At 56.6% G+C, this 135,500-nt stretch overlaps 7 protein-coding genes and 1 pseudogene across 10 annotated transcripts; 5 read left to right on the top strand and 3 right to left on the bottom strand.

Moving 5' to 3' along the window:
* Positions 1 to 17,056: 17,056 nt before the first annotated feature.
* ZNF467 (zinc finger protein 467) lies at positions 17,057 to 27,696 on the bottom strand. 3 transcript variants are annotated; one of them, XM_041002298.1, is made up of 5 exons: positions 27,343 to 27,696; positions 25,183 to 25,258; positions 24,739 to 24,855; positions 24,024 to 24,137; positions 17,057 to 21,011 (listed from the first exon to the last, which is right to left on the bottom strand). In XM_041002298.1, exons 2-5 carry the CDS (start codon positions 25,214 to 25,216, stop codon positions 19,486 to 19,488), a joined length of 1,791 nt encoding a protein of 596 aa, XP_040858232.1. In that variant the 5' UTR covers positions 25,217 to 25,258; positions 27,343 to 27,696; the 3' UTR covers positions 17,057 to 19,485. The 3 variants fall into 3 exon arrangements, with proteins under 3 accessions (XP_040858232.1, XP_040858231.1, XP_040858233.1); XM_041002297.1 differs by lacking the exon at positions 27,343 to 27,696 and having other exon boundaries at positions 25,183 to 25,629; XM_041002299.1 differs by lacking the exon at positions 27,343 to 27,696 and having other exon boundaries at positions 24,024 to 24,155; positions 24,751 to 24,855; positions 25,183 to 25,629.
* Positions 27,697 to 30,313: 2,617 nt separating this feature from the next.
* Positions 30,314 to 77,927, top strand: LOC121170710 (SCO-spondin-like). The gene is made up of 103 exons (XM_041001949.1): positions 30,314 to 30,360; positions 30,573 to 30,731; positions 31,161 to 31,243; positions 31,394 to 31,582; positions 31,788 to 32,032; positions 32,129 to 32,228; positions 32,892 to 33,050; positions 33,141 to 33,220; positions 33,557 to 33,709; positions 33,972 to 34,143; positions 34,257 to 34,497; positions 34,789 to 34,933; positions 35,677 to 35,794; positions 36,285 to 36,460; positions 36,545 to 36,772; positions 36,962 to 37,127; positions 37,282 to 37,516; positions 38,382 to 38,571; positions 38,716 to 38,810; positions 39,043 to 39,299; positions 39,557 to 39,691; positions 40,329 to 40,525; positions 40,639 to 40,766; positions 40,862 to 40,971; positions 41,230 to 41,379; positions 41,515 to 41,608; positions 41,711 to 41,880; positions 42,093 to 42,326; positions 42,507 to 42,722; positions 43,146 to 43,382; positions 44,071 to 44,162; positions 44,250 to 44,481; positions 44,560 to 44,712; positions 44,809 to 44,949; positions 45,039 to 45,221; positions 45,305 to 45,455; positions 45,973 to 46,126; positions 46,229 to 46,283; positions 47,064 to 47,168; positions 47,460 to 47,678; positions 47,778 to 47,905; positions 48,460 to 48,630; positions 48,680 to 48,810; positions 49,228 to 49,303; positions 50,086 to 50,143; positions 51,409 to 51,582; positions 51,835 to 51,978; positions 52,915 to 53,085; positions 53,175 to 53,339; positions 53,918 to 54,097; positions 54,206 to 54,328; positions 54,439 to 54,568; positions 54,678 to 54,803; positions 54,893 to 54,984; positions 55,401 to 55,574; positions 55,897 to 56,061; positions 56,621 to 56,873; positions 57,784 to 57,830; positions 57,978 to 58,148; positions 58,477 to 58,608; positions 58,777 to 58,922; positions 59,569 to 59,663; positions 60,216 to 60,268; positions 60,410 to 60,616; positions 60,702 to 60,872; positions 60,957 to 61,036; positions 61,790 to 61,959; positions 62,405 to 62,451; positions 62,558 to 62,737; positions 62,825 to 62,995; positions 63,212 to 63,412; positions 63,654 to 63,750; positions 63,838 to 64,037; positions 64,319 to 64,479; positions 65,153 to 65,304; positions 65,487 to 65,710; positions 66,268 to 66,309; positions 66,447 to 66,602; positions 66,996 to 67,208; positions 67,394 to 67,561; positions 68,558 to 68,689; positions 68,793 to 69,039; positions 69,249 to 69,401; positions 69,477 to 69,526; positions 69,691 to 70,035; positions 70,377 to 70,544; positions 70,933 to 71,063; positions 71,260 to 71,384; positions 71,642 to 71,688; positions 71,846 to 72,127; positions 72,380 to 72,538; positions 72,662 to 72,778; positions 73,055 to 73,193; positions 73,326 to 73,528; positions 73,644 to 73,771; positions 73,861 to 74,003; positions 74,117 to 74,163; positions 74,711 to 74,928; positions 75,239 to 75,334; positions 75,447 to 75,507; positions 75,723 to 75,853; positions 77,427 to 77,577; positions 77,905 to 77,927. Exons 1-103 carry the CDS (start codon positions 30,314 to 30,316, stop codon positions 77,925 to 77,927), a joined length of 15,435 nt encoding a protein of 5,144 aa, XP_040857883.1.
* An 8,659-nt stretch (positions 77,928 to 86,586) lies between these two features.
* ZNF862 (zinc finger protein 862) lies at positions 86,587 to 108,913 on the top strand. Its single transcript, XM_041002272.1, has 7 exons — positions 86,587 to 86,684; positions 88,005 to 88,675; positions 89,356 to 90,577; positions 90,681 to 90,858; positions 100,170 to 100,277; positions 101,030 to 103,147; positions 105,228 to 108,913. The coding sequence occupies exons 3-7, from the start codon at positions 90,524 to 90,526 to the stop codon at positions 105,383 to 105,385; spliced, it is 2,616 nt and encodes an 871-aa protein (XP_040858206.1). The 5' UTR covers positions 86,587 to 86,684; positions 88,005 to 88,675; positions 89,356 to 90,523; the 3' UTR covers positions 105,386 to 108,913.
* Positions 108,914 to 109,834: 921 nt separating this feature from the next.
* ATP6V0E2 (ATPase H+ transporting V0 subunit e2) lies at positions 109,835 to 114,251 on the top strand. The gene is made up of 4 exons (XM_041002412.1): positions 109,835 to 110,042; positions 111,556 to 111,603; positions 112,638 to 112,750; positions 113,092 to 114,251. Exons 1-3 carry the CDS (start codon positions 109,939 to 109,941, stop codon positions 112,729 to 112,731), a joined length of 246 nt encoding a protein of 81 aa, XP_040858346.1. The 5' UTR covers positions 109,835 to 109,938; the 3' UTR covers positions 112,732 to 112,750; positions 113,092 to 114,251.
* Positions 114,252 to 116,360: 2,109 nt separating this feature from the next.
* On the bottom strand, positions 116,361 to 116,475 carry LOC121171040 (annotated as a pseudogene).
* Positions 116,476 to 120,526: 4,051 nt separating this feature from the next.
* ZBED6CL (ZBED6 C-terminal like) lies at positions 120,527 to 127,173 on the top strand. Its single transcript, XM_041002284.1, has 2 exons — positions 120,527 to 120,567; positions 123,518 to 127,173. Exons 1-2 carry the CDS (start codon positions 120,561 to 120,563, stop codon positions 126,706 to 126,708), a joined length of 3,198 nt encoding a protein of 1,065 aa, XP_040858218.1. The 5' UTR covers positions 120,527 to 120,560; the 3' UTR covers positions 126,709 to 127,173.
* Positions 127,174 to 129,883: 2,710 nt separating this feature from the next.
* LRRC61 (leucine rich repeat containing 61) lies at positions 129,884 to 131,855 on the top strand. Its single transcript, XM_041002417.1, has one exon. The coding sequence runs from the start codon at positions 130,602 to 130,604 to the stop codon at positions 131,379 to 131,381; it is 780 nt and encodes a 259-aa protein (XP_040858351.1). The 5' UTR covers positions 129,884 to 130,601; the 3' UTR covers positions 131,382 to 131,855.
* Positions 131,856 to 132,042: 187 nt separating this feature from the next.
* Positions 132,043 to 134,925, bottom strand: RARRES2 (retinoic acid receptor responder 2). 2 transcript variants are annotated; one of them, XM_041002418.1, is made up of 6 exons: positions 134,756 to 134,925; positions 133,918 to 134,117; positions 133,572 to 133,676; positions 132,729 to 132,824; positions 132,271 to 132,399; positions 132,043 to 132,137 (listed from the first exon to the last, which is right to left on the bottom strand). In XM_041002418.1, the coding sequence occupies exons 2-5, from the start codon at positions 134,089 to 134,091 to the stop codon at positions 132,280 to 132,282; spliced, it is 495 nt and encodes a 164-aa protein (XP_040858352.1). In that variant the 5' UTR covers positions 134,092 to 134,117; positions 134,756 to 134,925; the 3' UTR covers positions 132,043 to 132,137; positions 132,271 to 132,279. The 2 variants fall into 2 exon arrangements, with proteins under 2 accessions (XP_040858352.1, XP_040858354.1); XM_041002420.1 differs by having other exon boundaries at positions 132,271 to 132,396.
* Between the last annotated feature and the right edge of the window lie 575 nt (positions 134,926 to 135,500).

The raw sequence follows: 135,500 nt of genomic DNA, 5'->3' as shown, positions 1-135,500 counted from the left end.
CAAGCAGGGAGCTGGATGGGAAGTGGAGCTGCCGGGATTAGAACCGGCGCCCATATGGGATCCCGGGGTGTTCAAGGCGAGGACTTTAGCTGCTAGGCCACTGTGCCAGGCCCTGTCCTTCATCTCTTAAAAGCTTGTGCAAAGTCCAACAAATAGGTATTTTATAGTTGACAAAAAAAAGACGATTTTATTTCAAGAAAACATGTTCCCCAAGAAGACAATAGAAACTGCTCAGATACGGCTATGGGCAGCTGGACATCTGGACGGGCTGGGTGCACTGCTTGGTCATGGCTGCTCGGGAGCTGTAGTAAAAATAAATAAATCACTTTTTTAAAGTTTCCTAATTGCCCTAACAGTAATTCTAGAATTTTTCTCTGTTCAACTTCCAACTAAGGGTTAAGCATTACACTGAGTTGCAGGTTTTTTCCACTCTCTTTTTTTTCTAGAATCTTCCCCCTAAGCTCTTCTCTCATGAGGTTGGCTGACATCTTTCAACAGGTCGGGGAAGCTGTGTTGAACAGCACCCTTTAATCTTGGTTTGCCTGATAGTTTCCTGGTAATTGGATGATTCAGGGCCCCATACGTCAGCAGGTGTGCTGGCAAGCAATTGCCGCGTGCCTCCTGTTGTCTTGCGTTGAAGTGTATATTGTCAGTTCATCGTGGGACCACCGATGCCCTGTGTAGCTGCTCAGTTAACTACGGTCCCCACAGGCCTGGCCCTAGAGAGGTGCTGCTCCCTTTTCCAATTCATGCTGTGAGTTTGGGGTTGCTGTACAAGGTTCCTCCACAACTTTCCTCAGTATTTCTGCCGTTCACAGGGAGTTGTTGCCTTGATGAACTGTTGCCTGGGGGACGGCCCGGGGTTGAACAATTTGCTCATTCCTTCTGTATTTGTCAGATTTTCTCTTCTGCAAAGAATGTTCCTGACCATCCTCCACTCCCCGACACACACCCCCTTTGAGTACCATGGGAACTCCTGGATTCTCTTTGACCATTTTCATTCCTTTGGATGCTCAAATTATCCAGAATTTGGCCAGTTAGATGCTAAGCTGTGTTATACCACTCTGAGAAAAAGAAAAGGCTTCCTGACACAAAAAAGAAGCTAGGTTTTCTTGGTACTTTCCCTGCAGGGACTTACAAGCAGTCGGTTCCCTGGGGGTTTGTTTTGTTTGCAAAGAGAATGGTAATAGAAGCTAGAACCCAGGGCGAGGTGCACTGACTTACTGCTGTGTCATAAATTCTGAGCAGGCAGCTGCATCCTCTGACCTGCGTGTGGGGCCATGGCTGGTTTGATGCCTCAGTCCTGATCTTCTAGAGCCTCATCAGCAATCCCAAGTTTAAGGGTGCGTGAGCCATCCACGGTGCTTGCCTGTTTCCCATCGGTGAACAGATACTTATTCTTTACTGTGGATAGTTTTTTTTTTCAATAGTATGTAAACTGTTGGGGAAATCATCTTTAGAAAGATTTTCTGTTTATACTCATTGTTGCCATTGAAATTTGTCATATCTAAGTGTCACCTTCCCTGAACACCCAATTGAAACTGCAGTGCAGGTTTAATGTTGTGGTACAGTGAGTTAAACCACTGCCTGTTACACTGATATCCGATATGAGCACCTGTTGATGCCTCGGCTGTTCCACTTCTGATTCAGCTCCCTGCTAAAGCAGCTGGAAAAGCAGCAGAGGATGGCTCAAGTGCTTGGGGCCCCTGCACCCATGTGGGAGACTCAGACGAAGTTCTTGGTTCCTGTTTTTGCCTGGTCCAATCCCAAGCATAGCATCCATTTAAGGAATACTGAACCAATGGATGGAAGCTCTCTGTGTGTTTCTGCCTCTCTCTGAAATTCTTAATAAGTTGAATAAACGCAAATAAGAAGTTAGGCAAATAAAGCCTCTGCTTTAGAGAAGCCAAAAGGTATCACCATGTTGTTCTGGGGCAGGCAAAGGCTGCGGACCCTACAGCAGAGCCCATTAGGGGAGCCATGTGTGGCAGCCCTAGAATCTTCCCTGGGGAGGAAGAGGCTGGTGCTGTGGCAGAGACAGGGACAATGAAAGATCTCTCAGCCCCAGATGCATGCCGCAGCTGAACCTAGGCGCTAGCAAGTCAGTTCAGGTCTCCCACATGGCTGACATGCCTGTTTGGGGCATCACCTGTGTTCTTCCACGGTGACTGTATTAGCAGGAAATTGGAAGCGGGAACTGAGTCAGGGCGTTAAACCAAGTACTAGGACATGTGAGGCCGGCGGCCCGAGCGGCAGCTTTAGTCTGTGTCTAAATGCCCGACCCTGGCACCTGTTGCGCAGCAGGAACCTCCTCACTCCCACGCTGGTCCCCACCCTGGCTCTGGAAATTGTCTGATTTAGACAAATGACAGTGAATGGAGGGATGAGAGTTTGTGCTCCCAGACTCAGCAATCACCTAGCCTGCTGAAGCCACTCCCAGCCGGCTCCGGGAAGCTCACTTCTCATTCTAGGCCAGCCAGGGGAGAACTGCAGGATTCCTGGGTGTGGGAGCTGGGGGCTGGAAAAAGGGGGTTCTCCAGTGACTAAGCTACTCCCTGTCATTGCTGGCACTCCTCATACACAAAAAGGGCCAACTCCTTTCCTCTCCAGGCCTGTGGTCCCTGAGCTAGCTTGAAAAACTTGACTAAAACTTTCGCAAGTGTTAGTACATTTGAAACACACTCAACCAACTGTTGCTGTGCATTTGTGAATCAGCCTGTGAACAGAGATGTGGGCTGAAGCCAAGTCAGTGCTTGAGCTCCTGGGGGCCGGAGAGCCTAGCCTTGGACTGCAGACTCCTTTCAGGGGCTCCTAGCACCTGTTGTGTCCCCCCCTCACACACCTAGGGGGTCTCCCTAGCAACTCTCCCTGAAATCTCTTAATCCTTTCTGGTCCTGCTTCCTTATCATCAGCAGCACAGTTCCTCACTTTGTGCCTTTCCACCTGTATGTAGAAGCTCCTGGCTTCTTGGTGACGGAGCCACCCCAGGGAGGGACAGAGAATATTCTAGAAACCTCATGAAGAAAGTTTTCTCTCTGTTCTGCTCTTTTAAAGATTTATTTATTTTTATTGGAAAATCAGATTTACAGAGAGGAGGAGAGACAGAACGCTCCTCTATCTACTGGTTTACTCCTCAAATGGCTGCACAGCCGGAGCTGAGCTGATCCAAAGCCAGGAGCCAGGAGCTTCTTCTGGATCTGTCACGTGGCTGCAGGGTCCCAAGGCTTTGGGCTGTCCTCCACTGCTTTCCCAAGCCACAAGCAGGGAGCTGGATGGGAAGTGGGGCAGCCGCAATAAGAACCCACACCCTTTTGGGATCCGGTGGCTTGCAAAGTAAGGACTTCAGCCTAGTGGCTACTGTATCAGGTCCAGTTCACAGTTTTCAAAAGGTCGAAATTGGGGGAGTGTTTGGCCCTGCAGGTAAGACACTGCTCAGGATGTGTGACTCTAGTTCTGATACAGGGTTCTGCTAACGTTTACCTGGGAGGCAGCAACGGGCAGCGCAAGAACTTGGGTCCTTGTCTCTTTGGGGAGAGGCCTGGTTTGAGCTCCTGATCCAACCCCGGCTGTTGCAGCCTTATTGGAGGTGAAGCAGTGGATGGTAGAATTCTAGCTCTACTTCTTTGTCTCTGATACACTGCCCTTCGAATTTAAGCTTTAAAATAATAAGTACATTAAAATAAAGCCAGAACCCCCAGGCCTCCTGGCAGCTTGAGCAGGTAAATTAGATTCTACCAGCTGGAACTGGCAGCTTGTTCTCCAGCCAAGTGATTAGGTGATTGTGTCCTGGCTGGCACTTTGAGTCTAGCCTCCAGATCCGCAGTGTAGGGCTCATCTCAGCTACTCCTGAATTCCTGACCCACAGAGATGTTAAAAATAGGTAGGTGTGGCTCTCTCTCTCTCTTTTTTTTAGATTTATTTATTTTTATTGGAAAGTCAGATATATCTACGGCCATACCACCCTGAACGCGCCCGATCTCATCTGATTTCGGAAGCTAAGCAGAGTCGGGCCTGGTTAGTACTTGGATGGGAAACTCAGATACACAGTGAAGAGGAGAGACAGAAAGATCTTCCATTCACCGATTCACTCCCCAAGAGACCGCAATGGCCAGAGCTGTGCCGATCCAAAGCCAGGAGCCTCTTCCAGGTCTCCCATGTAGGTGCAGGGTCCCAAGGTCTTAGGCCGTCCTTGACTGCTTTCCCAGGCCACAAGCAGGGAGCTAGATGGGAAGTGGAGCCGCCGGGATTAGAACCGGTGCCCATATGAGATCCCAGCGTGTACAAGGCAAGGGTTTAGCCAATAGGCTACCACACCAGGCCCCTGTGGTTTTGTTTTTAATGAACAATGTGAGATTTATTCGTTTTTATTTGAAAAGCAGGTTCATAGAGAGACCAGGGAGAGACAGAGATCTTCCATCTCATAGCTACTCCCCAAAAGGCCGCAAGGGCAGGAGCTGGGGTGGTCCAAAGCCAAGGGCAGGAGCTGGGGTGGTCCAAAGCCAAGAGCCAGGAGCTTCTACATCTGCTGATTCACTTCCCAGATGGTCATGATGCCTGGGTGGGTCTGGATCAGACAGACGCCATGAACCAGGAACTCCACCCAGGTCGCCTACGAGGGTGTCAGTGACCCAGGCTCATGGGGCATCTTCTGCTGCTTTGCAAGGCACATTAGCAGGGAACTGGGTCAGAGGCTGGGCAGCCTGGACTTGAACTGGTGTTCAGATGGGATGCCACTGTTGTGACTGTGGCTTAACTTGCTGCCACAGCACTGGACCCAGGAAGAATGATCTTCATTTCTCAGAGGAAAAACTAAGATCAGAGTGAATTGCACAGCCTGGTAAGTGGAAGGAGCGCAGGACATCTCACCCCTGGGTGTACTCACCCCTCCTGCCATACTCCTAACTGTAATACACATTTTCCTTAGCCTCTCAAACATCCTGGCCATATCTGGATTGGAGCGCTTTACCACCATGTAAAGCATAAACTTCCCAAGGGCCCAGCACGATAGCCTAGTGACTAAATCCTCATCTTGCATCACCTGGGATCCCGTATGGGCACCGGTTCTAATCCTAGCTGCTCCACTTCCCTGGAAAAACAGTAGAGGATGGCCAAAGTCTTGGTACCCTGCATCTGCATGACAGACCCAGAGGAAGCTCAGCTGCAAAGGTTTCTACCCTTCAGCCCCGGCAGAATGCACCTGTGTCCCCTATTAGTCAGCTGACCGGGAGTTCAAGCAGGAAAGCTGATGTGGAAACATGGGGGTGGGAGGGTGGGCAAGGGGCAGGGAGCTTACTTCAGGCCTTGGATCAGCAGGTCGCCCCATCACTGTCTGGGTGCGTCCGGTGAAGATACCTCTGATGGGCCCAGAAATACCATGGTCTGCTGGCTCCCCTTCTTCAAGGATGTAAAGCAAGAGGCAGAAGCACCTGACTCCTCTGGTCCCAGTGCACCTGGCTGGTCCCTAGATAGCGAGCTAAGAAAGTCACTCGGCCTCAAAGCAGAATCAGGAGAATATCCGGGGTTTACCAGGGGCACTGGGCAGGGAGCAGAGCTGGTTCCTGGTCCTCTGCTCTGGCACTGTGCTCTTTGCCTCCTTTGGTTCCTATCACAGAGGATGGAGGACTCGGCAGCTCTCAAGAAGCTCAAGGTAGAGTAGAGACCAGCACAGGGTCTTGCTGCTTGTCAAGGTCTGGGGATGGCTCAGTGTGACACTGGTAGGACAGACGCCACTGAGAGAAGCAAACTGGCTTTTGGCTACTGTTCTGGCACAGAGTCTGTGGGGTGCACTACCCCCAGGGTTGCACCTCAACCCCAAATCTCAAGCATCATTAGGGGCACAGGAAGGTCAGCAGGGAGCAGAGGCCAGTGCTGGCCTGACCATCACATTTCCAGGGACCAACTTCCAGGTGGGACTTGGTGGCAGGCTGTGCAGACGGACCTTTTTCTAGCTTGACTTGTCAGTGTGTCTGACTAGCGTGTCTCCATCCGTGAACAGATGTCTTGCAGTCATGTGTTCCTATTGAATCGCATCCACGTAGGAGTTCCCTGGGATGCCAGGCGGCCCCATATGGCTCACAGGCTCCCGTCCCAGGGAGAGCCTCCTTCTCCACATCTTGCTTGTTGTACCTGGAGCTCAGCCCACCAGGATTTGTCTTTCCAAGCTTGGAGGGAAGCCTGTCTCACCCCCAGCACAGCTCCCCACTAGGCTTGCCTGAATAAGGCTTCAGGTGGCCCAGCCAGTGCTGGATCTTTTGCATCTTTTGCAGGGCTTTGGTCCAAGGGTGCCAGCACTCACTTGTGCCTTTGTGACAGATAGCTGCTTTGCTTTGGGGGATGGGTTCCAAAGGACGAGTTTTGGAGGATGAAACTAGCTGGGCCCTCTGCTGCCACTGCTTTTCTCCTTTGATGGCCAGGAAGGTTGTGCTGCTCAGAATGCCAGCCCCACCAGGGTGGGCCATCACCTAGGTGTAGGGCAAAGTAGATGGTTTAGTAACCCGCGTCTCACCAGCAAGCATGGAAGGACCAAACCTGCCACAGCCTTGTAGGTTTGCACCCAAACAGAGCGTCTCTGGAACACTTTCCACCTGGAGCCTCTCGCACCGGAAAGCACAGCCTCTACCTCTGCAATGCAGTGGCCATGGGGACTGCTTTCTGCCCTGGAACTGGAGATCCTGAGAGTGGACTCTTTGGGTCACAAGTCCTGCTGTTGCCACAGACAGGGTAGGACTCAGAGCTCCAGCTTCCTCCAGGCTGCAGGGATAAGCCAGGGGCCAGGATGGTGACTTACTCACTGGGACCTCCAGGCCAGATGGTTCTCTGGTGGTGGGAGAGGCACAGGGGATCCCAGCAGGGGAAGAGGTCTGAGCAGGGACTGGGAGGTGGGCTTCAAAGGTTTACCATTGGCAGTTAGGCAGAACCAGTAGGATGGATGAATGGATGGTGGATGAGTGGATGGAAGATGGATGGACAGACAAGAGGGGATTTATTATGGGAGCTGGCTCACACAGTTATAGAGGAAAATAAATCCCGGATATGCCACCTGTAAGGTGAAGAAAAGCTGGTGGTGTCACACAGAGTGTGAAAGCCTGGAAACATGGAGAGCCAATGGTGTAATTCCAAGACTGAGTCCAAAGGCCTTAGAATCGCAATGGGGCAGTGAAATGAAAGGGACAACACTGATTACAAATCCCAGCATCTGAGCCCAAGCTTCAAGAGCTGTGGTGTCTGAGGGCTGGAGTGAAGGATGCCCTAACTCAAGAAGAGAGACAAATGTTCCCTGTGTCTTCTTGCTCCATTCAGACCTTCAGTGCCTTGTAAGATGCTCCCAGCTGGTAAGGGGGATCTACCTCAATGGAACGATTCAGATGCTCATTTCCCCCAGAAATACCTGGAAGTAACATCTTAAAGCTATCTGGGTCTCCCTTAGGCCAGCCCAGCTGGCACTAGCATTAACCAGGCATTCAGCCAAGAGGGGGAATGTGTGGGCTTAGTGAATTTAGAGGAAGATTTGCTTGCGGAAGCAGGGCAGGAGTGGGAATGAGATTTGTCGGGAGGCAGTGTCTGTGAGGCAGAGAAGAAAGCAGTCCAGACATGATGGGCACCGTCTGGAAGGACAGCTGGGGACAGGGACACCAGGATGGTGTGGGTGGAGATTCAGGCCACACGGCACCAAGTCTCACAAGCCTGCGGGGGCTAGGGAACAGGGACGGCCTGTTAGGTTCCACTTTGGGCAGCGATTGCTCAGCTGTCCACAGCCTAGCTGTTGATTCACCTGAAGGAACATGGAAGGCTCATAGCAGAGCTCCAGGGGCAGTGGGGCTGGCCGCCTGCTCACAGCTCTTCACAGCACAATGTGTTGGGTTTGGAAGGCAAGCTGAAGGGCGCATCTCCATAGTTGCCACAGGGAAGCCAAGAACCTAGGTTGGTCTGATATGAAGGTTTCCTCCCATCTTGATTTTCTCTAGGCTCAGCACATCCCTCCCTCACAGAAAACTAACTTCATCCCCATGGTAAGAAATACAGCCTTTCGGGTCTAGTGTGATAGCTCAACAGGCTAATCCTCTGCCTGCAAGTGTCAGTATACCATATGCGTACTGGTTCAAACCCTAACCACTCCACTTTGGTTCCAGCTCCTGCTTATGACCTGAGAAAGAAGCAGAGAATGGCCCGAGTCCTTGGGACCCTGCATCCACTTGGGAGACATGGAAGAGGCTCCTGGCTTTGGACCTGCTCAACTCCAGCCCTTATGGACATCTGGGGAGTGAACTAGCAGATGAAAGATCTTTTTCTCTCTCTTTCCTTCTCTTTATAATTCTGCCTTTCCAATGAAAATAAATAAATAAATAAATCTTTGGGCCTGCACAGTAGCCTAGCGGCTAAAGTCCTTGCCTTGCACACACCAAGATCCCATATGGGTGCCAGTTCATATCCCAGCAGCCCCACATCCCATCCAGCTTCCTGCTTGTGGCCTGGGAAAGCAGTCACGATGGCCCAAAGCCTTGGGACTCTGCACCTATGTGGGAGACCTGGAGGAAGTTCCTGGCTACTGGCTTCTGATAAGCTTAGCTCTGGCCATTGTGGCCACCTGGGGAGTGAGTCAGTGAATGAAAGATCTTCCTCTCTGTCTCTCCTCCTCTCTGTATATCTGCCTTTCCAATCAAAATAAAATAAAAGTTCATGGGAAAATGGAGTGAAAAGATACATTTATTTTGTTGTGAACAATCTTTAAAGTTCATATGTAACTTCTTTTTTTAAAGATTTATTTATTTTTACTGGAAAGGCAGATTTCCAGAGAGAAGGAGAGAGAAGCATGTCCCATTTGTTAGTTCACTCCCTAAAGGGCCACAATGGCCGAGCTGATCCAAAGCCAGGAACCAGGGGCTTCTTCCAGGTTTCCCACGTGGGTATAGGTGCCCAAGGCATTGAGCCATCCTTGACTGTCTTCCCAGGCCTTCAGCAAGTTGTACGGAAAATGAAGCAGCCAGGACATGAACTGGCACCGTATGGGATCCTGGCACTTGTAGGTAGAGAATTTATCTGCTGAGCCAAGACACTGGCCCCATAACTTTTCATAATTAACCGTTTTCCTGAACTTAAAAAAAAAAAATCCCTGATATGCATGGATTCCAAGGATTTTTGCATACAATAAATGTTATCTTTTGAGTCTATGTCCCATGAACTTTAAAAGGGCAGTTGAGAAGTAGAGAGAAAGAGAGAGAGCAATTGGGCCTTCCTATTTGCTGGTTTACTTTGCCCACACAGCTGGGACTGGACCAGGGCAACGCTGAGCATGCCATCCAGGCCTCACCTGTAGGTGGCATGAACTGGATGACTGTAGCTAACATCAGGGTCCGGCAGGCTGCCAGGACAGGAAGCTGGAGCCTGGAGCCAGAGGCAGACAGAAAACCCAGGCTCCCTGATTTGAAAATGGCTGTTTCGCCTAGTGTCTTTGTGCTCAGCTAAATGCCCAGCATTTCAGGTACCCTAATCTCCCCTGTTGATATCAGTATGTGGGCCTGCCTCAGCCGCACTCCACAAGGCTTAGGTCTTTATGGATGCCCCCAGCTGGACAAACCACCTGACAACGTGGCAGTGAGCCCAGGAGAGCTTAAAAAGACGGAGATACAAAGCCATCATTGTGGTGTAACATGTTAAGCTGTCTGCGGTGCCAGCATCCCATACGAACGCTGGTTTGAGCTCTGATCTCTCCACCTCCAACCCAGCTCTCTATTACTGCACCCAGAAAGGCAGCACGAGGTGCCCTGAGTGCTTTGGCCCCTGTACCACGTAGGAATTCCAGCTCCTGGCTTCAGCCTGGCCCAGCCCTGGTTGTTTCTGCCGTTTCAGAAGTAACCCAGCATATGGAAGATTCTACCCTCTTTCTCCCTCCCTGCCCCATAACTCGGCCTTTCAAATAAATAAAGATAAACCTTTAAAAAATAGAAGGTGACCCTGATGTGGCTGGGCTTACCAAGAGAGGCTTCCTTGGAGGAGATGGCCTCTTTCTGGCCTTGCAGCATAGTTCAGATTTAAAGGGGAAGCAAAAGTGATTGGTGGAAGTCAAGGAAGGCGTGGGAAGAAGGTGCAATTGCAAGGTGTTTGGGAAATCATAGCAAGACCACCCAATGTCAGGGGGTGGGGAGGTTTGGAGGGGATGCTTGTAGCCCAAAAGTTTGCAAAGCAAGCTTAAAAGGCTTGGTGGGGCCAAGTGCGTGGAGCCTCAAAGTATGATTAAATTGATCACGAGCTGGCCCGGTGATGGCTGTATGCTATGTATGGAGAGAGACACCTCCCCAGTGCCCCAGCCTTTGGTCTGTCAAACCCCTGCCCCGGGGTGTACAGGGAGGTTCAGTTTCCAGGTCAGGGAATACACGCCGAGAGTAAGTCCAGTCTGACCTCTGCCAGAGAAGCTGGGAGCCAAGAGCCAGGGGGCTGAAGTGGGAGGTCCAAGACTGCGTCTGGGAGGGTACAACGGCTCAGGTCATCTGAGAGCCTGGACTGGGGTGACGGCGCTGGTGGCAGGTGACAGAGTGAAGCCCATTGCCCTGCAGAGGAGCCCTCAAAGGCAGCCTTTCTGGGAAGGAGCTGAGTGGCAGGCCCAAGGGGGCATCTCCAAGGGTCTCTTGGGAGAAACACCAGTGAGGGAAGGGGCTCCAGCCCCGCAGGCATCCAGGCTGGCTGTGCTGGAGGGGAGCCCCAGTCTGGCTCCAGGAGAGCCTGAAACAGAATCCAATTGTGATGCCCCTAATGATGTTACATCATGACATTACATAAGCCCATTACATAAATCACACTCCTGCTATTGACCAAGACGTGCCCCTGCCCCAAGGCTGACCTAGTCCTACGCCCAAAGGCTCTTTCTGCCCTTTGTTGGGACAGTTGGATAAATTGGCTTTGTGGTGTTGTCATGGTCACCGTCATTAGGATCCCTGGCGCCTCTACCTTCCTCCTGGGTGCTGCCCCTGGGCTCTGTGAGGCCCCAGTGTTGCCCTCAGCTGACCAGCTTTCCCCCAGACCTCTGCTGCCAGCAAGGGCAGGAGGCTGCTCCCTTAGGGCAGTGATCTGAGACCCTCAAAGCCAGCACCAGCCCCTTCCAAGCCCTGTCACCGCTCAGAGGTGACTTCATCATCATGCAACTGCCCCTGAGCTCTACTCTCACGGTGGCATCTCTTCACAAGTGAAGACACACACACACACACACGCGTGCATGCATGGGTACAAACTCACACCCCACAACATAAACATGTACATACACATGCAGAGAAACTCGTGCACAGGCATACGTGTGTATGCGTACATGGGTACATGCACACACAGGTACACACACATGCAGTTTACAGAAACTCAAACAAAACTGTGACATCTGGTGCAAGGTACTCAGGGCTCAGTTGCTCAGCCACCTCCTAGAAACCAGCTGCTTCCCTCACATCAGGGCCAGCTCACTGTCATACAGCAAGACAGAAGTGAAATGTCATTCACAAAAGAAAGTGATGCCAGGCAAATATTTTGCCACAACTGGTAGCTTTTTTTGAAGGCTGATGCATCCACACAGATCACTGCCCAGCACAGCACAGCACAGCGCAGCACCAGGCAGGTCTATGGATCCTCGGAGGGGTGGGAGCCACCTGCAGGCTTCTGTCCAGTCCAGCCCAGCTGCCCAGGGCCACACCCAGCACCAGGAATTGCATCTCAGGCTAACTGAGTGAGGCCTCTATCCTGGGTTGACTGGTACTCCTCGGAGGAGCTGCACTGAAAACCCTCACTTCCCCGCCTGCGAATGTGACCTATTTAGAAGTAGGGTGTTTACCAAATAAATCAGAATGCAGTCCGCATGGTGAGCCCTAGCCCAGAAGGACTGGTGGCTGCACCGGAAGAGAAGTGAGGAGACAGACACACACTGAGCCGAGGCACAAGGAGCTGGCCCTGCAGGACGCGGGCAAGGGCCACAGTGATGCCTCTGCAGGGACCTAGGGCTGGCCAGGGGCCACAGCCTCCTTAGGGCCCTCCGGGAGCGTGACCTGCCCCTAGCACACAGCACAGCGAGTCCTCAGCTGTCTGCAGCTCTCGGCCCCGCCGTCTTGGGTACATCAGTAAGGAGGCCATCCCAGGGAATCTGATGCAGTGCCCTTGGTGGAAGCCCAAGTCTTGTAGCACAGCCTCCCCTGTGCGGCTGGGCAGCGAGCTTGGGGAATGACGTAGGCAGGACTTCCAGGAACTGACTGACGGGGGGCCTGTCATGGAGCCTGGCTGGGTGACGTCATAAGCCTGTGTGGATCACACAGATTCTTGCCCACCTGCCCCTCGGGTGCCTTCCTCTGCCTTCCTGCCCACCCTTTCCTTCCTAGCTCGTGCTCTCTCAACACCAACACCCATCCCTCTGCGCAGAGTCTAGACCAGCATCGTAGGGATACGCCACGATTCGCAGCAACTCCTAGAAGTTTGCATTCTGCGGCAGACCGCCCCAGCCACCTTCCTGGGCTCCAAGCTTTCTCTCAGCTCTCGGCACTCAGTGCGGTGCCTCCTGGGCCTGGCCCTGAGCATGCCCCTTCGCTCTCCCAGAAGATGGCTCTGTGTGTGTGTGTGTGTGTGTGTGTGTGTGTGTGTGTGTGTGTGTGTGTGTGCTGGGGCAGGGGAGCTGCATCTCTGGCTGACTGGAGGCCTCGTCCCAAAGGAGATTGCACGCATTCCAATGCGTTTTCTCCTTGTCCCGCGATCCTTGGTACCCACCTCTCTTACATGTTGGCCCACCTGTGAGCCTGTGAGCGCACTGAAGGGCAGGGCTGGGAGGGTCCTCTCTGCAGGGCTGGGAGGGTCCTCTCTGCAGGGGCTGGGAGGGTCCTCTCTGCAGGGGCTGGGAGGGTCCTCTCTGCAGGGCTGGGAGGGTCCTCTCTGCAGGGGCTGGGAGGGTCCTCTCTGCAGGGGCTGGGAGGGTCCTCTCTGCAGGGCTGGGAGGGTCCTCTCTGCAGGGGCTGGGAGGGTCCTCTCTGCAGGGCTGGGAGGGTCCTCTCTGCAGGGCTGGGAGGGCCTGGGCCTGGCATGTCCCACAGTGCTTAAGATGCTGTTTGAGATGTTCGCATCTCTTAGCAGTGTGCCTCGCTTCAAGTTCCAGTTCTGTTTCCAATGCCAGCTCCTTGCTTCCCAAGGAGGCAACAGGTGATGGCTCAAGTACTTGGCTCCCTTCTCTCCATGTGCACTGACTTCCTGGCTCTGGGGTTCCCCTGGCCCACCTCTACTATGGGCATTTGGGGGGAGGGGTAAACTAGCAGATAGCAAATCTCTCTCTTAAATAAAATGCATTCTTAAAAAATGCAAATCATGTTTTTCTAAAGCCCAGGCCCCAGGGAAGTGTAACTCAAGCCCACCATATGATATCACCTCCCACCCATCAGACAGGCACTATGAAGAGGCAGGAAATCACAAATGCATTGGAGGGTGTGGGGTAAACGGAACCCTTGACCACTGCGATGGGGGTGCACAATGATGTGCCCACTCAAGAGTGTCAGAGCAGAGAGGCTGTATAACCCAGAGATTTCATTTCTAAAGTAGCCCCGGAGAGCAGGGAGTCGAGCAAGCCTAGGCGTACCCCTGTTCATAGCAGCCATGAGGTAGAAACTGCTGAGCGTGCACGGGGAGACGAATGCAGCGACAGCATGCAGCGGACGCACAGCCCCGGAATGTTGCTCGGCCTCCCAGAAAAAGGCAGTTCTGACTTGGGCTGCAGCCCGGATGAAACCAGAGGACATGCGGCGACAGGACGTGAACCTGCTGTAAAAAGATAGCCCCCCAAAGAGAGTCAAATTCATAGAGACAGGAAGAAAGATCAGATTAACCAGGGCTGGGGTTGGGGAAATTAGTTGTGATTTAGTTTGTGAGTTTTGTAAAACGTACTACTCCCAGAGCAGCACAAACAAGTGTGTGTGTGTGTGTGTGTGTGTGTGTGTGTGTGTGTACAGAGACTGTGAGGAGTTGGCTCAATGATAACGGAGATGGGAAAGTCGAAAACCTACAGGTCTGGGGCCCAGGCCAGAAAGGAGCCACCACGGGCGGACCAAGGTCATCTGCGGGGGGAGCCCCACCTGCTCTGCGGTGAGCTGTGTGTCAGCCTCTGCCATACTCAGATCCTGAGCCGATTGGACGAGGCCCACCCAGACCCACGGAAGGCAATCCACCTGCCACACCCTCGGGCAAACAAATGCAGACACGAGACCCTGCCCCATGAACACGCAACACTAACGAGCACGCGGACACAATCAGCTCTCGGGGGCAGGAGAGGGGTTTAACCCCCTCAACTGTGCACTTACACACAGCTACGCTGGCCTGATGCCAGTGTGCCTTCACCCTACATGGCCCCCTGATGGCATGCAAGTTGTTAGGCCCTCTGAGCCCCTTTCAGCCAATCAGAGACACTGGGCCCAGGACGACGAGGCCCCTCCGAGGGTGGTGGGGAGAATGAACGGAGAAGCTTGCTAACATCTTCGGTGCATGCAACACCTCGTACCCAAATAGGTGCTAGGTTTATTTTAGATGACTGCTATGGCTGCTGTTACTATCCCCAGCACCTAACAATGCCACTCCCTCTGCATGTGAAGTGAACAAGTGAACGAGCAACCTTAATTACTCTCTGGGGCCCGACACAATAGCCTAGCACCTGAAGCCCTCATCTTGCACACACCAGAATCCCATATGAGCACCGGTTCTAATACCAGGTCCCACTTCCCATCCAGCTGCCTGTTTGTGGCCTGGGAAAGCAATCAAGGACGACCCAAAGTCTTGGGACCCTACCCCATGTGGGAGACCCAGAGGAGGCTCTGGGTTGCTGGTTTCAGATCAGCACAGCTCCAGCCATTGCGGCTGCTTGGGGAGTGAGTCAGCGAACAGAAGATCTTCTTCCCTGTCTTTTAAAAAATGACTCTCTGTGTCTCAGGTCTGGTTTTCATCCACGTAGTGGAAGAGATAACAGTAGTTGTTGTGATGACTTTGTGTGTGTGTGTGTGTGTGTGTATGTGTGTGTGAAGAGCTCTGGTGGCGCCTGACACAACAACAATTAGCTACCACCACTATTAGGGATAATAATGGGTAACTTTTCCCTTCAGTTCCTCTGCCCCCTCAGTGGTGACTGATAAGTGACCAGCAGGGGGCGATGTAGCGCAGGACCTTTTCTATGAAGACTTGCAGAATCAAGAGCAAGAAGACAGAGCCGCTGTCTGCTGACCACTCGGCTCTTAGCCTCCCAAGTGGCAGGGCAGTGAAGGCCTTTATCTTTCTCCATCTCCCACCAGCAAGGTGGCCATGACCAGACTGGCTTTGAGGTGGGTGCCACTGAAGACTCCCCAGGTGTCAGACAGAGGTTAAAGCCCTGGGAGAAGTGGCAGTGAAGGGAGGAGCCGCGAACCCAGGGCTGCTGGGAAGATGCAGTGCAGGCGGGACCCAAGCGAGTCCTCGGCGCATACATGTTAAGATCACCTGATCACGGCCTTCGAAAATGCTGGGTGAGCCTAGCAGTGAGAAACGGTCCCCCAGCTCGCCTTGTCTTCAACGTGGTGCAAGTGAGCGCTGTGATTTGAATGTGATCTGTCCCTTCTGAAATTCTCTTTGGAATCTATTGGGGTTTGGAGATGAGGTCTACAGAAGCTGCAGGCGTTGGGGAGTGAATGTCATTGTTAAATTAAATCTTGAAATATTAGAAAGAAGCCATTGCGGGCCCGGCGCGGTGGGGGCGCAAGTGGTTAAGGTCCTCGCCTTGCACGCCCGGGATCCCATATGGGCGCCGGTTCTAATCCCGGCAGCCCCGCTTCCCTTCCAGCTCCCTGCCTGTGGTCCAGGAAAGCAGTGGAGGACGGCCCAAAGCTTTGGGACCCTGTGCCCGCGTGGGAGACCCGGAAGAGGCTCCTGGCTTCGGATCGGCATAGCATGGGCCGTTGCGCTCACTTGGGGAGTGAATCATCGGACGGAAGATCTTCTTCTCTGTCTCTCCTCTCTGTATATCCGCCTTTCCAATAAAAAAATACTAAAAATAAAATCTTCAAAAAAAAAAAAAAGAAGCCATTGTGTTGTTGAGAGGGCTTAAGGAAGGTCTCTCTGCAGGTCTGGGTTGAACGCTTGCAGCAGGAGAGCCTGGGTGAGGGACCAGGATGGTAGCTGTCATAGACGTGGTTACCCTTGGGTCTGTCTGTTTTTGCACATGTCCACTGATGCTACTACACTGTGAAGCAGCACGAGGCGCTGGCCAAACGTGGCCACCCAAGCCTGGCTTTGGGTCTTCCTGGCTTTGAAAACCATGAGCCAAAAGATTTTTTTTTTTCTTTTTCCTGGAATGGTATCCACACTGGGTCTTCTACACCCAACAACTATGGTCAATTTTCGTGTCAGAACAAGGTTAGGGAAAAGGGAATACATGTCAGCTAATAAAACCTTCGTTTTCTAACAGCAAATTTTATTTCTGACCACCTTCTCAGATAATGACACGTGGTTCTGAAATAAAAGGCTGGATGCAGCAGCCCTCCCTTGAGGTGGCACGGGGGGGGGGGGGAACTTCCATGTCGCTCTCCGCAAAGCCACCACTGGCTGAGGCCAGAAGCCCTCCTGGGGACAGTCCTGCCTCTGGAGGCAGGCGTACCCATGTCTCGTCTGGATTACCACCAGGCTCGCGACTCCCTGGGCATAACTCTTTGCAAACAAGCTCCAAGGACAGGGATATGCTGCCTCGTGGAGCATCTTCCAGAATATGCAAAATCTCCAACGCGTCTGGCACACGGCGGGGCTCATGCAATCTGCTGCAGGATCCGCACGCTGTGCTCACGCAAGAGTCCCACAATGTTTACGGAAAGCAAACATGGGGATAACCAACATAAACGGCGCTTTCGTGTGTTTAATTATAGAAGGGAGGAGATTTACTTTTCCACCGGGATTGTAGACTCAGTGTCTAAGAGAGCAAGTGATGTGATGGGGAGAGGTTGTGATGGGGAGAGGGGAGCGTTTAAACCCAGGGGGGAGTCATGAGGACCCTAGAGGTGGACTTCTCTGCTTGGGTCCAGCCACTGGTTGCCAAATCTTCTGACTTTTGACAAGAGAAGCTAGAAGCCCATGTGAAATCTCTAGATATACAAAACATGGGGGTAGGGTGGGCTTATTTCTGTCATGTGATCACACCCACTACCTCTGCCTGGAATCACCGACTCACTGTTGGCCATGAAACTAAAACACTCACCTGTACCCATTCTTCTCCGCTGGTGGTAACAAAGGCTTCCTGTTCAACAGGCACTCCTCACCTGTGGCCAGCAGGCATTGTCTCCTACCTGCTTTAGGATTTCCCCCTTTCGTGATCCACTTCTGCACCCCAAATCCTACCCCAACTGCCATCAACACCACCCACTCCGAGATTGACTGGCCACTGCAGAATCCAAAGGCTGTGGATGTACGTAGTTCACACACGCCCCTACAACCTTCTGCTGCTCCCTCGGTCCAAGAGGGCCTTCCCTGGCTCTCAGGAGGTGTTTCTGTTCACTCCTGGCCCACAGGCTTCTCTCGATGCTACTCCCAAAAGTTGGGGTCCCAAGGGGTTCTGACTCCTGCTTCTGCCAGCAGCACACACCTGCTTGGGAAGATGGTCCACTAACCCAGAGCTTTAGACACACACACACACACACACACACACACACACACACACACACACCTATCTCCAGCCCAGGGTTCTGGGAGCTCTGCACCTCCTGCCAGTCACACACTGGCCATGCCAGCCCGGCAGGTCCAACGCTGCTCCCTCGGCTCTGTAACCGAGCTCACAGAATGCTACCACCACCTGCTCATTCATGCACAAGTCTGTCTGCCTCCACTGACTGCCCCTACTCCGCTTCCCTCAACTGTCAACAAGACCAGCACCACCTGCCCCAAGGGTGTCCGTCTCCTCTGCACAACCATGGTCCAGGCCACCACGGCCACCAGACCCCTGACATACAGGTTTCCAGCCTTACTCCCTCGAGCCAGGCCTCCTGGTCATGCGTGTGAATACACAGAATCTGAAGGTTATGTGGAGGTGCCAAGATTCTGCCGCGCCTAAACTCTGCTGTGCAACCCCCAAGGCTGCACTTCCTCCAGCACAGGTGTTGCTGGTCCTTGGGCCACTTCCCTGGCTTCCAGTCCTACTGGCTGTTCGTTCCGGCCTCACGGCACCACGGGCCTGCATACATACCGCACCGTCCTCACTCACATCCTTTTTCCAGACCTCAGCCTAGACGTGTCTGCACCATGAGAATCCCCTCGACCTTTCCCAGCTTGAGAGGTGACTTCCCTTGCAGCCCAGAAGCCCTCTTGCCTTGCCTACTGCTATGCCCAGGGCTCAGCAAGGACCTGGCCCAGACTAGGCAACTAACACGTACTTGCGAAGGTCACTGTTGCTGCTGGTGGTGCTCCAGGGGACAGGGTCTCAGGCCTCATCAACTTCAACTCTAGAAAGTGGATACCCCGGAAAAAATGGATGCTGTGCTCAAGTCCTCCATGAGGCAGGGAGGGAGAGGGACCAGACCCAAGAATGCTTATTCCCAGACCAGCCTTCCTACCCCCTCATCCTCCCCTTGCCCTCACTGGGATACCCAGTACTCAACCCCTTCGATCCCCACCTCTGCCCCCTTGTGCCCTTTGCAGGCCTTCCTAGCTCTTTGCCAGTTGTCTGGGCATCCTCAGACTCTGCCCAGGCTGACAGAGTGCAGTCACTCAGGACCCTGGCTCATGCAGCTCTCAGTTTGAAAGTGAGCTGCGCAGGCGACCTTGGCCTGCTCTTGCTGTCTGGACCCCTCCCCTTGGCTGCCAGACCGGCAGCAGGTGAGGCAGCCGCGCCAGAGCCCTTCAGCAGAGCTGCGCAGAGTCCAGAGCCCAGGCTGGCGTGCCGTCTCCATGGGGATGGCCAAAGGGCAGCCTGCCCCCTCTGCACTTCCTTCAGCTGCTCTGCTGCATCTGCCACGAGGGAAAGTTCTCCAAGCTTCTTCCTGTACAACTCCTCACTGAGGGTCGGCCACTCTGTTTCATGTTTTACGTTTTGATTCGCAAGCAGTCAGCAACAGCAACTGGCTAAGACAGAAAGGGCAGTGGGGCTTGGGGACAGGCAGCTGAACAGCAGAGTTAGGGATCTCCCCATTTCCCCCATTACTGACAACCCAGAAGCTCCTGGCACTTGCAGTTAATAGCCATATCCCCGGCTGCACAGCCCCGGCTATGCCTTCTTTGGCCATGCTGGGTGCTGGAAACTGTCAGCTTTTCTGAGGGGGTGTCAGGGTGGGACTCTCCCAAGACCTGAGGCTTGAATGGCTCCCGGAGGGGTTCCCTGTGCACAGGTATCCGCTAGGAACGGTCAGAGCCAGGCTTTGCCCACTGCTTACCCTGGCCGGCAGGGGGTCTCAGGCATCAGGCAGCAAGCCCAGGTCCTCGGGCTCACAGCCCGGCGGGGGGAGTGGGGGGACCTCTCCAGACAAAGGATCCTGGCAAGAAGCAGGCTCAGAAAAAGATTGGAGGAGGCCCCACATCCGTTGCCGTGGGCCAGGCCGCGGCCGAGAGGTCCGCTTCTGAGGAGGAGCGCGTGGCTTCGCCGTGGATGCGCTGGTGCCGCACCAGGTGCGTCTTGCGGCTGAAGCTCTTGCCACACTGCAGGCACGGGAAGGGGCGCGAGCCTGTGTGGATCGCCTGGTGGCGGATCAGGTTGGTTTTGGAGCTGAAGCTGCGGGCGCAAATGGCACAGGCGTGGGGGCGACTGCCCGTGTGTACCGCCTGGTGGCGGCCCAGGTGCGACTTGCGGCTGAAGCGGCGGCCACACTGCGTACAGGCGAACGGCCTGGCCCCGCTATGCGCCCTGGCGTGGGCGACCAAGTTGGGCCGGGAGCCGAAGCGACGGCCACACTGGGCGCAGGCGAAGGGTCGTTCTCCAGTGTGCACGCGCCGGTGCCGCGCCAGGTGCTGCCCGTGAGCGAAGCCGCGGCCGCAGTCGGAACAGAAGAAGGACCGGTCGCTAGCAGGTGCGCGCTGGGCAGCCGCGGGGCCCGAGCCGGGGGCACAGTCCGGACCCCGGGGAGCACAGGCCAGGGGCTCGGTCGTGGCAGGGTCCACCGAGGCGCCCAGCGCACACTCCTCACACCCAAAAGGACGCCCCTCATTGCGATGCAGACACTGGTGAGTGGCGAGGTTCTTTTTCCAGCCGAAACTCAGGCCGCAGTCGGAGCAAGCAAAAGGCCTGGGCCCCGGAGGGGAGGGGGTGGGTAATGCAGCAGGGGAATGGGGCGAGGCGGGAGCTTCGGGGGAAGGCTGGGTCCTGCTGGCCGCCTCGTGCACCCTCTGGTGCCGCACCAAGTGCTGCTTGTGTGTGAAGCTGCGGGCGCACTGGGCGCACTGGTAGGGTCTCTCGCCCGTGTGGATGCGCTGGTGTCGAATCAAGTGCGTCTTCTTTCGAAAGCGTTTCTCGCACTCGGTGCAAGGGAAGGGCCGCTCGCCCGTGTGGGTCTTCTGGTGGGAGCCCAGGTGTATCTTCTGACTGAAGCGCTTACCGCACTCTGCACACGGGTAGGGCCGCTCGCCCGTGTGGGTGCGCAGGTGGCGGGTCAGGTGCGCCTTCTTGCTGAAGCGTTTGTCGCACTCAGAACACGGGAAGGGTCGCTCGCCGTGGTGGCTGCGCTGGTGTAGCAGCATGTGCGTGCGCTGCGTGAAGCTGCGCCCGCAGTCCGGGCAGGCGCAGGGACCCTCGCCCCGGTGCAGCCTCTGGTGTAGCCGCAACGTCAGCTGGTCCCGAAAGCGCCGCTCGCACTCTCCGCAGCCGTAGGGCTTCTCCGCGACCGGAGCCCACCCGGCCAGGGCTAACCCACTCAACGCCCCTGGTGTGCCTGGCTCCAGTTTGTATGCAGCCGCCAAGTGACCCAGGTCAGGCGCAGGAAACGGGTTGGGCAGTAAGGACAGATGCTGGGGCCATTCCACTTCCTCTTCGGCCTCCTGCTCCTCATCCTCGACTTTGACCTTCCGAATCATCCACTCCTCCCCTGAAAACACAAAACAGAAATAGTCTAGCAGGCCCCAGGCTGCAACACGTATTCACCAACTGGCTGCCACTTCCTGGAGCCCGGCAGTCCGGCTTCCGCTTTCTTCTCTTTTTACCCCAATACCCCTGGGAATGAGCCAAGATTCCCAAGCTCCTCTCTCGGCGCCCCTCCCATCGTCTCTACAGCCAGAATTACTGGAGACAGCCCATCCTCCCCCAACACACACACACCTGCTTTACTCCCAGGCTTGCACTTCACTAAAAAGCCTTCCCAGCCTCCTTAGCAGTCACTGCTTCCCTTGAATAAGAATGCTGCTCACCAGGTCTCCTAATGGCCACTCTGGCTCACGCCTCTATGGGGACCTCCCCAAGACCTTCCTTTCTGAAACCAGTCTCCCCGGAGGGGGGGGGGGGAGGTGTTCTTTGCTCCCAATTGGTTGATTCCCGAGCCTCCCCTGGCTGCTGTGAGCCCAAACTGTGACCTTCTTCCCCCAGCACGATGCCCTTGGAACCTTGACCTCTCAAACAGGTGGCTTCTCCTGCTCTCCACCTGACCTCCAGCTGCCAGACAGCCAGGGCATCCTTCTAGTCCTTCCTGCTGTCTCTCAAGCACCCCAACATGTCCCCGTAGCAACTCCCTTCCTTCCTATTGAGACAGCCCAAAGGGAAACCACAGTTTAGGAAAGGAGGCTGAATTTGACACAACTTGGGGAACCCACGCAGGCTGTCAGCTCCCAGCGGGGCAGAGAGCGCCCTCTAGAGGAATCTCGTCCAAAGGTAGACTTGAGTTTCCGCATAACTTGGACAAAACGCAGGGGGCAGGGCCCAGGAATCTGTTCCCTTTCTTGAAAGCCCCCAAGGTGACCATGTGACTTCCTGCTGGGCGAGACTACCCTACCCACCGACGGCCGCCAGGACACCTACATCCAGTTTACTTCTGGCAATCCACCGGTTCCCATCAACTGTCTACTACTTAGACTGCGGTTTGTGCTAGTTTCCAACTCTGGAACTATCACGAGATCCTAACTCCAGCTGAGCCACAGAAGAGCCTGACAGAATAGAGACTTTGCTGCATCCAAGGCTCACCCTTAACCTGGTCCAACTTTCTCGCTTGTCTCAAACGTGAACCTTTCATGACAGCCTCGCTCCTCTTTTGACCTTGTCACATGTCAGCTTGCCTGCTGAAAAAGTCTCAGCCTAGAATGTCATCCCATCTTCCACCCACCTCTCCTCAGAGCTGAAGGGCCCACCTTTTTCAAAATGCGATACAAAAAATTGACATGGGGGGGGGGGGTCCTGACACTGTGGCACAGTGCGTCGAGCCACCGCCTGCAGATCAACATCCCATATGGGAACTGGTTCTATTTCCAGCTGCTCCACTTCCCATCCAGCTCCCTGCTAACGCACCTGGAAAAAGCAGAAGAAGACAGCCAAGTCCTTGGGCCCCTTGCACCATTGTAGAAGACCCAGAAGCTCCTGGCTCCTGGCTTTGAATCGGATCAGCTCTAGCCGCTGTAGACATTTGGGGAGTGAACCAGGAGGCAGAAGATTTCTCTCCCTCTCTCCCCGTAACTCTACCTTTCAAATGAATAAATATATCTTTTTTATGTAAAAACATTCAAGATTTTTGACAAATTCAATGCATATTTTAAAATTACTTTATTTTCATTGGAAAGGAAGATTTATAGAGAGAAGGAGAGACAAAGAGAAAGATGCTCCACCAACTGGTTCACTCCCCAAATGGCAACAATGGACAAAGCTGAGTCAATCTGAAACCAGAGGCTAGGAGCTTCTTCTGGGTCTCCCATGCAGGTGCAGGGTCCTAAGGCTTTGGGCATGCTCTCCTACTTTCCCAAGCCACAGGCAGGGAGCTGGATGGGAAGTGGAATAGCTGGGGCATTAACTGGCGCCCATATGGGATGCTGATGCTTGCAATGTGAGGATTAGCTAACTCAGCCATTGGGCTGGGCCCAGGATGTGTTACTACAAACTCCTAGGTCATTTACTAGTAACACTGTTATATTTACTTGTCACCTGCCTTTGCAATGTTCCTCTCCTTGTCCCGATTCCTATGAGTGTCATCTCAGCTAAATTTTAGCTTCTGAGCACAGACAGTTTGCAATCCAACAGCATCTGTCTTGATCATGTCATGAGTGTGAGAATTGCCACTATTATATTTACTTGTCACCTGCCTTTGCAATGTTCCTCTCCTTGTCCCGATTCCTATGAGTGTCATCTCAGCTAAATTTTAGCTTCTGAGCACAGACAGTTTGCATTCCAACAGCATCTGTCTTGATCATGTCATGAGTGTGAGAATTGCCACTATTTGTTGAGCATTCACTACAGATCAAGCCCTGGACACACCCTGATGCCAACCTTCGTAACCAAGACATTGAAGAAAGCAAAACACCAGAAGGCAATACAGCCTACCAGAGAGCACTTAGCTGGGAGATGTGGGACAAGAATTCAAACTAGGCCATCTCATCCCATACTTCCTAAATGTCTGTATACTGTAGACAGCCCATTGGATATGTGACATCACTCAGGCAAGAGGGACAAGAACTGTGCTGGGGGAGAGAGGTGACACATGGGGTTGGGGAGTGAGAAACAGTGATCTGAAAGCCTTGGGAGGGGGTGACGAGTTGAATACAACAGACTTTGGATCGTTCTAGATCAGTGGGTGTTGGCAGGAAGGCACAGATGGGAAAGGCTGATCCATAACACCTTTTGTCTTCATGACAGCTGCTGAGCAAACATGAATTTGGACCGAAAGAGATGAAGAGGGGGCATGAGGACTTCTGAAGGGGGTCTGGGGTGAGGGTACATTTCTCTTGGGGGTGGTCTGCCCCTCTGATTCCCCATGTCCACAAATGTGAAATCTCCTTTGGGATCAGCAGAATGGTGCCAGGGCCTGAATTCCCCTTGGCTGGGAATGGCTGTGTCCAGGGGTGATCCACTTCAGCCCTGAGCTTGCTAGAGCCCCTGGGGGAACGCACGGAGGGGAACAACTCACCTGGGCAGGAGCCCATGGGCTCAGTCTTCTGGGGTGGGCACAGCTGGCCTCCAAGGCAGGAAGTCTCAGCTTGTTCAGTGTGAGCCCCCTCCTCGGGTCTGGGAGCTTCGGGTCCTGGCAGAGAACAGGGTACTTCAGGGATACTGGAAGCACTAGAGATGGGTGAGGGGCCCCACCGTGCTAAGAAGCCCCCAAGTCAGCTGGCATGTGATACCTGCCTGGGGCAGCCTCAGACTCCCTCAAGCCCAGCACCTGCTGAGGTTGTACAGATGCAGAAAGCCGCTGAAGTTTCCAGAATATGTAAGTGTGAAGCAGTGCCAGCCTGAGGCTCCAAGAAGCAGGGCCGGGGACTCCTCCTCCAAGGTCCCCCTTTAGTTCATGGGAAATCAGGTGGGAAGGGCCGGGCAGAGCTCCTACCTGAGGCGCTGTGAAATCTCTCCTGCTAGAAGCTCCTCCCTGCTCCTGGTCAAATCCCCACTCAGCTCACCTTCTCCAGCCTGCAGGGTCCCTCCCTTCTGCCCCTCCCCTCCTCCCTGGCAACAGCTTCAGTCTTCCCCCTGCACAGGATGTCCCATGTTCTCACACAGCTTATACATGTGTTTACTGTAATTGCAGTGTGTTGACTATGCACTCATGAGAGGTAAGCTCCCAGAGGGCAGGGGTCTGGGGTTGCTGCTCTCTGAGCCCCCCTCCCCTGTCCCTGTCCCCACCTTACCTGGGTGCACGCCCAGGGTCTGCTCTTCCCTGGAAGAGGCTGGCTGCTCCGGGGCTTTGGAGGACCCCTCCCTGGGCTCACTCTGGGGGGCCAACTCCGGCTGACCCACAGAAAAGCCTGTTGCACACACAGACAGTCGGTCAGGGGTGCAGACTCTGCCTGCCCAGCCAGCCCCAGGGGCTTTCCCCAACACTTAAAGGATGGGGTCTCCTGTCAGCAGGGACCAGGATCAGCCCAGGCCCCCTAGCAGGCTGGCCTTGCGCACCCTCAGCAGCACAGAAGGAAGATGTGGAATGTACATGATGGAGTGGGGAGAGGGGTGCTAGTCCCACAGCCCCCCAGTCCTCTTCCTGGGGAGTTCCTCGGGGTCTCGGGGTTTCAGGCTCCCACGCTCTGGGGGTCCCCACGCCCTGCTTCCCCTCCCCCCCCATTCAGCCCCCTCACCCAGGGAGTTGAGGGCCTCCAAGGTCTCCCTCATGGCAACCCAGAGCAGCTCCTCCTGGGGATCAGGCCACAGACCCTAAGAGAAGAAGAGCCATCTTCAGTCTTCTTATGCCAGCCTCCACATGCGCCCTGGCCCTGCCCCTCCTCTACCCCAGCAGCTCTCCCCTGAAAGGTGTGTCTCGAGGCACAGCTGGAGGAGGGGGCAGGCTGGGATGGCCTGCAGAAGGAAAAACCACCTTGAAAACACCGAGGCCGACCCAAGAGGAAGGCCTTGAAAAACCACTTCTGCTAGCTTGGGTTCAGCACCGGCGAGCAGCAGCCCCCAGCTGCCCTCAACTGGCAGGTGGCAGAGCCAGTCTCAGACCACTGGCCCCTCCACCCCACCCCACCCCACCCCGCATTTGGCCTTCACCCGGGGCGCTTCCACCCCTGCACCTTGGGGCCTTTGCCTGGGGGGCTTCACCATACCCTGGGCCTTGCTGGGGGGCTCCACCTACACCTGGGGCCTGGGGGGCCTCCACCCCTATACCCTGGGGGCCTTCGCCTGGGGCGCTTCCACCCCCCCTCCGCATTTGGGGGCCTTCTTCTGGGGGTGCCTCCACCCCTGCACCTTGGGCGCCTTCGCAGGGGGGGCGCCTCCACCCCTACACCTTGGGCGCCTTCGCCTGGAGATGTGCAAGGCTCATTAGATGCTCTGGGGAGACGCTGAAGGGTGGGCGACCAGGGTGGGTGGTGGGAAACTTCATCTCCTAGGCCCTGCAGCTGTCACTGCGGGGAGTTGGTGAAACCCGAGCCAGCCAGGGGCGGGGAAGGAGTGTCACTTTAGGTCCCCCGCTGGGAGAACCCCTGGTAGGGGGGGAAGGGTCCTTGCAGAAGTAGGACAGGGCTGTGGCGTCTTCCCTAAACTCCTCCCTAGAACCCATCCCCCGCGCCCTCTGGGCTGCTCTAGGTCTCCACGCCCGTCCTCGCCCTCCCCCCTCGCCCAGGCAGCTCTCCCTCCATCCTCCCCTCGCCCTCCGCCTTCCGCCCTCTCTCCCCGGAGCTCCTCCCCGGTCCCACCCCCGCTCCGCCCGCCAGCCCCCTCCGGTTGGCCCTCGGCGGCCGCCGCCTCCCCTGACCCTCCACTCGGGGCATCCTCGGCGGCCGCGCTCCCCGCCCCCCGGCCCAGGCTGGGGAGTGGAGGGGGGTCCCTCCCGCTCCAGCCCCCTCCCTTCCTCCCCCCTCCTCTTTTCCTTCCTCCCCGCCGCCCGCCCGCCCCCTCGCAGCTCCTCTCCCCCACCTCACTGTCCCCTCCCCTTCCCCCTCTTCCTCCCCCGCTCGGGTTTCTCTTCCTTCTCCTTCCCTCCCCGCACCCCGGCTCCCGCCTCTCCCCTCCCCAGCCCGTCCTCCTCCCGGCCTCCCTCCCTCCTGCAGCTCTCCTTCCCCTCCGCGGCCCCCGCCTCCCTTCCCCCCTGCTTCCCCGGCAGGCTCTCGCCGCGCTTCCCTCCCCTCCCCTCCCCCTTGCAGCCCGCGCCCCGGCTCTCCGCGCCCCGGCCCCTCCCCGAGGCTGGGGGTCGCGGGTCGGTCCCGGCTCGCCCGCACCTTCTCACCAGCCCTGCCCCTCCCCAGCCCGCCTCCCGCGGTACCCCAGGCTCCTGGAGACGCCTCCCCCTCGGCGGCGCCCCCGTGCCGATCTCTGCTCCCCCTGCACACACACACACACCCCGACTTCTCATCCCCCCTCCCAAGTTTCTCTCGCCGTCGCCCGCCGCCTCCGTGCGTCCCCCACCGACACTCCAGGTCCCGGCGCCTTCCCCGGCTTGGGCTCACCTGTCAAGCGCCCTGCTCTCCGGCCCCTCCCCAGCGGCCCGGGGTGCCGCGCCACCTCCTCCTCCTCCGGGTCCCCTTCGACCCCCTCCCACTCATCCCCCTACCCCCGACCCTCCCACCCTTGTCCCACCCGCCCCCCTCCCCGCCCTGCCCCCGGGGTCCCCGTTCCCTCTCCACCGCTGCGCACCCTGCGCGCCCCGCCCTCCCTCCCCAGGTCCCAACCCCTGCCCGCGCCCCTCCCCCGCCGCCCGCGCCCCTGCCCCCGGGCTGTCACCTGCACCCAGAGCGTCGCTCCTCTGCTCGGGAAGCGGGGCGGAGCCGCCGGCAGCCGGGAGCCTCCCCGGCCCTTACCTGGCCGGCCGGACGCTTTACCCGCTTGCTCGCGGTGGGGACCCAGGCGCCCCGGCCTCCTACCCTAGCCGGCTCTGCTCACAATGGCGCCCGCTGCCTGCTGCTCGGGTGCAGACTGGCCGAAAGACGGACGGACTGACAGCCCCGAAACTTAGCGGGGAGGGGAGAGGGGAAGACGGCGGAGGGAGAGGGCGCGGGGAGGAAGCGGGCGGGGAGTCCCGGGGGCTGCAGGCGGGGCGGGGGTGTCCTCCGGAGTGGGGTCGCGGGGTTAGGGTTTGCAGGTGATGGTCGGGAGAGGTACGGCGCCCGGGAGTAGGTGACGGAAAGTGGGAGCTCAGGACCGGAGCCGGGAGGAGGGAGAGCAGGCTCCGGAGGAAGGGCACCGGGGCTGCGAGGGAGGGTGCTCGGCGCCGCGAGGGAGGAGCCGGGGAAAGGTGGAGCTCGGGCGGGGAGCGGCGAGAAGTAGGGGGCCAAGGGGACGTGTTGGGAGGGGGGGGTCGTGTGAGAGTTACGAGGACCCGCCTGTCCCCGCCCGCCACACGGATGAACCCCGAACCCAGCCAAGCCCACACCCTCCAGTCGCAGACTCGACCCAAAGCCCGCGGCGGGTGATGCCAAAGGGGAGAGGGCTGTGCCTCCCGGGCCCTTCCAACTTGCTGTTGGCGTGCAGCCAGGTCCTGTGGGGGAAGGCCCGGGCGGGGCCTCCGAGGGCGGGACCCGTGGGAGGGGCAGAGAGGGGCTTCGGAGTGGGGAGTCCTGCTAGCGGGCCACCTGTGGCCTGCAGGGCACCTGCAGTTAAGTGTAGAGGCTGCCCCGGACCCAGGGGACGGGCTCCTGGGAGGCCAGACCCACTCACCCTGCCCACTTCAGTGGCTACAGCAGAAGTCGCATTCTAGGCTTCCCCTCCTGGGTTCTGGCCCTTTAGGGAGAAAGGAGGGCAGTTGGAAAGCAGAGTTGGGACACTGAGAAGGAGAGGTGGGAGAGCTACCACTCCTGGTCTCTGCATCCCTGTAGTGACCCCAGACTGGCCCAGGGCAGGGACACCCTCAGGATCCCCGTGAAATGTTTACTAAGTCTGACTTAGCAGGCTTCCTCCTCCAGGAGGGGCAGGTGCTGTGAGCATCTGTGCCTGTCCTTGGCAGACATGGGGCGTGTCCACGTTTGTCAGCCTGGATTGAGAGTAAGTGAGGCTGAGCACAAGGGTGGCCAGTGCCAGACCCCTGGGTTTCAAACGCTTTGGAAGCTTCCTGATCTTTTTGATCATGGGACCAGTGGTGGACACAGGCAAGGACGCGCTTAACCTTGGCTTGGGTTCTGGCAGCCTCCTCCCTCCCTCCGTGTGGGACGACTGGGCAGCAGGCACAGTGGTGTATCCGGCTGAATAGATGGGGACGCCTGAGGTTCAGAACGCATTCCAGCCTGGGAGCTGTGCTGGTAACCAGGATGTAACCAGGATTCCTCTGGGACTGCCCCCTTCTAACAGGACCCTGGGATTAGCCTGTCCGGCTCAGCCCCCTCCCCCTGCCTGGCTCAGCTCTGCTCCCTGCCCTCACACTGCCCATCCAGGCACCCTCCCTGGTCATGTCCCTGGAGGAGAGGGTGCAGGTGGGCCACCTGTCACCAGGAGAATTCCAACTACCCTGGAAACTTTTGTTGCTTCTACTCAGTAGCTTTCACTCCTTGCGTGCCTGCTCAGGAGTGTGGAGGTGGGAAAATAATGAGGACCCCCACAAGGCCAGGACTGTAGAGCTGGGAAATCCATGGGTCATTGAGCCCAGTAACCTTGTTTCTGGAGGTTAGGCCAGCCTTCAGAAGCCACTGAAGAATATGGCTGGGTCCTCAGGAAACAAGTACACACACGCCTTTCTTTTTTTTTTTTTCATTATTATTTAATTTTGATCATCTTTGCATAGTTGATTAGGGCACAGAAGGTCAAGGGCTACAAGAAAGTGGGTAAGACCCTTGTTTCCACATTCTCTTTCTCTCTCTTTGTTTTTTGTTTGTTTGTTTTTTCTTTTTCCTGTATCTGGGGTAAAGGAAGAGACAAAGGAGAAGCCCCACCTGGCCTCCCACCCATCCCAGGGTCCCCGATGTGGGTGCATGCTCAGAGGGCCCTGCTCAGGTGGTTTTGATAGTTCAACAGTTCTGAATTGCTGCTGCTAGTCCTGCCATTCCAAGCACGATGAAATCTCTCCAGAATCCAGTGGCTTAGAGTCTCCGTTTGCCCAGATTTTCACTGCTGACATATGACTGGGGTAGTTGATTGATTTGTTCTGTCCTCTGTTGTGGTACCAGGTGTCCTCTGCAGGTTCCAATGGACTGCCATATCCTCCACGTGCACCTGGATATGCTGTCCACTGCTCCATCTGAGCCTCTGAGGAGGCTCAGCTTTGACACATGCACTCCACGTCAGACCATGGAACCTGCACTTCGTGATTGGGGTTCTGAGTGCAGCAGTTCAGTTGGAGGGATTCTCAAAGAAACTTCATCTGAGGTTATCCCAGACCCGATCTTGTGTGTGCATGGCTGCACAGGGTAGTGAAGCGTGTGGTTTGGTCTTCAGGAAACAAGCACACACACGCGCTTTCAAAGCAGTTGTGGAGTCCCCACGGCCCACAGGTGCATCCCTGGGAAGTCCCTGAAAGTTTTGCTGGGGGAGACCTGTAGCCCAGGAAGGGAAGGAGGCTGATCCTAAGCCCCCCGTGGCTAATCCCTAGTGGTGTTTGAGGATATGCAAATGTCAGACACCGGCTGGGGGATTGTTACCTGGGAGCTGGCCCTAAAAGGGTGATGAGGCCCTGACCAATCCGGTTCCTGCCAGCTGGTACTCTGGGCACTGAGGCCTGGATAAAACCACCCAGCCCCAAGGGCCTGGCTCACTTGGTTGCCTGGGACAGGCTGCCCCTGGGGCAGGGATGCAGCGCCCCCTCTGAGACCCTCTTCCCAGCCAGGCCTCATCTCCAGGGACAGCATGCTGCTCCCTGTCTTTTTTGGGATGGTCTGGGCACTGGCTAATGGGTAAGCAGCCCACCCTGGGTCCTGTCCACTGAGACATTCCTGCTGTTACCCTGTGCCAAAGGCGGCACAGGGCACTGGGCACCCTTCCCCATGGTTTCTTCTTCCAACCTTGGCCACCCCTCCTGAAGTGAGCTCCTCTGGATGGGAGTAGGGTCAAGGAAAAGGCTTCACGGAGGCCAAGGGCACAGCTGTGGTTCCCTCTCCTTGGGTAGGCGGTGGTGTGAATGGACGGAGACGATCCATGTGGAAGAGGAAGTGGCTCCTCGCCAGGAGGACCTGGTACCTTGCACCAGTCTCTACCACTACAATCGCCTCGGCTGGCGACTGGCCCGGCCCCGGAGCGGCCACACAGGACTCTGTCCCATCTACAAGTGAGTGAGGGTCGGAGCCTGTGCTGTCGGCTGGGCAGGAAAGGATGACAGCCGGACATCCTGAGACCGGGGGAGGGAGGACTGGGGAGGGCCTGGCAGAAGTAGGCATTTGGGAAACAGGTCCTGGGTGGACCCAGGGGAGGGGGGCAGGGCCTGTGAGCTTGCAGTGGTCAATGAGTGGGCACCACCAGTGGGCAGAGCAGCAAGAGCACAACACCCACTCCCTCTGCCTGCCCCTCTTCTCCCGTCCCACTGCTTCTCAAGTTCATTTTCACCGTACTTGAGGATATTAAGACCATAAAGGGACAGAGCGTGATAAGGCCCTTCGCAGAATAGATGGCTGGCACAGATGTCCCCAGCCCTTTCCTGTGCTGTGACTAGACTGGACACTAATGCCTCTCCCCATGCCTACCTACTCGGTGCGTTCAGGCCCCCGGAAACCCGGCCTACCACGTGGAACCGCACAGTGAGGGCATGCTGCCCAGGCTGGGGTGGCACCCAGTGTACTGAGGGTGAGTACCTGAGCACCCTGGGGTCCCTGGGAAGTGGAAGGGACCCCACAGCTGTAGGTTCAGGAGCGGTGCCGGCTGCCTAAGCAGGGAGGTTGCCCCAGCTCAGAGCTGAGCGTTCCAGCCACTTCCATGCCTCATTCTCTCTTCTAGCCACCACGGTCGTTGCCAAAGCCAGCATTGTCAGCCACTGCTTTGCCACCTGGCATTGCCAGCTGCAGGCAGGCTCAGCGAATGCTTCAGCAGGCAGCCTGGAAGAGTGTTGTGCCCAGCCCTGGGGACACAGCTGGTGGAACGGCAGCTCCCAGACCTGCCTCAGCTGCTCCAGCCTGTACCTCCCAGGTGGGTGCACAGCCCCCTGCCTGCCAACCCGGTACCATTGCAGCCATCACCCCACAGAGAGCTGTGGCACTCTGGGCCTATGTCAGGGCCCTGGCTGCTCCCCTGTGCCCCCAAGCTCCCTGCTCTGCTTGGGTTGATATGCCCTCCTTCAGTTCTTGGCCTTCTGCGCCTCTGTGGAGGTCCAACAACTCATGTATTTGGCCAGGCAACACCTCCTCCCGTGCCCTCCTGCAGCCCCTGGCAGGGGCCGTGGGCCAACTCTGGAGCCAGCACCAGCGTCCCTCAGCCACCTGCAGCACCTGGTCAGGCTTCCACTTCCATACCTTTGATGGGCGCCACTACCACTTCCTGGGCCACTGCACGTATCTGCTGGCAGGCATGACTGATTCCAGCTGGGCTGTCCACCTGAGACCTGGGGGCCACTGTCGCCAGCCTGGGCCTTGTCAGCTGGTGAGGTGGGCAACCCCAGGGAGGGGCAGGACAGGGGAGGTGAGCCTCTGATGGCTTTGCACTCTGCATCCCCCACCCCCATCCCTATCTTACCAGGTCCGTGTGGCAATGGGCCCCGAGGAGGTGCTGATCCAGGGTGGCAGTGTCTCTGTGGATGGGCAGGTTGTCCCCGAGGGGGAGTCTCGGCTGCTCCATGGTGAGAGCAACAGCCTGCCCAGCGCCCTACTTGCCCCTCTGGGTCAGCTGCCCAGCAACTGAGGTCAGCTTAGGACGGAGTCTCTGCCCTCTTCCCACTGGTGATGGGAGAGGACTTACCCTTCCCCACTAACTCCCTCAGAAAGTGGCCTGGCAAGTCCCTGAGCTCCACAGCTCTAGGCCTCAGTTGCCTTGAGTGTCATCAGGGAGGGCTTTGGGGTAGTCGTGCCGGAAGCTTTGTGCTAGCTTGGATCCCAGGGGTGAGGTGGTGTAGGCTTCCCTGTGCCTGTATGTACCTGTGTGTGTGTAACTGTATGCACACATGTGTTCTTGCATGTGTCTGTGTGTATGACGTGCAGAGATCTCCAGCGTGTGTGTACCTGTGCATACTTGTATGTGTTCCTGTGAGTGCACATGTGTACCTGCGTGCCCCTCTGTGTGTGTATGATGACATTCAGACATCTCCAGGGTGTGTGTCTGTATGTGTGCCTGTATATACCTACGTGTACTTGTGTGTGTCTTTGTGTACGTGTGTGTGAGAGAGATGATGTGCAGAGTTCTCCAGTGTGTTGAGTTTCTTCTCCCCTGCCCTTCCCTTGGCCTGCTAGAGCCCCACGGTGGAGGTGGGGAGGGGGAGGCCGAGTGACACCTTCCTGTTGCCCAGGGTTGAGCCTGCAGTGGCAGGGGGACTGGCTGGTGCTGGCAGGAGGTCTGGGGGTCGTGGTGCGACTGGACAAGTCCAGCATGGTCTCCATCTCGGTGGACCACGAGCTCTGGGGACACACACAGGGCCTCTGTGGGCTCTACAACGGCCAGCCTGAAGGTAAGTGGGCGTGTGGCTAGGTGGTTGGCATAGGAGAGGGGAAGACATTGGAGACCTCAGAGACCATACCCCTGCCTTACCTGTCCTCAGATGACTTTGTGGAGCCAGGCGGGGGACTGGCCCTGTTGGCGGCTACCTTCGGCAATTCCTGGAAGCTCCCGGACTCCGAGGTGAGCCTGCCCTCCTGGGCGCTGTCCTCTGTCCTTTGTTCTTTGTCCATCACTGGCCTCTTCCAGATTCTTGGAGAGAAGGGGGAAGCCTACAGCTCCCTGCTGTGAGCTGACCATGGGGACACACACCTGTTCACCAGACCTCCTGCCCGTGGGCTCCCTGTGGCCTAAGTGCTCTATCTTCCCACTGCAGGGGGGGCATTCTGCTGCCCTCTACCACCCTTGATGGGCACCACAGTAGGCCCTAGAAGTGGATTCAAGGACAGGGGTCAGCCTCCTGGTGTCCTAGGAACCTCTCACACTGCTACCATGTGGCTTGCTTCTCTTTGTCTCTAGCCTGGGTGTCTAGATGCAGTGGAGGCATCCCAGGGCTGTGAAGGCCCCCTGAGGGACGCGGAGGCAAGCGTGGACCCTGGGCAGCTGCATGCTGAAGCCCAGGACTTGTGTCATCCGTTGCTGGACAGTCCGTTCTGGCAGTGCCATGTCCAGGTATGGATGTCAGTGGAAGCGGTATCTGGCTTAGAAGACTGGTGGGCAGTGCCATGGAGGTGTCTGGTCCTGCCACTAGAATGCTTCAGGCTGTTATTCAAGCCAGGTCGCTCTATGCTCTCAGCTCTGGGGTGTACGCTGGCTCATATACAGGGTCTCTCTTTTCCAGCACCTGTTCTGTCTACTTATTACCTGGGGGGCTGGGGGGTGATAGAAGCAGAGGCAGCAGGTGCCAGCGACAAGGCCTGTCCTTTCTCCTCAGGTTCCCCCAGATGAGTACCACGAAGCCTGCCTCTTTGCCTACTGCGCAGGGGCCGCGGAGGACAGCGATCGCGAGGGGCGGCGGGAGGCTGTGTGTGCCACCTTCACTGCCTACGCCCAGGCCTGTGCAAAGCAGCGTGTTTATGTACACTGGAGGCAGCCCGGCTTCTGTGGTACCACACAGGCCTTCCCGCCCTATGGAACTGACCGGGGAACCTCCCAGCTCCTTGGGGCGAAGTCCAGCAGAGGACAGCTGCCCACTCACAGCCCGTGTCTGTGTCCACAGAGCGCCTGTGCCCTGGAGGCCAGATCTACTCGGACTGTGTCTCCTCGTGCCCGCGCAGCTGCTCAGCAGTGGGCGAGGCCGAGGAGGGGTCCTGCCGAGAAGAGTGTGTGAGCGGCTGTGAGTGCCCAGCCGGCCTCTTCTGGGATGGTGCCCTCTGTGTGCCTGCTGCCCGCTGCCCCTGCTACCATCGGCGCCAGCGCTATGGCCCTGGTGATACTGTGCGCCAGCTGTGTAACCTGTGGTGGGTCCCCAGGCCTTGCTGAGGGTGCTGGCTGCGTGGTTCCCTCTGTGCCCCACCTTTGTGCTATGTCTGCAACCTGTGCCTCCACTTCTGCCCCCAGCTAGGCAACCTACTGCAAGGGCCTCCCCTGGCATGGCTAGTAGCCATACTCAGAGACCTAGCTAGTACCCTGTGCCCCTTCCAGGACAGTTCAGGGAAGACAAGAGACCCGGCGAGGAGCGGGGCTTGGGAAGGATGCCCTCTCCATTCAACTGATGTCGCATAGCACTGTTCCACTCTGTGTGCCCACAGTGTGTGCCAGGATGGCCTCTGGCACTGTGCCCAGGCTCGGTGCCCTGCTGAGTGTGCAGTGGGCGGGGATGGCCACTACCTCACCTTGGATGGGCGGAGCTTCTCTTTCCAAGGTGGCCTGGGGTGCCACTACCACCTGGTGCACGTGAGCAGGGGACACAGTCTGGGAAGGGGGCATCTTGCCAGGGCTGGGCCTATCCTGGGGGATGAGGGGTGATTGCAAGGAAAGGCTGCATGAGACCCAGGGCTGGGAGGAGCTGGTGCTCCTTGGGCCCCCCAGGAGAGTCTCCCTCCCCATCCTTGTCATCTCTGCCTCAAATTCAAACTGTGCCCACATCCCTCTCTCACAGACGGGAGAGGCTGGGCTCATCGCAGGCCACTTCAGGCAAGACAACCACACCAGCCCTCTCCCAGCACACTCAGGTCATCTCCCAAGTTCAGGTGCAGGCCCCATTCTGTCCCATACGTTCACGTCCTGTCAACTGCCTCTCCATCCAGCTACTGGACAGCTCCCACTTCTTTCCTTGTCCTCCACTACTGCTTTGAGATGGGGATCTCCAGGGAGAGTGGTCCAAGGCCTGCCTGGGGACGGGAGGGGCACCTGCCCCCTTCCCAATGCACACAAAGACGTGTGTACACACACATTGCATACACACCACACACACACACCTGCATGGGACCATACACGTGTACAAGATGTGCCAGCCCTTGGCCAGGGTCAGGCCTTCCCCTCCCCCTGCACCCTAAGAACCTGACTGGCCAGGAGACAGGGCTGGCACAGCACAGGGCCTGGGTGGGAGCTGCCCCTGGCCGTGAGGAGGGAATTCTGCAGAGAAGGTCCATGGAGGCCTCCCAAGGGACCCTGAAGATCCTACTCCTGTCCCCCAGGACTATGTGAAGGGGCGGATGCTGGTGACGCTTGAGCACGGGGCCTGTGACTCGGGGAGCTGCCTTCACGCCCTGTCTGTCTCTCTGGGGGACCTCCGGGTCCAGCTCAGGGACTCAGGTAACCTCGGGCCTGCCTCCACGGGTCACTCCCCGGGCCTCCTGCCACCTCTGCTCCCGCTCAGCTCTTCTCTTCACACTGCCTAACAGCGCTATTGGGGTCTGATACCATCCCCTGCCTCAACTTCCCCCAGTCTTCCATGTTTGAGGTAGACACAGGATCCTGGGGAAATTTTCTATGGTGTCCACTGACCTGTCCTTGAGGAAAATACAAGTCACACATTCACAGGAGTTCTGGAGGCATGACCAGGCCAGGCAGGCACTCTCCCCCTGGGTCTGCCTATGCTTCTCTCATGTTCTGAGCTCAATAGCAAAGGGACCATGGATGCTGGAGAAGCGGGGCTCAGATGGGTTGGAGACCTCTAGGGCTCACTTTAGCTGTGCCTGGCAGCCCCACTGGCCCTACCCCAGCCCACCCAAGTTCTTTCCCTTCCAGCAGCCCCGTACTTGCACCCAGTCCCTGGGTCCCCTCATCAGGCTCCCTGTTCCAGGAGCTGTGCTGGTTGATGGGCAAGATGTGCCCTTGCCCTGGATGGGTGCCCAGGGGCTCAGCGTCTCTCATGCCTCCTCCACCTTCTTGCTGCTGCGCTGGCCCGGGGTTCAAATCCTGTGGGGAGTAGGCGACCCGGCAGCCTACATCACCCTGGACCCCCGCCTTGCCCATCAGGTGTGCTGAGGAGGTGGGTGTGTGGCAGGGCAAAGCCACTCTGGCACCAGATGTGACCATCTTCCATGCACTCCTGTGGCCCAGGTGCAGGGGCTGTGTGGCACCTTCACCTGGAACCAGCAGGATGACTTCCTGACCCCTGCGGGGGATGTGGAAACCAGCATTGCTGCCTTCGTTAGCAAGTTCCAGGTGCCTGGCAAGGCAGGGTGCTCCCCAGGGGACACTGCCCTCCTTTCCCCCTGCAGCGTCCACTCCCAGCGTCATGCTTTTGCGGAGGCGGCCTGTGCCATCCTGCAAGGCCCACCCTTTCAGGTAACCAGCGTGGGCTCCTATCACACCTATAAGATGGAAACACCTTCCCCTGCTCCGGGGCTTTGGGGAAGACAAAGGGAGATGGAACTGTATAATGGTGCTGCTGAGGACCGGGAGGGCACAGCAGGGGCTGGAAGGGTGGGGGAATCTGTGGAGGAGGAGCTGACCCACTTCCCTGCTCTCTCCTAGGAGTGCCACGGGCTAGTGGACAGGGAGTCATTTCAGCTGCGCTGCTTGGCAGCCGTGTGTGGCTGTGCCCCTGGCAGGGACTGCCTGTGTCCGGTGCTTTCTGCCTATGCGCGCCGCTGTGCCCAGGAGGGTGCCCCTGCTCTCTGGAGGAACCAAACCCTATGCCGTGAGTCCCTGGGCCAAGCCAGCGTCAACCCAGGCTCCCTCTAAACTCGCTTCCCAGCTCCTCTTACCCTAAGGGTTTGCTGAGGCATGAGGGGAGGGTGAGAGCAGAACTGGCACTAACTGTGCCCCTGACCCACATATGTCTCTGTGTCCAGCTGTACTGTGTCCTGCAGGCCAAGAGTACCAGGAGTGTGCCCCAACGTGTGGCTTGCACTGCGGCCAGCCAGCAGACTGTGGGGAGCTGGGGGGTTGCGTGGCTGGTTGTAACTGCCCCCCAGGGCTACTGTGGGACCCTGAGGGCCAGTGTGTGCCCCCCAGCCTGTGCTCCTGCCAGCTTGGAGCCCACCGCTATGCACCTGGAAGTGTCACCACGAAGGACTGCAACTACTGGTGAGTGTGATGGCTGTTAAGGACAGCATGGGGTAAAGAAGTGGATAGAGCTTGCAAGAAAGTAGGGCAATGTAGCCATGGGGTGGCAGTCAGAAAGCTCTCTCCAGTACCCTCTGCTTTGGAATTTTCTTTGAAGATTTATGTATTTTTATTGGAAAGGCAGATATACAGAGAGAAGAAGAGACAGAAAGATCTTCCATCCACTGGTTCACTTCCCAAGTGGCCATGGCCACAATGGCTGGAGCTGGGCCCATCCGAAGCCAGGAGCCAGGAGCTACTTCCAGGTCCCCCATGTGGGTGCAGGGTCCCAAGGCTTTGGGCCATTATCTACTGCTTTCCCAAGCCACAAGCAGGGAGCTGGAAGGGAAGTGGAGCAGCTGGGACATGTACCGGTACCCATATGGGATTCTAGCACCTGCAGGGCGAGGGCTTTAGCCATTGGGCTATCGTGCTGGGCCCTCTGCTTCTGAATTTTACATGCTTAGAGTAACCTGCTGCAGCAGGAGGTGGCAGAGTTGACCCCAGGTGGTAGATGAGCAGGCTGAGGCTCAGATGGGCTCTAGGGCTTGTTAGGGAGACAGAAAGACAAATGTTGGACCAGCAACTCGGCATGGCAGGTGAAACTTCTCTCCTACCCAGGCTGGGTAGTGGGGCTCCATATTTCTGCCCGGAGAATGGTCCAGCTGGGGAGAGGAGTGATAATGTTTATTCCCAGTGTGGCTGCCGGGAGTTGCGTTAGCTGCTCTGGTCTCCTGTGTAGGGATTGGCTTTTTGCCTAGATGACTAGGTCCCCAGGGTGGGGGCCTTGAGCTTCACCTGGTCCCACTGGGCCCTGGGTTCTTACTTGAGTCTCCCACTCCGGCAGCATATGCCAGGACAGGGGCATCTGGAACTGCACAGCTCGTCACTGCCCCCCTCAGAGGGCCATCTGTCCCCCAACGCTGGTCTATGCTCCTGGTGCCTGCCTCCTCACATGTGACAGCCCCAGCGCCAACCACTCCTGCCCTGTGGGCAGCTCGGCCAGCTGTGTGTGTCCCCCAGGCACTGTGCTGCTGGTGAGGCTGCGGGCAGCTAGGGCACTGCCTGGAAGAGTGGCAGGGGGGACCTTCCCAAAGCCAGGGCACTGTTTGATGCCCTAGTTGTCCCCATAGAGGAAGCGGGGCCATCAGGCAGCTCTCTGCCCTCTACCTTCTGTCTAGGATGACCGCTGCGTGCCTCCCGATCTCTGTCCTTGCCGGCACAGTGGGCAGTGGTACCCACCCAATGCCACCATCCGGGAGGACTGCAATGTTTGGTATGCCCAGCCCCCAAGGCCTGGGACTCTCTCTGTGGTCCCAAGCCCCCCAAACATCACCCTATGCTCCTTGAGAAGAGACTGATGGCGGGTGGGGTAGGATACCTGAGTTGGCCCAGGCCCTGGTCACCCTCTGGGCTCCCTCCACACTGACAGCCTGGCTGAGGTTGCCCCATGGGCAGCTCTCAGGTCCTCTCAGTGACTGTGACACATCGCCCCACCTTGCCCACAGTGTGTGCCGGGGCCGGCAGTGGCACTGCACGGGGCATCGGTGCAGTGGGCGGTGCCAGGCCTCTGGCGCCCCTCACTATGTGACCTTCGATGGACTGGCCCTCACCTTCCCCGGGGCCTGTGAGTACCTGCTGGTGAGAGAGGCCAGTGGCCGCTTCAGCATCTCTGCCCAGAACCTGCCCTGTGGGACCAGTGGCCTCACCTGCACCAAGTCCCTGACTGTGCGGCTGGAGAGCATCATTGTGCACCTGCTCCGAGGTGGCTGCACTACCTGCAGGGGAGGGAGGTGCTCCCGGGCTCCCCATGTTGCCCACTTCTGGCTCCTCACTGGGCCTGGCTGCCCTCACCGCTGTGGGGGCCAGGGGCCTGCCCTCACTGTGGGGCCCTGTAGCTCTGCAAAAACTCTAGGCGCAGCAGAGTCTAACTCCCTGCCAGGGCTGTGTGGGCAGAGAGGCCCAAGGAAGCTGGGAGAAGAGGCAAGACCATTCCTGAATGCCTCTCCTCCTCCTCCACAGGCCGGGCAGTGACGGTGAATGGGGTGAACGTAACACCCCCCAAGACCTACACAGGTCCTGGGCTGAGCCTGCGCCGGGCCGGCCTCTTCCTGCTGCTGTCAGCCCGTCTGGGCCTTACCCTGCTCTGGGATGGAGGTCAGCTCCCTGCCCACCTGAGTGTTTCCTGCTTAGCCTCAGCAGCTCTGGGCTGGAGTTCCCCAAACTCTCCACCTCCGCCCGCTGCCCTCCTGCCCCTCTTCCTGGCCCATTGGGCTCCATAGTCAGGGTTGAGCACCCCACCCTCCCCCTGGAGTCGGACGTCCAGTCTGACCACTCCTCCCTCTCCTAGCCTCTCTGCTCCATCCCCCCAGCTTAGCCACTGCCTTCACCTCTCAGACCAAGCAAGTGGTCAGCATTTTCAAATGTTTTCCTAACTCCTTCTGCCTCCTGAAAGACAGTATCGCCTCAGCAAAATGAAGTTTAGAAAATCCTAAGTTTTAGAAAAGGGAAATACAAATACATCTCCTGGCATGCCCCCACCAAGCCACAGGCAGTTGGCATTTGAAAACTAGAACTGTGTTTGGGAAAGTAAGGGAAGCACATAATTTCTCTACTTTCTTTCCATCCCGGTTCCCATCAGAAAACCAAATGTACTCCTTCCCCCTCCAGCCAATCTGGTCCTCAGGTCAGCAGACACTACGCTTCCTGTTGGCAGGGATGGTGACCGCACACCTTCGGTCTTCCCACCCCTGCCCGGGTGAGGGAGGGTCATTAGTCCACTTGCTGCTGCCAGGCACCCGGGTCCTGGTGCAGCTGTCTCCCCAGTTCCGAGGGCGCGTGTCCGGATTGTGCGGAGACTTTGATGGGGATGCCGGTAATGACCTGCGGAGCCGCCAGGGAGTGCTGGAACCCACAGCTGAGCTGGCCGCCCACTCCTGGCGCCTCAGTCCCCTGTGTCCCGAACCAGGAGAGATCCCACACCCCTGCACGGTGAGCCCAGGAGGGAAGACAGGAGAGAGATGGGGGAGATTCCAGAACGTAGGACTGGGGAGGACTTCCGGCAGGCCAGGCGCTGCTGCTGACCCCTGCGTGTGTGCCTGCAGGTGAATGCCCACCGTGCCGCCTGGGCTGAGGCCCGCTGCGGGGTGCTGCTGCAGCAGCTTTTCGCCCCCTGCCATTCGGAGGTGGCACCACAGCAGTACTATGAGTGGTGTGTTTACGACGCCTGCGGGTGAGGAAACGCCGGCCTGCTGAGGGGTGGGCAGCTAGAGGTTGGGGTGCGAGATGCTGAGGGGGGCTGGACTGAACACTGCCCGCTTCCCACAGCTGTGATTCTGGAGGCGATTGCGAATGCCTCTGTTCCGCAATTGCCACTTACGCAGACGAATGTGCGCGGCGCGGCCACCACGTGCGCTGGCGCAGTCAGGAGCTGTGTGGTGAGCCCTCCCCTCCGGCCCACGGGTCTCCTGGGTACTCGAGGGCAGGCTGGGCTTCGTGCGCGCCATGTGCCAGCCACTTTTGTAGATGAATGAAATAGACAATAGCTGCCCCCACAGAGCCAACGTGTTCCAGATTGCTTGGGGCAGGTGTCCCCAGCCCACGTGCTCCCTGTGTGTTAAGCCAGCTCTCCCCCAGCACCTTTGCATCCGGTGTCCTTGCCCCTTGAGAACCAAACTTTTCTCTTCTCCACACAGCGCTACAATGTGAAGGTGGACAGGTGTATGAAGCCTGTGGCCCCACATGTCCCGCAACCTGCCATGGTCACCAGCCCAAGTCTGAGTGGCAGTGCCAGGCAGTCACCTGCGTGGAGGGCTGCTTCTGTCCAGAGGGGACCCTGCTGCATGGTGTGTAGGGACAGAATGGGGCAAAGAAGGGAAAGAGGGGCTGCTCCGGACAGGCTCCCCCACCCCCCCAAGACCCTGGGACAGGGCCGGACCAGGAGCCCAGCATGGTCTGAATGCTGCGCCCTCTGATTTCAGGAGGAAGCTGCGTGGAGCCAGCTGCCTGTCCCTGTGAGTGGGGCGACAGCTCCTTCCCTCCAGGGACCGTGCTGCAGAAGGACTGTGGGAATTGGTAAGCAGGACAGGCTGGGGTGCCTAGAGGAGCCCTGTTCTCCGCCATCCCCAGGCAGGCAGAGCCGTGCCTGCGGCTAACCCTACCATACCATGTGCTCAGCACCTGCCAGGAGAGCCAGTGGCACTGTGGAGGTGACGGTGCCCGCTGTGAGGAGCCGATGCCTGGCTGTGCAGAGGGTGAGGCTCCGTGCCGGGACAGTGGGCACTGTGTGCCCTATGAATGGCTTTGTGACAACCAGGACGACTGCGGTGATGGGTCTGATGAGGAGGGTGAGTGTCCTAGGCTATGTGTGGCAATGACAGACAGGTTATCAGCTTACCAGGACAGGTGGGGGGTGCAGTAGGTGTGTTCAGGTGGTTTCGCCCCGCTGCCCGCTGCTGGCACTGCCAACACCTATGCCTCTGTGGGCTGTGGCTCGGGTGTTCTGCTCTTCCAGGCTCCTCCAACACTGTCTCGAGCCCTTCCTCTTGTTTCTCACCAGGCTGTGCCACCCCAGGCTGTACCGAGGGCCAGGTGACCTGTAGCTCTGGCCACTGCCTGCCCCTGACCTTGCTCTGCGACGGGCAGGATGACTGTGGAGATGGCACAGACGAGCGAGGTTGCCCATGTCCCCCAGACTCACTGGCCTGTGCTGATGGGCGCTGCTTGCCCCCCATGCTGCTCTGTGATGGGCACCCTGACTGCCCGGATGCCGCTGATGAAGAGTCATGTCTAGGTGACCTGCTCTACCCACCACACACCACAACACACCCCGACACCCCTCCCACACACACTCCAGCTCCTTACAAGCCCCAGTCTCGTCTGCACCCCTCCTTGGCCAGGCTCCCTCTGTGTGTTCCGAACAGCAAGGGCAGAGGGCAATGCCCTGGGACCGGCTCCTCCCTTCTGGCTGCAGGGCAAGGGGACTGCCTGCCCGGAGAGGTGTCCTGTGCCGATGGCATCTGCGTGCCAACCTTCCAGCTGTGTGATGGAGTCTGGGACTGCTCGGATGGAGCTGATGAGGGGCCTGGGCACTGCCCCCTGCCCTCCCTGCCCATACCCCTTCCTGGCACCTTGTCTGGCCCCTCCACTTTGGCCACTATGTTAAGTCCCTTGGCCAGCAGCAGCCCTGGTGAGTCTTCCTGAAGTCTGGCAGCTGGCTGGCCAGGTGGGAGAGGATGGGAGAGCTGCTGGGGGAGGAGACATTGGCTGGGATGCCCCGGGGGTGAGTAGGAGTAGGAGCAGGGTACCGTGGGCATCATCAGAAGGGAGAGGAGGGCTTGACAGAACCCAAAGCTTAGCTGCTGGCCTTCAAGGCTTCGCTTGGAGCAAAGCCAAGGGGGATGCTGCATGCTTCAGGCCCAGGACCTCAAGAGCAGCCAGGAGGGATTAAACTTGGGGAGGGGGCGAGGGGGTAATGCCCTTGACTCAGGTGAGGGCCAGGATGGGTCTGGAGCAGGGAGGGAATGAGCAGTGGTGGCGCCCCGAAGGTGAGAGCCACCTTGGGGAGCCTAGGACCACTCCAGCCAAGGATTAACTTGGGTACCCGGCGCAGCACCACCTTGCGGCCCCTGGGAGTTCCCGTGCAGCAGCGGCGAGTGCACCCCACGGGGCTGGCGCTGCGACCAGGAAGAGGACTGCGCTGATGGCAGCGACGAGCTGGACTGCGGCCGGCCCTGCGCGCCACAGCACGTGCCATGTACCCACGGCTTTCACTGCGTGGCCCTGGGGCAGCTGTGCGACGGCGTGCCGCAGTGTCCCGATGGCTCGGATGAGGGCCCTGCAGCCTGCGGTGAGAGCCTTGCCCTGCACCCCTGCCTGTGCCTTCCCTCGCGCGGGCGAGTGCGCATCCCTGCCATTGCCCCTGGCGCCCCAGGGCTGAGTGGGAGGGAGGGAGTGCGTGCAGGTGTTTTCCCTGCTCCTCTGAGTTCTCCCACGAAGCTTTTCATTAGACACCTTTCTGCCCTCTCACCCAAGCCTGGGGCGTGGGATGGAAGGCTAGGTCATGCAAGAAAAAGGCCCCTGCCTTGGCCCGCATCCCTTCCCCACATTCTCCCCACATTCTTCCACACGCCTGCGTGGAACTCCGTGAGCTAGCGAATGTGTCCCCCCTCCGCCGGCCCGCCTACCCCTACAGGAGCCTTCCCCTACCTAGCCGCCTACCTAGCCGCTACATCCTCTGCGACTCCCCCACCCCAGCTCCTCTTTCCAGAGTGGGCTGTAAGCAGCACCCCTCCCGCGGTGCCCACAGGCTCCACGGGGCTGCCCCCGTGCCCTGGCCTCGTCCCCTGCGGCTCAGCTCCCTGGCTGTGTCTGAAGATTTCACAGCGCTGTGATGGGACCCTTGACTGTCCCCAAGGAGAGGACGAACAGGGCTGTGGTATGGACACTTTGTTTCCATAGGGCAGGAAGGGGGAGAAGCATGGTTGTGTGGTCCTGGCAGGACCCATCTGGGACTGTTTTTCTCTTTTCCTCCCTAGCGGCACTGCCAGCCCTTGGAGGCCCCAACAGGACAGGGGTCCCCTGCCCAGAATATGCCTGTCCTAATGGCTCCTGCATTGGTTTCCAGCTGGTGAGTGTGGCAGTGGGGTGAGGTGAGAGCAGATACACCGGAGCACCTGTACAGCCAGAGCTGTATAGGCCCTGCTGTGTTCTTCAGGTGTGTGATGGGCAGCCTGACTGTGCCTCGCCAGAAGAAGCGGGGCTCTCTCCAGAAGAGCAAGGATGTGGGGCCTGGAGTCCCTGGGGCCCCTGGGGGCCATGCAGTGAGACCTGTGGGCCTGGAGTGCAGGACCGAAGCCGCCACTGCTCCCTGCCCGGGGTCCCCGTGTTGCAGCATTGCCCAGGCCCTGAGCACCAGTCTCAGGCCTGCTTCACTGTGGCCTGCCCAGGTGAGCAGCCTAGGGCACTGGGGAGGGGCGTTATGGGGAGAGCCTGAGCCTACCTCCCAGCCCTCCCTGCCTTCCCAGTGGACGGCAAATGGAGCTCCTGGTCCCCCTGGTCTGTGTGCTCTGCCCCATGCCGAGGCACTGTGACACGGCAGCGGCAGTGCCACCCACCCCAGAATGGAGGTCAGCCCTGTGCTCTGCTCCCCGGGGACCCACACAGCACCCGCCAGACCAGTGAGTGGAAAGGAGAAGGGTCCAGGTGGGAGACAGGTGGGTCCTGCTGGAGGGAGGCTTTCCCACCTCTGACCTCTGTGTCTGCCTTCCTTGCAGAGCCCTGCTCCCAGGAGGGCTGCCCCAATGCCACCTGCTCCGGGGAGCTGGTGTTCTGGCCCTGTGCCCCCTGCCCTCTGACCTGCGATGACCTCTCCGGCCAGGCCAAATGCCCACCTGACCCATCCTGCAGCAGCCCAGGTGAGGGAGCTATGGGCCCAGGTCAGGAATGTCTTGTGGGTCTCTGGAGGTCAAAGGTTTTGTACAGCCTCACTCTGGGCCTTCTCTAGGCTGCTGGTGCCCAAAAGGGCAGGTGATGGACCCTGAAGGACAATGCATGTGGCCGTGGCAGTGCCCCTGCCTAGTGGATGGTGCCCTCTACTGGCCTGGGCAGCGCATCAAGGCCAACTGCCAACTCTGTGTGTGCCAGGATGGGAGGCCCCAACGCTGCCGGCCCAACCCGAACTGTGCAGGTGGGGCCCCTCCTTGACCTTCACTGGACTCTTTGGGCCACCCCCAGGCCAGCTGGCCCTGACTCTTGTCCTACCACCCCCAGTGAACTGTGGCTGGTCATCCTGGTCCCACTGGGCTGAGTGCCTGGGTCCCTGTGGGAGCCAGAGCATCCAGTGGTCCTTTCGAAGCTCCACCAACCCCCGCCCCTCAGGTCGGGGTCAGCAGTGCCGTGGCATCCACCGCAAGGCCCGCAGGTGCTCTGCCCCGCTCTCACTCCCATTTCCCACTCAGCCTCCTGCATGGCCCCTCTCATGCTCGTGGCTCCACATCCACCAACAAGGCTCTCCAGACCCCCTGCCCAGGCCCCCAATACCTCCAGCATCTTTGGGGATCCCTGCCCTTTAGATCCCAAAGTGGGGTACACAGAGCCTTTGACAAATGCAGGGGCAGAAGTGGGCCTCTGGAGGTGTAGGGAGAGGCTCGTAGGGGGACTACAGTGGGACTGCCTGCCCGGTGCCCTCCATGACAGCTCCACCGAGTGCCTGGCCAGTAGCACGAATCGCTCCCTTCCTCTTGAGAGCAAACTGAGATTTCTCAGGGACAGGGATGGGGTGGGGTACCAGGTGACCAGATGTCCCTATTCACCCAGGACTTCCCCACTCTCACCACGTAGAGTCCAGACAGCTGTGAATCCCCACCCTCCTGGTAAAGCAGAGGGTTGGTCACCCAGGGGACCTGCTCAGCTGGCCAGGCCCCACTCTCCCTTCCCAGGTGCCAGACAGAGCCCTGTGAGGGCTGTGAGCAGAGGGGCCAGGTCCACCGTGTCGGGGAGCGCTGGCGCGGGGGCCCCTGCCTGGTGTGCCAATGTCTGCACAACCGGACCACACACTGCTCCACGTACTGCCCGCTGGGCAGCTGCCCTGAGGTGAGGCACCCAGCGGTGGGACAGGCAGAGTTCCTAGACAGTGGCATGAAGAGACCAGGCTTGGGGGAGCCAGGCAGCTGGCTTGACTTCCATACCCTGCAGGGCTGGGTCCTGGTGGAAGGCATGGGAGAATTGTGCTGCCACTGTGCCCTGCCTGGTGAGTCCATCTTGGGGATATAGTGGGACAGTCCTGTTGTGAAGAAAATATGGCAGGGGCTCTAAGAGAGGGCGCCAGGGTGGCCGTGAGGAGTCAGGGGACGGTTAGTCATTCCAGCCTCAGGTTGGTGGGAAGCTGAGGTCCTAGATGCTGGCAAGGGAGTGGCCTTGAGGGCATCTCTCTCTTTCTCTCTCTCCCCCCCCCTTGCCTTCCCTGCCCATGCTACCACCCTTGGATATTTTCTCTGCCCTTGGATATCTTCTCCAGGCCAGGCCTGCTTACTTCCCTGCCCCTTTATCTCAATAAGATTCCTTTTCAAGAGCATCGTTGCTCGGAAATGTGTTAAAGATGAAGCAGGCTCCCACACATGTAATGTACAGGTCCAGTGCCCCCACAGGTGGCTTGAGCTTAGGATGGGGTCAGCAAGACAGTTGTACAGAATATTCACTGCTCCAGTTATGCGATGAGGGGAGAACTGGGCTCCGGCCTGCAGGGTTGCATCTGAATACCAGCCCACAGAGGTGCCCCATCTGTGGTTTTCAGAACTGCACCTGCTCTGCTTTGGTCCCCAAATGACTTAAGATTGATTGGTGGCTTTGCTCTATGTTTTCCAGCTTTCAGTAGAAGTGACAACCCCAAGTCCTACCAGGCAGAGGAGATGGGACTTTTCCCAACTGGGAGGTTGTTTCTAGAAGCAGGGCGAGGCCTTGGGTGCTGGACAGGGACTTCCATAGCGCCCTCTCAGTCTCTGCCCGCTGACCCTGGAACATCCTCATACAGGGCAGAACCACACACTGTCCCCCATGGCCACTCCTGTACCAGCTCCAGCGCCCAGTGCCCAGATCGGAGCCCCTCTGACCACCTATGCTCTGCCTTCACCAGGCGGTAAAGGCCATGTGATCTCAAAGTGGGTGTGGAGGGGGGAAGCATGGTGCCCAGACCAGGAGAGGTGCCAGGGCCTCTGGGGCACTTCCCTGGCCACCCAGGCAGTGCAGGGCATCCAGAGAGGATGGGTGCCACCCTAAGTCCTCTCCCTTGACTCCCATCCCAAGCCAGGGTCACCTGTGTGGGCCCCTTAGAGTGCCTGGCTCTCCTACTGGCTTCCTAACACACCCCAGACAGCCCCTGGTGGCCTCTATTTTCCCCTGCTCCACCCTCTCTCTCTATTCCACCCAGATCCCTGCTATCTGCCCCTGCACTTGGCCCCAGCACCCAAGGCAAGCTTGCACACATCGCCCCAACCATCAGAGCACCCACCCTGGGCTGCCCTCCTGAGTGTTCCCACCAAGGGCCCCAGCACTCAGGGGCAGAGCCATGAAGAGGATACGTCCAGTGAGTGGCTCACTCGGCCGCCCTACTTGCAGCTGGACCTGCTGCAGCCCCGAAACCTCACTGGTCAGTGGGGACTGGGGGTGGACAGGGGGTGGGGAATGAAGGAGCAGTAAGGTCCTTCCGTGGCTCTGACACTTGTGGTGGTCCTGGCTCCTCCCCCAGGCATCATCATACCGGGGGCTGGGCCCTCCAATGCTGCTGCCTCCAGCTTCTCACTCCAGCTGAGCAGCGATGGTCTACACTGGCATGCTTACCGTGACATCCTGCCGGGCACCCTGCCCTCGCCCAAGGTACCGCACCAGTCCATCTACTATGCAGCTTTGTCCTTTTCCCTGGGGGGCAGTCCCTCGGTGCAGTGCTTGCAGAGGACTTGGATGCTTCTGTCAGCTGGAATAGAGGAGCTCCCAGCGTGGCTCAGGACAAGGCATGGGAAGCTCAAGGGTAGCCTGAAGGAGGCAGCCAACAGATTCGTTGAGAACTTCAAGCAGCCTGGGCATAGCCCCACCCCGTGGGGGGTGCATTTCCCTCCCAACTCCCTGACACAGACCTCGTGAAGAGCTCAGGATCTGTCCAGACTGGCAGTTCCTTCCTACCAGGAAGGTGCACTTGCTGTGTGCCAGATGCCAGGCTCTGAGGACACAGCAGTGAACACAACATGCCCTTTGGTCTCAGAGCATCAACAGCCCAGTGGAAGGAGCTTCAGCCAGTCCCAGACCCGCCAGTAGCCTGCAGGGGGGCTCTGAGAGTGGCAGGGGGGGCCCTGCTGTGAAGATGGTGGGACATGGATGGATCCAAAGGAGGAGCCTGCAACAGGGTCCTGATCAACCGGCGCCCTCTGCCGCAGCTTCTCCCTAGGGGTTGGGGCAATGAGGCCCCCGAGGTGTGGACATTTGGCCGGATGGTGCAGGCGAGGTCCATCCGAGTGTGGCCCCACCATGTGCCCCACAGCACAATCTGGCGCAGCAACTTCCTGCGGGCTGAGCTGCTGGGCTGTGAGCCAGGTATGGGCCGTGCTGCAGGAGAGGAGTGGCAGTGGGATGGTAGCAACCCTCAGCACTACACAGCCTGTGTGCAGGGCCCCCACCCTGCTGTGTGAGGAGTGTGTCCTAGTGGGAGGTCTGTGTGATGATGTTGCAGACTGCACAGACAGCTCTGATGAGGAAGGCTGTAGGTCCCTGCCAGCGGACCCTGGAAGGTACAGTGTGGTGATTGCCTGGCTACCCCCTGGCTTGGCTCTGGAGGGGCATCCCCAGGGGAGGTGTCCTGGAGGGAGGGGGCAGCAGCTGCGTCCTTGGAGACTCTTTTCCCTCCTGGGAGTGTGCATCTTTCTCAATATAGCTGCTGCACCAGCAGCTAGCATCACCTGGCACTTGTTGGGAATTCAGGTTCTCAGGCTACGCAGGGTGGAGCCTGGGGTGCGTGTTGCAAGCCTTCCTGGTGATTCAAACACAGGAGCAAGTGGAGAGGCACTGCATGGAGCCTTGCCTCTGTACAACCACGGTGGACGGGGTCCTTCCTGAATGTGCAACCCTATCCCAGGGCCTCCCAGCCTCCCTCCTGGGTGGGGTCTCTGAGGCTGGGGGGATCCCCATCTGCTGATTTGTCTTCCCAGAGTCCATTCTACAGCCAAGACCCCAAGTCTTGCCACCCAGCAGGAACAACAGCCATTTCAGCTGCAGCCCGAGGAGGTGAATGGGGTTTGGAGGGCAGTGTGGGCCTCCCCCCTTGTGAGCCCTGTGCCTGCCTTGTGGGTCTGCTCTACGTCCAAGCCCACATGCTTGCTCCCTTCCCTCTGCTGTGTTCCCTAGTGCTGTTCTATGGCAGGCTGTCAGCCTGGGCGGCTCCAGGGTCAGGCAGGGCCCTGGGGAGTGGAGGGGAGGAGAGTGGCGCAGGGGCACACAGAAGGTATGAGATAGGTGCCAGAGCACCTGTGCTCTGAGCTGGGAGGAGCCGTGTGCCTTGGCACTCCAGAGGAGGGGGAAGGTATCCCACGGAGAAGAACAGAGGGGCCCTCTCTCACAGAGGGTCAGGCTGGTCAGGGCCCCAGAGTGTGTGAGTGTGACCGAATGAGTGTGAATGTGAGTGTGTGACTGAGTGTGTGAATGTGTTATGAGTGTGCAAGTGACTGTTACTGGGGGTGTATGAATTTGTGTCGGGATGGGGATGCTTGGGAGTGAGAGCTAGTGTGGATTGCACTAATGTGCCAGTGACACTAACACCCCTGGCCCTGAGGGCAGCAGGCTGGCCCTGGGGCCCACTGTAGAGGTGGGAGCCCATCTAATGTGCCAACGTCAGCTCTATCCTCAGTTCTGTCCTGGGCCCTGGAGGGGAGAGAGCGCAGAGACCATGGCCAGGGGCTGAGCAGGTCAGCAGATCTCGGCGGAAACAGGAGGACGCTATAGGACTGAACTGCCCAGCTGCTCCGGGGGGGCCGCGCTGCGGCCTGTGGCTGAGCCCTCTCCCTCCACAGGGGCTGGCAGAACCGGACCGCTGGCATCTCCAGCAGGGGTCGCTCGTGACCCCCACAGGTACTTGTCACCTCTCACCTCTCAGTGGTTCACACTCCCAGCCCTGCCTCCCCCAGCAGGCCTGGCTCAGGGAGGGAGACCTGAGACACCGGGACCACAGCCAGTTCCTGCCCTCCCCACCCTCCTGAATTCCAGGGTGGGGAGGGGGCTCCTGGGTGTGGCAGAGTCTCTCATCCCAGCCTGCTCTGCCCCTGCCAGTCCGTGCATGTGGCCAGCCACTGCCCACTTCTGAAGTGTTTCCTGACCCAAGTGGGCATAGGCGTAGGCCAGGTCACCAAGTCTGTTCCTAACCAGGACAAGAAAGGTGCCCCCTGCCTGGCCATGTGCCAGCCGTCCCAGGCTAGGGGAAGGAGCTAGGGAGGAGGGTGAGGTGTGGGCCATGGGAGCACCCCACGAGCACCCCACAGCACCTGCCTGGACCTCAGGGAAGCCTCAGCTGAGCCCAACTGCCCTGCGAGTTCTGCTGGAGGTTATTCAGAGGCCTAGTTGAACCATGTGTTTTGATTGTAATTTACGAATTCATTTTATTTGTGAGAGGGGTCAGTAAGGAGAGTGAAAGAGGGAGACAGATGGAGACAGATCTCCCATCGTGGATTCACTCCCCAGATGTCTGCCACAGCCAGGGTAGGGCCAGGCCAAAGCTGGGAGCTGGAGCTCAGCCTGGGTTTCCAGGAGTGTGACCGGGACAGACGTGTTTGACCGTGACCTGCTGCCTCCTGTGCGTGTTAGCAGGGTCCTGGGGTTGGGCTGCAGTGCACACACTTGGGCATGGAATGTGGGCATCCCAGCCAGTACCTTAATACCTGTGCTGAGCCTTCCACCCTGGTCCATGTGTCTGCATCTTTGGTGGAAAGTGGGTTAAGCCGCCATCCTGCAGGCCCCAGCACATAAAACCTATGGGATAAACTATACTGCATCCTGTGTCCGGTTCTGCAAGCAAAGGCTGCCTCGTCTGACGGCGAACCTCTGGCCAGAACGAGACATTCTCAGTGTGCAGCCAAGCCCAAACCCCAGCTGTGAAATGATACAGCAAATCTCTGTTCCTTTTGTTCCCAGAGGGAACTTGTTTGAACTTGGACCTTGCTACGTGTGTCTTCTAGAGACTAAATACAAATCTCAGCTCACAGCTGGGTTTCCATCACCTCCAGTTACCCTTATAGGACACCCCAGACCCTCCTACTTTCTGCTCTGAGGCTCTCGGCAGGTGGGGTGAGGTCTGTGGTAGCTGTGCCTGCCTTCTAGGCTCCTCTCTCCTCCACCCACAGAGGCCACAGTGAGCTCCGTCCCAGCCTCCAAAGCTGCTCATCCCAGTTCTAAGGAGTCCATGCCAGTGGGGACCACCACCGCCACACCCCAGACCAAGGCCAAGACCCCACGACCTGTGATGGCTGCCGTGTCTGCGCTTTCTCAGCACCCAGCACCTCCCAGGACCCCAGCTGGTGAGATGTGGCACCCTGCCTGTGTCCCCAGCCTGGAGTGAGTGGACAGAGGCCCCGAGGAGAGGAGTGGCCGCTGTGCTCCATGTCACACAGCTCAAGGTCACCACAGGACCGAGCCTCGGCCCCAGGTTCCTGAGCACGTTTCCTCCTTTCTCGCGATCTCAAGGAGAAGGCCGAAGAGGAGGGAGGTGACCCAGAAGGAAGGACTAGGCAGCCGGGGCCCTGGTCAGCTGGCTCTGTGTGTGCCCACAGGCCAGAGCAGGGAGCCAGCCCCCTTCCCGCCCACACGGTGTGGTCCCAGCCAGATGTCCTGTGCCATCCTGGGCTGTGTGGAGCAGGAGCAGCTGTGTGATGGGAGGGAGGACTGCCTGGACGGCTCTGATGAGAGGCACTGTGGTGAGCAAGCGGGGACCGTGCCACCCTGCAGGGATGGCCAGAGATTCTCTGGCTGGTAGGCAGGTGGGTGGGGAGGGCTGTCCTTTGTGTCTAGCTCATAGAGGGTGGGTGGGTGAGGGGTGTGGAGGGACAGAGAGTGGAGAGAAATTGAAGGAGTGACACTGTCCAGAAAGGGGGATTCTGTGTATGGGGGGTGGTGGCCAGGGGGCCTGTGTGTGTCTTTGGGGATAGGCGAGAAGGGAGTGGGATAGGATTTGTGTCTGTTCCAGCCTGTTTTATAAAACCTCTGTGACCTGTCAGGAGGCTCCTGCCCATTGATCATTCATCCATTCACCCAATTTGTTCATTCATCACTCATCTACTACCACTCATCTAAACCTCCATGCACCCTCTATTCACAATACAGCCATACGTCTGTGGGCTCATTATCCACTCGCTCAGTTATTCATCCACCATCCATCCATAGCCTGTCATCCATCTGTACACCTGTCATCCGTCCATCCGTCTATCCATCCATCCACCCATCTGTCCACACGCATGTCATCGGTTCATCCATCCATCCCCCAAATGCAGATCATTAGGACCAAAGCCTTATTTTCCAATCAGGAAAGGAGAAACCCTGAGTTAAGCAGTCCCAGGAAGGAGTGCCTGAGGGGTCCCCATTCACAGCCAGGCTCCCAGGGGTGAGATGTGTTCTTCTGGATGCTCTGATTGCGCCAGACACCCCAGGAGCCCGTGGCGAGTAGACAGCCTATGTAGACCTGGGTTCCCGTGAGCTCATCCACAAGGCCTTCCCCAGGCACAGGCTTGGGGAGACCAGCGTCTGTGGTCAGCAAGCTCCTTTCCACTCTGGGCCTGAGATCTAGGGGGCTCAGTGGACCCTGCAGCTAGGGGTCACATATGTTGCTCCATTTCCCCACCCCACCTCTGGGGCAGCAAGCCCCCCACCCTTCACAGTGCCCACCAGGGCCCTACCAGGCCTGCCAGCCTCGCATGCCCTCTGCTCCCCGAGCCAGCTGAGCTGTGGCAGTGGAGAGTGCCTGCCCCTGTGGCGGCGGTGTGACCTCCAGCCCGACTGCCAGGATGGCTCTGATGAAGACGGCTGTGGTATGTGTCGGGGATGAGGGAGTGGCCATGCTGAGGGCCCTGCTCCTGCGTGGGCCCCCTCTGAGCTCCACGCCACCTGTTGCTTGCAGTGGACTGTGTGCTAGCTCCCTGGTCCAGCTGGAGCAGCTGCAGCCACAGCTGTGGCCTGGGCCTCACTTTCCAGCGCCGGGAGCTGCTGCGGCCTCCGCTGTCTGGGGGCGGCTGTCCACTGAACCAGCTCCGCAGCCAGTCCTGCTTTGTGCAGGCCTGCCCAGGTAACCTGCCACCCCTGGGTCTCCCTCAGGCCCCTTCCCAATGGAATACTTAGAGAGGTGCCCACCAGAGACCTTTACCAGGGTAGCACCATCGTTCTCCCCCCTAGAAGGGGTACGCAGTGTCCAGCGTCTGTGCCTGGGACTTGAGAAGGATAGTGCTTTTCTGATGTAACAAACTTGAGCCCACAGAGGGCTTGTCAGGAAGGGAAGATAAAGGGCATCACTGCGGGAGGGGTTGGAGCCAGATGCCTCTGGTCCTTATACTCCACGCTGAAGGCCCTGCAGCCCCGGAATCCGAGGAAGTGATCCCGCACCCATGCCTGTATTCGCTGGGAAAGGGGCTGCCCACACCGGGTCTCCCTTAACTCGGGCTGGCTCTGCTGGTGCCACCTCCACTGGCTGCCACCAGGGGGCGCCTCCACTCCCTGTTGCCAGGCTCCCTGCCATTATGCAGACTGAAGGTTTTTATCCCTGGCAGGAAAGCTCCTAGAAATCCTCCCTTCCTTAGCTCTGGGCTCTCCCTTGGCTCTGCCCATCTCTTCCCCAACCCCCCTTTGGCTTCCTTCCTTCCCCCACAGTGGACGGCACATGGACTGAGTGGGAGGCCTGGGGACCCTGCAGCGTGTCCTGTGGGGGTGGCCACCAGATTCGCTGGAGAAGCTGTGTGGATCCCCCGCCCAAGAATGGCGGTGCCCCCTGCCTGGGGGCCTCCCAGGAAAGGGTGCCCTGCAGCTTGCAACCCTGCATGGGTGGCACAGGTAGAGGGGAGTAGGATGGTATGGGGACATCCCAAAACGAGTCCTGCCTGTGGGAGGGCAAAGCTCTGCCTGCCCCATGCCTACCCGGCTGCTGCCCCTCTCCCCTAGACTGTGGGCCAGGCCGTGTGTATGTGAGTGCCGACCAATGCCAGCAGGGCCTGGTGCCCCCGTGTCCCCCATCCTGCCTGGATCCCGAGGCCAACAACAACTGCAGTGGGCACTGTGTGGAGGGTGAGGTCAACTCAGCCAGCTGGGGAGCGAGGGGCCCACTAGTCCTCTGCCTGCTGTGCCCACCCTCACCCCGCCCACTAAGGGCTCTCCCTACTAACCCGTGCCCCCAGGTTGCCGCTGCCCTCCTGGGCTCCTCCTCCTGGACAGCCGCTGCCTGCCTCTGTCTGAGTGCCCTTGCCTCGTGGGCGAGGAACTGAGGCCGTCGGGGGTGTCCTTTGTCCTGGACAACTGCAGCCACTGGTGAGGTCGGGTGTGCCCCTGCTCTGGGGTGGGGTGGGGTAGGCGGAGCCTGGGCTGGGGGTCCCCCAAGGCTGACTGCCTGCCCCGGACCTTCCCTTTTTGCCTGCAGCGTATGTGAGAAGGGGGCACTTCTGTGCGAACCAGGGGGCTGTCCCCAGTCATGTGGCTGGTCAGCCTGGTCTTCATGGGCTCCCTGTGACCGCTCCTGTGGCTCTGGAGTGAGGGTCAGGTTCAGGTGTGTGAGGGAAGCACAGAAATGGGGGGAAGGAGAAAGCTGGGGCAAGGAGAAGAGAGTGGGGACCCAGAGACCTCTTCTTTTACCAGGTCACCCTCCAACCCTCCTGCAGCTCACGGGGGTGCCCCTTGTGAAGGTGACACGCAGGAACTACAGGCTTGCCATGCCGAGTGTGGGGCAGGTGCAGCTGAGTCCCGCCCCCTTCCTCCCAACCCCAACCCTGCAAACAGCCAGGCTGGCCGGGTGCTCAGCTGTATATGTGTGCTAGGCTGGAGCTCACGCCTCCACCAGAGGCCAGCTTCAGAGTCCCTGGGGACACCTGGACTGGGTGACATATGAGGATGGTGGGGCCCACAGCCAGCTGCCAGTTGTGCCTACAGGTGGAGGCGTGGAAGTAGACCTGGGGCAGCAGCCAGCAGGAGGCTCCAGTTCTGGCTCCTGGACTGAGAAGTGGGGCTGTAGACTGGGGGTCCCGAGGAGTGAGCTAAGAGCCAGAATAATGAACTCAAGGCAGCCCTCTCCCTTCCCAGTCTGCCACCACCCCAGACTGCCTGCCAGGGCCCCTGTTGAATAGGCTTGTGCTATGTGCCCCTCCAGAGGCACCGGGTTGGGCTCCCTGGACACCCTGGACCTCCTGCTCCCAGAGCTGCCTGACCCCTGGAGGGGACCCAGGCTTGCGCAGCCGTTTCCGGCTCTGTCCCAGCCATGAAGCCGGGACCTGCCTGGGAGAGGCCACCCAGGAGGAACCCTGCAGCCCCCCTGTGTGCCCAGGTATGCGTCTTCTGTTCTTGGAGCAACCCAGATGCTGGGGGGGTGGGGCGGGATGCGAAGAGGAGGAAGCTGGCTCCTTGGGCAGCTACTGACCGCCCAGGGAGGACAGGAGGGGGAGGGGCAGAGTCGCCAGCATCTCCTCCAGGAAACCAGTGTGTGATGAGCAGGGTAGGCCTGGCCTCCAGCAGAGCTTAGGACCATCATCGAGGCGTGGGCGCTGGTGTAGGGAGGGGGCCTCATGCCCTGTAGCTCTGATTCTTACTGCCTCTCTTGCCCATGTCTCTGCCGTGGACGTGACTGTGGGCTCCACTCTCCCTGCCAGCACCCAGTGGTTGGGGTCTGTGGGCTGCCTGGACTGCCTGTTCGGCCCCCTGCAATGGAGGGATCCAGACCCGTGGGCGGAACTGCTCTAGCTCAGCTCCCGGGGACCCAGCCTGCCAGGGTCCCCACAGTCAGACCAGGGACTGCCACACGCAACCCTGCACAGGTACCAGACCCCCGCCCCATTCTCTGTTTACCCATGGGGTCTTGGGCCTACCCTCAGCTGAGTGCATTGTGGCCCACTGGCTGCCAGAGAGGCTGGGCTGTGGGTAGAGGGAGACTGAGTGGGGTTACTTGTGCATCCTGCAGCTTCCTGTGCAAAAGCACACACACACACAATCACTCATACACACTAGGGACCAAGCCCCTGCCTGTGGTTGAAACCCTGCCTCTCCCAGGGGGCAGCTTCCTTCCCAGCAGGTGGGCTCCCCCTGAGACCGGGCTGCCTTTGAGCAGAGCCCTTGCGTGGCCAGTCAGGGTGCCTGGAGCAGTCGATGGAAGGCCTAGTCCACCTCCCACTCTTCCTAGCCCAGATGTGGGGTTGCCCCATGTTCTGTGGCTGATGTTGCAGACCCTGGGGCCAGCCTGCAGCCAGGAGCTGGCAGGGCATCCTCGGTCTTGCTCCTGCCAGGCAGGCTCCTCCCAGGCACCTGCCTGCAGGTTCCCCAAACCTCCCCCTCCCCTGCTTCTTCCACCCTGTCCAGATCTGCAGTCTCCCCATCCAGGCCAGTGCCCGGAGGGCATGGTGTTCCATTCGGAGGAGCAGTGTCTCCAGGAGGGTGGGCCGTGCTCTCATCTCTGCCTGGCGCAGGGCACTGGAGTGGAGTGCACGGGTTCCTGTGGCCCTGGCTGCGCCTGCCCCCCTGGCCTCTTCCTGCACAATGCCAGTTGCCTGCCCCGCAGCCAATGCCCCTGCCAGCTGCACGGCCGACTCTACCCACCGGGGACAGTGGCCCGCCTGGACCGCTGCAACAACTGGTGGGTGCCCAGGACTTGGGGTGGGAGTGGGGAGGGGCAGGCATAGTGGCCTCTCTCTCTCAAGAACATCACACACACGGTGCCCTGGTTTCCCAAACATGTTAGCAGCGCTAGGTGCCAGGCATGGGACCCAGGAGTGCTAAAGGGCACGAGGTACGGTCTGGCCTTGGATTGCTTATGGGAAGATGGTCAGAGAGCTGGAATGACTTCAGATGGAAGTTGCCAGCTGTGCTCACGAGTGGAGGGCTTGAGAAGGGCTTCTAAATTCTGGTAGATTGCCCTACCTGGGAATTGGCTTGCAATCAAAAAGCTTGCAAAGGTGATGCCAGGATCTCCCAGCAGAGGGCACTCTAGCCCATTGATCGCTTTCTCATTTTGTTTCTTCATTTTCTTCTTCCCCTTTCCTGCTGATTCCCCTGGCTACTCCCAATGACCTCCTTCATTCTCTCTCTTTCCTTCCCCCATTTCCTCTCAGGTTTTTCTATCTAGATCCTCAGACATGCTTTAGAACCAGTGTGAGAGACCACAGAAAGGAAAGTATCCTGTTCTCCCTCCTACAATACTAGGTCTTCCTAAGTCGCTCTGCCTGGCCCTGGTGTGGTTCTCTCCAGGTGGTGCTTAGCGATGTCAAGTGGAATAGAAAGTAGAGAGTGATGACTCCTGTCTAACGCGTGGGCCAGGGGACCAGGTGCGAGGACCCCTGGGTGTGGAGCCTGGGTCTCAGCGTGCACTTTGCATGGACGCAGGGCAGCTTGCTTCGCTCTCCACACCCTGGGGGTTCTGTTCTGTGCAGTGGACACGGAGGGCCACAGCTGCTTCCTCGTTGGGACAGATGCATGAGGGTCCAAGGGCAGGGCTGGCTGGGGCCAGGATGGACCGGGGCGGGCCTCACTGGCAGTTCTGTCTGCAGCACCTGCCTCTCCGGCGAGATGGCGTGCACCTCGGAGCTCTGCCCAGGTATTCTGTGCCCTGTTGGGTCCTCAGAAGCCCCTTCGGAGACGATGTGCTGGGAGGGTTGGTGATGCCCCTGAGAAATCAGGGTCCTGGCTTGGCCTGGACTGACTCAAATTTCCCCCGACATCCCCTCCGTCCCTACACGGGCAGTGGACTGTGGCTGGAGTCCGTGGACACCGTGGGGTCAGTGCAGCCAGAGCTGCAATGTAGGCATCCGACGGCGCTTCCGGGCGGCCACTGCACCCCCTGCTGCCTTTGGGGGTGCTGAATGCCAGGGCCCCAACATGGAGGCTGAATTCTGCAGCCTGCGCCCGTGTCAAGGTGAGGGCAGGGACCTGGGTCCTGAGCCTTGTGGGGGAAGCCAGGAGTTCCCGCGCCAGCCCCACCTCACACCACGCAGGGGCACAATGGGACTTCCCTTTGGAGGCTTCACCTAGAGAGATCCCCACGGAGCCCCGGGGGTCCATCCCTCAGCCGACCCTCTCTAGAGGATCCCCACATGCTCCCCAGAGGCCAGGCCAGTACTAGGCCCAATCCTGGAGCCCCCTGCCGAAGGTGGGTGGGGATATTGCAAGGGGGTGGGTGCGGGTGCCCCAGGGTGTCTGGGCAGGGCAGGCCTGGCCTGTGGTGCCCTGAGTTCCACCTGCAGGTCCTGGTGGGGAATGGGGCCCTTGGGCTCCGTGCTCCGTGCCCTGTGGAGGTGGCTACAGGAATCGCACCCAAGGCAGTGGCCCACACAGCCCTATGGAGTTCTCCACCTGTGGTCTGCAGCCTTGTGCAGGTGAGGACCGCCACAGGGTCCCTCCTGTTCTTGTCCCCACCAACCTCGGGCTGCAGAAACTACCCACAGCAACTCAGACTTGCCCAGAGCTGGTGTTTCTGGCAGACGGGGGAGCACAGGGGAATGCTGGGGGTGCCCAGGTGAGGTTGTCCATTTCCGCGTCCCCAGGACCAGCAGCCGGCGTGTGTCCCAAGGGTCAGCAGTGGCTGGAGTGTGCCCCAGGCCCTGCCTCCTGTGCAGAGCTCAGCACCCCACGAGACACCAACCAGACCTGCCAACCCGGCTGCTACTGCCCCCCAGGGATGCTCCTGCTGGTGAGTGTCCTGCCTGGCCACTGGTGCCACCTCCTCAGTCACTGGGGACCCTGGAGAGGCAAGGGAGGGACAGACAAGCTCAGGCCCAGACCCCAGGCAGAGGCTGAGCCCAGGTTATGGGCTGGAGTCAGGGAGATCTTGCATAATGAAGATGAGAGCTCCAAGCTCAAGGTCATGGCTCCGGTCTGGCCAGAACCAACAGGTGGCCATGGACGAGTTTTCATTGTCTGCTCAAGAACCCTACTCCTCTTCACAGTTACCACCAGCTCGGCATTGAGCACCTGTTGTAATCCCCAGGGCCTGGCCAACCAACTGGGGGGCGTTTGACCCATTTGCTGTTTGCTCCAGCTCTCAGGCCGTCTCCCAAAATACCGCGGGGGCTTTTCTCCATTGTTATATTGCGGACAAAAACGTGTGTTTGTTTTTATACCGTTGCCGAGTGAGAGGTGCATTTTCGTAGTTGCTCGCATGACCTGCCCTTGGAGTTGGTCTTTTTGTCCCAGAAGCTGGGGACTCTGTGTCTGCCCCTCCCCGCCCCGCAACTGAGGGTCTGCATCCACCCAAGCGGGTGTTTTAGGGGTGGAGAGTGGGCAGGCCAGGGCAGGCTCCGCTGGCCCCTGAGCTGACCCCAGGGCTTTGCTTGCAGAACAACATGTGTGTGCCCACCCGGGACTGCCCCTGTGCCCACGGTGGGCGCCTACATCCACCTGGCAGTGTTGTGCTACAACCCTGCGAAAACTGGTAAGGTGCCACCCCAGCCCCAGTGCCCTGGGGACCTGGGTTGTTGGCCCCAGCCCATTAGAGACGAGATCAAACTTGTCTGCCTTGCCTCCTCCCCTTCCCCCACCAGTCTCTGTATCAAAGTGCCCCCACCCAACACACACACACACACACGTGTGCACATGTGCCGGCACTGCAGGCTTGAGCAACACACACAGGTTGTCCCACCATCCCCACAGGGCTGGGGGTTAAGTCCCCAGTTGTCTGCAGGCTCAGCTGCCCCTGAGGGCTGTGAGGGGGAGCCTCCTGGCGGTGGCTGGCCGTCCTTGGTGTTCCGTGGCTCTCACACGCCATCCTCCCTGTGCACCTGTTCCCACCATCTTCCTACCATGTGTGTCTGTGTCTGCATTTCTCACACAGACCCGGGGCATGGCTGGGGGGAAGGAGGGCAGCCTGATGACTTTGTCTTGGTGACTCCTATAGATTAGACCACATTGGCAGCTATGGGGACCAGGCTTGAGGGCCTACAGAGCAGCCCTTAAGACCCCCGGGCCCCTCCTGCTCCCCTTGCAGCTCCTGTGTAGCTGGGCTCATCGCCAACTGTAGCTCCCGGCCCTGCGAGCATGGTGAGAAGGGAACCCTGCCTCCACCCCCAGCTGTGGGCACAGGTCTGCGCTGTGACCAGGGGACATAAACCCTCAGAGGAGACATGGATGGCTTCTCCCTGCCCAAGCCAGCCCAGCCTCCCCTTCCTGCACACCCTCCAGGTCAGCCCAGCTGGTCAGCCTGGACTCCATGGAGTATGTGCTCTGCCACCTGTGGCCCTGCCCACCGCCATCGGCACCGCTTCTGTGCCTGGCCCCCCACCGTGGCACCGCCCAGCCTGGCTCCGCTGTCCCCACCAGCCACACTCTCGCCTCTCTGCCCAGGCCGTGAGGCTGAGGGAGAGCCGTGCCTCCTGCCCGCCTGTGACCGTGGGTGCCTGCCCAGGGTGGTGGTGGCTGAGCCTTCTGTGAGCCATCCCAGGCCCTGCCATCTCTTCCTCTGCTGTTCCCCCAGGAGCCGGGGGCTGGGGACTGTGGGGACCCTGGTCCACCTGTAGTCGGAGCTGTGGGGGAGGCCTGCGCAGCCGCATCCGGGCCTGTGACCAGCCTCCACCCCAGGGCCTCGGGGATTACTGCGAGGGGCCTCAGGCCCAGGGAGAAGCCTGCCAGGCCTGGCCATGCCCAGGTACCTGCCAGAGATGGGGCAGGGGCCTGGGGCATTATGAAGCCGCCATGCCACGGCTCTCAGCCTGTCCTGTCCCCGTCACAGTGACCAACTGTACCGCCATAGAAGGGGCAACGTACAGTGCCTGCGGCCCTCCCTGCCCACGCTCCTGTGATGACCTCGTGGTGAGCCTGGCTTCCCCGTGCATGGCACCTAACCTACCTGCCCACTTACTCAGTGCCCACCTGCCGTGGGCAAGGTGTAGCTTTGGGCTCTGGCCTCTTCCTCCTGATGTTAGGCCACCCAGCTTCAATGTAGATGGGTCAGTAGAGAAAGGTTTGGGGACTCTTCAGGGAACCACTCTCCCCAAGCCCTTTATTCCAGAGAGAGACAGCCTTGCTGCAGCAGCCACATCAAATTAGAATTTTTAGGCCCAGCAGAGCTTCAATTCAATGTCATGTTTGTCTTCTTTGTGATTCCCACCTGTGCCAGCCAGCCTGCGCTCTCGCCAGGGAAAGGCAGACGCCAATCAGAGCTCTGAAAAATGGGGCAGAGGGGCCGAAGGGGTTCCCCAGGCCCGGCTCCCAGTCCTCCCCAAGTCCCGTGCAGCCCCCGAGAGCCTCAGTCCCCAGGCCACGAGCCCAGGTCACTCTGAGCCTGCAGCCCCATGAACTGGGGTCCCACGCCTGGAGCTGACATCCAGGCCTGACGCAGGCCCTCCTTGCCTCTCTGCTGCTCTGCTCCTGTCCTGTCTTCCCAGGGTGGGAACCTGCACTGTGATCCCCCAACCTCCCACCTTTCCTAGCAAAACTTTGAGCCCCTGAACTGGAGGTCACACGCCCCACCCCGACCTTCTCCAGCCTCCAGGTCCCTTTGCTGTCCCTACAGACGGAGCTGCGATTGTCTGCACACTGAGCTCTTGTTTGCTGTTCCCCCAGCACTGTGTGTGGCGCTGCCAGCCCGGCTGCTACTGCCCACCAGGCCAGGTGCTGAGTGCTGACGGGGTAGTCTGTGTGCGTCCGGATCACTGCAGCTGCCTGGACTTGCTGACTGGGGAGTGGCATCGGCCGGGCACTCAGCTGCTGCGGCCTGATGGCTGCAACCACTGGTGAGGGGTGTGCCAAGCTGTGCCCCTGAGCAGACTGGGGACTCAGCTGGCACATCCTGTAGTCGCTGAGGGCCGTGCAGCGCGGGCAGCATGATCCCTGCCAGTTCTGTGGGAGCACTGAGGCAGCCAGCCCTGTGTGTGTGTGTGCAGAGGGCTGGGCATGTGCCCCTGGGGCATGAGGCCAGACCCGGGCAGGGGGAGCAACACGGAGAGGGGAGACTGCACCTGCTCTCTGGCCAACACAGTTGGCTGTAAGGCTTCCTGGCTTGAAGCTGTCCTCACAGGACTGAATGACTCAGGAAGCAGGTATCCGAGAGGGGAGAGGAGCAGGTGCCAGACCCCAGAGGGAACGAGCGAGCACAGGAGAGGGCGGTGAGGGCTAAGCGGCTAAAAGACCGCAGGGACGGCCAGGACCGAGATGCTGTGTCTGTATCTCCTTGCCCAGCACCTGCCTGGAGGGGAAGTTGAACTGCACAGACCTGCCCTGCCCAGGTACACGCCCAGCTTGGAGGGAGGTGGCAGGTGGCCCTGGGCCATGGAGAACCCGAGAAAGAGGACAAGATGGGCCATATCCCAGAGCCTGGCATTCCCCTGGCAGTGTCTGGAGCCTGGTGTGAATGGTCGGAATGGACAGTGTGCTCCCAGCCATGCAGTGGCCAGATGCGGACCCGCTCCAGAGTCTGCGCCTGCCCCACGCCTCGACATGGGGGTGCCCCATGCTCTGAGGAAAGTGCCCAGCATCAGAAGGAGGCCTGTCCCAGCCCTGCCACATGCCCAGGTGTGGTATCCCCACCAAGCCCATGTCCACTTCCCTGGGCCTCAAAAAACCTGGGTGCTCCTGAGCTAGATGTCTCTGCCTGCACAGTGGATGCAGCCTGGAGCCCGTGGGAGCTGTGGGCTCCCTGCGATGTGTGTCTGGGGCAGTCCCAGCGGAGCCGTACCTGCAGCCAGCCCCCCACCTCTGATGGAGGCAGGCCCTGCATGGGGGCCCACGTGCAGAGCCGCCCTTGTCAGGATAATGCCACGCAGTGCACAGGTAAGCATGTGGGCACAGCTTGGAAGGGCCCTCGCCAGGCAAGGGGATGCAGACTCTGTCCTCTGAACTTACATCCATGCCCCTCTCTGCCAAGGACCGTCCCTAGGTTGCTCAGCTGTGGGTTTAAGCAAGGTGATAGATCAAGGCAGGTGCATGGCAGGTAGGCTGTCACCTGACTGCCAAGAACCTTCCTTCTCTGCTTTCCTTCTGCCCTAGACTGTGGTGCTGGCCTGGCTCTGCTCACCTGTGGCTGGCCCTGTCCCCGCTCCTGCCAGGACCTGTCCCCTGGGAGCATGTGTCAGGCAGGCTCAACCAGCTGCCAGTCCAGCTGCGGGTGTCCCCCAGGCCAGCTGTTCCAGGACGGACTCTGTGTGCACCCAGCCCTCTGCCGCTGCCAGTACCAACCAAGAGCCATGGGTGAGTGCTCCCCTTGCCTCCTCTGGGCCAGTGACTTTGAGCACCAGCTGGCTACCCTGCCTGGCCCCTGAGCCTCTACCCACTGGGCTTTCCTGTCTCCTGCGTCCTTCTGCCTCCCCAGCTCCGAACATCCCAGGCTACCTTGGGGTGGAGGCTGATGGGGAGGGGAGGCAGAGGCAGGCGGGGGCGGGGGGGCTTCCAGAGGAGTGCTGATGCTGAGCTCCACCCCTGTTCCCTCCAGGGATCCCTGAGAACCAGAGTCGGGCGACAGGATCTGGGCTCAGCTCCTGGGAGAGCCTGGAGCCTGGCGAGGTGCTGACAGGACCATGTGACAACTGGTGAGCCCAGAGAAGGAGGGCCCTGGGAGCCAAGAGGGCAGAACCTGGCCTTGTTTCTGAAGTTCCACCTACTTCTGTTGTCCACAGCACCTGTGTGGCAGGAGTTCTGCAGTGCCAGGAGATGCCTGGCTGCCCTGGCCCAGGAATATGGGACACCTGGGGCCCCTGGGAGGACTGCAGTGTCTCCTGTGGGGGAGGGGAGCAGCTGCGCTCCCGGCGCTGTGCCCGGCCTCCCTGCCCAGGGAATGCCCGGCAGAGTCGCACCTGCCACACTCAAGTGTGCAGAGGTGAGCCCCAGCCTGGCTGGAGTCTCCCCTCCCCTTGACCTTGGACTCACCTCACAGGTGCCTTTTGACCTCTTCCTGTCTCTGCACCCACCCCTGCACTAGGAGGTGTTGAACAGCTGAAGGAGGAAACAGCCAGGCCAGAGGAGCCTGTGGGAAGGGGTACTGCCCAGGCAGGCAAGAGGTGGGGGAGGAAGGAAGGGCAGGCTGCAGAAGACAGAGTAGGCATGAAGGGAGGCAGTGGGCTGGGGCTGGGCACAGACTCCATGTTTCTACAGAGGCAGGCTGCCCAGCTGGCCGCCTGTACCGCGAGTGCCAGCCTGGTGAGGGCTGCCCCTTCTCCTGTGCCCACGTCACGGGGCAGGTGGACTGCTTTTCCGAAGGCTGCGACGAGGGCTGCCACTGCCCCCAGGGAACCTTCCAGCATCAGCTGGCCTGCTTGCAGGTCAGCACCTAGCCAGCCAGCCAGGAAGGAGGGCCTTGGCCGCTGCCCACCTGTGCCCCACTGGCCCCACCCTGTCCTCCCCTGCAGAGGGCATGGCTCTTTACTGTGCCCCTTTTTACCTCCTTGCTCTTCACTCTCACGGGTGGGTCCAGGGATGTACCCTGCAGAGCCTGGCAAGCATATGGGGCAGGGGGATTCTCTCCTAGTTTGGAAGCTGGCACCTTATGACCTTCCCCCATCAGCTGCATAACCACAGTCATGGCCTGAAGGGACTTGAGCAGCCAGCTGGTTCCACCTGCTTAAAGCCCATGATGTGCCAGGAAAGAGATGCATCTGGGCTACACAATGGCAGAGCTGAGCCAGCCGTCCTGATTCCTCCAGTTAGTTCTTGGCTCAGGCTGTTCTGCCTCCGGCCATGACCTGCCCTCTAAGGGCCACTGTGGATACCTGCTGTGTCCTGATGCCCGCTCCTCTCCATGCAAGAAAGTAGCTGATCTCTGGGGGCTGTGCCTGCGGGTCATACCTTACTCGTGGTGCACTCTCACCCTTGATCCAAAATGGTTCCCCCGCCAGGGCCTTCCTCCAGGGTTCATACTGCCCCTTCCCTCCACACACACCTTGAGGTTCATTGCAGGCTGTGCAAAGGCACTAAGTCCTCTGCCTGCCCATTCAGGAGTGCCCCTGTGTGCTGACAGCTGCGTTACTGCAAGACCTGGGAGCTGCCAGCACTCAGCCTAGTGTCCACCTGGGACAGGTGGCTCAGCCCCTTCAGCCTGGGGATGAACTGGACTCGGGCCAGACGCTTCATTTGGGCTGCAGCAACTGGTGAGAGCGCTGCCAGCGTCGGGGTGGACTGAGAGCCATGGGGGGACATTTGAGGTGGAGATGTTGGGGAGAGGGGGAGGTTCCACTTGCCTGAGCTCACCCTGTAAGGGTTCCAACCAACTCTTCGCCCAAGCCCGGTGCCCACACAGTCCCTGGCCCTCATCGCTGGCCTTCTCCCCCAGCTCCTGCACACATGGGAAGCTGGCCTGCTCTGTGGAGGACTGTCCTGCCGCCAGTGGTGGCTTTGGTCCCTGGAGCCCTTGGGGTCCGTGTTCTCGCTCCTGTGGTGGGCTGGGCACGCGAAGCCGCAGCCGCCAGTGTGTGCACCCCCTGCTGGCTGCTGTGGGCCAGGGCTGCCTAGGGCGCCACCAGGATCTGGAGTATTGCCTCAGCCCAGCCTGCCCTGGTAAGGAAAGCTGGCGGGAGTGGGCAGTGCCAGGGCTGCAAAGAGGCTGGGTTGGTGGTCACATCTGTGTCAGCATGCCCTTCGTCCCCTCCTGTGTTCCTGTCCCAGTTGCTGCTTCTGCATCTGCCTTCCTCCTATACCCTCTGGCTCTGGGTTTCTGATCGGACACCTCCATGCTATGCTTCTGGAATCCTTGCCACATGCACTATGCTGTGTGTCCATGGGCAGGTGGTGGGTGACTCCCTGGCCTTGGAATACAGAGTCCCATTTTCACCTGTGGTGAGCCCTAGTTAGAAGTGCACATTGCTATGCAAAGTCAGGGAGAGAAGATTCTCCAAGAGACGTGGTAGAGGAGGGCTTCCCGGAGGAGGCAGTTTCAGAAAGTTTGGAGGGATGGTGAGAACCTTGACAAGAAATGTCAGGTAACAGGAAAAGTTCTAGAAAAGCTGACCTTGGGGAGTCCACCGAGGGAAGGCTGGACAAAGTAGCAACAGGCTGGGACTGCTGGTGCCCTGCCAGCCTGGATGCATCCCTAAACAGGGGTTCTTTTGGCACAGGGGCTGAAGAATCCACAGTGGAACCGGTGACAGGCCTTGCAGGTAGCCCCGGACTTCCTGCACATCTCCGCGTGGCCTCCCTTTGGGAGAGGAAAGTCCAGGGCCCCTTCCCTCCCTGTCTGTAGTTCAGGAAAGTCCAGAGTCCAGGGCTGACTCGCCCTTTCCTCTGCTCCTTGAAGGTGGCTGGGGCCCTTGGTCTCCGTGGTCGCCATGCTCCGGCACCTGCACAGACCCCGCTCAGCCTGCATGGCGCAGCCGTAGCCGTCCCTGTCTGTCCAACTGCACTGTGGGGGACCCCATGCAGGAGCGTCCCTGCAATCTACCTTCATGCACAGGTATGCCTTCCGGCTGTGACCTCCAGCCCCCAACAATAACTCTCACCAACCCCAGCCATGTCCAACTTCCAGACCCAACACAGTTAGGTCAAGCAGTGATGGACTTCTCAGGCTGACACTGACCATGTCTGTCTACCTCCAAGACCCAGGTTCCTTTGCCAACCCCACCAGCTGCTGGTGACCCTGCCACCTTCTGGCATATTCCTTGGCCCTCATGTCTAAATCCCACAGGGGCCATGTCAGCCTGGGGTCACTGTGTCAGAACCAGGATGGCGCCTCATGCTCTGGATGGGGTCACAGCTGCCCCCCGACAGATGAAGGCTGCACCTGAGCTGGGGCAGGCCAGGAGAGAGCCAGGCAGACTCTGCTGACTCCGATCATTTGGTCCTACAGAGCTGCTGCCCCTGTGCCCCGGCCCTGGCTGTGCACCTGGAAACTGCTCCTGGACAGCCTGGGGCCCCTGGGCGCCTTGTTCGCGCAGCTGTGGGGTGGGCCAGCAGCGCCGCCTTCGGGCATACCACCCCCCTGGGCCTGGCGGGCACTGGTGCCCCAACATCCTTACCGCTTACCAGGAGCGCCGCTTCTGCAACCTGCGGGCATGCCCAGGTGAGCTGGGCTGGGAGAGACCAGGGGCCCCTCTACGGCTATCCCGCAGGAGGCCCCTGCATGAGTACCCAGCCTTGCCACGCATGAAGCCTGCCTCACCCTGGACCGTGGTCCAGGCTCTTGGCAATGTATGAGAATTCACCGCCTGAGCTCATCCCTCATGGAGTTGTCCTTTGCCCACACAGTGCCTGGGGGCTGGTCGCGCTGGAGCCCATGGTCCTGGTGCGACCGGAGCTGTGGGGGAGGCCGATCCCTGAGGAGCCGCAGTTGCTCAAGCCCCCCACCCAAGAACGGAGGTGCCCCCTGTGCTGGGGAAAGACATCACGTCCGGCTCTGCAACCCCATGCCCTGTGGTATGGCACTGGGAGCAGACATTCCCCACCTCTCCCCAGGCGTCCCTCCACAGCTCCCACTCTCCACTCTCCCACCTCTCACATGACGTGCGTGTGTGTGTGTGTGTGTATGTGTGTGTGTGTGTGTGTGTGTGTGTGTGTGTGTGTGTGTGCATGTCCTGTACCCTGGCCCCGGGATGAAGTGCAGGAGCCCAACCCCTGCTCACCACCCCTCCTCTCATCTTTGCCCATCTCCAGTTCTTAGCAAACCACCTGATCCTGCAAAGATTTGGGACCGTGTCAGGAGCATGCCTGGTCCCCGTGGGGTGTGGACTGAGCCAGGCAGGCTGGAGTTGAGTCCCGCATCCCTGCTCTCCAAGCTCCAACCCCTTCTTAAAAAATTATTTATTTGAAATGCAGAGTGAGATGGTGAGAGTGTCCGCCTGCTCTTTCACTCTCCAAGTAGCCACACTGACCAGGCGCTTCCTCCAGGGCCCCTACATACATGACAGGGCCAAGTACTTGGCCATCTTCCACTGCTTTCCAAGCACGTTATCAGGGAGCTGGACTAGAAGTGGACTGAGGAGGATCTGAATCATGCTCTAATACAGAATGTCCATCTAACAGGTGGTGGCTTGATCTGCCATGCCATACCACACAGGCCACCCCCACTCCTTCAACTGCTTCCTTCCACCATGGGCCCTGGCTGCAACCAGACCCTCAGGGGGCACTTGGCACCCATAACCACACACGGTGGGGCCCTTGAGATGAGCACAAGAATTCAGTCCTGCTCAACCAGGACAAGTGCTGAGAGCTCATGGTGAATGAGAGGAAGCTGCTGTCTCCCCAAATTGTCCCAGTCCCAGGGTCTCCCCGAATGCCCCATGTGTCCCCAGGCAGGTGGGGTCCTCTGTCCCCAAGGAGATGGCAGAGCCCCTCCAGTGGGGCAACAGTGGACAGTTTCTGAGTCCTCAGGCCCAGAGCCTTCTCCTAATCCTGGGTCTCCTTCCCACTCAGAGGAGGGCTGCCCAGCAGGCATGGAGATGGTCAGCTGTGCTGACCGCTGCCCCCGTCGCTGCTCGGACCTCCAGGAAGGGGTTGTGTGCCAGGAAGGTCAGGTGTGCCAGCCAGGCTGTCGCTGCTCTGAGGGTAAGTGCCTCAAGGCTTCTGGACACATTTGGATGGCCCAATGGGAAGGCAGCTGTGGTTGTGGATAGTGGGAGAAGTGGTGTCAGCACCGAACCCCTAACAGGGTCCCTGGAGCAGGATGGCAGCTGCGTGCCCATCAGCCACTGTGAGTGCACAGATTCCCAGGGGCACAGCTGGGCCCCCAGAAGCCAGCACCAGGAAGCCTGCAACAACTGCTCCTGCCAGGCCGGGCACCTCTCCTGCACGACACAGTCCTGCCCGCCTCCCGCCCACTGCAGCTGGAGCCACTGGTCAGCCTGGAGTCTCTGCAGCCACTCGTGCGGGCCCCATGGGCAGCAGAGCCGCTTCCGGTAGGGGGCTGGAAGGGGCTAGTGACCCCTGTCTCACCAGAGCCTCCCCTCTGCCTGGTGCAACCCCTCATTGACATGATGTCCCTGGGTCCTCCCTGCCTGTCCTCCATGCCCAGTCCAACCCAGGTTTCTGCTGAGATGTCTTCCCCAAGAGGCAGTGGGGTGGTGCAGGCCAGACCATCTCTCACCCCCTCTGCCCCGGCACTCAGGTCCTCCATGTCTGGCTCCTGGGCCCCGGAGTGTCAGCAGGAGCAGGTGCAGAGCCAACCCTGTCCCCAGCCCGCGTGCCCACCCCTGTGCCTGCATGATACCCGCCCTCATACCTTGGGTGACAGCTGGCTGCAGGGCAAGTGCCAGAAGTGGTGAGTGCACACAGGGAAGGGGCCTGGGTTGCCCTGTTGCAAGCATGGCCCCTGAGCCTGGGCTCCTCCCCCCAGCTCCTGCACCCCAGAGGGCATCATCTGCCAAGACATGGAAGAATGTGCAGGTCTGGCCTTCACCCCTCTCCCCTCTCCACCCACCCCACTGCCTGCCCACCTGCCCTGTCTGCCATCTGCTCTGTGTCCCCTGTGCTAGGAAAGGTCCTGCTCAGCCCTCCCCTGCCCCCGCCTCCACCTCCACTCTCCCAGCCTCGCCTATGTCGTCCCACAGTGTCTGGAGCCTGGACGCCATGGACCCCCTGGTCCAACTGTCCCGTCTCCTGTGGAGGTGCAGACCAAGTCCGCAGTCGATCTTGCACAGCCCCTACCCCCGGTCCTCACGGAGCACCCTGCAGTGGCCCTAGCACCCAGACCCAGCGCTGTGGGCAGCAGCCTTGCCAGGGGCTTCTAAAAGTCTGTTCCTGGGGCCCATGGGGGCCCTGTTCCCAGAGCTGTGGTCCAGGCCTGGCCACCCGTTTTGGGTCGTGCCCCTGCATGCTGGCTGAGGTGGACCCCAACTGCACAGATACCTTCACACACCTGGACACTCAGGCCTGCTACCTGGAGCCCTGCCTGGGTGAGTGCATGGGGCGTGACGCCTGCTGGCCTCTTTTCTTGCCTTGGAGATCGCAGAGTTGACATGTTTTCCTAGCCCCCAACCATCACCCAGAAATATCCTCCCACCACGTTGCCTTGCTCCTTTCTGCTTCCTTGCTGTCTTGCCTTTTCCCATCAGAGCCCTTGGTGTGGGAGGTACTCCCTGCTGAGTGACAGGGTGACCAGCCACAGGTCTCTCCTGTCCCTTTCCCATGCAGGGTCCTGGTTAAAGCCAGGATGAGAGAGGGGAGAGCAAGGGTAGAATAATCCAGTGGGGTCCAGAGAGGCCCAAAACCCATGTCCCTCGACTCTGACCCCCAGAGGAGTGCGTGTGGAGCAGCTGGAGCAGCTGGACACGCTGCTCGTGCCAGGTGCCTATGCAGCAGCGCTACCGACAGCAGAGCCCCACTCCTGGAGGTGCCAGGGCAGGGACCCCCTGCACTCGTCTGGATGGCCACTTCCGGCCTTGTGTCACCAGCAACTGCTCAGGTGAGACTCCTACATGGGAAGCTGGGAGGCTGAGTGGGGACCCCTACTCAGGGCCCCCAGGTCTTGCCACTGCAGACCTGAGGTCCCAGCACCAAAGAGGTTGACTGCACCTGTACCCACGTCATCTCTGCCCCCCTGTTCCCCTTTGTGCGCACCCCTGGAATGCCTGCTTAGGCCCTACTACCAGCTTGCAGCCTCTGGGTTCTCTGATCCTTTCCTAGCAGCCTGGGTCTCCCCTGACATGCAGCAGGGGCATCCCTGGCCTCCCACCTGGTAACCTCTCACCCCAGCGACCTCAGTAGGACCAAGCCATGGTGCTCTGGGTCTCCAGAATGGGACAGGGTCATCTCTGGGCCATGCTCCCACCAGCTGCTCTTTTCTCCCCCAGAGGACAGCTGCATACCTCCCTTTGAGTTCCAGGCCTGTGGCTCCCCATGTGCGGGACTCTGCACCACACACCTGAGCCGTCACCTGTGCCAGGACTTGCCACCCTGCCAGCCTGGCTGCTACTGCCCTAAGGTGAGGGCTGGGAGCTGGGGGAGACTCCCCGGGGGCAAGAGGTCCACCCCCTCAAGCCTCCACCCTCTGTGCTGCCCATGGTGACTCCAGTCTCCCCAGTCCACGCCCATGTTCTGCCCATGCACCTGTTGCAAGCATTCGGGAGACAGAGGGATCACCACCATAACTTTTCTCCCCTGTCTCTCCTGCCACACAGGGGCTGCTGGAACAAGATGGGGGCTGCATCCCCCCAGAGCAGTGTAACTGCTGGCACCCCTCAGGAGGGGAAGCCGGAGTCATCCTGGCCCCTGGGGACCACCTGCAACTGGGCTGTAAAGAGTGGTGAGTGATGATCAGCGGCAGGCAACACAAGATGCCTGGACCAGACAGTGGACAGGGCTCGCTGGGTGGGCAGCCTGACCCAGGCAGACAAAGCCAAGCCAAGGCCCTGGAGCCCAGCCCAACCTCTGGGCAGAAGGCCCCAAGGTACAGAGGCTTTCACTCCTTCATCTTGACCTGGATGTCCTTAGAGCTCAGGTATCCCCGGCTCTGGGCTGGGTCCTGCCTCCCGAGCTCACCCTGGCCACCCTCTCCCACAGTGAATGCCAGGGAGGAGAGCTACATTGCAGCAGCCAGGGATGTCAAGGTAACCTTGGCCTCAGACTGGGAGGGGCAGAGAGGCATGGCCCAAACCAGGAGTGCAGGTTGCCCTTCCTGACCCCCACATTCCCGTGAGCCTTTGCTCTTTGCCTCTCTCTGCACTGAGGGGACCCTGGGAAGGACATCTACATACTATGTTCCAGGTCTTCTGCCTCTGAGCGGCTGGTCAGAGTGGTCGCCCTGTGGGCCCTGCCTGCCCTCCAGCAGCCTGGCTGCCACTTCCAGGACTGCTCTGGAGGGGCGCTGGTCCTTGGATGCAGCCAGTCTCTCCCCAGCCTCGGGCGGCCCCATGTTGGCTTCAGAGCAGCATCGCCACCGCCTCTGTCTGGATCCCGAAACGGGGAGGCCCTGGACTGGGGACCCCGACCTCTGCACCTCACCCCTCAACCAGCACCGCCTCTGCCCTGACCCTGCAGTCTGCCATGGTAATGTGGAGTGGTCTGGAGTGCAGGTGAGGGTGAGCCGGCCAGGGCCCGGCCATGCATTCATTCCAGTGGACAAGAGTTAGCCCACCTATTGACCTTGGTGGGTTTGAAGCTGGGTTGGGGTTCAGCAGTGGCAAAAAAAAAAAAAGAGGAAAGAAGGGGGGACACTGGGAGAGCAAGTGTCTCCAGGGGTAGAACCCAAGACTTCAAGGGATGTGGCACCTGGCACTGGTTTCTGTGTTTTCTTCCCAGATCCATGCCAGTGGGGCCTTTGGGGGCCCTGGAGTGCTTGCCAGGTACCCTGCAGTGGGGGGTTCCGGCTGCGCTGGAGACAGGCAGGGGGCTCCCCTGCAGAAGGCTGTCGCGGGCCGTGGGCTCAGACCGAGAGCTGCAACCTGGGGTCCTGTCCAGGTGACTCCTGACCCAGCCTGGAGGGGGCAGCATTGAGACATCGAGAATGGCTCGGGAAGGAGGTGGTTTAGGGGAAAGGAGGGTGCTGTCTGAAAGTGAAGAACCTTGTCTCCTGGTCCCCAGGGGAGAGCTGTGAGGCCCACAACACTGTGCTCACCCCTCACTGTGCCAACCGATGTCCTCGCAGCTGTGCTGACCTCTGGGACCGCGTGCAGTGTCTGCAGGGACCTTGCCTCCCAGGTAGCCCAGCCATCCTGCAGCTCTCCCTGGGCATTCACTGCCCCCTGAAGAGTGAATGGGAGGGACTGGAATGAGGCCCCCCAAAGATGGGCTGTGTCTATGTGGGTGCTCTTGATAGCCTAAGGGCTGGGAAGTGATGGCCACATGTGGGCTGGGCTGCCATGGCTGCCTGGTGTGCCCAGGGAGCAGGAGAATTGGTGGATACCATGTTTTGGACTCAATCTACTTTGGGAGGCTTGCCTGAGCACTCAATCCTGCTTGTTCTCCCGCCCCTAGGCTGCCGCTGTCCCCCCGGTCAGCTGGTGCAGGACGGGCACTGTGTGCCCATCTCCTCTTGCCGCTGTGGCTTCCCCAGTGCCAATGCCTCGAGGGAGCTGGCCCCAGCCGAGGTGGTGCAGCTGGACTGCCAAAACTGGTATGCTGCCTTGCTGGCCTGCCAGGGCCAAGCAAGGAGGGGTTCTAGGAGACCCGGAGCAGGTCAGGGCTTCTAGGTGCCGCTGCTCACTCGGACTCATGCATGAGTTCGCTCTGCTCTCCTCCTCTGCAGCACCTGTGTCAATGGGTCCCTGAACTGCGCACACCAACAGTGTCCAGTGTTGGGGCCATGGTCAGCCTGGAGCACCTGCTCAGCTCCCTGTGGTGGGGGCACAAGGAAGCGCCATCGGAGCTGCCAGGGGCATCCTGGAGGGACACCATGCCAGGAGCAGGACACGGAGCAATGGCAGGCATGTGGTCTGCAGCCCTGTCCCGGTGAGCATCCTGGGCAGTGGGTGCCCAGCCCAGGCCCTGTGCCAGCCGTGGGGAGGGAGGTCCAAGACAGCCTGCTCTGGGCTCACTTACTTCACTGCCTGTGCACCCACTACAGAGTGCCCCCCTGGCCGGGTGCTCAGCTCCTGTGCCACCTCGTGTCCACACCTCTGCTCCCACCTACAGCCTGGTGCTGTCTGTGTGCAGGAACCCTGCCAGCTTGGCTGTGGCTGCCCAAGTGGGCAGGTGGGTACAGGTACCTTGTCCTGGCTGCTGCATGGGGAGGATAAAGGAGGGGAAGGTGGCCCTAGCATAACTGGGCCTGCTCACCTCAGGTGCTGCACAATGGCACGTGCGTGCCCCCTGCTGCCTGCCCGTGTGCCCAGCTCACTCTGCCCTGGGGACTCACCCTGACCTATGAAGAGCAGGCCCAGGAGCTGCCCCCAGGGACTGTGCTTACCCAGAACTGCACCCGCTGGTAAGGACACACATGTGCCAAGTGTAGGGGTAGGGCATAGAAGAGTGGGTCCAAGGGAGCAGGGCAGAAGTGGGAGTGGGGAGACATCCGAGCCTCTGCTTCTGTCTTCCCAGTGTCTGCCAAGGCGGAGCCTTCAGCTGCTCCCCCGTCGACTGTCAGGGTGAGCTGTGGCTGTCCCTGCCCTGCTGGCCCTCCAAAGCCAAGCCCAGGGAGGAGATGGAGGCCATCCCTCCTGCTCAGGCAAAGCTACCTCGTTCAGGAAGCCCCTTCCACTCTGCCCCCAGCGGCCCCTTCCTGACCCAGCATCCCCTGAGCACCGAGTGATGCTCCTTGCTCACAGAGGCCATCACCATACACACTGTGTGCGCCAAGCTAGGGAGCCAGACAGACACTAGGCATGGCTGGTATCTGGGCACCTGCAGCTTGGCTGGTGAAGGCAGAGGACCTAGCAAACAGGTGCAGCAGGAGTCAGTTTCTAGGTCTCTGACAGGCAGGCAGCACCACAGGATATGATCTCACGGGCGAGCATGTCAGGGTAGAAAAGATTGGTCAGCAGAGGCTTCCTAGAGGAGGCAAGGCCTGACCTGAGCCCACCTCATGTTTGGGTGGGTCAGGGCTTCTGGAAAGGGAGGAGGGATGGTAGGACTGCCCAGCAGATGGTGGTGGAGGGAAGATGGAGGCTTGATTCCGGATGGTCTTCCCAGCAGAGTGCCCCACTGGGGAAATGTGGCAGCAGGTGGCCACCGGGGAGCTGGGACCCTGTGAGCAGACATGCCAGGAGACAAACGCCACAGAGACTTCTAACAACTGCAGTGCCAAGCAGGCCTCTGGCTGTGTGTGCCAACGAGGATACTTCCGCAGCCTGGCGGGCCCCTGTGTCCCTGCAGACCACTGCGAGTGCTGGCACCATGGGCGTCCCCACCAGGTGAGACACGGTGTCCCTGCAGACCCCAGCCCTCCCAGCTATAGCCCCTGCCCTGGCCACTCTGCAGGCCTGCAGCAGTAGGCAAGGCTCAGCCAGTTCTCTGGGATGCTCTGGGTTGAGGCCCCTTAACCTGGCCCCAGGGGTCCGTCTCCCTCCTGAGACTCTTGTTGCCGCCCTAACCCTGGTCTAAGTTTACTGCTCAGCTGTGCGCGCCGAGGCTGGGGTCAGGGACCCAGAGTGATGTCACAGAGAAGTCCACAAGCTGGAGAGCCCTGAGCCCTGAGCGACAATCTGCCCTCCCTCTTTCTAGCCCGGATCCGAATGGCAGGAGGCCTGTGCGAGCTGCCGGTGCCAAGGCGGCAAGACTGTCTGCACCCAGCACTGCCCCCACCTCACCTGTGCTCAGGTAACCCCGCAGCCCTCCTACCCTCTACAGGTGACTCCGGAGCTCCTTGTCTTAGGGCTGTGGGTGTCAGGAACACCCTGCTGAGTGTGTGTGGGGACCACTCCCTCTGCAGGGCGAGGTGGAGGCGCAGGAGCCTGGGAGCTGTTGTCCCAAGTGTCGCCTGCAGACCCTGGGTATGGAGGGGTTCCAGGGCACCTCCTGCTCGGCTTCTCTCTCTAGCCTGGACCCTCCTTCCCAACCAGCCCTTCCAGCCTGATATGTGCCGGCTCCAGGGAGGGGGGTTGTCCCATGCTGCTGGCCACTCCCACCCCAGGGCTCCCCTCAGTCCCAGCCTCTCCCCCTCTCCCCTCCCCTGCCTCCTGCCACACTCACCTGTTCTTCGCCACAGAGGAGAGTTCTAGGTCTTGCCGGCTCTTCACTGAGCTTCGCAACCTCAGCAAGGGCCCCTGCCAGCTCGACCAGGTAGAAGTGAGCTACTGCAGTGGGCACTGCCCATCCAGCACCAACGTCATGCCTGAGGTGAGCCCAGGACTGCTGACCTGCCGGGCACAGCCTGGAGGGCACAAAGGGCATTGTCCATTCTCACAGCACCAACAGGCAGGTAGTGCAGACTGATGGTCAGATTCTTGTACCAGGCTGTGGACCTGGTAGTCTGCCCTTTCCGAGGGAGCTCAGTAGATGCTGTGGTCCTGGTCCCACACACTCTTTTGCCCATGGCATCCCCTCTCCCCACCTTGGGGCGGATGAGCCAGGACAACTACAGAGGATGGCTCAGGGAAGACTTCACCACCTGAGCCCATCTCCTGGGGTTAGGAGGGCTGCAGGCATATCGGAGCAGGGCACTGCAGGTCCCAGGAGGTGGAGTCAGTCTGGAGCAGTGGCTCTCTCTGGACCCACAAGCCCAGCCCTGCTTGCTGCTAGGGTCTCCTTAGGGACTTTGCCCACTCTTACACAATACCCTGACCGCAGCCTGGAGAGCTGTGACTCAAATTCCTCCTATCCAGGAGCTGGTCCCTTCCGAATGAAACAGCCCTCCACCCCCTCCTCTGTGCTCCTCCCCTTCTGCTCGGGCCCCCTGGGTTATCTAGTCCTGGGAGAGAAAGATCCTTAGCTGGTCCCTGAAGCTTCCCACTCCCTCCCCCAGCGAAAGCCCTCACTCCCTGTCCTGGGAATGCGAGCACACGTCACTTTGAAGAGTTTTATTTTAAAATTTGTGTATTTATTTTGGAAGTCAGAGTTACACAGAGAGAGAGGTCTTCCATCTGCTACTTCACTCCCTAGATGACAACAGCCGAGACTGAGCTAGGAGCCAGGTGCTGCATCCCGGTCTCCCACATGGGTGGCAGGGGCCCATACGCTTGGGCTGCTTGCCCGGGCAGAAAGCCAGATTGTACGTGGAGCAGCCGAGACACAAACCTGTGCCCCTGTGGGGTGCTGGCGTCACACGCAGTGGCTTTGCCTGCCACACCACGTCAGCCCCCATCTTAAAGAAGCAAAATCATGAGGAGATTCCCCTTCCTCAGCCCAGGAAAGGAAACTGAATGATATTGGGATAGAAATTGGAGGGAGGTTTTTCACCAAATAAACTTTTGCAGTTTTTTTTTTGTTTGTTTGTTTGTTGCTTTTTTTTTTTTTGGAACTTGATGTTGTGTGGCTGTATTACCAGTTCCAAAGCACAGTCAGAAATACAATTCTAGGTACAATTAAATTATATGCTTAGAGGAACAGAAAGAGAGGAACCCTATAATCATGAGGCAAGAGGGGTCTGCAGACCTTGTACTTAGAACCAGAACAGTTAGGGCTTAATTGTTCACCTCTCCCACTACACTGTAAGCCCCTGGGGTGGAAGCTGTGGCTTTCCCTGCTGCCAGGACCCAGCACGTTAAAGACACTCTGAACCTGCCAGCTGATGCTCATATAGGGGCAGGAACTTCTTGGGGAAGGGGGACTTTCTTGGTGGCGACACTGCTGCGAACCATCTCACCCCACTTGTCAGGCCCTCACCTGTCGTGCTACCTTGGATGGCAAAAGCCTGGAGAACGGAGGACACTCTGTTCGCCCCTCCCCAGCTCAGCTACCGTGTCTCCCCCAGGAGCCCTACCTGCAAAGCCAGTGTGACTGCTGTAGCTACCGCTTGCACCCGGAGAACCCGGTGCGGATCCTGAACCTGCGCTGTCCCGGTGGCCGCTGGGAGCCAGCGGTGCTGCCAATCATTCACAGCTGTCAGTGCAGCGCCTGTCAGGGTGAGTCTGGGCGGGGCCTCGGGCAGGGGCGGAGCCGGCGGTGCTGCCAGTCATTCACAGTTGCCAGTGCAGCGCCTGCAAGGGTGGGTCTGGGCGGGGCTTCGGGCAGGGGCGGAGCCAGGAGCTGTGAACTGCATCCCAGGAAACACAAACTAGTCCCTTCTAGTCTCAGCGTGGGGATTGGTGTTTTTTTCCACTCACACCTCGGCTCAGATGTTTGGACTGAATCACACCTGGGAGCAGCGCAGTGGGAGGGCTGGCGTTTGCTCTGGCTCCTTTCATCTCCTGCCCTTACCACTCTCCCTTCTCTCCCTCCCTTGCCCCCAGGAGGTGACTTCTCCAAGCACTGACAGACTCCACTGGAGGAATCTACTGGCACTACCACCTCTAGGACCTCCTCATCTAGCCCTGACCAAGGTTCCACGCCTCTGGCACTAGCATGTCCTAAATAAAGTGACACTGGCATCATGACTGTGTGGCGTCTCCATCCTGGGTCCCAGCAGACAGAGGGAGGAGGAGTGGGTCTTAGGCCTGAACCTGCTGGCACTCACCATGGTTGGTGAGCCTGTTCTTTCTCTGTAGCAGGACAGGGCTGAACATGAACACCGCATTGGCCAGTATCCTAGGTCATATCCCTTGTCTTCATGTGATTTCAGCTGCAATGTAGCAGAGATCTCCACGCAGGCTTTGACTGGAATCCCCTCTTCCTGCTTTTTATAACAACTTTAGCAAAGTATAATTTGCACACTATTAAGTTTTAAATTTATAGGAGTACTTCAGTGACTTTAAAATTATGTAATTCAGTTTTAAACATTTCCAACTGTTCACGCTCATTTGCAACCCATCCTTCTTGCTTCCAGCACAGGCGACCGCTAAGATGCTGCTTCTCTCCATAACCTAAGTGGCTTTTCTGGACATTTCATAGAAGTGCTGCAATTCCTCCAATTAACAGGGTTTGTAGCACTGTAATACAGCACGCTATCAGTACCTTGTCCCTTTGTATGTTTGTCAACGGTCAGCAGCCAGGAACTCCATCCTGATGTCTCATGTGGGTGTCAGGGACCTGCCTGCTTGACCCATCCATCAGCTGCTGCCTCCCCGTGTGCATTAGCAGGAATCTGAAATCTGGAACGGAGCCAGCCCTGGAACCGGGGGCTGTGATAGGCCATTGTGGTCACTTGGGAAGTGAACCCATGGATGGAAGATCTTTGTCTCTCTGCTCTGTAAACATGCCTTTCCAAGAAAAATAAATAGATCTTAAAAAAAGAATGACGTATTAAAAGTTGCACATTTTACTCCTAATTACTTGTGCTAATATTATAGATATTACATGTGTGCATACTACAAATTAAATACATTAACATAATTATTCTGTAGTATTTCTGTCTTTTAAAGAAGTCGAGAGAAGAAAAGACAGCAAGTGTGTTATTAGTTTGATCTGCAACAAAACACCTGAGCTAATAGACTTCGGATTAGCCGCGCCATGTCCTCTCGCCACCTCACTTTAAAGTGACAAAATGTGTTTGAATAGTGCCTTGTGCTTACAGTTTTCATTCACTTTCATTGGATTTTAACCAAAAGGCCGAGAAACGATAGCTTTCGTTTATTTTGTAAGAATCTGTTTTTAGCTGTTTCCCCCGTAGGCTACAAGTTCCTTGAAAGCAAGGGCTTGCCTCATTCTGTTGTGTGCACCCAAACTTCCTACAATACCTGGTGACGGTCAGCCACTAGGGATGCTTTTTGATGCAGGGAAAAGTATTGGCCTCCTTGATTAAGTCAAACCCCGGAGCCTTCAAGAAGCGTCCTAGGAATGCAAGAGGGCCGAATATCAGCCCACTCGAGACGCTTTGTTCGCCCGAGGGAGCGCCGCCCGGGAGGCGGGAAGGACGGAAAGCCTTCCGGAAGCGTCCCACAGAGGACGGACTACGCTTCCCGCGACGCCCCGCGGCTGCCGGCTGCCGTAAAGCGACCCCCTGGCCACGACTCTCCGGCCCACGCCGTGGGGGAGCCGAGTTCCCGCCAGCGCGCCTCCGGCTCCGGGAGTCGGGGAGCCGCCAAGTGCTCGCGCCCACGGCATCCTCAAGGCCGGCCAAGGTGGCCAGGGGGCGGCCTGGAGGCAGCAGCGGCGGGGTCCGCACGGGCCATGGCGCGCAGGGAGTCGGGAAAGGTAGGATTCGAACCGGTGCCCTGCTCTGGGCTCTGTTGGGGCGGGAGTGGGTACCGAGGAACCCCGGCGGATGAGCCAGGCTTGCAGGGAAGGACTCGCCCGCCGGCGTCTGTCCCCTCCGAGGACAGAGCAGATGCCCCTCCGTCCCGGACCTTGAGCATCCTGCGGGTTCCTCTGCTGGCCCGCCGCCGACCCCGACGCCATCCTGCCGCTTGGCTGGGACGGGCGACCCGCTAAGTGTGGTGATGAGAAAGCGCTTTCCAGTTTCACTCACGGCCGGCGGGGCGCGTCGTGGAGGCCCCGCTGGCTTTATAACTTTGAGCCTGGCTGGGATGCCAGTGGGTGTCGAAGGGCGGGCATGGAGAGCAGGGGTGAGGGGCTGGAGAGCAGGGGTGAGGAGCTAGACCTTCCTGTAGCCGAAATCTGGCATATCCATTCCGTCCCCGTCTGGGGTGTCTGATTCATGGAGCAGAACAGCTTTGCCTTGAATCGGATATTTCATAAATTTGCTGCAGACTTTGCGTTGGAAGAAGATGGTGGGAAGCAAGTTAGCAGCTCCGTGGGTTTGAAGGGCTGCCAGACTGCCACACCGTGTCAGCAACAAAAACCAACGCGGTTACAAGGCACGTTGACGTGGCAGCCTCTTGGGACAGGCAGTCTGGAAGTTCTTTGCTGGGCGTTCTTAAAGACACACACCCTCTTTCTCTCCCTCTCTCCCTTTCTCCCTCTCTCTCATCCTCCCTCCCTCTCTCTCTTCCTCCCCTCCTCCTTCTCTAACACAGAGGGAGGTCTCTTGACAATATGTTCCATGGCTTATTGAATCCATTGTTTTTGCTTATGTGTCTCTTTTGCTCTCTCTTGCTGCCACAAGCAGCAGTGAATAATTTTCCAGGCCCTGCAGCCGCAGTTTGCAGAGTCCACGATAAAGCTCTGCAGTAGAAAGTTTGGAGGTCAATTATGAGCCGACTTAGTGTTAAGGCCTCTGGGGCACACACCCCCACGGGGCAGGGAGGGGCAAAATGTAAGAGGAAGTGGGTTATAAAATGTCATCAGGATTGGAATTGGAGATTTGAGGTTCATTTCTGCGTTCATCTGTGCAGTGCTAGTCTGTCTTAGCTTTTCACAGCTCACACACAGGGGAAGCATAATGTCCTATGCAAGTCCAACCGCTATTTGAAAATTCTGATGACTGGAAATTCGCTCTTGATTACAAGGGGTTTCAGAAATATACCCTTGCCAAGCACATCTGTTTTCTAGCCTGGGAAGTAAGAATGGTATCTGAAGATGAAATAAAACGATTGCAGAATGAAGTGAGAGTAAGTGTGAGATGTATTGCAAATAAGTGAATGTTGGTGTTTAAGCTCAAACCTGTCAGGATGCTCTTGAAGTAGTGGCTTGTCTGTTAGCTGGAACCTCCCTAGCTGTTATTTTGTGGTGTTTATCAACTAAAAGCAAACCGGAGTTCTTGGATGAGTAGAGGATCAGGCAGAGTAAACAGACGGAGGACTTCTCCGTCACCCCCATGCCATTAGCTTACTCTGCCACAATGCAGCATTCTCATTTATTGGTGTGTCTGTTGATTTAGTCGCTTTTACATCCCGGCTGGGACAGTGGAGCAGTGACTGGTATTTAACATGTTCTCAGGAGTAGAAAAGCATGGCTCCAGGAGCCCTTTTGGTGCAGGGTGAGTGCCGTGAAGAACACAGAGCCTGGCGGGGCCTCCTGGGAGCCTGGTGCTGCTGCTGCTGTGTGTGTGTGTGTTGCCTCCGCACCTCTGCTGCCTGGCCCTCTCTCCTTCCCACTCGCATCTCATTTTTCTTTGATCAACCACTTTGTTTTTGCGAGTATATTGTCAGTTGTCACTTCTTGATCGATTTTATTCTTTTATATCTTTGAATCATCACACTTTAAGCTTGTAGAAACACAATATTTGTTGGATCAAAGCATGGCTATGAGCCTATGAGATATTTTCTGTAGAGGGTGGTTGAGGCAGGAGTGAGGTGGCGTTGATGAAGCGTGCAGTGAAATAAGTCCATCGGCATGAATGCCAGGCTCTCGGGGTGCAGAAAGCCCTCCCTGCTCGGGGCAGGTGGTTACAGATCCCTCATGGCAGAGCAGGGATGTGAGCAGAAGCTTGATGGCTTGGTGGAATCTAAGGGGAGGAAGTGGACAGTGAAGACTGCATAGTGGCTGTGGAGAGAAGAAAGGTACAGGAATAGGTGAGTGAGTGCAGTGGTGCAGTTCTGCCTGGGACAATGGGTACAGCTGAGGTTAAGAGGTAGATGAGGATCAGGGTGAGGGGACTGGGCTGCTAGGACAGTCAGCGGGAACTGTCTTTGCAGTATACATGATTAATGGGGTCCTTGTATTCAAACAGGTTTTGTCGTTGTTGTTTACACTGCAGTCACCTGGAATGGAAAGACTTATCGTAACATTGGTTAAGGGAGAGGTAGCCGCCATGGGCGAGTGTATTCTCTCTTGTCGGGAAGACATTTGTTTATTATCTGATCGGTCCTAGCCATTCTTCACAGTGTGGCACTAACATGACGGGCTCCTTGGCCTTTGAACGCCCACCTGTTCACCGGGCAGCAGGTGGGTCTGACAGAAGAGCCCTGCCTGTTCCTTGGCACAGGTGTCACTGCCCCCGGCAGAACAGGTAGCTTCCCTGTGTTAGCGTTCAGCAGTCCTCCTGGCGTCTGCTGTCAGCATAGGGTCCAGGTTGTGTTCCTCGACATTCGGTCTCCTTAAGACCGAATCCAGTTCCGCTTGTGGCGGTGCCCGTCGCCCAGATTGTTGGGAATGTGGTCGTGTAGTGCTTTGAAAGACTTTGGTTATTTGAAACTTACCAATTTGGCAGTATAATCCCATGTTTTGCTTTTGAAACTACTCACTCAGCTGTGTTCACAGACCAGAGACTAGCTGACGTGCTAGATGTTAGCTGTACTTCTTTTCCAGCGACAGCAAATGAGCAAAGCCAAAGCATTTTTTTCTATGTATTTCTATTGTCTATGTTTTCTTCAGTGAACACCCATGGACTTGAAGGAAAAACAGTCGAACTATTTTTTTGAGTTTGTAATAGCAACAGAACAATTATCTATACAATTTTTGCTCAGATGTCTACTGTTGAGGTAAAAATAATTATTTCACCTGTTTTCTTTTTAAGATTTATTTATTAATTTTATTTTTATTTATTTATTTATTTGTGTGTGTGTGTGTGTATTGGAAAGTCAGATATACAGAGAGGAGGAGAGCCAGAGAGGAAGATCTTCTGTCCACTGATTCACTCCCCAAGCGGCTGCAACGGCCACAGCTGAGCTGATCCGAAGCCAGGAACCCAGAGTCTCTTCCGGGTCTCCCACGCGGGCGTAGGGTCCCAAGGCTTTGGGCCATCCTCGACTGCTTTTCCAGGTCACAAGCAGGGAGCTGGATGGGAAGCATATCAGCAGAGATTAGAACTGGTGCCCATATGGGATCTCAGCACAGGTGAGGCGAGGACTTTATCCACTGGGCAACATGCCGGGCCCTATTTCCCCTGTCTTATGTGGCATGCTGTGATTTGCCAAAATTTTATTTTTCTTCACGGTGGCAGTTTGTTAATAATTTTGCTTTTTATGCTGTTGGTATAAAATTCAAAGCATAAAAAGAACAACATAGCCTATTTTCTTTTTTGTTTTTTCATAGCCCTTTGGGTTGCGGTTTCTTCCCTCTCTTACTTTAGGATTTTTATAAGTTTCCTTCTCCTTGGCTCTCTTCTGTTACTCCAAAACTCACCCCCATCTGTTTTGGTCTCCATGCACCGTGTCAGCTCCTCTCTGTGGATGACTGGCCGTCTAGCTTGCTAATGTTTAAGAGTGGAAGACCAGGGCCAGGCAGCGTGGCCTAGCGGCTAAAGTCCTCGCCTTGAACACGCCAGGATCCCATATGGGCGCCAGTTCTAGTCCCGGCAACTCCACTTCTCATCCAGCTCCCTGCCTGTGGCCCGGAAAAGCAGTCGAGGACGGCCCAAAGCCTTGGGACCCTGCACCTGTGTGACAGACCTGGGGGAGGTTCCTGGTTCCCGGCTTCGGATTGGCGCAGCACTGGCTGTTGCACTCACTTGGAGAGTGAATCAACGGACGGAAAATCTTCTTCTCTGTCTCTCCTCCTCTCTGTATATCTGACTTTGTGATAAAAATAAAATAAATCTTAAAAAAGAAGTGAAACACCAAAAATCCGAGTGCTCTGAGCACGTGGAAGGGAGAGACTTGCCACAGGAGGTCAGGTGTCAGGGAGCTGGTTAGGCTCTTGCTGGCAGCAGCTTTCCCCTGGTTATTGCTGTAGCCTGCCTGCCTGCTCGCCCGAGCCGGTCCAGGAGTTAGAAAGTGGGTTGCTTCTCACGTTCGCCCACTGCTGGATGAAGATTCAGCTTGCTTGGATCTTTCCCTCCTGTGTTTCAGTTTTCACAGTTGCCCTGCTGTTCTTTCTTTGTTGTGCTCCCCCCACTTCGTGTTCCCCCTGCCACCCGGAAAGTGTCTTTTAACTCACAGTGGAGGGCCCTGCATGCCAGACAACCATAAAGAAGGGCTAGCCACACCTAGCCACCCCTCTTTTCTCTCCAAAGCTTTGCCTATTTCGATCATTGTTTTATTCTGAGGCATGTGACTTTTCTAGAAATCACTTACATCTTCTGGAAGGTTTTGTGAAAAACTGCCACCGGTTGTGGCTGAGAAGTAGCCGGCCACGTAGGAAGGCACGTGAAGGGCATGGCAGTCAAGGTGGGTAAAACCCCTTGCAAGCCTCAGTGTATGGCACTGCCTTCAAGGAACCGCAGTTTAGCTGTGATTTGCATTGAAATAAGAGAGATGGGATGCATGTCATGCTCCCAACCTCAGCCTGGTACATCCCCAGGGTAGGAGCGCCTTCAGGTGGTCATGAACACTTTAGTGGGAGACACATCTTAGGAAGAAGTTGTTAGCTGGTGTCATTTTCCCTTGCAGGCCCCTGTGACATTTGATGACATCACAATGTGCTTGCTCCAGGAGGAATGGACGCTGCTGAGTCAGCAGCGGAAGGAGCTCTGTGCTTCTGATAAGCTGGTGGCACCACCGGGTATGGAATCGTAGCCATGTCCCTCACTGTTGGCCTAGATCAGCACCCCCAAACTTATCTTGTGGACTTGTGGCGGAGTTCTCTGTAATCTGACATTCACTCCTGGGATGAATCCCACATCTAACTTACTTGCTTGCATACAAATCACCCACCAGCCTCTCTCTTTTCTGAACCTGAATGAGGCAGGGGATAGATGGCATGGCAAGGCTAAACCTGGGCACTCCAGATCACCCCATGGTGTTACGTGAGAAACAGCCTGATTCTGTGGGTTGGGTGGCGATAACAGCATCAGATTTGAGGGTGGAGATTTGCTCTCCATCCCAGCCTTACCACCAGATGCTTGAGCACCTGTGGCTTTATTAAGGCTCAGTTTCCTTAAGATAAAACAGTTTGAAACGTTATGCAAGTATAGGTCATCTCTTTTTCATCTCCCGTTTCCTAGGCGCCCTTTCTCTGCTTCTGTAGGTAGAATTTCTGCACCAAAGACAGGGCTTGCTGAATCTCAGCCTGCACCTGTATACATATGTGCTGTTTGCTGCTTGCAATTTTTCTTAGAAATGTATTTATTCATTTGAGAGGCAGAGCAGTGGTGGGAGGAGCAGGAGATACAGAGACCTTCCATCTGCTGATCTAACAGCCTGGTCTTGGTCAGGCTTTGCCAGGAGTCAAGGACTTCATCTAGGTCTCCCACATGGGTGTCAGGGGCCCAAGTACCTAGACCATCTTTCACTGCCTTCCCAGGCACATTAGAGGAAACTGCAGTGCTGGCATAGTGGGCGGTTGTCTCACTGTGCTGCAGTGGTAGCTCCTGCCGATTGCAGTTTGATAACCACTTACCACACCTTGCTTGTCTCGTTTTAGCCGTGCAGTGGTAGGAAACATCCTACCATTAGCCATGTAAGGCCTGCGAAATCGTTTGGTCTGGCCCTGCCAAGGCAACCACAGGTGGGGCTTAAAATTCAATAATATAACAGGCTCATTTTCCAGTTGATAATTTTGCACTGCCTCCAAATGATGTTATAAATATTCAAATGGCCCTTGGCAGAATGAAAGCTCTCGCCTCTACACAGGAGGACCAGTCTTCAGCTTTCTGTGGGTGGAGGAATCAGAGCTGTGATGGGGCTTCCTCCTGTGTGAGCTGCAAAATATTTTAAAATCACTGATTCTTCTAAAGCGGAAGTTGCAGTGTGGCAACTACGGGTCCAATTTGGCTCACAGAGTGGAGTTTGGCTTGTTTTACCTGACTTTTTGGTTTTTTTACTTTTGCTGCTTTTGTTTGGTTTCTTAAAAATATTGAAGTAAGCTACCGATACTCAACCATTGGGAATTTTCACATATAAAACATGGGTTTCTGGCTTCTCCTGAAGAATGGGGCAGTGTGTCAGCCCTGACTCATGTTCCACATGGCAGCCTTACCAAGCTGAGGAGCCACTGTTCCCTGAATACAGGATCAAAGTCTCCAGGTTGCCAGAGTCCCCAGGCCTGGCTGTGTACCCTCACTTCCATGCCTGGCCTCCATCATCATTTGCACTTATGGTCTCTTGTGTGACCCAGGTGCTCACAGACCTTTTAACCATGCTTACACCCTCCACTGGATTCTCCCAGGGGTCACAGGTACCCGAGTTTCTAAGCACTCCGATTCCTGCTTTCCTCCCATTGGTTTACAGTACTGAGAAGTCTCTGAGCACTTCTCAGCAGAGCCACCTGGAACACAGCCTCATCCAGCTTTCCCTCGTCCCTGATCCAGGACCAACTGCTGCCAACCCCGAGCTGCTCTGTAAATTTGAGCAGGAGCCAGAGCCATGGCTTGAAGATATCCAGGGCCAGAGGAGCCTTCTAGAGCATCACCCAGGTGAGTGTGGCCCTGCACCTGGAGGCAGAGCTCAGCCGGCAAGGGACCCCACTGCTGGTCTCAGCCTCCCTGTGTTCTGTCCGTGTGTGCAGTCGGTGCTGCTCTTCCCAGAACATACCTGCTTGCTCCCCTGCATCCCCGTATCATTCTACAACGTCTCATCTGCCTTTCTTGATTTCTGCCCAAGAGCAGACACTTAGCTCTGTGTGTTCCAAGAAGGCTTGTCGCAATTTACTACTGTATTCTCTGTGTCTAGAACAATGCCGGCACACAGTCATTGCACAGTAGACTGTGAATGAGCCAAGAGCCTCCTGCTTAGTGTAGGGATTTGTCCTCCTTGAGTTCTCCTGCTCAGGACCAGCTTGGCTGGAGCCGGGCCACATGGCAGCTCCTCACTGCATGACGGCCAAGTTGACCCAGCCACTGCTGTGTGTAGACGGAATCACACGAGCTTCCTCTCCCGCATGACTTCTCTCCGATGGACTAGAAGGAACCCACAGTAAAGTGCTGTGGAGACTGATATCTTTGGCCTCATATCTTCTCTGTTGGTTCTTCATTTTGAGCCTATTAACTCTGTGTGTGCCTTGGCCCATGGGCACAGGGACTTTACTAAAGTTGCTAGAAATGGCCCCACGGGAGTTACACACATACGCAGTGTGTTTATCTAAAGGGTGAAGAAACTTTTGATTTGAAGAAGAAAAATCTTAATAAGGTCCTGAGCAATTTTTAACTTTTTAAAGTATTTGATGTAAGAGAAGAATTCAATTTGAGTTTGTCTTGAAGACTGGCTCAGTGTCACTGAAAAGTAGAAGGAGCTCGAGGAGGTCTAAGGCCCCAGATACCCAGGAGACAGGTAGCTCCCTTCTCCTGAAGGGACTTCAGCAAAATGTGGGTGCCGCTCTCTGCGAGGCTTCCTCCAGAAGGTTTGTGCTGAGCAAGGACAGCGTCCAGGGGCCTTAACGAGCTTTTCAACCTTGTGCTGTATGGCCTTCATGCATTATCTGTAACGAACTTGTGAACCCCTCAACACTGATGTTAGGTTGCACAAATCACGTTGCAGAGAGGTCCTTTTGGCCAGATAGCTGCAAACTTGTACAAGGAGAGAGAGAAAACGAGAGAGTGAGAGTTTATGTACAGTCCTCTCTCTATATGAGGTAAGATGGGCCTTGGGAGCCAGGAGGACTGAAAGAAGAGAATTGGGAGAGAGGCTGGACCCTGTCGGCAAGGAGTGTCCTCTGCCACCCTTTGCGTTTGAGGGAGCTGCGAGCCTCTGTCTGTAGGACTCCAGAACAAATTCCACCTTTTTCTTTTTCCTTACAGGAAAAATCCAGACGGGCTGTCTGGAAGGAACAGACGTGGAGAGTACTGCCAAGGAGAGTGGGCAGTGCCTGCCGCCCCAGGAGAGGGCCTGCCTTACCCACTGCAGTGCAGAGGGAGACTGGGCAGGAAGAAGCAAGAAGCCCCTGAGGCCCCGATCGATCCAGAAGTCTTGGTTTACGCAGTTTCCCTGGCTGACCATGAACGTGGAGCAGACGGCTCTGTTCTGCTCAGCTTGCCGAGAGTATCCATCCGCCAGGGACAAGCGATCGCGGTTAATAGAAGGTTACACGGGACCCTTCAAGGTGGAGACGCTCAAATACCACGCCAAGAGCAAAGCCCACCTGCTCTGTGTCAACGCCTTGGCCGCCAAGGACCCCACCTGGGCAGCCCGTTTCCAGAGCATCCGAGACGCTTCTGGAGACGGCCTAGCCAGCCCCGAGCACCTCTCCAGTGCGGATTATCCCGTGTTCTGCCCGTTGGGGCCTCTGGAAGACCTCGAAAGCATGACGGAACTCCTGCCCAGCTCGAAAGCAGAACTGGAGGAGCCCGGGGAGAATGGAGCAATGCCTGGGTTATATATAGACTGCGTTAAAGACCTGGAGCCAAAAGAAATCTCCGACCATACCAACAGCTCCTCAGATACTAACATTGCTGTTGAATTCTGCAGTCAGGTAATGATGGAGGACGATGATGAAAAACAGCAATAACAGTGATACTCGTGACTCATTTAATGTAATCATAAGCTAACCTGCTTCTAATATACTAGGCAGTGCTTTAAGTACTTTGCATGCATCATCTCATTGAATTCAGGCAACAGCTCTATTATCACCCTTCTTCTCAGCTAACGACATGTAATTAATAGGACAGAGCATTTACTTTCTGATATAAAGGGTTACACCTAAATGCCAAAGAATTAGAAAACCCCAAAATAGTCGACAAGTACAAAACAATTTTAGAACTCTTAACTGAAGGTGGTTTTTGTTTTTTTTAAGATTTATTTGATTCTTATTGGAAAGGCAGATATACAGGCAGAAGGAGAGGCAGAGAGAAAGGTCTTCCATCTGCTGGTTCATTCCCCAAGTGGCCACACACCAGAGCTGAGCCTATCCAAAGCCAGGAGCCAGGAGCTTCCTCTGGGTCTCCCACACGTGAGCAGAGTCACACGGCTTTGGGTCATCTTCTACTGCTTTCCCAGGCCACAAGCAGGGAGCTGGATGGGAAGTGGAGCCGTTGGAATATGAACCAGCGCCCATATGGGATCTTAGTGGATGTAAGCTGAGGTTGTAGCCACTAGGCTATTGTTCCCTGCCCAAGGGTGTTTTTTTTGTTTTTGTTTAATTTTTAATTTTAGCTTGAACTTTGGAGTGGCCTAGCACTTTTAAACCACAGAAGGTTTTCTCGTATGTGCTTGAGATCGTGTCTACCGTGGCTGTGCGGCTGCTGGACAAATGCTGTTAGACTCACCTTGGTGGGAGGAGACTGCGTCCCAGGTGGCTCTGCCGAGAGGTGCTCTGAGGCAGGTGTGCAGTCCGGGCGCTTCTGCCGACCAGGCTGGACTCCAGCCCCAGCCCTTGATCTCCCCCTTCCCCACCTTGGTGATCAGCTGGGGCTTCCCTCCTGCTCCCACTGCACTTCCAGCTGTGCTGGAGCCTAAAGCCGCTGACTGCAGGCTGATCTTATAATTAACTAGATGTTTGGGGAGTTGGTACCGCTCCTGCCCGGGTCTGTTTTCTGTTATAGCGGAACACTTGAGATGGAGGCAGTTCATCAGGAAAGAAGTCCTTTTGTGACTGGTGGTTCCGGAAGCCAGGAAGCCCCAAGGACAGAGCTCCCAGGAGGGTCCCGTGCTGCTGCAACTTGCAATGCACAGTGGAAGGGCACGTGAGCATATGCAGGAGAGGTGAACCCTGGGGAGACCTTGCTTGTATCCGTCGGATCTTGCAGGGACTAAGCCCATCTCACCCGTGAGGAACCAGCTCCCCTCCGAGTCATTGATCTTCCTTATCAACCTGATTGCCTCTCACAGGCTCCAGCTCCCCATGCCACCCCAGTGGCAATCACATTCCAGCATGAGTGTTACAGGGGAAGAACCGTGACCACACCAGCTGGGTTCACTGGGATCTCTATCTAGTGAAAAGCCTTCCCATACTGCATGTAAGTGGGATTTTACTACTGATCATTTTTAGTGCTGCCTCTGAGTCTGATGAGAAGCTATCAGTTAGTTGTTCTTTGTAAGTAGGCATTCGGAGTGAGATTGCAAAATCCAGAAAAACAGCAATGCTTGTTCCTCTTCATAATCCTTGAGTACCTCTTTGTATCAGAAGCTACTAAACACATCTAACCTTTAATCATCTGAAGTGCTCTGGCAGTGAGGCATGTGTCCGTCTGGCTCTTGAACATTCTAGTTCCTTCTTCCTCTGCCCCCTCTTCTTCCTTTCCATCCCGCTGGGAGGACTTGGCAGGCTGTGCTCAAGACAGATGCGTGGACAGCGTCGTTCCAGGGTGCAGTCAGAGGCTCCATGGAGGTGCCGGTTCTTCCCCAGGCAAGCCTGGGGTCTGACTGGGACCTGTCGGTGAGTGTCCCAGGACAAAGGGGTCCTAAGGAGGCCCCCGAAAGTCACCCCCCAGGCATCTGTCTCCCGAGACGTGCTGAGTGATTGCTGCTCTTTGTTGCAGGACCCTCCGGAAGAGGGGCTGTTGGAGGAGCTTCCGGTGGTCCTTGAGGAGCTTCCGGTGGTGTTTGAGGATGTGGCAGTGTATTTCACCCGGGAAGAGTGGGGCATGCTAGACAAGCGGCAGAAGGAGCTGTACAGAGACGTGATGCGGATGAATTATGAGCTGTTGGCCTCCCTGGGTAAAGATTCACATAGACTTTTTTTGTGCCGCCGCCATGTGACATGGGAAACCCACAGCGGCTGTGGCTTGTGGAGCTCTTTGCAGCTCTGTCCCCTCCCTGGGCACAGGAAGAGTGATGAGATCCTTCAGGTCCCAGAGCTCTCCCTGCTCTGCAGTACCGTTGTCAGTCCCTTCACCTGTCCCCCATCAACACTGACTGTGTACCTACTTCATGCCAGATGGGCACGAGGGAACTGAGGCGTCTACCTTTAAGAGGAGAACAGGCTTGTGGGAGAGACAGGTGTTTGGATAAAAAGTACAAAATAGTGTAAGCTTCCCTAAAAAGCTTCAGGAAGAGTGCCCTGGGCTGCTGAAGAGGGGTGAGCTTGCAGGGTGTTGGAGGAAGGATCTGTTCATTGTTGTCACTGAGGGTGAGCAAGGTTTAAAACCAAGTGGAGCAGGTGGAAGAAGGGCATCTGGACATGACCTAGGGAGGGAATGGCCTGGCCAGGCCGCCCCGGGGGTCTTCCCTCCCTGTGGGTGCAGCTCAGCCCCCTCCGTCTCACTCAGCTGGCCACAGGGCCTGGCAGCCTTTGGTGCGAGGACCCACAGATGTGGACTTGGAAAAGTTTGAAGGTATCTGTAATTATCACTGTCAGAAAAGCGTTCTCTTCTGCATCTCTTTCTTCTCTCTGCTTCTTCCTGGACAGCCCTCAGGTTCTTCTGCAGCATCAAAACCGAAGCCCAGGTTTTCATCCTATGACATTTGTGCTTGTCTGTCTTTGATGAGTGTGTCGTGACGGAAGGCTGTGGGACAAGCCACCTTCCCTAACAGGGATGCCAGTAGCCAGCTGGATCGTGACTTCTGCAGGACACTGGGGCACAGAGGACTTTCACAGAGCGCCGTGGCTGCTGTTGTGCAGAAAGGCAGCAGGAGCCAGGGAAGGCTCATGGGTGAAAGCACAGCCTGGGTTCCAGAGAGCTGGGGCTTCTTTTAAAGGAAACAGCAGCTCTGCTGCAGTGTGCGCTCAGGAGCCACTGCGGTCCGTTTTCGTGAAAAGAACATGTCAGTCAAGTGGCTGTTTGTGCCGACTGGGATGGGGTCCACCAGCTGTCATCCTTGAACCTGACCCCAGGTTAAAGAGCTTTTCATGCCTGAGATATTAAATCTTTCTAAGGAGCCTATAGACTGCTAACCAGGGCCTGGCAGAGGTGATCTGGGTGTTTAAAGGGGATTTTTTTGAAAGGGATCCAGTCCATAATGTGGATATAAAATGGTGTTAAAACAGTAGAAATTCTCTAATTGTTATTTTTATTTCAGCAAGTTTTTTTTTAAAGATTTATTTTTATTATTTTTTTATCAGAAAGGCAGATATACAGAGAGGAGAGACAGAGAGGAAGATCTTCCGTCCGATGATTCACTCCCCAAGTGAGCACAACGACTGATACTATGGCCGATCCGAAGCCAGGAGCCTCTTCCGGGTCTCCCACGCGGGTGCAGGGTCCCAAAGCCTTGGGCCGTCCTCGACTGCTTTCCCGGGCCACAGGCAGGGAGCTGGAAGGGAAGCAGGGCTGCCGGGATAGAACCGGCGCCCACATGGGATCCCTGGCGTGCTAGGTGAGGACCTTTAACCACTTGCGCCACTGCGCCGGGCCCTATTTCAGCAAGTTTTTAAATCACATTTTAATCTCTCCCGTGACAATAGTTTGAAAATGAAATATTCTGCTTATTTTTTTTTTTTAAAGATTTATTTTTATTATTTTTTCATTGGAAAGGCGGATATACAGAGAGGAGAGACAGAGAGGAAGATCTTCCGTCCGATGATTCACTCCCCAAGTGAGCGCAACGGGCCGATGCTATGCCGATCCGAAGCCAGGAGCCTCTTCCGGGTCTCCCACACGGGTGCAGGGTCCCAAAGCTTTGGGCCGTCCTCAACTGCTTTCCCAGGCCACAAGCAGGGAGCTGGAAGGGAAGCGGGGCTGCCGGGATTAGAACCGGCGCCCATATGGGATCCCGGGCGTGCAAGGCGAGGACTTAACCACTTGCGCCACCGCGCCGGGCCCAATTCTGCTTATTTTTTATAAGCTGTATTTATTTTTGTAAGCGGAAGTCCTTAGTCTGCACTCAGTTTGTTTAAAAAAAAAAAACAAAACGAACTTATAATTCTTAAATCCAAGAAAAGCCTTTACAATTTTTCCATCCATTTATTAGTATCTCTTATATTTTATGTCAAAATTTTGTGCTTTGCCTATACAGATGTTACAGGAATCCTGTCTGTTTCCTTTCTGGAAAGATCCTACATCTGAACCAGTCCAAGTGGGGTTGGCTGTTGACAAGCGTCTGTCAGGTGCTGGTCTGTTGCTGAGCGTCTCACCTACCCTTCTGTCCCGTCCCTAAGCCACTCCTCCAAGTAGGGACTAGTTCCCCCTTCCCTCTGTTATTTAGCTAGTGATGCAATGACTCTTCCGTATTCTGTCCAGTAAAATCCCTGCTATCTAAATGTTTGTTACTAATCGGACTCCTCTTCTTTTTGTTTCAAGATTTGTGCTGTTCCTGTTGCTGATACTAAAATAGAGCAACAAGTCGGAGGCTATTTAAAAGCTCCAATAATATGCAAATTAAAAAGCAGGGAGTCTTTTTTTCCTGCCCTTATTCTGCAATTCTTCAAGATGACTCATAGTTTGGTCTGGCTCCCTCAGACCTTCTCTATATGTAGGCCGCTGTTAGCTCTGTTGTCTCAGTAGGAACCGGATGGAGGGGAGATTGACTGCTCGGGGTTGGTCAGGTTGTGGCACTCCAGCTTAGCACAGGCTTGGGCCTCTTTGTTGCTCTCTGACTCTGTTCCATGTATCAGTGTGTTCATGCTGTAGGTTTCCTTTTGCTCTAACCATTGGAGGAAATCCAGCTAATTCTCTCATGACTTTTTTTTTTTAAGATTTATTTATTTATTGGAAAGTCAGATATACAGAGAGGAGGAGAGACAGAGAGGAAGATCTTCCATCTGATGATTCACTCCCCAAGTAAGTGCAATGGCCGATGCTGTGCCAATCCAAAGCCAGGAGCCAGGAACTTCTTCCAGGTCTCCCACGCAGATGCAGGGTCGCAAAGCTTTGGGCCATCCTCGACTGCTTTCCCAGGTCACAAGCAGGGAGCTGGATGGGAAGTGGGGCTGCCGGGATTAGAACTGGCGCCCATATGGGATCCTGGCGCATTCAAGGCGAGGACTTTAGCCACTAGGCCACACTGCCAGGACCCTCTCATGACTTTTTAAAGATTGAATTATTTTTATTAGGCAAATCTACAGAGAGAAGGCAAGACAGAGAGAAAGATCTTACATTCACTGGTTCACTCATCAAGTGGCTGCAGTGGCTGGAGCTGAGCTGATCAGAAGCCAGGTGCCTCTTCCAGGTCTCCCATATCTCCCACTGTTTCTTTTTACCAGGGTTTAAAACTGAAAATGCAGAGATACAACTGAAAAAAAAAAAATCTTGAAAAGATCTGTACCTGTTTTTAAAAAGATAGTCTCAATTGGACGCAGAAAGATTTGATATTAGTTTCTGGAAGTAACATTGCATAGATGAAGCTTGTGAACAGATGTGTTTCTAGATGATATCTGCTTATCTAGTACATTTGCCTTGACTTTGCCAGGTGTCTTACCAAGAGGCTGGAATTGGGGAGGACGATTTTGGTTGTGCGGAAAAGGAAGATGGCTTGGTTCTAGTTCTGATGTGTTCCATTTCATCCGTTCTGACTTTTCTTTATTTTTGTGTTTCAGAACTCTGCTTCCAGGCTTTATTCATGTTCAGTATGGTCTCTTGCTTCCCCTCAAAAAGGATCTAGAAGTCCCAGGGACATTACACCATGAGAGAGTAATTCTTGCGGGTAACAGAAACAGACACGTCAGCAAAGGGAGAGTGGGTGGCTTCTGTTCTGGTTAGTAAAGGTATCATTGTGGGCTGAGTGTTCCTGTCGCTTCTGTCAGGTGGACAGGGAAAGTCCTTAACTTCAGACAGCTCACATAGCAGGAGCAAGAAGCTGTAACACTAAATGGAAGCCAAAATTGAGCAGGAAGGCCTGGAAGAGAGATTTTACTCAGGGGATGTCCAGGAGGCAGGCTTCTCCACGGCAGGTGTACTAGAGTTCCTTGTCACTGCAGTGAAGTACCAGGCACAAGCTACTTCCAGAGGAAACAGGTTCATTCAACTCACAGTCCTGGAAGGCTAAAGACCAAGCCTGGGCAGCCCTGTGGTCAGGACCTGACAATAATGAATAGTGTCATGTTGTAGTGGAAATAAGTGAATGACCAAGTAGTCACATTGCCAGACAAGCAAAGAAGGGAGGAGTCAGGCTTGTTGTTTCCTCTGGAAAGATTTTTTTGTTTGAAAGGTGGAGTGACAAAAAGCAAAGATCTCCCATCCACTTGTTCCCTCTCCGAAGGGTTACAAAAGCCAAGGCTGGTGCAGACTGAAGCCAAGAGCTTAGAACTCCATCCAGGTCTTTCTTCTTAAGAGTTACTTATTTATTGAAAGGACACATTTACAGAGCAAAGACAGAGAGATCTTCCATCTGCTGGTTCACTCCCCAAATGACCACAACAGCCATAGCTGAGCTGATCCAAAACCAGGAGCCAGCAGCCTCTTCTGGGTCTTCCACATGGGTGCACAGTCCCAAGGTTTTGAGCCATCCTTCACTGCTTTCCCAGGTCACAAGCAGGGAGCTGGATGGGAAAGTGGAACAGCTGAAACTTGAACCAGTGCCCTATATGAGATGCTGTCACCACAGGTGGAAGATTAATTTGCTGCATTGCACTGGCTCTTTTATTTTTTAAAGATGTACCAATTATTCAAAAGGCCAAATGACAGGGAAAGAGAGAGAGATCTTCTATCCCTTAGTTTATTTCCCAAACACCTGTGACAGCCAGGGCTGGGCCAGGGCCCAAGAGCTTGGACCATCTTCCACTACTGTCCCAGCACATTAGCAGGAGCCTAGGTTTTGAAATCAGAGCAGCCAGCACTCGAACTGGTGCTGCAGTGTGGAATGCCAGCATTGCACTCAGCAGCCTAACCCTCTGTGCTGTAATACTGCCTCCATTTCAGGCCGTCCAGGCTAGAGGCAGTGCCAGTCAGGTCCACCCTTACCTGGAGGCTTTAGGGGACAGTCACCCTAAGGTCAGGGAGGGTGCCGGGGAGAATCCAGTTTCTGTGGCCGTAGAACTGAGGGTGCTGTTGGCCCACAGTCAGTCTCAGGTGCCGGATACTGCTCCCGGGTCCCTCCTCAGGCGAGCAGCAGGGCCCCAAGTCATCTTGTCCTTAGAAGCCCTGGTATCTGTACCTACTCCAAGACCCAGAGCTCAATGGGTGTTAAACCCTTGTTCATCAAAGCCTGCCCCTGGGTCTTGGCTTGTAAAGGGCGTTTGTGGTGAGGTCAGATCCACCATGCAGATGGCCTTCCTGTGCCACTTCGTGTGAGACCACAGGAGTGACATGTCATCATGTTCACAAATTTCACTTTCACTCCGAGGGGCGGGATTAGGCAAGGGTGAGTGTCCTATAGGCTGTTGGAATCCTGCCTGCCACCTATGAAAATGTCCTTGGATAATACGGAGTCTTTAAGGATAAGAAGTATGAAAACGGTTTTCTCTCAAACTGTTCAGAAAACCATGCATGTTCGCATCCGATACATACATGCAGAAAGAAGCTGTGTGTGCATGAGCTCTTCGATGTGATAAGGCAAACGGGGTCCAGTGTGAGTGGTTGAACATCCTTGTACTGTCACTGAGACCCTTCTGTAGGCTTGGGATTGTAGGTTTACAAAATGCAGCAGAAGAAAAAAGTTAGGAGACAGAAGTCCAGTCGTTGTGTACCAGTGAAATATCCGGTCTTCACTGAACTCAGAAGAGGAACCTTGCCTTCTCCGCATGAGTCGGCTTCAGATCTAGAATCTGGAATCACACAGCAGGGAGAAGGGGCTCTTCTCCCCCCAGCCCCTACATGTTTGAGGATTTCTGGTGCAGAGTCAATAGGAACAGGATGCTGAGTAGATGGTTGAGACCTGCGGGAAGGTTTCACCTGGTAGCCGTGTAACACTGATAGTGGCTGCTCACAGCTGTGTTAGTTCAAGGCTGATTCTTCTGGGGTGTGTGTGGGCGGGGAGAGGGGGTTCTGCAGTCCTCACCAGGAATTCCAAAGAATCACTGTCTTCTTTGGCAACCTGCCCCATAGGGGCTTCCCTTACGAGGCAGGGTGTTACCTGCAGACAGCCATCACAGAGAATTCCTTCGGGGTAAGCCTATTGTTCCCTGCATGACCCGCACATCTGGACAAAACACACAGCATGCATTCCAGGCCTGGAATCCTGACCAGCTGCTCAGATCCTGGGAATACCAGTCAGGATTTGGTTCCTAGGAAGCAGAAGGCTAAAGAGCTCATCCCACCTGTTCCCACAGTAGCGGGACAACTCTTTCCAGAAACCTCTCAAACGCCCACCCTCCCATCCTTGTCTGGCTCAGCTCTGGCCTCCCTCTTGGCATCAGCTTTCAGGTGCCCCCCTCCAGGTGGTGCTTCAGAAGTCTTGCTTTGGAATGGCGGCAGGGCTGGGGGGCTCATTGGCATCTACTTTTTTTTTTGAATCTTCAGCCCCCCCAAAAAAAACGTCATCACACCGAAATACCCTGTGGCACATTTTCAGTGCTCTTCCTGATTGATTGATTTTTAGATATTATCTATTGATTCCTACTGTGGAAGATGAAGATATGGCCTCTTACCTCACCCCAGGCCCCACTTCTCTTCCTCCCAGGAAGAGAACAGGTGTAGCACACTTTTTGGTTTAATCAATGCCAGTTACTTGTCTGATTATGATTAATTATTCACTACTGGACAACGTGCTACATAATATTTCCTTCTTTGTAGGATTCTTTTCCTTGGGATTGGTTTCTGTTGCTTTCTTGAATTTCGGTTTTGCTGACTTTCTGTACTCTCAGCAGCTCTTCCCACACTGCCAGGGGAATTATGAAACTGCTCTTTTCATAGGTCTATCATCTTGTGATCAGTTAGTTCTGTCCTTTTCCTGGAAGTTCCTTTATCAGACCTGCCCTCCTCCAGGCCTGCTGTACAACAGGGACCTCAGATCTCCCCCATCTCACCCCTACTTCCTTATCTAGCCCTTTTAAAGATTTATGTATTTTTATTTGAAAGGCAGATTCCTACAGAGAGACAAGGAGAAAGGGGTCTTCTGTCTTCCGGTTCACTTCCCAAGTGACTCCTAGGACCAGAGCTGAGTTGATCCAAAGCTGAGAACCAGGAGCCTCTTCCAGGCCTCCCACGTGAGTGCAGGGGCCCAAGGCCTCAGGCCATTTGCTTCCACTTTTCCGGGCCATAAGCTGGATGGCAAGTGGAGCACCCAGTACACAAATCAATGCCTCTATGGAATGTGGGCACTTGTAGGTAGAAGATTAGCCCGCTACATCACTGTATCAGCCCATTATGGGGTTGTTTGTTTGTTTGTTTTGTTTTTAATTGAAAGAATTAGAGACTGAGAGAGAACAGGCTCCTCCTTCTGCTGGTTCACTCCCCAAATGGCTGCTATCGCCAGAGCTGAGCCAACTTGAAGCTGTAAGCCGAGAGCTTCTTCTGGTTCTCCCATGTGAGTGCAGGGATCCAAGCACTTGGACCTTCCTCTGCTGCTTTCCCAGGCCATGAACAGAGAGCTGTATCTGAAGTGGAGCAGCTGGGCTTGAACTGGTTCTGGTATGGGATGCCAGCACTATAGGTGTTAGCTTACTATGCCAACATGCCAGTCACTGTTGTGACTTCTCTTTCTGGAGGTAGCAGTCGTTGTTTTGCTCCCTGTAACCTCTCATTGTTCCAGGTTTGTTTTTCAACTTGAGGCAGTCACTCCCTTTCATCATAGAGGTGTCTTACACGGTTATCTCTGGAGTTGTTCCTAGTCAAGCGTCAAACTTCACAACCCTGGCTGGCGGCTCTGCCTTGTAGGGGCTCTTCACAGGGTGGGCTTCCCTGGACGGGGAGAAGCCATGAGCCTGGAGGTCTCATGGAAGAGCCTGCAGAAGGCCCATAGGACTTCCGATGGTGAGAGGAGAGGGCCGTTCCACAGTTTCTGCAGTTTAGACCAGCTTGCTTCTCTTCGTGTCACTGCTGGAGGCATCTGCTGTGCAGCTCTGTGAGTTCTTCTCTTTTTATCTCCTCTCTCCCAAAAATGTGTTAGCGTTTCTACCCCAACATTTTCTTGGACTTGTCTATTGTTACTCCTTTGCTGTCTTTTTTTAGATGTTTTAACAAAGATGTATCTGTTCAATCTACCACACTTTAATCATTTACTTATTCGTTTTTTATTAGTAGTGTGTAGACACATGCAGATAATAAGTATAAATATTTTCAAATGATCCGAAAGATGAACGCTCAGTCTCCCTTTTACCTTGCCTTCACTCCCTCCCCAGAAGCACCAAGTTACCAGCTGTACTGTCCTTCCACCCAAACACGTACAAAGGCATGGAAAGAGATAGTGAGGGGTTTTTATTGTAAATAAAGGAAGCAATACCTTTGCACATCCCTGTAAAACATTCATATTCTGAGTAGAAGTTGCAAGTCTCCTTCCATCAGATTTCAGATTTTTTTTAAAGATTTATTTATTTTCTTGCAAAGTCAGATATACAGAGAGGAGGAGAGACAAAGAGGAAGATCTTCCTTCCGATGGCTCACTCCCCAACTGACCTCAGCGGCTGGTGCTGAGCTGATCTGAAGCCAGGAACTCTTCTGGGTCTCCCACATGGGTGCAGGTTCCCAAGGCTTTGGGCGGTCTTCAACTGCTTTCCCAGGCCACAAACGGGGAGCTGGATGGGAAGCAGGGCTGCTGGGATTAGAACCGGCAGCCATATGGGATCCTGGCGTGTTCAAGGCGAAGACTTTAGCCACTAGGCAACCACATTGAGCCCAGATTTCAGATTTTATTACCAAATCACCCATGTCCCTGGTCAGCTGGCACGGGGCTGTTGTGGACGGCACCTTCTGCTTCTGTGTGGCTTCCTTTTTCATCCCAGCCTTCTCTGTACCGCAGCCCTATCCTTCATCTCTTCCTGTTTTGATCACCCCCGCATCCCGGCAAGGGTGCCTTTTGCTAGCTCATGGCTCCCTGGCTGGGCCTTGGAGCTGAGGAAGTGATCCCTTCTGGCCCGGAGCCAGGCTGGATGGTTGTGCATACAGTGTGCTGCAGAGTGCCTAGGTTCTGGGGAAGCACGGCATGTCTGGCTCGAGCGGGCTGTTTCACCTGCTGGCCAAGAGCAGTGACAATGCCACCACTCTTCATCCCTCCAGCAGAGCCTGTTGGCGCCAAGCCTGACCTGATCTCCAAGCTGGAACGGAGAAGTCCACCATGGGTCAAGGACCTGAATGGACCCAAGTTGGGAAAAGACTGCCCTCTAGGTGAGTGTAGACCCACCAAGCGCTGAAGGGCAAATGCAGGGACCCATATAGTGATAGCAAGTCACAGGGCGTTAGCTCCGCCTTGCTTATCTTGGACCCACTGTGCATCAGGCCCTGAGTAGAAAAAGAGGAAAAAGAACCTCACCCTGCCTTCAGTGTCAAGGAGCTTGGGACACTCACGGGGACAGGACAGAAGAGCTGAGCAAGAGTGCAGATGGGAGCTGCGGCAGGGCTGACAGGAGACACATGCAGGATGCTCATGTGAAACCCGGTGGCCTCCCTCCTCCTTCTGTGGGTGTTCAGTGAAATCACTGCGAGAATTACGTAATAGCTAGTTGCTACCACGTGTGCTCCAGCACCAGGCTTCTTTCTAAGGCTCTTAAAGCCTACAAACGCTTAACCTCATTTCTCTCTGATCCTCACAAGAGGACCTGAGCCATCTGTTTATTCAGTGTGTCCATGGCAAAATCAAACTAAGATGAAGCTTGTCAGCATCTGGTGCCATGATTCCAGGGTCACCATCTGGACAGAGAAGGGAGACTGGCAAAAGACTGAACAGCAACTCATCAGGTGGGCTCTCAGAGGGGAGCATGGGCAAAAAGCTAAACCATGAGCCAAAGCCATCACAGAGAGAGATCACATTATCTCGGCTTTGCATGAGAGGCACTTGCTAAATTTGGTAGTGTCTTAGCTAACAGAAGACTGCAGAGTTTGGGGCAGCAAAATTAAGCACATTTTCATTTTCTCCAAAGGGAAAAAAAAAGTGGTGGTTACAGGAGAGGTAGACATGGAAACCTCAGCTGTGGAACCCGCATCGCTCCCTGCTCCTTCTGCGGAGACAAGTCCCTCCTATGACTGCAGTTCCAGCCTTTGTGAAGTGGGCACAGAGGGTCCCGGGAAGGTCAAGAGGACTTACCGCCCACGGTCCATTCAGAGGTCGTGGTTTGGGCAGTTCCCCTGGTTGGTCATTGACCCCAAAGAGCCCAAGCTGTTCTGCTCAGTCTGCAAGGAAAGACCCACTCTGCATGACAAATCGTCTCGGCTGGTCAGAGGTTACACGGGGCCTTTCAAAGTGGAGACGTTAAAATACCACGAGGTCAGCAAAGCACACAAGCTCTGCGTCAACACTGTTGAAATCAGAGACGACGCCCCGCAGCCTACCCTGGTCCCAGAGATCTCCAACGATCTCATGGCCAACATGGAGCACTTCTTCCACGCTGCCTACTCCATTGCTTACCACTCGAGGCCCTTGAATGACTTTGAGAAGATCCTGCAGCTTCTGCAGAACACTGGGACTGTGATCTTAGGCAAGTACCGAAACCGCACTGCCTGCACACAGTTCATCAAGTACATCTCTGAGACGCTCAAGAAGGAGATTCTCCATGACATCCGCAAGTCTCCCTGCATGAGCGTGCTGCTGGACAGCTCCACGGACACCTCAGACCAGGCCTGTGTGGGCATTTACATCCGCTACTTGAAGCAGGTAGAGGTGAAAGAGTCCTACATCACGCTGGCCCCCGTCCACATTGAGACCGTGGATGGATATTTCGAGACCGTCGTTTCTGCGCTGGACGAGCTGGACATCCCTTTCCGGAAGCCTGGCTGGATGGTGGGCCTGGGAACCGACGGCTCCGCCATGCTGAGCTGCAAAGGAGGCCTTGTGGAGAGGTTCCAGGAGATCATCCCCCAGCTGCTGCCTGTCCACTGTGTGGCCCACCGGCTGCACCTGGCCGTGGTGGACGCTTGTGGCAGCATCGATCTGGTGAGGAAGTGCGACAGGCACATCCGGACTGTCTTCAAGTTTTATCAGTCCTCAAACAAAAGGCTGAGTGAGCTTCAGGCAGGAGCCACTGCCCTGGAGCAGGAGATCATCCGCCTCAAGGACCTGAATGCTGTCAGGTGGGTGGCCAGCAAGAGGCGCACACTGAATGCGTTTATCACCAGCTGGCCCGCCCTGGCTAGGCACCTGCAGGGCGTGGCAGATGCTGGGGGCCCGAATGGACAGAGGGCCAGGGGCATGCTGAAGCTGATGAAGGGCTTCCATTTCATCAAGTTCTGTCACTTTCTTTTGGACTTCCTGAACATCTATAGGCCCTTGTCTGAGGTGTGCCAGAAAGAGAACGTGCTGATTACAGAGGTGAACGCGACGCTGTCACAGGCCTATGTGGCACTGGAGACCCTCCGTGAGGAGGCAGGGCCCCAGGAGGAGGAGTTTAATGCCAACTTCAGGGACGACCAACTGCATGGCATCTTCCTCCAAAGAGTGGAGATGGCAGAGCAGCGGTTCCAGACAGACCGGGAGAGAACGATCCTGATCGGGCTACAATACCTGCAGCAAAGGTTTGACACAGAGCGGCCCCTGCAGCTCAAGAACATGGAGGTGTTTGACACCACGGCCTGGCCAGCTGGGGTGGATCTGGCCAGTTTGGGGAATGATGATATTCTTGCCCTTGCCAAGTATTTCAGGCTCTCCCTTCCCACGGCGTACAGCGAGGATGCACTCCTGGAGGAGTGGCTGGACCTAAAAGCCATTGCCCAAAACCTCCCATTCTCCATGCTGTGCAAAAATGCCCTGGCCCAGCACCAGCGCTTCCCCTTGCTGAGCAAGCTCATGGCCGTGGTGTGCTGTGTGCCCATCTCCACCTCCTGCTGTGCACGGGGATTCAAGGTCATGAACCGGATCAGGACCGATGAGAGGACCAAGCTGTCCAATGAGGTGCTCAACACACTCATGATGACGGCAGTGAATGGCGTCGCCGTCGCAGAGTACAACCCCCAGCCCGCCATCCAGCACTGGTACCTGACCTCCTCAGGCCGCCGCTTCAACCACGTCAATGCCTGTGCCCAGGGGCCAGCCCGCTCCCGTGCCAGTGAGTACAGGCAGAGTGCACAGATGTGGGAAAATAATGAGAGGGGCAGATCTGTCCAGTCCCGTCCCGAGCAAGCATTCTGACCAGTCAACCCCAAAGAAAACACACCAGCCCGTGGTGCTGCAGGCTGACAGTGGTTTTCTTCCCTCCCTTCATTTATTTATTTATTTATTTTTTTGAAAGGCAGAGTTACAGAGAAAGAGCAAAAGACAGAGAGATCTACCATCCACCTGTTCACTCTCCACATGGCCAAAATAGCTATAGCTGGGTGGACTGGTTTGAGGCCTGGAGTTTCTTCCCTGTCTCCCACATGGGTACAAGAAACCAAGGACTTGGACCATCTTGTGCTGCTTCTCTAAGCACATTAGCAGGAGCTGGATTAGAAGTAGAGCAGCTGAACCTCAAACCAGTGCCCATATGGGATGCTGGCGCTGCGAGTAGAAAGGTAGCCTGCTGAGCCACAGTGCTAGCCCCTTCTTTTTTGAAGATTTATTTATTTTTATTGGAAAGGCAGATTACAGAGGGAAGGAGACACAGAGAGAAAGATCTTCTATCCATTGCTTCACTCCCTAAGTGGCCACAATGACTGGAACTGAGCCAGTCTGAAATGAGGAGCTTAGAACCTCCTCCTCTGGGTCTCCCACGTGGGTGCAGGGTCCCAAGGCTTTGGGCCGTCCTCCACTGCTCTCCCAGGCCACAAGCAGGGAGCTGGATGGGAAGTGATACTGCCAGGATTAGAACCAACACCCATCTGGGATCCTGAGGCATGCAAAGTAAGGACTTTAACTAGGCTACCGCACCAGGCCTGCCCCTTCTTTCTTAAAAATTTATTTATTTGGGGGCCAACACTGTGACATATAAGATTAGACTGCCACCTGCGGTGCCAGCATCCCATATGGGCATCTACTTTGGACTCCAGTACCCATGTAGGAAACCCAGAAGAAGCTCATGGCTTCCGATTTCAGTCTGCCCCAGTCCCAGCTGTTGCACTCATTTTGGGGAGTGAAACAGCTGATGAAGATTTCTGTGTAACCACCTTTCAAATAAACAGACAAATCATTTTAAAAATCATTTGAAAGAAGGACTTTTCTATCAAAGAAAAGAGGTATAGAAATAGAGAGAGGAGAGGTATAGAAATGGTTCTTCCCATCTGCCAGGTCTGGACCAGGCCAGAGCCAGGAGCCAGGAACTCCATACTGAGGTTCAAGTACTTGGATCATTTGCTGTTTTCCCAGACCCATTAGCAGGATCAGAAGTGGAGCAACGAAGACTTGAACCGGTGCTCTAATGTGGATTCCTGATGTCACGATCGGCAGCTTAACGTGCTGCACCATAACTCCGGCCCCAGCACTGGTTTCTCCTGCCATGTAACCATCTCCTGCACTCTGACTCCCTCTCCGTCCTGGCTGCTGGGCCTGACTTCATGAGCAGTGGCCCTGGGTCTCATGGTTGACTGAGTCTCTGCAGGAAGCAGGGTGGCCCTGGAACGAAGCTGGGCAATTTGGCGAAGACAGAAGACTCCTCCCCTGTGAGAGACAGGAAACCCAAGAGGGACGCTTTGGTGGATCTGTCCCCTAGGCACCTGCTGGGTGGGCTGTTCTCAGCATCCAGCGTCATGAGAAAAGGTGACATGAGGTGTGCCCTTGAGTAAGTTATCCTACCACAGGGTGGGGGACCTAGTACACATGAGGAACCAAGCAGACAGCACCCAGACTGTGGGCAGTGACGCCTCTTGCCCAGACAGACCTGCAGCTGGAGAACTGCCTGCTGTGGGGACCCGTGCTGTGTATGATGCGAGCTGTAGGAGCAATGCTGGCCCCTACCCAAGGATACCAGTAATAGCCAGTAACAGTTCCCGTCCCTCCCAGTTATAGCATCAGGGTGTCTCTAGGCATTGCCAGGCACCCCTCAGGGCAAGGGCCAGGGGACAGAGGCTGCCACCCCATCCTAGGGCACCAGCAAGGACTTCCCTGGCCTCTGTCTGGGCCGTGGTGCTGTCTTCACCAGACAGCCTGCAGGGACCAACCTAGCTATGGGCAGGCATTATTTACCCACTGTCACTCTCTTTTCTCCTATGCAGGTGCAGGACTCAACAAACAGGAGGCGGGCATGCGCTGTGCCAAGGGGTCTGTGACCCAGCAGCAGCTGCCTGTCATGCCCTCCAGGGAGTCAGAGGAGGTGCTGAAGGACTGTGTCCCAGAACCTCCGGGAGAGCCCTGTCCCCGCATGCCAGCCTAGGAGCCCCTGAGCCAGCCTGAGGAACTGCTCGTAGGACAGCCCTCTGCAGAATCAGGGCTGCCTCAGTTCTCCCTTTGCAGAGTCCCTCTGTAAAGACAGCAGAAGCCCCCACCCCCAAGAGGCAAGGTAATTGGGCGGTACACCTCCTGTTGACCTGGGCCCCTCCACAGGCACAACAGGACCCTCCGTGCACAGAGAAGCTGAAAAGGCTCTCATCTCAAGTTTGTTTCTGAGGCACAGCAGGAAGTGATCATGGAAGATTTCACCTTATGTCCTGGTGGCAAGAGGACATCTCCAAGTGGGAGAGACTGTTGGAGGTGGGAGCCTAACAGGGTATCCCAGCCCTCCAGGCACTCCTAGGGAATGCTCCAGAGAGGCCACCCCAGAGCCTTGGTGCAGGTGGCAGGAGGGAGGAAGGTCACTTTGTTAGGGCTACGAATAACCCTGCTGAAGGGACAGCTGATCTACCTGCAAGCATTCACGCAGGTCATCATGGTGGGTCTCTTGCCCTGGCTCCTATGGCAAATCTGGTGGGAAACCCTCATCACAGAGCATCTTGCCTTCCACCTGGGACCTGCCTTTAGGGTACCACAAGACACTTGGACAGAGAACCCAAGAAAGGTTATCTTCTCACAGCTCCTGGATGGGGGCGGAGCCGGTGCTTTTCCTAGAAGGAATACAGAGTGCCAGATCTTGGAGCCGTCGGACTTGACCTATAGCATGCCAGACCCATTTCCTTATGGGGTGTGTGGGGCCTTATCAGAAAGCCCTATTCCTCACACACCTTGCACGCTGCCTGTGTCTCCAGTGTCCGAGCCCTTTGGCCGGGCCTCTTCCCCAGGAGTTTGGCTATTCCAGCTGCTGGAAGTCCCTCAGATGCTGATGTCCAAGTACCTCACCGCCCCCCAGACCCACTGCTGGCTTTCCCTCCATTCCCATCAGCTCACTGGCACTTGGCCTTAATGTCTGCTCTCATCAGGGGTTTCTTTCTCAGGTTCCGCCTTTCCCCTGTGGCAGAACCTTGACATCTGATGGGTGCCACAGGCTTTGGAGCTGGAACTCTGGCAGGCACTTCTCTCCACGTGGCCTAAGTGGAGCACGGCTCTCCCCTGTGTAAATGGTCATGGGAGTTCAGGCCTGTGCCCAAGCCAGGGACTGTGGGCACAATTAGGTGGGATGGGACAGGGGTCGTAGTCCCCACCCCATCCACCCGGATCAGACTGCAGAGCCCTTCCAGCGATGGCACCCTTCTTGTCACAGCTTTCATCATATAAGAGCCCCTCTGAGTGAGCAGGTGGGCAGGTCCCTGCGCACCCCACACGTGCAGGCTCTGAGCACACCATCCAGTGCCTTCTGGGCTGCTCTGAGCAGGGCAACTGAAAATGTAATTTATCCTAGGTGTTTGCACTACTCACAGTTCCCAAGGGTGCCCCCTTTGCCAGCTCAAGGCAAGGAAGAAAGAAGAGGACCACTGTGCTCCCAGATCCCACAGTGGGGGTGTGGTGAGTGACCTTTGAGTAGTCTTGGGGCCCAGGTTGGCCCTGCATCCACAGGCTGCCTGCGTCTTAGAGCCCAAGGCCACAGAGCGCCTTGCTGGAGATAGCTCATGTGGGTGCGTGCGGCACTGCGAAGGGCACTGCGGCAGAAGGAGCAGGCCCTCTCCCCTGGCTCTTGCTGCCCCACCCATAGTCCTAACAGCACCCCCTCCTATGCAGCCTGGCTCCTCTCCCTTTCTGTTCCCGATGAACAGTGCCCACTGGGGCTGACGTTCCAAGTAGCCAGCTTTATAACTGACACATGGATTTTATAGCCATAGAGACGCCAGGTGGAGTGATGCACTGGGCCCCTGTCCTGATGAGGCACCTTACAGAGAGGAGCCTTGTCCAGCCCTGTGTTTCTTTGTCCTGCAAGGGGCAAGTACCTGCGGTGAACATGAGCCAGGTCCTTCATGGAAGTGTCCTTGTAGCCAAGAACTCCGATGGGCAACTGGCCCTGGACTGCCTCACCTGCAGTTTTAAAGATGTGCAAATAAGGTATTGCTGTTGTTTTTTAAGAAATCATGGTTGACTTTTCACCCTTTCCTATCTGAATAAAGCAGAGTTTATTTCAACAGGTGTCTGAACAAGAAGCAGGAGGGAGAAGCTGATTAAAACGAGCTGGATCATCCCCCTTCCAAGGGAGGCCATGGCCAAGGGCGGGGACAGCGGTGATGTTGTGTGTGTGTGTGTACACTTTTTGAGTGTCTTTTGGTTTCATTTCTCTCCCGTCCTTGTGAGTGAGTCAGTTTGGACCAGTGAAAATCAGAAGGCAGAGATGAGGTGCCAGCTGCCAAGAAAGTTGTAAGCAAATGCTGGGCTATCCTACGTTTGCTAAGCATCTCCTAAACAAGCCAAAATTCCAAGTTCAAATCCTCTACTTCCAGCAGTAGTTGACAGCTGCTGTGCCAGACCCGCCACTGGACAGAAGGTTCTCGAGGTCCCTTCTGGGGCCCTGGGCAGCTGTCTGGCATTAGTCTGACCTCACCATCAGGAGTGAGCAATGCTGTACAGAGGCTGAAGGTACCACCAGTTCTAGGGCTGAGGAGAACCAGTCTTATTTGACTGTGTATGTGACTTAAGGACACTAACATGACCAATAGAAGCCAAGGTGTAGCTAGGGGTGCTCCGTGTCAGAGTAGTCAGAAGTGCTTGAACTGGTGCCCACCCAGCCCAGAAGCTCTTCCAGGCTGGACCAGGGCAGCATCCCCTTATCTGCCCTTCCCAGGGCTTCCCCTTGGTGGATGAATCCTATGCTCAGAACATGGTGTCGTGGCGACCTTGCATTCATGCTGGGCATGTCTCTGCAGGGGCAGCAGCCAGGCAGTCTCTTGCTTCGCCTTTGCTAGAAATATCGGAGTTTGCACTGAGGCCCAAGAAGGTGATGTGCCCTGCCTCTTTTCCAAGAGCACCTGTGACACCCCCTGTGCACAGCTGCCAGGCTGGTGCTGTCAAGATGTGTCAACCTTCATTCTGTGGGTCAGCATGGCCTTCATTCCGGAAGCCTTTCCTGCACCCTTGTGGGCTCCTGCTGTGCTGGCCCTGGCCCAGGCTCTGGTTTTGCAGATGCTGCCTCTGAACACAGCTTGTGCTGCACCCAGCACCTGTGCACCTGCAGATGGAAAGATGGAAACCCAGAACTTTTTTTTTTTTTTTTTTGTCAAGGTCAGGACAGCCACTAGAGAGCCCCAGGAGAGTGGGCTTCTGCCTGGAACCCATCTGGCACACACCGCAGTGGTACTCCGGAGCGTCTGTCCTGCTGGAAGGACAGGAGACAGAGATGCTGGCCATGTTCTGGGCAGCAAAAGGCCTCTGGGCGATGGTAGTTTATGTTGCTAGTGGTCCTGAGCTGCAGGGACATGTGTCATGGCCGGAAGTGACTCTGCTTTTTGGTATACACATCTGCCCCATCTCCACAGGGATTTTGACATGCCTCCCAAGGTCCCCTTGGGTGAAAAACCCTTGCCACACCTGGGATACCTGAAGGGTCCCTCACCTGGCTAGGGCCACAGGTTCGGCACAGGTTGGCGGCTTTTCCAGTGGAATCTGAAAGACTTGAGCAGCCCTGGAAGTAACTCCAGCCTTGTGGTTTTCCCACTTCATGGAAGGCTGAGGAATCATTCTTGGGAGCCTCCCAGATTCTTCCTCAGGCCCCCCATCTTTGAAAAAACCAAACTGTAAAAACGGCTCAAATGCTTTGTCCAGGACATACTTTGTTTTCAGCATTGTGCTCTCCTCCAGTTCCAGTGAGGGCCACCATTAAGCACTGAGCAGGTGCCACAGCTGGGGATGACACGTGGTTCGGCATCCCTGCTCAGGGATGAGGTCTGGTTGGTCTGAGGACACAGGAATTCCAGCACCCTGGTAAGGGCTTTCAGCTCGCATTCCAACGCCTGTGAAGGGGGAACACAGGTGCCGTAACCCTCAGGAACTACTGCTCCTGTTTTATCCGTAAGCATTACAGTCTGAGAATCCCCAAGTCCCACTAGACTTGCTGCAGACGCGCGTCTGAAGAGGGCGTTGGAGTGTGGAGGCGAACCCTCGTTCTTCCGGTCTTGCCCCATTGCCCTGTTCTCAGTTCTCGCCTGCCTCTCCTCCTACCCCGGACTCTGGGCCCACGACCTCCAATCACGCTCCTGGACGTGGGAGAGTGGCCCGCGCAGCAAGGGCGCCATCCCCTGGTGCATGATCCTCGGGACCGTCAGACGCAGGGCGCCCCGGAGTCAGGGCTCCAGGGACGCTCTGGGGCCGCAACAGTGGGTCCCGGCAGGAGGCGGGGGACGCCTCAGCCCGCTTACTGCGAGGGTCCCCACGCTCCCCACGTCTTCTGCAAGCAGCGAGAAGTTAGCACGCACAGCCTCGGAAGCTGCGAGAGATGCGCGTGCGCAGACCGGGCGGCTCGGGCCTTCTGCGCACGCTCGCCGCTCCCTGCTGTCGGCTAGGCTGTGGAGGACCGGAGTGCCCAGTGCGTCTGCATCTTCAGCTCTGCATCGCTCCTGGGCATCTCACGCACCGGCCATGACGGCGCACTCCTTCGCCCTCCCGGTCATCATCTTCACCACGTTCTGGGGTGTCATCGGCATTGCCGGGCCCTGGTTCGTGCCGAAGGGGCCTAACCGCGGGTAAGGAATGCAGGCGCACAGTCCCTGGTTCTCTGCGGACCCTGTCCCCTCGACCCTAGCCGGGCTCACCCTTGCTCGGTGAAAGCGGTGGCCTCCTGTCCTGCGATGAGCGCACGCACCAGGCTTGCCTCCCCCGAGGTTTTTGCACCTCGGCCAGTCTCAGCCTGGAACCAGGAAGCTGGTGGGGACGAAGCAGCAGGGTGAGCCGGTGCGATGCGGAGCCGGCCGTGCAGCAACCTTCTGCAGCCTGCCAGAGTCTGCCTCTGCTGCCACCCTCACTCCTGCTAGCCCTGTGACCTTAAATCAGGGGCAAGGCCCCACTGCTTCGTAGGAGAGTGCCGCCGCGGGTGAGGACTGTCTGAAAGAACGCACCGGCCAAGGCATGGCACACGTGCATGGGGGTGGTTTGGGTAGGGAATAGAAGCCCCCACCCCGGAGCACATTTCTGCGTGCCAGTTTCTGCTCCCTGTTAGCCTCAGTGGCCAAGTTCCTGGAGGTCTGAGATTGTTATTCAGCCCAGCTTTCCAGTGCCCAGCCGCTGGATCAATGTTAACAAGGGGTCAGGTGCTAGTTTCTGTAGCACCAACTTGAAGTGCCTTTTTGAGGCCACAGGTCTGGGCCCTGGCTGGGATTAGGTTTAGATTGGGCCTATGGGTGTTGCCTTTGCCCTTTAAGATTTGCAGGGCTCAGCGCCTCACCACTTCACTTTGTAAACCATCTAAGCCTCTCATCTCCTGCAAATCTTGGTGAGTTCTTTCTTCAGTGCAACTGAAGTTTTTCCTGCTGCATTTTCAGCTTCTATCTTGTCTTCAAATGGACACAAACTAACTAGTCCAGGTTACCTTTGTAACAATTCACTCTGCCTCGGGAAGGGCTGTTCTCCCTGTCTCTGCCAATAACTTTTGCTTTATTGTTTTCTTTCCCCTGCCCCTGCAAGTCTTGATTCCAGAGACTACTTCATGGCCACATGGCACAGTGCCTTTTCCCAACTTGTCTGTGTTGTGATGGACACATAGTGGGTGATGGAGAAGGGTGAGGAAGGGGAAGATTTGTCAGATAATTTAGAAGTGGTTAGGGGGCAGGGTGGAAGAAAGAGAGACAGTGAGCTCCTGTTTTCCTATCTGCTTGCTCTGTCCCCAAATGTCTACAACACCTGGGGTTGGGTCAGGCTGAAGCCAGGAGCCAGGAATTCTGAGTCTGTCCTGTGGGTGGCAGAGACCCAAGGACTTGAGCCGTCCTCTGCTCCCCCAAGGTGTGCCCCAGCAGGAAGCTGGAATTGAGAGCAGAGCTGAGATGCAGGCCCAGGCACTCGGGTGTGCATTGCAGGTGTCCCAGATGGAAAGTTTGCAATTCCAGTCCTGTGTTTCGCACCTTGAGTAGAGCTGCACCTCCTGAGGAGGGCAACGGGAGAGCCAGGGGGCCCAACGCTGACACCTCCCACCCCATCTGCCCTGGCCAGGCCTGCCAGCCCTGCTGGCCACGTGGGCTGGACTTGTGCCCTTTTCTGTTGCAGAGTGATCATCACCATGCTGGTGGCCACCGCCGTCTGCTGTTACCTATTGTAAGTGCTGCTCTCCCAGCCCTCACCCTGCCTCCCCTCCTCCCCATGGCTTCTCTCTCCTCTGTCCTGACAGTGTAGGGGTAGATCTGTCGTACACAGGAGTGGAGGCAGTATAGGGGGAATACCACCAGTGTGTCACACACCTGGATGAGCTTGGTAAGACTCCGGGGGCTGCAGCTTTTCCACCTGTGGAGGGAAGGCGCTGAGCTGTCCACACCCAACCGGGCATCCGAATGACACGGGGAGAGTGTTTGGACCCAGCCAGCAGGGCTCCAGCGAGAGCAGCTGGGCACAGCTCTTGGGCCAGCCCTTGGCAGCCCTTATTGCTCGGTGAATACATCAGGTGTCTGGAATGCAGCAGGCTTGGAAGCACTGGATGAGAACAACAGGCTTCACACCTGGGGAAAGGTAGCCTGGGGCCACAGAACCCGAGCCATGGGAGGAAGTCCTCTGTGTCCCACAAGCCCTCTATCTAAAATGATTTGGTGATGACTTGCAGGTCATTGGGTGCTCTCTGGGGTGCCCTGAGCAGGGGAGGGAGGGTCAGACAGTAAAAGGCTATGAATGTGGCCGCAAACTGTCCCAGGCAGGTGCCTCTCCTGCCTGCTACTGTGGACAAAGTGGCAAGGCTTGTCCTGGGCCAGGGTCAGGTCACCTGGATGCCCGGCCTGAAGGGCTGCAGTGACCAAGCGGCAGGACCTGCACAAGCTCCACCGGGCATGCCCCTGACTAAGCCTGTCGTGGGGCCCAGACCAGGAGTGGGTGAGGACCCTGTGGGGAGTCATTCCCCAAGCACCCCAGGGCAGCCTCACCTCTGCTGTAATCCCAGATCCCATCCCAACCCCGGGACCTTATGGGTCTGCAGAAAACCAGACTTAGTCAAATCGAAACCCCACATATCTGTGGAGGCTATGGGTGATTCCACCAGGCCCTTCATTTTCTCTGGGGAGTGTGATCACGCCCCGTACCCCACTGTCAGTACAGGGTAAATCCCTCTTGTGCCCGGCACCCCCTCACGCTGCTGTCCCTTGCAGCTGGCTCATCGCCATCCTGGCTCAGCTGAACCCCCTGTTTGGGCCCCAGCTGAAGAACGAGACCATCTGGTATGTGCGCTTCCTGTGGGAGTGACCAGCTACTTGCTTCCCAGGTATGCAGGAGGTAGGAGGAAGACCAGGGCCATGGGGGAATCCCTCTTGGGGTTCAGATGTTCGGGTATTTAGGAAAATGAAAAAAACAGAAGGTTGAGTATCTCCTCCCTGCCTGCCTGGCACCATTCCAGGCCCCAGGAACCCAGTCCCTTAGGCTCTGATCCCAGAGGGCTTCATGCAGGCACACTGGTGTGCAGGATTGTCCCATCAGATTGTTCAGAGAGAAGTGGGGAGCCAGGAGCAGGGAGATACCCACCTCAGGGTGGGGCAGGGATGCAGGGGCTCTCCAGTGACCCCTTAAGGGGTCTCCAATGACCCCTTAATCTCCTGTGTGTTTCAGGTGCCTCAGCTCCCTGGATGACCCTGGTTCAACATCTCCGATGACCCTCCCACCCATGCCCTCCCCCTACAGCTCTGAGCCCCCACTATGGAGCCTGCCTGTGCTGGGATGTACCATCTTCCCACCAGTCTCGGCCCTCAGGGCAAGCCCTGTGCTCAGAGACTGGCTGTTGTAAGGCTGTCCTGCCCTTCCATTCCCAATGCCCCAACACCCACAGGTCACCCCTGCCACATCTGTGAGCTGCAGGGTTTCTGTCAATCTGTGTCACAGGCCTCTCTCAGCTCTGGCATCGGATTTTCTCATTTCTTCCATTCTGGCTGTGCAATTCTTGTAAACATTGAAGTATTAGAGAAATAGCCACACACCAAAAGCAAGAGTTATCACTCATCAGGAGTGATGTGTAGGTGTCAGGGACCCTAGGTAGATATAAAGCCACTTAAATTGGCTTGCTTGTGGGTCATATCTCAGAATATTGTTTCCCTTCTTCCACCTCCCTGCCAGGAACCTGTGTGGGGAAGCCCACCCACTTCCCTGCAGTTGTCAATCTGAGCACAGCACCTCCTGCCCCAGGGTGCCTGGAGCCCCTCACCATGCCATGACCACAGCAGATTCCAGAGACTCAGCAGCACCCAAGTGGCTGGAGCTGGGCCTACAGGAAGATGGGGGACAGCGCTGCTTCAGTGGCCCTGTGGGTGCTGCCCCCAGCTCACTACCCAGCTCCTGAGTGCACTTAGGAACACCAGACATACTGAGGCCCCGGAACCCTGAGCAGAGAGTGAGCGGGGATGCCCAGACACTGGGATAGTGCTCGCCCAGCTGGCCAGGTCCCCAGCAGGTGGCACATCCAGCCTGCCATTCCGGGAAAGAAAAGCCAGCCCCTCTTATTTATTGTCTATTTATTATCTATTTATTTGGCATTCCTTCCCACGGAGCAGGCACTGTTTTTAAAGCAGCAGAAGATGGTGATGCGTCTCATCCAGATTTCTTGGTTCTGGGCTTGCAGGTTGCTCTGAGCTCAGGCCAGTCATCCCCCGGACATCTCCCTCCAGGCTCCCTTCCTCTCCTGGCCTCTGTAGCCCTCCACTAGAGTGGAGGCAATCGAGCATGACTTGTACTGAAAACCTGGTTTGTGTCCAATAAAAATCTGGTGACAGAAGACTACCACATGCTGGCTACACTCCGGCCTCTGCCACATTTGCTGGTTGCAACCCTCCTGGCCACCTTACTTCCAACTCTTGAGTAAGTTGATGCGGTAAATAGGCAAGTGGGCTGGCAGTTGCCATCCCTGGAGCTGCCATCACAGGACCTGGACATGAAGGATCACATTTTCCTGAGACCAGTGGAAGATCTGGAGCCCCACTCACTGTCCCAGTTTGAGCCCCGAGCCAGGCCTGGCAGGAGGAGTAGGAAGCTGGAGGCTGACTATGTGGCACTTGGACCACCATTGTCCCATTTCCCAGAGGACTAGAGTACATGCCTCCTGGGTTGTGTGATGAACTGGGTCTTCACTGTCTCCACAGAGTGACTTGCCTCATTCTTAAATATCCAAGAGTCTGGAACCTTCCTGCCCAGCTTCCTACAGGGCAGTATGCGGAAGGTGGGTTTGTAGCTGTGACAATTTCCATAGCGAGGGGTTGGGGGGCAGTTTCATGGAGGGAAAGCTGGGGAGAAATGAGGCTCATATAATGATGGGATACTAACATAAAGGGCTTAACCCAATGTGCTAAAACATCCCACCTTTTTTTGTTTTTTTAAGTAAATGCTGAGGGCCTCTCAGGAAGAGTTGTTTGCAATTCTTCCCACACGAGGCATCCTTCCCCCCGCATCACCCTCTACAGATGCACAGGGCACTTACATCAAGTAAACAACCTCTGACCAGGGCAGTGGCTGGGAGAAGGGACCCCTGAAGCACCCCAAGTGGCAGAGTGAAGAAGCTGAGACCCAGTGACAAAATCAGATGGCCAAGGGAGGTTCCACCGTGCACAAGGCGCATCAGCAGAGGGCAGTGTCTGCAAGCAGGGTGGACTCCAGGAAGCTGGTCCCAAAGACCTTGCCTGGGGCGGATGGTGCTGGTGTTGGAGAGGGTGGCCCTGGAAGCTGACAGTCCTGTAGCTGCAATGAAATGTCCTCCTGTGGTATCTTAACGGGAGGAACTAATGCACATCTAGCAGTTACTTGGTGCTGGGCAGAGCTGAGGTAGCCTGCCAGCTTGTAACTGCCCTGCTACTAGGCCTCGTAGGCAATTTCCTGTGACCCTTCCCTACCTCTGAATCAAGCCATCTGGCACATTGCAGTTCAGTACAGAACAGCCATCCGCCCGGGCGCTTGCTCAGTGGGGACCAGGAGGTGCTATTTCTGCTGGCCTCGGGCTCACCTCCCCCTATGCATTCTGGAATCAGGATAGTTCTGGGAATGAAGCAGCTGGAGGCAGAAACACAGAGATGGTTCCCAAAGGCATTGCGGCAAGTCATCTTATTTACAAACTCTGGGTTTTCTGCGAATGAAATCAGTTGGCACAGTTTTCCTTGACTTGTTGCGCTAGAATAGTGGGTGGGTGGCCAAAGTCCTGTGCTAATTCATGTCACATTCTGGTTAACAAATCTCAAGGAGAATCTCTTGCTGGGGCAGAGTTTGGTCAAAGAATGCAAAATTGCAATTAGATGAGGGGATTACATTTCAGAGGATCCAGTGTGCCATATGATGACTGTAATTGAATTGCATAGCTGAAAATCAGTAAGAATAGAATTTTTTTTTAAATTACTTTTATTAGAAAAACAGATTTCATAGAGAGAAGGAGACAGAGATCTTCCATTCCCTGGTTCACTCCTCAAATGGCCTCAACAACCAGAACTGAGCCAATCTGAAAGGGGCAGGGTCCCAAGGCTTTGGGTTATCCTCTGCTGCTTTCCCAGGCCATAAGCAGGGAAGTGGATGGCAAACAGAGCAGTCAGGACATAAACTGGTGCCCGAATGGGATTCCAGCACTTGCAGGAAGAGTATTAACCAATTGAGCCATTGTGCCAGGTCCAGAATAGATTTTAAGTGTACTCACCACACACACACACACACACACACACACACACACACACACGGAGTGAGATCATACATATTTAACTAGTTTGATTTAGCAACTCTACAATGTGTGTGCATTTCAAAACATCCTGCTGTACACCCTACATATATACACTTTTGTCAATTAAAATTTCTTTTAAAATAATTAACAGTGGAAACAGGCCGTAAGTTGCTGGGATGGAAGCCAAGTATATTACAAAAGACTTTGCCGGGAGGGGGCAAGACGGATTTGTGTGTCATCTTTGTGCAGGGGCCATGCTAATCTTCTCTGTATCATTCCAGTTTTAGTATATGTGCTGCTGAAGCGAGCACGGGCAAGATGGATTTGTAAGAAGCTTTTCAGAGGTTCACTTACAAGTTCTCACAGGTCCAGAGGCCACTTCTGGAGACATGCTCCTATCTTGGTCTGCAGTGGTGTTTACCCTTCCTCTGGCCTGTTACCCTTCCTCTGGTTGTGAAACCATAAATGTCTCCAGTCATTCCCAACTGGTCCTTGGGAAAGCCTCCTCTCACCTTCTCCCTTGTAGAGGTAGGAACCACTACTGTCGAACCTCAAGCCCTGACACGATTTCCTGCTGTAGCTACCATTCTGTGATTCCTGCAGCAGGAGATTGGGAAGGCCAGAGCGAACAGCATCCTGCCCATCCTAGAGTATTCTTCATTGAACTCTCCCAGCAGAGCAAGAGGCAAGGCTTCAAGGGGAAGGAAACACAAACACATTTAGGGAATATCGAATGTCCAAACAGGCATGAATCCCAGCACAGACGGCTCTTCGGTAGGCTGGACGTTCCCTGCTGGCCGCGCGAGGCAGGGGCTCAGCCATTACAACCTTAACACCGCGTGGTCCTGAGCTCAACCTGCAGGTAGCTCCTTCCTGGGAAGGTGGGTGGATGATGGGTAGGGTGCAGAAACCCATGGCACTAGGCCAGTGTTGTGGGTTAAGTCCCATATCAGAGTGCTGGTTCAGTACCCTGCTGCTCTGCTTCTAATCCCACTTCCAGCTGATGTGCCTTCAAAGGGCAACGTGACGGCCCCCTACCACCCACCTGGGTGACTTGGTTTTAGCTCTGGCTGTCCTGGCTGTCTTGGAGGAACAAACAAGCACATGGAAGACGAAGACGTCACATAACCAAGGAGAGCACATTGAAATAACGTCACTCCATTATTACCTATTATATTAGCAAAGTACAAAGCCATGACAGCAGACTAAGTCTACCCCGGAAAACAAAACGTTAAAGTATTAAAAACAGGGGCCCAGTGGCGTGGCCTAGCGGCTAAAGTCCTCGCCTTGAACACACCTGGACCCCATATGGGTGCCGGTTCTAATCCCAGCAGCCCCACTTCCCATCCAGCTCCATGCTTGGGGCCTGGGAAAGCAGTCGAGGATGGCCCAAAGCCTTGGGACCCTGCACCCACGTGGGAGACCCGGAAGAACTTCCTGGATCCTGGTTTCGGATCGGCCATAGCATCGGCCGTTGCTCTCACTTGGGGAGTGAATCATCGGACAGAAGATCCTCTCTGTCTCTCCTCCTCTCTGTATATCTGACTTTCCAATAAATAAATAAATCTTTAAAAAAAAATACTGAAAAAAAGAAAAACAGGGAATATTTTCTGAAGAAGTCTGGAAGAAGACAGCAGATCTTATCCCTGAGTGTGTGTGCATCCATGGTCTCAGGACTCACTGTTAGTTTTTAGATGCGATTAAGTTCTTAGGCACAGCTCATTTCCCCCAGCCGTGGCACAAGTGGAGGCTCATTTTGTACAACCCAGGTGAGCCTGGAAGGTGGGAACCTGGGGAACTGTTGGGAGGGGCTGCAGGTGGGCCCCAGGGACTGGTGACTGAGGTTGTGGCAGGTACTTGGTAAATGGGCTGGGATTCGGGGGGAGAGGCCACGAGAGAACAGTGGGTGAGATTCTCAGATAAGACACCACGAGGCTACATCTCATTGGTGGATAACCGGAAGGGCACGAATTTTGCAAGCAGCGGGACGGGGAAACAGGAAGTGGTGCAGGCTCCAAAACGGGATGTCGGAATCACTCCTGACACTTCCCGACTCCAGGACTGTTCAAGGTACGCTGGTGCTTTCTGTGTTCCCAGGGGAACACGGCCTTTCTTCTCTGCTGTGAGCCCCTGTAAGTGTTCTCTCACGCTTGCACACTTCCCACTTTAGTTCGCCGCATAATGAAGAAATGAACACTGTTGTCTCTGAGGGATAGAGGGAACCCAATGAGATTTATAAACAACTGTGCTGGGGGGTACAGCCAGCCTTGTTGCAAGGACTCCAGGTTGTAGCTGCAGGCAGAAGCTCTGGGCAGGAGAAGACTGGAAAAAGAAGCAGGGGCTGCAACAGGCTGGGAGAGAAGCCTACAGGCGGGCGGGATCCTTTGGGTTGCGAGGAGAGAGGACTGAGGCAGTCCTTGTGTCCCTCTTCTCCAGCGGGGCTGCTCCAGGCAAGCACAACCCCTCCTCGGCCGCTGGGCATTTGGGTTCACAGAGGTGTGCGCTGCTGCAACACCCCCTGGGTCCGCACCGGCCAGAGCCAGAATGAGCGCGACCAAATGTGTGTTAAGTAAGGACGTGAGCTTTCTCTGCTCCAGCCCTAAGACCTTGGGTCATGGCCAAGCGGGTCATCGGTTGTGAAATGACAGGTGGGGAACCTCCCCAGCAAGACACTCCTGGTCATTTGTAACCCTCCTGTGTGGACCCAGGTCACCTAGGAGCACTGCAGCAGGAACAGCAGGTGCAAAGGGCCTGGGAGGGGGCGTGTGGAATCTTGGTCGGTGTCATCCAGAGTGCAGCCCACCGAACATGCATGAACTGAGGACATGTAAATGCTTTCCCTATGGTGAGACCGCTAAACTAGCACTACCTAGCACGCTCCTAGCACCGCAGCCTCTGGGCTCCGGTGCCCCTCCCGCCGCAGGTCCAGCGTTCCCTGCTGCGGCAGCGCCTGCGCACTAGCGCCTGCGCTGGCTGAGGACGGTCCCATCGGCCCGGCGCGGGGGAGCACGGCGGCCCCCATCCCGGTGGTCTGTTGTCCCGGAAGTAGGTCCCAGTGAGCCCTGGATCCCGGAGCTTCTCCTGGCCGGCTTCTTGCTTGCCCTTTAGGGCGTTCCCGGAGTTCCCGGAATTTGGGAAGCCCCGGATGGTGGGCGTCCGGACCCGCCGTCCCCGCGCCTGGCGCTGAGGTAGGTTCTAGGCCGCTCGTAACCGACGTGGGAACCTCATGGCGGGGCCTGCGGAGTGGACGCCCGGCCCTGGCTAGCCTTCCCTTCCCTGCTCCCTAAACTAGCAGAGGAGGCCGGACTCTTGGGAGCAGGCCCTCTGTGCGAAGAGCTGTCCCTGAGCTTATGTTTACTCATTTGACCCGAAGCCTTCCTATGACGTGGGTAAACGGAGGTACGCTGGTGCGTGATCGCAGCTGGAGGCCCGCGCAGCCTCCCTGGGACTTCACTGTGCACCACCTCCCACAGAAGCAGAGAACATAGCCCGAACTGATGCTTGATATTATGTGGAAGGTCTTATCTGTTACGTAGCCAAATTTTGCATATGGGACCAAAAAAAATTTTTTTTAAATGGTGGTTTGCTTTACTCTTTTACTTTCACACATTCTTCCCTTCCTGTCCTTCCAGACACTTCTCAATCCCTTCTCAGGTGCTAGGGGTATAATAGAAGGGGGTACACCTTGAAGCCCTCTGGGGGCAGGGAAGCAGATGGGAGGAGTGGACCCTGGTGGACCTGCCAGGGCTGGCCCCATTGAGGACGGAGAGGGGTCTGGGCAGGCCCTGGGGTGAGGTAGGCACAGGAGGCATGGAAGATCCTGGCGTGCACACGGAGGATTGGCCGGAGCAGCTGGAAGCAGGCCTGTGATGGAGGGAGCCAATGTGGTGTGATTGCCGAGGTACCTGGCAGTGCAGGCCCAGGGTTGCCTGGGAGACAAATCATTGGCTTCTCCTGGGAATGCCCTATTGCACCTCAACAAACACGCCTTACTCTCCTCCTGCTTCTTTCTTCAGTCCCATACCTTCTCAAGGGCTCTGTGCCCTGGAGCCCTTTCCTGTAGAAAGTGCCTACTCTTGCCACTTTGCTGTGTAGTTAAATTTTTTTATTTAAAAAAAAATCTTTTTTTACTGGAAAGGCAGATTTGTGGAGAAAAGGAGAGATAGAGAGAAAGATCTCCCATCCCCTGACTCACTCCCCAAGTGGTGGCTATGATGGCTGGAGCTGAGCCAATCTGAAGCCAGGAGTCAGGAGTTTCTTCCAGGTCTCCCACATGGATGCAGGGTCCCAAGGCTTTGGGCCGTCCTGTACTGTCTTCCCCAGGGCAGGAACAGAGAGCTGGATGAGATGTGGAGCAGCCGGGACGTGAACTGGCACCTGTAAGGAATCCTGGTGCATGCAAGGTGAGGATTGAGCCTTGAGCCACTGTGCAGGGCCCTTCCTGTGTAGTTAAACTCACCTCTGTTCCCATCACACTTTTCCCCTGCTTAGGGGTCTGACCAGCCTTCCCTCCCTTCCAAGCCTGCTTCTCCGCCTGTGCCTTGACCCCATGGGCCACCCATGTCTGCTTCCGTGAGGTGACTTGCTTGGGGTTTTCTGTGTCTGCTTGTTGTCTTCCCCTCTGCGGGTACAGAAGTGCCCGGTGAGAGCGCACAGGGGGTTGTTGTGTGCCCCGCTCCTGCGCCCTGCACACCCAGCCTTCCGGGGTTTGCTGGGCTCTGCCCCACTGTGTGCAGTACTGGAATGCGTGGAGGATCTTCTTCAGATTTGTGTTCTAGTTCTCCCTAGGGTGGCTCCTAACAGGGTCAGCCTTGCCACCCTAATGGGTTCCAATGGGAGGCAACAGGGTGGCGGTACTGTTTTGCAACTAATTGTGTGAGGTCTGGATTTAAAGGTTTTGAAGCAGCAACTAGAAGTAAACAGCCTCTTAGGAGAGAGAATGCAGGCTGGTTAGTGTTACAGACGAGCCCAAGGCCCCTGCGAGACCCCTGCCTGCCTCCATAGCCCCGCACCCCACTCTCCTTGCTGAGGAAAGGCCTGCTGAACCCAGTTCCAAGGTGATTTTTCTTTTTGATTTTGATTTATTTGAGAGGCAGAGTACAGATTGAGAGAGATGTACAGATGCAGGGAACATGTTGGTTTCCTCCCCAAATGACATCAAGGAGCAAAGAGCTTCTCCCATGTGGGTTCAGGAGCCTAAGCATTTGTACAATCCCCTACTGCTTTCTCTGACGTACCAATAGAACTAGCACCCGTTTTTATTGGACAATTGAGTAGTTGAAGGGCATCTGCAGAGTGCCATCTGAGCCCTCTGAGGGGCCGAGCCTCGGTGTCCTGGGATGGAAGTTTTGGGGTGTGATGTGGGCTGCAGTCTTGACAGACGGGTTTCTCCCTTTGCTGTGCCAGTGTTGGCCTAGGCATGTGTCACCATCCCGTTCTTGTCCTCCTTGACAGCAGTACAAATGTGCAGTTTGCTTCTGCCGACCTGGCTGCTGATGCACTGTAACAGCCATCACAGAACGGGGCCTACGTGAGCCCCTGCAGCTCAGCTCTCCGGGAGCCACCATCTGGGTTTCTAATGGGCCTTTAGCTAGCCTCTCCACAGACGTCAGCTCACCAGGGGCCCACTTTGGATTCCTGGGGACTGGCGTGAAGCTGTTGCTCCTTCACCCTTCTGCCACTCTTCCCCGTGGGCATTGTCTCCCATGAGGCACCTCGGCTGACTTGTCACCTGCCATCTTTGGTACCTAAATCACATGGGGTTAGAATGTACAGGTTTTTTCTTTCTCTCTTAGAAGTTCATTTATTTTCATCTACTTGAAATGCAGAACAAGAAAGAGAGATCTTGCATTTGCTAGTTCCCTAAATGCCTACAGCAATCAAGGTATGGACAGGCTAAAGCCAGGAGCCCAGAACTCCATCCTGGTCTCCTGTATGGGGGGGCAGGGGTCCAAGCCTTTGGCCCGTCATTTACTGCCTCCCAGGATCTATTAACAGGAAGTTGGATTTGAAGCAGAGTGCTAGGACTGGAACCAGCGTTTTCCATCTTCATCTTCCTGCATAGTCCGCATTGCACTCTACCCTACCGCGGTGCAGCCTGCTCTCTGGCAGGTGCTGCTGCTCCTCTTTCCCAGGAAAGCACATCTTACGGGTCTGGGCTTCACCTTGACTGTCAATAGCTATCTTTGCTTCCTTTCCTCATTTCTCTTCTGAGTACTTCAGTCTCTTTCTCTTTGAAACCTTGAACTTGATCTCATCTTGGGACGGTGAATGAGGAGGAGGTGGGATCATGTTTAGATTTGGGGCCTAAACATCTGGGTGCACAGGTGTCGCATTTTCCAGCTCGAGTTGACAGTAGGAAGAGCAGGCGAAGGGAGAACTTCAGAGGAGTTATGAGCCAGACAACCCTAGCAGTGGCCGACACAGCAGTGATGAGCAAGGCACAGAGTGTTGAATGAGAAATGAGGAGCTAGGAAAGCCACCTGGGAAGTGTCATTTAAGGGACACACGATGGAAGAGGGGACCAGAAAAGCCAGTGAAAAGGAGGCAGAGGGACAGGACAGCTGAGAACATGAGGGCCCAGGAAAAGCACCCTTTCAACGGGAAGAAGCAGCTGGGTGTCAGGGGTTGCTGATAAGCCATAAGGGAGCCACTGGGGCCTTGGCCAGGGACTGGGAGATGAAACAGGAAGAAGTCCTTCCCAGAGTTTGTCAGTAATGGAGAAAGGAGTTAGGATACTGGGGGCCCGAGGCCCTTGGTATCTGCAGGCTTCCCTATCCTGTCTGGCCTTCAGGAGGCTGCCTTACCAGGGCATTCAGAAGCTGTGAGTAAGACCTGTGGCATCATTGGGCACATCTCCTGGACCTGCCTGGGTGCCAGATGCAGCCAGCTGTGCTAGCCTTCCTGGCTAGCCCTCGCAGCAGCCAGCACTGGCCCTCTTTCTGGGAAACTTTCAGGACTCCCAGGTCTTACAGTGCTGTGTGGTCCTTCTTACCATGGCTCCAATGGTGTGTGTTATGCACACACCTCTTGTTCACATCAGGCCAAGCAGGAGTGTGCAACACAGAGGTTTACCAAGTGCCTCCTGCATTCCTCGTAAACACTGAAAGAACGAAAAGAAAAAGCAGCCAGTTTGGCAAAGTAGATGGATGCAGAAGTGTGAAGGTGCAGAGGACTTAGGCCCCGGTGGTGGGAGAGGAACATGAGCCCCACTTTCACAAGGTTGGTCGGTTCCACAGCTGATTTCCTGTTGTGCTGCTCTCCTTTCTGCCATCTGGGCCTCCCCCTCTGCCTTAGCATCCCCTGGTGTGAAGTTGGGTAGCTGAGAGCCATTCTCCTCATCTTGCTTTGCAGCCTGGGCTCATCTCATTTCCCCCAAGGTGCCAAGCATGTTGGAACTAGAAAAAGTAAAAAAGCCCCCCAAGAGACCACCTCCCTCAGAGTCAATGGGGCAGGAGCCCCATGTGTGTGCCAGCAGCCCAGTGGCCAAGAGTCCATCTGCCACCCTGGCTTGCCCTGGCCCCAAGTTCATCACCACAGCTGTCAACACCCACCCTGGACATGGCCATGCTGCTGGAGAAGACCTGCCAGGGGCTGAAATCAAACCTGAGATTGTTGAAGCAGAGGGCAAGGGTGCTGGTGACCACAGAAAGAAGCTCAGACCCTCTGGCTCCCCAAAGGAACATGAAAGTGACCTGTCCCTTTCAAGGAGCACCCCCCACCCACTTCCCAGTGGCATGTTGGACCCTGAACCTGACCTAGCCCAAGTTCTCCTTGAGAGAAAGGTAGAAGGTACCCTTGGCTTACCTGCCTATACCAGGAAGAAAAAGGCCTGCACCCCGGGGAGGCCTGGTCTTCACCCAGCTGCCTCGCAGACCAAGTGCAGAGGCAGCCCTGCGCAGAGGAAGCCAAGGAGGGATTCTGGCTCTAAAGCAGACCCTGGGCAGGAGCCGCTTGTTCTGCCTAAGAAGAAGAAAGTCTCCAGACAGAAAGCACGTGTCTGGAAAGAAGAAAAGGGGCAGTCCAGAAAGAAGTCAAGGTCACTGCCGCCCAGTGTGGAGCAGGCTCTTTCTCCCTCAGCTGGCATCCCGGTCCTCTCCCAGCCCCCGCAAGTGGCCAGCCCTGAGAGGCTGGAGCTGAGCCAGGAAGCAAGGCAAGCCACCGTCCTCCCAGCCCAGGGGACCCCAGAGGCGCAACCCCCAAAGAAATGGAAGAAAAAGCTTCTGCTCGCTGGCATGAAGGAGAAGTTAGAGAGCCAGCCGAGCGTACGGAAGTCGTCCTGCTGGAAAAAGCTGATCAGGGCTGTGCAAGCGCAGACCCAGGCCGTGTCTCCTGCCCAGCACTCCCTGGGCCTGCTGCAGGAAGCGGGGCCGAAGCCCATGCTGGACGTCACCGAGTTCTTCACTGTTGACCGTAAGAACATCCACCGGCTCATCTGCAGTCTCTGTCACAGCAGTGTCAGACAGAGTAGAGCTGAGGGGCAGTCCCAAACCTCAGGCCTTGTCCACCACTTGGCCAGTAAACACGGGCTGCGGTGGGAGAGAAGGTCGTCTGCAAGCAGCCAGGGGAACGTGCCAGCAGATGCTGCCAGCCCTGTGTCTGAGGGGCACCCAGTGCCAAGATGCCACCCACCCACTGCATCCTGGGGAGGCAGCAGCAGGGAACCTGCCCTGGACAGTGCTGGTCAGCCGTTCCAAGCCCCGCCAGCCTCACCTGTTCCACCGGTAGCGGTGAGGGATGGCCAGAGTGGCACCTATGCTCCCAATCAGCCCCGTGCCCAGGCCTGGAACCACAGCGTAGCAGAGCTGCTGTGCGGCCTGGCCTTGCCACTCTCCTTCGTGTCCTCCAAGCCCTTCAGGAAGTTCATGGCCCAGGTGGACCCCTGCTACCATCTGCCCTCTCCAGCCTTCTTCTCCAACAAAGCATTGCCACTGCTGCACGAGGCCGTGGGTGAGCAGGTGCTTCAGGAGATGCAGTGGGCTGCAGGGGGCCGTGTCCACCTCACTACCTCCATGTTGTCCCACGACTCGGTCGTGAACTACGTGGCCATCACTGCGCACTGGGGGACCACAGGGCAGGGACCGGTGGCTGCATCAGGGAGCCTGAGAAAGCAGGCAGTTCTGTGGGTCCGGGGCATGCCCCTGGAGAAAGCAGTAGAGGAGAAGCAGTCAGAACTGCTAGAGCAGATCAGTGTGTGGCTGGGCCGCAGCTCCCTGAGACCAGGGTTCCTGGTGTCAGGCGGCTGCCCCAGCCTGGAGCTGACGGTGAAGGCTGAGGGTTACACCCACATCCCTTGTTTTGCTCACCATCTCAACTCCCTGGTGAGTAACTTTTTGTGTCGCCACCATAGCATCCAGATTATCCTGGGCACAGCCAGGGCCATCTGCAGCCATTTCCAAGGCTCTGCAGAGGCCCGGAGGCTCCTGGTCCAGTTGCAGCAGCAGTGCGGCCTCCCAGCCCAGCAGCCCTTGGAGGCACTCTCAGACCACTGGGCTTCAGCCTACCGTTTGATGGAGTGGCTGGTAGAACAGCAGCAGCCACTGAAGCAGTATGAGGAGAAGCACCAGCTAGGCAAGGATGGCACCGCCCTGTCGGCCATGTTCTGGAGCCTGACGACCAGCCTCGTCCAGCTCCTGCAGCCCTTCCAGATGGTGGTGCAGGAGGCCAGCACGCCACAGGCTTCGCTGAGCCAGGTGCTGCCCCAGCTGCGTTACCTGTACATCTTCCTGGATCAGGCTCACAGGCACTTCAGGGGACAGAGTGCTGGGGAGGTGGATGTGGCCATCAGGCTGGCCGAGGGCCTGGCCCTGCAGCTCTCCACGGACTCTCAGCTCAACGAGTTCTTCTACCGGGAGGAGTTTGTGCTGGCGACCTTACTGGACCCCCGCTTCAAGGGCAAGATGGAGGCCATCCTGCCCACGGGGGCTGACATCGACCACTGGAGGCAAGTGCTTGTGTACAAAGTGAAGGAGATCATGGTGTCTGAAGACTCTTTGCCGGCCTCAGGCACCCTGCTGGGCCCCAGGGGGACACGTGTGAGCACTCCCATGGGCATGGCCAGGAGCCCGAGGGAGCCTCTGCAGAGCTGGGGTGGCTCCGGCTCCTTGCTCCTGGGCGGGCGGGGGAAGAGCCTGCTGGAGCAGCTGGAGAGTGCGGGGCTGCTGGCATCCGAAAGGAGCGGGGCCTCACTTGCCACCGAGAACCACCAGGCCAGCATCATTGTCAAGAAGTACCTGCGGGAAAACGAGACAGTCGGGGCCCAGGATGACCCCCTAGCTTACTGGGAGAAGAAGCGCAGAGCGTGGCCAGCCCTGGCCCAACTGGCCACCATCTACCTGTCATGTCCTGCCACGGGCGCCTTCTCTGAAGGGATCTTTGCCTCCTTGAACAGCCCCACCATGAAAGAACAAGAATCTTCCCTCAAAACAGAGACCATTGAGCATCTCCTCTTCTTGAAGGCCAACCTGGAGAACTTCCCCAACTACACTCCACCTCCCCTTGTCTTTCCCAGTGGCGACCTGGCCAAGGCGGAGCAGAATGCATAGCCTGAGCGGGGAATCCCAGTGCCTATAAAACTGTGTCACATAATGCAATGTAATCAATAATAATAATAATAATAATAAAAAGAATGCATAGCCTGCCTGGTGGCATCCTGCTCATGGCATCTTGTAGGCTCAGACACTTAGAGGAAGACCTGGCAGTCACGTAGAGGGACCCTGCAGTGGGTGAGAGAGCAGAGTGTCACATCCAAGGACACGACACGTAGGTGGCCAGAATCTCACCCATTTGATAAGGAAGAGAGGGTTGCCCGATTTTTCCAGGTGGCCAGGTCTTGTTGGTTGTATTTCTTTTTCTAGAGGCTGTCAATTCTACTTGCCCATTATCAGTTGTATCTAATAGTATTCGCAAAGAAAAAGCTGGCTGTGTTCATACGTGCTGATGAACTGATACTGTATGGCTTAGCAAATTGAAATGTTCTGTTGAGATGATAGTGAATATCAAGGACTTTACATACAACTTGTCCCTGTGGATAAATGGATGCATGCTGTTAAGAGGTTTGCTTTCTCAAAGAAGTGACCAGGACAAGGGGAGGTCTGGGGCCCGGCACAATAGTGTAGTGGTTAAGTCCGCCACCTCCAAGCACCAGAATCCCATATGGTCGCCAGTTCTAATCCTGGCATCCCAGCTTCCTATCCAGCTCCCTGCTTCTGGCCTGGGAAAGCAGTTGAGGACAGCCCAAAGCCTTGGGACCCTGCACGCTGTTGCAGCGTGATTTGAATTCAGGCCTTACCTCGAGATTGCTTATATTCCCTCTGTCCCTGCGGGAGCAGAGAGCAGAGTGAAGAGGGGCTGTCCAGTGGCACAAGATAGTGTGTTGCTCTGCAGCTGCCCTCGCCCCAGCCTTGGGCAGGGCCGTGCCATCTCTTGTGTTCTTGGAGAGGATGCAGCCCAGGCTGATGAGGTAGCCAGAGTGGGTAAAGAACAGCAGGAAGATATGGGAGGACATAAAACTAAGACAGCGGCTGGGGTGGAATGGGATGTGGGACAGACTGGATTACTGCTACACTTACTGGCAAACCAGGGTAGGGGGTGGGCCTGGTTGGGGTTATTGTGGGTCGCTCCAACCTAGGCTACAGCTCCTGCTGGTTTATGTGAGGGCCAAGTATGTGCTGGGCAGAACCAGGCTGGACTGCAACACCCATTGGTTCCAGTGGAAGTCGGGAGTGAAAACAGAACCAACCCAGGAATTGCAACCACCAGCTGATTGGAGCGATGGACGGTGCCAGGCCCTGTACTTGTTAGCACATACAAGAAGTTTCTTTGGAGATCTTCCTAATCTAAATGCTGGACTCAGAACCCTAACGAAGAAAAGAGAGAAGACAGAACAGGTCAACCAACCATCTCAGCTATGATGGACTATGTCAATCAGTGGATTTTTCAAAGATCTCATAGTGCTTGGAGTGGCAAGATTGACAGTGATTCATAACTGTGGCAATATCAAAACCACTTGAGCAAGAACCTCAGAGCATGCCCTATATCCGGGACCTGGGGAGGGTGGGAAATTGGGTGGGCTTCTCCCTTAAATACCCCCCTTTGAATATGAAGCTAACAATATGGAAAACATACTAGTATTATCCACTTTCCTGTAGCCCTTGAACCTTCTTACCCTAATTAACTATGTAAAGAATGTCAAAATAAAATTTATTAATAAGAAGAAAAAAAAAAAAAAGAAACATCAAAAAAAAAAAAAAAAAAGAACAGCAGGAAGATGAGGAGGTAGTGACAGTACAAGGATGTCAGGATGTCAGGGTCCCAGGCTATGGGGCTCAGCCCCGGAGCCTTGCTTCTCCCCAGCAGGCAGTTTTCAGTCTCCACCCCAGGGCCTAGGCAGTGCCTGCAGGTGTTTTGGTTGTTACAGCTCAGGGAGGGGCATGATCCTCTCAGTGTTCGATGGGGTGCTCTACATACCCGACAGTGCACAGGATGGCTCCTGCAGCAAAGCCTGGGAAGCCCCTTCTGGGGTGTGTGGGGGACATGGGGTGGGGCGCCAGGATGGTTCACTGACGAAGGAGCCTGGGACAGTTCATTAGGACCAGCTCTGGGTAAGCCATTCTTCCTCTCAGCTGAGTTCTCTGCCATCCCTGACTTCACAGTTGGCAGTTTTCTGGCCCCATTTCCTACATAGGAGAGCGGAGACTCAGGAGCAATTGGCCCATCTCTAGTTGAGTCAGCCTCTTTCAGGAGACCCGAATGTCATCCATATCACCGGGTTCGTCTTACCCACTTTAGGGACCAAGAGGACTTGTTCATTTGGTTTTTGTCATCAGGGCCAGAGTGGCTTCTGTTCTGAGGAGGGGAGCTTGGATCTTCTCTGAGCCCAGTGGCCGCTTTGCCAGTGTTGCTCACCTGCATCCTTCCCAGACTCCTTCACTGCAGCTCAGGAGTGGGGTTCATCCCTGACCCCTGCCTCTCGCTGTACACAGACTTCCTGCCAACGTCCCCACCAAGGAAGCAATCCTGCGCCCCGTTCATTCTTGACACCAGCCTGGGGCTGCCAGTGCCACTTGGTCACTCACGCATGCCATGAACTGTCTTGTTCCCAGCTGTCCCATCTGATCTGCTTGTCTGAGAAGGAAGCTCCCTGCCATTTTCACCTCCCTGCTTGGGGTCTGTGTCTCATGTTTTTATAACATAGACAGCTTCCTGGTTTCTCAGCTTCTTTCGGGGCCCGGGCCTGGTCAAAGCATGGCTGAGAAGGTCTGCTCTTGTTTTGCTGTTGCCTTCAACTTTCACCTGCTGTGGGCAGCATCAGCAGGGTCCCTCCCAAGGCCTCCTCCCTTGAGTACCAGTGTGGTGTACATGCTGGCCCACGCCACTCACAGCTTGTTGTGCCCCTCCCTAGCTTTCTGCAGCCAACTCGGGTGTCCCCTGCCCCTCCTCCAAGACAGCTCAGGATAGCTATTCTCCCTGCCTCCTGCCCTACCCCAACTCCCGCTGGCCTTCAGGCAGTGATGTCATGTTTGCTGTTGGCACAGGGCCGCCTGGCACATAATGATCAGTGCTGTTCCTGTTGACCTCTGACTTGCTGACCAAGGCAATAGTGCCAGTTTGGGCAGACAGCAGTGAGGTGGGGGTAGCAACTGAACAGGGCCTCGCTGTGTCCGACTTTGCCTGGCTCTTCTCTGCCTTGATCCTCAATTTTCTTATCTAAGGAATAAAAGTTGGTTCCTTAGATGGTACAGCTGCAGCTAGAGAGTACAAAACGACCTACATAATGGGGTTACCACTCTGAATTCATTGCTAATGTTGGCAGGGAAGATGAGATAACATATTTGAGTGAATAAAACAAAGTGCAGCTGGCTCTCGTGTGCATCTGCTTGTGCACTGACCACCCTGGGAAGGACACCAAACAGCGGGGGATGCTGATTACCTTTCTATTCAAAAATAAATGTCAGCTTCTTCAGAAGAAAATTCCTCAAAATCAGTAAGAAAGAAAGATCGTTGAGTAGGTGCCAAACAGTGAAATACTGAGATTTTGCCCCCAGTCGAGATTTGACAGATGGAATGAACGCAGGTTATGTTGGGTCCAATCAGGTCCAGCATAGCCTGCCCAGTGAGGGAGCCTGGGCCCAGGCTGTCAGATGGGCTGCTGTGTCCCGGGGTTTCAGGTCTTGCTCTCTGGGGCTCTCGTGGCTGTTAGCTGTTGAGCCTGGTGGCCAAGGGTGGGTCAGGCTTGTTGCTGTCACCTGCTACACAGAGTGCAAGAACTGCTTGGGACAGGACCGCCTGACTAGTTCATTATCTTTCCTTAGGAACCTGCTGGCCCTCAACCAGGGGCTCGGACATAGGCCTCCCAGGCCTGACTCAGAGAGAGTTGAGGGTGCCTTTTTTGGGGGCAGCTGCTAGCTCCCCTGTAGTCTGAAGCGACTCCTGTCTTATGGAGCCTCCAGGTGAGAAAGCGGGAGAAGCCACTGGGCTGCGCATCACGCCCCAGCTGCTGAAGCTGCGCACAGGCGAGTTTGCCCTGGAGTCCATCCTGCTGCTGAAGCTGCGAGGTTTGGGACTGGTGGACCTGGGCTGCCTGGGAGAATGCCTGGGCCTCGAGTGGTTGGACTTGTCAGGCAATGCACTAACCCAGCTGGGCCCATTGGCCTCCTTGCGCCAGCTGACCGTGCTCAATGTCTCCAACAATCGGCTGACAGGGCTGGAGCCACTTGCAGCCTGCGAGAGCCTGCAGAACCTCAACGCAGCAGGTAACCTGCTGGCCACACCCGGCCAGCTGCAGTGCCTGGCAGGGCTGCGAGGCCTGGAGCACCTGCGGCTCCAGGACCCCTTGGCCCGGCTCAGCAACCCACTGTGCACCAACCCCTCCTACCGGGCTGCAGTGCAAGAATTACTGCCGGGTCTGAAAGTCATTGATGGCGAGCGCATCTCCGGGCGTGGCAGTGAATTCTACCAGCTATGCCGGGACCTGGACAGCTCCTTGTGCCTCAGCTCAAGCCCTGGACCCAGAGCCCCAGAAGCCCAGCCCTGGGTGGAGCCAGGATACTGGGATTGCTGGCCCACCCGGAGCAGCTCCATCCTGGAGGAGGCCTGCCGGCAGTTCCAGGACACACTGCAGGAGTGCCATGACCTAGACCGCCAGGCCAGCGAGTGCCTGGCTCAAGCTGAGCAGGCACTCAGCCCTGTGGGCACCACTTCTTCCTTTGTTTTCTAAATGCTCCCTGGGGCTCAGGACAGTATGGCAAGGGAACCCCACTGCACCTCCCTTCCAGCCTCTGCACTCACCCCTCTTGCCGGGTTGTCGTGTGCCCTGTTCTGTCCTCTGCCACTCCCTCCACATCCTGCAAGGATGAACCTCCAGAGGCCCCTCGCTAATAGAAGGGCTTGCTGAAGGCAGCTGGCCTGAGTGCCGGATGGGAGCCAGGCGACTGGGCCAACCCCGTGTCTGCAGCCGCTCCAGACTGAGACTTAAAGAGGAAATTGCTTCTCCCTCAGACTACAGGTGACCAAAACAGAGATGCACAACACCACCACCACCCCCATTCATAGGAGGGGGTAGCCCGGAGCTCACCCTCCATTCAAGCCTGCCTGTCTGAGGACTAGACTGTGGCCTCGTCCCGTGTTTCCCCACAAGCTTCTCTGCCTGTTTTCACCCACTCGTGTTTCGGTGTGCTCACTGTCTGGGCCAGCCCGGTCTTCAGTCTCGGTCCTTGGCCTCACTGCACTCACCCTGCTTCTTCCCAGGCCGAGGAGGCACATGCATGCGTGAGTGCTTGTGTGCGCATGCGTGCAAACACATACCCCTCATTCCAAAGCTCTCTGCAGACTTGAGCTGAGGGGAAGGGGCGCTACGCAGAGAGCAGAGAGAACACAACTTGGATAGAGTTTTATTAGCTCACGATAAGGGTGGCCTCCTGTGCTGGAGAGGGTGGAGCCTTCCACTGGGAACTGCCTGCAGCCATCCAGGAAACTGGAAGAAAACAGATTTGGATGTGAGAGAGGCTGTTTTGGTCCCTGTCCCAGCCTCCTTCCCAGGCTCTTAATCCATCCCGTCTGCCTCCCACAGCCCACTCCACTCCAAGGGCTGTCCTCTGGACGCCTACCAGATGGACTCAGCTGGGGGGCAGGGCCTTGAAGAAGGCAAATTGTCCCGGGAAGTAGTATCTGTGGGGGTCTTCACCAGCCCGCTCCACTCTGCTGCACTGCTGTTCCTGGTGCTCCTCCAGTTCCTCCTGCAGCACCAGCGGCAGTTAGCAGTGTCTGGAGGGCAGGCAGGGCCCACCTCCACATCCCATGAGAAAAGTCTGGACGGGACCCCGGCCCCTTGCCTGCCTCTTGCACTCTACTCTCCATCCTCCTCCCACCTCTCCATGCAGACCTGCTGCTCAGCCTCTCCCACAGGCCCACCTCTGTCCATCCCAGGACCCCTTGCCTGCCTCCCAGCTCCTGCCCCTTGCACTCTGCTCTCCCTTCATCCTCCCAAAGCCTCCATCCAGACCTGCCACGCAGCCTCTCCCACAGAGCCCCATTTCTATCCACCTTCGCAGCCCTGTCTTCTCACCGGCCGGGTTTGTGTCTGTATGGGACAGTGTACCATCCTGCCCAACACTTTATCTTCAGGGTCCAGTTTGATGCAGGCCAGGCATTTCCGTTTTCTCTGGGAAGGACAGTACAGGGTGAGGAGAGAGAAATTAGGCATGCAGCACTCCAAGGATGGAAGCTGGCAGCTGCCCACCATGGCAGCCAGCAGGCCCTGCAGTGGAGGGGCAGGGGACTGGGAAATCTCAGAAGGCAAACAAGCCTAACACTTACCAAACTATGGAAGTTGGATGTGTGTAGGCAGGAATGTTTCCACACGGCTGTGTGTGTGCACATGTGTGTGAAAGCAAGTATTACCCTCAGATGGGCGTTCCCCATCTGACTTCCACTGCCACTACTCTGCCCCTGCTTATTCACATCTTGGATGATGTGGCTTGCATCATCATCCTGGAACCGCTAAGACACTCTGGTCCCCTTCTTCAGCAAAAGGAGCTGAGGCCTTCATGGAGCCCACAGAGCCTGGGAGTGTGGCTCAGGCAGTGGGAGCCAGGACCTGGACAGCTGCCACGGGTTTGCCCCAGGATGGCTGATTAAGACTGAGCTGAGCTGGCCACGTATGAATCAGCCCAGGCTGGGCCAGCTTTATGCAGTGGGCAAACCCCATACCACAGGCTTCTTCCACCATTAGGCCTGAGAGAGGAACTAGGAGGTGAACCTCATCCTGGTGAAGACAAGTCCTCTTGTGCCCACCCGCAGCCACAGGCTCAGAGGGTGCTGTGGTGGTGGCCGTGGCCTCCATCCTCTGCATCGACCAGGCCCACACATTCACACCCAGCCTGTGGCCATCGCATGCAGCGTCACTCACTCCATTGGGCTTGACTTTGCACTCTGGTTTCTTCCAGTCCTTCTTCCGGCAGTTCGTCTGCTGAAGCTTAAACTCCAGCCTCACGAAGGTTCCAGCTGGGAAGGGCTGTGGCAGACAGACAAACAAGTGCAGCAGCCAGCAGAGCAGTTTTGGGTGGGGCCTACATGCAGGCTTGCAAGAATACACATGTACACACAGTGTAACGTGCAGCCGAAGGGGTGGGTGGGCCTTCCCTGCAGAGCCAGGTGCTCAGGTAGCCCAAGCAGTTCTGCACCCACTTCCCAGGAACTTTCTGGCCTCCCAAGGCGCCCATCTCCCCACTCCCCCATGGGGCCAGCCTCCTAACCGTGTCCATGGCGCTGTCCACACCCATCTCCTGGAAGGCCCACTGCACAGGGGGGTGCTTATGGAATTCCTCCAGGGCCAACTGCAGGCCCCGTTGCTGGGCCGGGGTGAGCTCAGCACCGCTGACACCTGCCATGCCTAGCCACAGCGCCACTGGGATCAGGAGCCCCCTCATGGCTGCACCTGGGACTGTGCCTGGCCCTGCAGAGCGGGTGTACACAGTCCTCAGCCTTGGCGCCAGCTGGGGAGCCTGGCCCTCAGGGCTCCAAGCCCGGAGCGCTGGGGGCAGAGGTTCAGGAAAGGGGAAGCTAGCTCTTTCCCGGAATGGCCCTCAGTTAAGGGCTTTCCATTCCCTCCCGCCCTGCCCCACACTGTTCCCTGGAGACAGGGAAATTTCAGCCAAGTTCCTTGCCAAGAGCCTGATCTAAATCCCCTTGCGCTGGCTGCTCCCAGAGCCCCCTCTCTGCTCTCCCCACAACGCCGTCTCAGCCCACCGCTTGTCCCTCCCCTGCTTCCAGGCTTCTGGCTCCCATTCCTCACCATCAAGCCAAGGACAGCAGGGGGAGGGACAGGGGCTGGAGGCTGAATATTTTTGGGAGGATGTAAATACGTGGGGGATGGAGGAGGGCAGCAGGGTAATTAACCCTCCTGGCGCACGTGCGGACCATCAGCGCGTCCCCAACCCCTTCCCCAGCCCAGAAGATCAGGGTCTCATGGACTGCCCCTCCCTGGCTTTCCTTGCCTTTCCTTTCCTTGTCCCCAACACCTTCCTCCTCCACCCTTCTGATCCTGTCCACCAATCTACGATTGGGACTACCTGACACCACCAAGAACCCTACCTGTCCTGGTGGTCTTGGGACCAAAGAGCCACAGACCAGGAAACTGAAGCCGCTTCCGTAGAAAACCTGTTGCTTCAAATCCAGAGTCTTATCCCGGGAGCCGCTACTCCGCCCGCCCGCCAGCTCGCCTCGGGTCCAGGCGCACCCTCACCTCCTGCGCTGCGGCTTTGGGGTCTCGCCGTCGGAGGTGGGGCCTCGGCCGTCGGAGGTGGGGTCTCGGCCAGCGGCCTACCCGGTCTCCTCGCCCCTCCCTCCTCCCGGGGCGGCCCATACCTCCCTGCAATCCCACCTCCTGGTCATTCCAGCAACTCTAGCTCCTCCCATCCCGGGCGCCAGGCGGGAGCCCGCCCGGCCCAGTGAGATGGGTCCCCGCCGCCTGACCCTGACCCTGACCACGGGCTAGGCTGCCCACCCGGCCAGCTCCGCCACCCAGGGAGCACGCCAGGGCCCAGCCGACCATGCGATCCCACCACACCTGGCTAAGGGATTAAGACATTTCCGCGGTCTCTCGGGAATGTGAGCCCGTGCTGCTCCCCACCTCCAACGCCAGGTAGGACTGCCTTTTCTTGGGTCCTCCCTGTGTGACCAGCCTGTCTAGCCTTCCCAGAAACCCAGAGTCCCTCAAAGCAGATGAACCCCTCGGGAGTTCTTGGGTCCCTGCCCCACTCCCCCACCCATCCACCTACCCACCTGTCCTAGGTCACAAGGAAAGGCAGGTGTCTTTCGTTGCCACCTCTGATCTCTG

The sequence above is a fragment of the Ochotona curzoniae genome, unplaced genomic scaffold (genome assembly GCF_017591425.1).
Source record: "Ochotona curzoniae isolate NIBS_2020 unplaced genomic scaffold, NIBS_Ocur_1.0 scaffold_2476, whole genome shotgun sequence".
Taxonomy (NCBI): domain Eukaryota; kingdom Metazoa; phylum Chordata; class Mammalia; order Lagomorpha; family Ochotonidae; genus Ochotona; species Ochotona curzoniae.
The sequence above is the reverse complement of the archived record's forward strand: the minus strand, read 5'-3'. Positions and strand labels throughout refer to the sequence as shown.

Coding starts and splice junctions, on each gene's coding strand:
- LRRC61 (XM_041002417.1), top strand. CDS start 130,602: ATGGAGCCTCCAGGTGAGAAAGCGGGAGAAGCCACTGGGCTGCGCATC.
- RARRES2 (XM_041002418.1), bottom strand. CDS start 134,091: ATGAGGGGGCTCCTGATCCCAGTGGCGCTGTGGCTAGGCATGGCAGGT. Junction 132,825..133,571: donor GCAAAGTCAAGCCCAATGGA/GTGAGTGACGCT, acceptor TGTCCTTCCCAG/AGAAAACGGAAATGCCTGGC. Junction 132,400..132,728: donor TACAGACACAAACCCGGCCG/GTGAGAAGACAG, acceptor CTGGTGCTGCAG/GAGGAACTGGAGGAGCACCA.
- ZNF467 (XM_041002299.1), bottom strand. CDS start 25,216: ATGAGGGAGACCTTGGAGGCCCTCAACTCCCTGG. Junction 24,856..25,182: donor GGAGGCCCTCAACTCCCTGG/GTGAGGGGGCTG, acceptor TGTGTGCAACAG/GCTTTTCTGTGGGTCAGCCG. Junction 21,012..24,023: donor GCCCATGGGCTCCTGCCCAG/GTGAGTTGTTCC, acceptor TTGTGTTTTCAG/GGGAGGAGTGGATGATTCGG.
- ATP6V0E2 (XM_041002412.1), top strand. CDS start 109,939: ATGACGGCGCACTCCTTCGCCCTCCCGGTCATCATCTTCACCACGTTC. Junction 110,043..111,555: donor CCGAAGGGGCCTAACCGCGG/GTAAGGAATGCA, acceptor TTTCTGTTGCAG/AGTGATCATCACCATGCTGG. Junction 111,604..112,637: donor GCCGTCTGCTGTTACCTATT/GTAAGTGCTGCT, acceptor TGTCCCTTGCAG/CTGGCTCATCGCCATCCTGG.
- LOC121170710 (XM_041001949.1), top strand. CDS start 30,314: ATGCTGCTCCCTGTCTTTTTTGGGATGGTCTGGGCACTGGCTAATGG. Junction 58,149..58,476: donor CAGCCTGCGCCCGTGTCAAG/GTGAGGGCAGGG, acceptor TTCCACCTGCAG/GTCCTGGTGGGGAATGGGGC. Junction 68,690..68,792: donor AGGCTGTCGCTGCTCTGAGG/GTAAGTGCCTCA, acceptor AACCCCTAACAG/GGTCCCTGGAGCAGGATGGC.
- ZNF862 (XM_041002272.1), top strand. CDS start 90,524: ATGGAGGTGCCGGTTCTTCCCCAGGCAAGCCTGGGGTCTGACTGGGAC. Junction 90,859..100,169: donor TGAGCTGTTGGCCTCCCTGG/GTAAAGATTCAC, acceptor TCATCCCTCCAG/CAGAGCCTGTTGGCGCCAAG. Junction 103,148..105,227: donor GCCAGCCCGCTCCCGTGCCA/GTGAGTACAGGC, acceptor TCTCCTATGCAG/GTGCAGGACTCAACAAACAG.